General features: G+C 45.0%; 2 protein-coding genes across 8 annotated transcripts; one reads left to right on the top strand and one right to left on the bottom strand.

Annotated features, from left to right (window-relative positions):
- Window positions 1-51,896: 51,896 nt before the first annotated feature.
- On the top strand, window positions 51,897-106,275 carry TICRR (TOPBP1 interacting checkpoint and replication regulator). The gene is made up of 22 exons (XM_033189055.1): window positions 51,897-52,652; window positions 59,095-59,374; window positions 60,721-60,962; window positions 62,129-62,363; window positions 68,880-69,009; window positions 71,274-71,413; window positions 72,236-72,454; window positions 76,818-76,969; window positions 78,128-78,228; window positions 78,842-78,935; window positions 79,033-79,112; window positions 79,283-79,522; window positions 80,328-80,424; window positions 84,301-84,358; window positions 86,666-86,812; window positions 94,316-94,406; window positions 96,198-96,256; window positions 98,077-98,211; window positions 99,725-99,882; window positions 101,934-104,097; window positions 104,247-104,369; window positions 105,229-106,275. The coding sequence occupies exons 1-22, from the start codon at window positions 51,999-52,001 to the stop codon at window positions 105,357-105,359; spliced, it is 5,730 nt and encodes a 1,909-aa protein (XP_033044946.1). The 5' UTR covers window positions 51,897-51,998; the 3' UTR covers window positions 105,360-106,275.
- On the bottom strand, window positions 106,225-127,806 carry KIF7 (kinesin family member 7). 7 transcript variants are annotated; one of them, XM_033189052.1, is made up of 19 exons: window positions 127,458-127,806; window positions 124,998-125,349; window positions 122,134-122,334; window positions 121,368-121,761; window positions 120,652-121,171; window positions 119,998-120,114; window positions 119,216-119,443; window positions 118,268-118,401; window positions 117,711-117,826; window positions 117,392-117,541; window positions 114,552-114,754; window positions 111,985-112,182; window positions 111,446-111,571; window positions 111,125-111,301; window positions 109,787-110,002; window positions 108,564-108,770; window positions 107,653-107,788; window positions 107,267-107,413; window positions 106,225-107,047 (listed from the first exon to the last, which is right to left on the bottom strand). In XM_033189052.1, exons 2-19 carry the CDS (start codon window positions 125,323-125,325, stop codon window positions 106,680-106,682), a joined length of 3,966 nt encoding a protein of 1,321 aa, XP_033044943.1. In that variant the 5' UTR covers window positions 125,326-125,349; window positions 127,458-127,806; the 3' UTR covers window positions 106,225-106,679. The 7 variants fall into 7 exon arrangements, with proteins under 7 accessions (XP_033044943.1, XP_033044942.1, XP_033044944.1 ...); XM_033189051.1 differs by having other exon boundaries at window positions 107,653-107,851; window positions 118,268-118,398; window positions 127,458-127,805; XM_033189053.1 differs by having other exon boundaries at window positions 107,653-107,851; window positions 120,778-121,171; window positions 127,458-127,805.
- Window positions 127,807-130,108: the final 2,302 nt, after the last annotated feature.

Genomic DNA, 130,108 nt, shown 5'->3' with positions numbered 1-130,108 from the left:
GGCTTTTAACTTTTTAGTTGCATTTGGTGGGGGTGGGGGGCGTCCAGGATACTCCCATACTTGGAAGACAAGAGCATTTAAGCTCTGAATAAAGTCTTGTCTGATGCTAAAACTACCACTGAGCTTCTAAAATCACATGAGCCCAGCAATATATTTATTTCAGCCAATAGGGCTGGACTTTCTGTTACTTGCAATTATCAAGCAACAGAATGCTTCCTAACTGGCCAACCTTCTGTTTTTTGGGAATCTAACACTCCTCTAAGGTCAACCAGATGATCCAGACACTCTAAAATTAACCCAGGTCTAAGCCAGAACAAGAGAGGAATGAATCCCTGGGAGGAATCACAACATTCCCTACAGAATCAGTTTCACTCTCCTGTGTTTTGCCAAAAGAAATGTTTTGTAAAACTCGTCTTTTAATCTATTGGAAAGATGTTCTTGAGGATGTGGCTTCCCACTTTCCACAGGGTCTTTCTGGTCTTTCAGCTGTAGATTCCTAAGCAGTAGATTAATTTTCTACCACATGGACAGTTATGAACTATGTAACTAACTAGTTTTCCCTTTTGGTCTTGGCTGCCAGGAAACCTCACACCAAATATGTACCCACTGCAACAAAAATGCACAACTCCATGGTGTGTCTTTTTACAGTAGCTTCATTACTGGTTCAATTTTATGTCCTTAGCCTTGTTGTACCCTATTCATTCTTATTTCATTTGACTTATATAATCTTGCTTCATTTTGTGTATCCCTATAAGAAAATAGTAGTTATAATTCAAAAAATATAGGCTGGGTGCAGTGGCTCACACCTGTAATCCCAGCACTTTGGGAGGCCGAGGTGGGCAGATCACCTGAGGTCAGGAGTTCGAGATCAGCCTGGGCAATACGGTGAAATCCCGTCTCTACTAAAAATACAAAATTAGCCGAGCATGGTGACACTTGCCTGTAATCCCAGCTACTCGGGAGGCTGAGGCAGGAGAATCTCTTCAACCTGGGAGGCAGAGGATGTGGTGAGCCAAGATTGCGCCATTGCACTCCAGCCTTTGCAACAAGAATAAATCTCCATCTCACCAAAAAAAAAAAAAAAAAAAAAAAAAAAAAAACCACTTTGATTTAGACTTGGTTAAAATGAAAAGAAACTACAGGGAGTACTGTTATGTCAATGACTTTGAATTTCAGTGAAGGAAATAGAAGGGAGGTATGGAAGAACATATACATTCCAAGGATCTTAAGAGCATAAAGAATCGACACCAAGGCCAGGTGCAGTGGCTGAGGCCTGTAATCCTAGCACTTTGGGAGGCCAAGGTAGGCAGATCACTTGAGGTCAGGAGTTCGAGACCAGCCTGGCCAGTATGGTGAAACCCCATCTCTACTAAAAATACAAAAATTAGCTGGGCATGGTGGCAGGCACCTGTGGCCCCAGCTATTCAGTAGGCTGAGGCAGGGGAATTGTAACCCGGGAGGCAGAGGTTACAGTGAGCTGAGATTGCACCACTGTACTCTAGCCTGGGTGACAGAGTGAGACTGTCTCAAAAAAAAAAAAAAAAAAAAGAAAGGATCAAGATAAAGTGGGAAAAAACTTTTGTCTCTGTCTCATTTAGGTTCTTCCAAGATGAAGCAAAAAGTCTCCTGAGCAAATGAATCCAGAGTTCTTCTGGAGGTGGCTATTGAGTGTCGAGCACAGGGTCCCCATACCTGGGAAGCCGTGAAAACAATCTATATTATTCATTTAATATAGAAAATGTTTGTGGAAGGAACTAAAACTTGCTCACTTAGGTTACAAACGAACTATAGGTTCTTCTGTTAGAAAAATCTCAGACCCCTGGGTGCAGTTTTTCTCTTCACTGGCTGTGCAAGTTAAATTTTTAAAAAAAGTGATTCCAGCAGATTCGAACTCAAACACAACATAGAACTTGGGTTCTTCGATCATCTTAGACTCATTTAAGTCCTTTCTGAAACCAGACCTGATGCAAATAAGTAAACAACAACAAAAAATAATTGAATGAGCATCATTCTCAGTTGGCATAGAAAGTGTTGAGAAATGGAGAGGAATGGCCAGTAAAATCTGGAAGGAGAATTAATGCAATGCTCCAGAAGAAAGTGTTTCTAGTGGGAGTTGGACAGGACCTGATAGGAAGGGAAGAGAAGGGAAAGGAAGAGGAAGTTAGGGAAGAAGAGGTTAGAATGTTATAGAAAAGGCCAGGCGCAGTGGCTCACGCCTGTAATCCCAGCACTTTGGGAAGCTGAGATGGGCAGATCATGAGGTCAGGAGTTCAAGACCAGCCTGGCCAACATAGTGAAACCCCATCTATACTAAAAATACAAAAATTAGCCAGGCATGGTGGCACATGCCTGTAGTCCCAGTTACTTGGGAGGCTGAGGCAGGAGAATCACTTGAACCTGGGAGGCGGAGTTTGCAGTGAGCGGAGAGGGCACCACTGCACTACAGCCTGGGTGACAGAGTGAGACTCCGTATCAAAAAAAAAAAAAAGTGGGGGCCAGGCACAGTGGCTTACACCTGTAATCCCAGCACTTTGGGAGGCTGAGGCAGGCAGATCACTAGATCAGGAGATCAAGACCATCCTGGCTAACATGGTGAAACACTGTCTCTACTAAAAATACAAAAAATTAGCCGGGCGTTGTGGCGGGCGCCTGTAGTCCCAGCTACTCGGGAGGCTGAGGCAAGAGAATGGTGTGAACCCAGGAGGTGGAGCTTGCAGTGACCCAAGATCGCGCCACTGCACTCCAGCCTGGGCGACAGAGCGAGACTCTGTCTCAAAAAAAAAAGAATGTTATAGTAACGGGAGAGGGAACGAGAACACTCCAGGTGGTAGGTACCAAGAAGTCAAAGTCTGCAGGGAGACGAGCCTTTGGAGCCCCTCCGTCTACAGAGCTTCAAAATACCATCCAGTCATGGACTGTCTCCATGTGGGTCCCACTTGAAGCATCCCATGCTTTTGAAGAAAAAGATTTTATAATCCTCCATCCTGCCTGTGACTTAAATTGGCTGAGCCTGTGTGCTCCCACCTTAAGGTGACTCTCCCAACATGTCGCATCCAAAGGAAACACTGCTCTTACCCTGAAGGTCTTGTTTCTGTGTTGTTTTTAGGTTTCCTGGGCATGAGGTAGAGGCAGCCAAAGAGAGACCAGATCAGCTAATGTTAGCTAAAATCCCCCTTCCCCATTTGTACTCCTAGAGAATGACTTTTCAGGGCAGCTGCAGCTCAGTTTGATCTCATCTTCCATAGACTCTAAAGTGGGGGTTCTCAAAGCATGGTCCCCAGACCAGCAGCATCAGCATCACCTGGAAGCTTGCTAGAAATATAAACTCTTAGGCCCTGTGGGAGGCAGAATGATGCCCTCACCCACTACCCCCACCAAAGGTGTCCACATTCCAGTCCCTGGAACCTGTGAATATGTTACTTTACATGGCAAAAAGGACTTTGCAGATGTGCTTAGGTTAAGGACCTTGACAGGGAGAGGTCATCCTGAATGATCTAGGTGGGTCTGATATAATCACAAGGGTCCTTACAAGTGAAAGAGAAAGGCAAGAGAGCTGGAGACAGAGGAAATATGATAATGGAAGCAGAAGTTGGAATGATGCAATTATTGGCTGTGAAGATGGAGGAAGGGGCCACAAGCCAAGGAGTGCAGGTGGCCTCTAGAAGAGGGGGCAAGCAAGGAAACAGATTCTCCCTGAGCCTCTAGAAGGAACACAGCCAACACCTTGATGGTAGCCCAGTGAGACTCATTTTTAATTTCACACCTCCACAACTGTAAGAGAACAGATTTCTGTTGGTTAAGCCACAGAGTTTGTGGTGATTTGTTACAACAGTCACAGGAAATTAATACAGGTCCCATTCAGACTGGCTGGGTGGGAAACTCTGCAGGTGGGGTTTGGCATCCTGTATTTACCAAGCTCTTTAGGGGGCTCAGAAGCACACCAAAGTTTGAGAACCACTGCTCTCAAATGGTGGTTCTTGACCTTCATGGCACATCACACTCATCTGGGGTGTTTCCAAAAACACCCATACCCAGCTCTACTCCCAGAAATTCCGATTTGATTGGCTGCACTAAGGTTCAGGCATCCCATTTTCAAAAGCTCCATCTACAGTTCTAGTGCTCTGCACTGCCAGAACTGGAAAGCTGGGCTTCCCTTCCCACTTCCTGCTTCCCACTTTCTGCTTCTGCCTCTGCTTCCTCCTTCTCTCCTCTAGATGTTGGGTCCATCTTAGTCTCCTCTTTCCTTCTTGGCTGAACAGTCAGTGAGTTTTCTTCCTGAGATGGCAGGGGATGAGTTTACCCGTATTTCTAACTAAAGAAAAATTTATAATATGATATATATTTTTTATTATATATTAATATAATAAACTCAATACTGCCACAAACCCAATATTCTGGTGCAGGAGACAGATTTAGTCACACACTCCTAGAAGACAAGGATCTTGGAGAGTGTCTAGCCCTACAACACCCTTTCTAGTTGGGGAAACTGAGGCCCAGAAAGAGAAAACGACTAGTTCAAGGTTACAGGAGGGAGGTACAGAGCCTGGGACCAAACCCTGGTCTTCTGGTCTAAAGCCCGCTCTTTTCACCTTCTAACTTTACTCTGGCTCTGTTCCCTGCACTGGAATATAGAGGACTCCAGGCAAGGATCTGGCTCGTAAAAAAAAAAAAAAAAAAAAAAAAAAAAAAAACAGCCACCCCCTCTCTCCTCATTTCTAGGCAAGGCAGAAGGGGGTCTGTGTAGTAAGCAGGTGCTGGAACCTTCTGGGGATGACCTTGAGCTGGGTCTGGATGGCAGGAATGATTCTGATGACTGATAAGTCTCGATCCTGGGGGAGGAGAGGCAGCCAGCTGAGACTATCTCACCTGGGAAGCAACCAGCCAGATTCCCACCTGCCCTGGGCAGGAGAGCCACCCAGAGAGAGAGAAGGATGGTGGGGAGGAGTGGGGAGAAGCCAGGCCTGGGCCAAGGGTCTTCAAATAGCCCCCTCCTGACTGCAGTGGCCCGGGCTAACAGAGACAGAGAACTGCGGTGAGGTCAGGTCCTCTGGCCCCTGGTGCTGTGTACACCCTCTCTTAACACATGCAGGACTGCCCCCACCCCTCTCCCCGGCAAGGTTGTGCAATAGAAAGAGCGGTGAGATGGCTGTAGTGAGTTGGTATGGGGAACTCACCCTGGCTGCCTTGTGGCAAGTTTGGGAGAGGCAGTCGTGTGGAGTCCTTAAAGGCATAGGCAGTGTTTGGAATCACAGAATCTGTCACTTTCAGCTGTGTGACCTGGAACAAGTCCCTGAGCTTCTCTGGATCAGTCTCCTCCCCTGTAAAATGGGGATAATTCCTGGTTTTTGTGAGGAGTCTGAGAAAATACACGTACATATATGTACATTTGGGGCTCAGAAAATGGCACTCAGAATCATGAAGTGTCCAAATGCCTGGGTTCACATCCCAGCCCCACCCCTTTCTACCTGGCCGTGACCATGCTGTGTCTATTTCTGGAAAATGGGCTGGCAGTAGCACCTACCTTGTAGGAGTAAGTGAATTAACGGATCCAAAATGCTTAGGACACGGCCCTGGCTCAGTAGGTGCTCCAGACCACCACCTTTAGTTTGGCTTCTGGTATCATTGCTGCTGTGTACCCATCGAGGACTCTTGTGGCAAGACTGGGAGAGGCAGTAGTGTGAAGTCCTTAAAGTGCTAGGTCCTAGGAGGTTTTCATACACACATAAACATTTATAAGACCGGAGAAAAAAAATTACTGGCCTCAAAATATGAAAGGAAAACTGCAAAGTCAAAATTAGTGACCCTTTTGTTGAATGTGCACAAAACATACTATTACTTCATCTTTATAAACTATATCTGACATACGTCATAACACTTGAAATCAATTTATTGGCTAGATTTTTCTCCTTCTTCAAGAATTTAAGTAACGATGACTAAAAAATCAGAACAATCATAACTTATGTAACTCATAACCAAATAACTTCACATACAAAATTACAAAAATTATTTTAATAGATCATTGTAATAGAATTGAAAAAAAAGGCAAACACTTTAGATCTCTATAAGGAATATATATAAAGTTTAAGGAAATGAATGGGAACAATATCCTCCAAATTTAGGGTGGTAGTTATCTCTGCTGTAAGGAGAGTGGCTCAGAGAGGCCACACAGGATGTTTCAACCCTCTGGGTAACATTTTATTTCTTAAGCTAGGTGGTGAATCCTACAGATTTGTATTGTATTATACTTTGTCTACTTTCTGTACATATGAAAAATGTTGTAACAAAATTTAAAAGTATGCTTTGGTAGCAAAAAGAAGAGATAGAAATGTCTCCGGATAATTTCAAATTATTTTATGGCAAATTTGTATTTAATGTGAAATGTTAGGGGTCTTTTAATATGTTCTATATAATGTCAGGCAGGGCTTCCAAAAGCATGTCCCCAAGGCCCTGACTCTACCAATGGTCCTCCAGGCCCCAGACCCCTCACTGGGGTCTTAGCTTGCTCGGGCTGCTATAATGAAAACGATGGCTTAACAGAAATTTCTCACAGTTCTGGAGGCGGGAAAGTCCAAGATCAAAACACTGGTGGACTCAGTATCTGGCGAGAGCCCACCTTCTCCTAAATGGCACCTTCTTGCTGTGTCTTCGCAGATGGAAGGGATGACTGGGCTCTCTCGGACCTCCTTCAAAAGGGCACCAATTCCATTCATAATGGCTCTGCTCTCATGACCTCATTACCTCCCAAAGGCTGTACCTCCAAATATCATCACATTGGCGGTTAGGGTTTCATCACGAATTTTGAAGGGGCACAGAGATTCAGACCACAGTACGTGGGTTCTGGTTCTACCGAAGGAGCTTGGGGCAGAATGAACAATCAAGTGACCACTGCAAACCCTGCAGACCCTTGTAGGAGTTCTTTATTAAACATATGTCTGTCTACAAAGTACAAACATTTGTATTTCTCACTATGTGCTAAGTAGGGAGAGACAGATACATGGAGTTGTGAGAGAGCCAGACAGTTCCAGAAAATAGGAATCATGCATAAAACCATAGGTTCTGAGAAGACCTGGGGTCACTCCCACAGCCAGGTCTAAGTGGGGCCATCTGTGGCCAGATGCTGGCTATTGGCCAAAGAGGGCTGCCTCCCTCCACCACCCCTTAGGAGAGGAAGCTTCTGCCTCATACCTGCCAATGATAAAGTGATATTAATAAGGTGTGGAGTGTAAAGGGAGAACTGGGAGATTTCAAGGCCTGGGTTTGATGGACAGGGAGGAAGCGGGGCAAGAGTGTGGACAGGCAAAGGGTCTCCAAGGTGAAAGAGAGAGAGAGGGGTCTGTTTATCTGCAGCGTGTGGAAGCTAGACTCCCCAGAGTGCCACTGCATCGCACCCAGCTTATTGGGGCTTCCTGAACGGAATCTTAAGCGAGAATCTGGGAAAGGACTTCCCACAACTAGCGAAGATATGGCCTGTGGTGATGGATGGATGGCTGGGCCAATGCTCTGGGCTGGATTTGGTTTGTGGCCTTGTTTGGCTTGAGGTTAGGAGGCAGGATTCAAGACAAAGGCCAACAAACACCTAATCCCTGGATCTGTTCATCCACTCCTGGGTGTGAACAGGAAGGTGAAGTTTTTCCATACACCTCTCATAATCAACCAGACGTGGGACAAGAGGACTAGTGGTGGGAGCTGAGGGCTGGGAGATGGGGTGGAAGGCTGGACTCCGGCAGCCTCAAAATGGAGCAGGCAGCCTAGAACTTTGGCTAATGCCAGTCTCTGCTAAGTTCAACCCTGGGGGAATTTGTCCAATTCATGGCAGATGCAGTCTCTTGTTGACAAGGATCTAAAGACCAGTGGAGAGAGATCCACAAATAGGCATGAAAGAAGGTAAACACATCGATTACATAATTTACTGAAAGGCTATGACAGGGGTCCCCCACACCACCCTGTACTGATCTGTGGCCTGTTGGGAACCAGGCTGCACAGCTGCAGGTGAGTGGCAGGTTAGCAAGCATTACTATGAGCTCCATCTTCTGTCAGATCAGCTGCGGGATTCGAGTCTTACAGGAGGTCCAACCCTGTGGTGAACTGTGCATGTGAGGGATCTAGGTTGCATGCTCCTTATGAGAAACCATACCCACCGCTCCACCCCGCTCCATGGAAAAATTGTCTTCCACAAAACCAGTTCCCGGTGCCAAAAAGTTTGGGGAACTCTGGGCCGTAGGAACACATCATTCTTTGTGGGGAATATAGGAAGCATCTCCTTTAAAATCCAGATGAGGACAATGCCCACTGTCACCCCTTCTACTTAGCACAGCTGCAGAGATCAAAGTCAGGTCATAAGACAGGATAATGAAATTAAAGGAATAAGGTTCAGACAGGAGGAAACAAAACTATAGTGGCAAATTATGCGATTACATTGAAAACCAAAAGAATCAGTAAACAATTAGAAATAAAAATTTAGCAAGATGGCTGACTATACAATCAATAATAAACAATCACTTCAATTTACATTGACTCCCATTATACATAATAATAACAGCAACAGTTAACCTTTCCTTCTTTTTTTTTTTTTTTTGAGATGGAGTCTCACTCTGTCACCCAGGCTGGAGTGTAGTGGCGCAATCTCAGCTCACTGCAACCTCTGCCTTCCAGGTTCAAGCGATTCTCCTGCCTCAGCTTCCTGAGTAGCTGGGATTACAGGCGCCCACCACCATGCCCAGCTAATTTTTGTATTTTTAGTAGAGACGGGTTTCACTATGTTGGCTAGGCTGGTCTTGAATGCTTAACCTCAAGTGATCCATCCGCCTCAGCCTCCCAAAGTGTTGAGATTACAGGCATGAGCCACCACGCCTGGCCTAGTTAACCTTTCTTAAATCAACATGCTTTGCACTCACTCTATGCTAAAAGCTTTCTATAGATCAGTTGTGTGCTCAAAACTACCCTGTGGGGTTGGCACTATCATCATCCCCATGTTAAGGAGGAGAAAACTGACAGATCAAGCAAATTTCCCATGGCTACATAGCCGGTGTGTAGTGGAGGTGGGACCAATTCCCTTTTACCTACTACATCATCCTGCACACTCCAGTGCACAAATCTGATGTCCAGGGTGGGACTCCAGATCTCAGGCCTTTCTCTCATTCTCTGGACATCATGAAAGTTTCCAATATTACTGTGTGAGCAAAGAGAGGGAAGGAAGGAAGGCCCTGCAGGGGCAGTGAAACTTCCCTCCAGCCTACTGCAGTCAAACTTAACCTGAACTAAAGAAAATAAGGAAGTATGATGTTTCTTGCGCACCTGAATCGTGGCCTCAAAGTTTTGCATAGTGTGTTTCCCTTAATCTTATTCAAGCCTCGAAAGAGCTGTCTCCATTTTACCGATAAGGAAAGTGAAGCTCTGAGAAATTCAGAGACTTGCTCAAAGTCATGGAGATGGAAAGTGGCAGAGGCACTATTGGATCCTAAGCTCACCTCCCAAACATCAAGGCTGTTTAGACTTTTTCAAGAAGCTAGTGTGTCCATAATTGGTTCCTTCCGGTGGGTTCTTGGTCTCACTGACTTCAAGAATGAAGCCACAGATCGTCCGGGTCTTACAGTTTTTAAAGATGGTGTGTCCGGAGTTAATTTCTTCAGATGTTCAGATGTGTCCAGAGTTTCTTCCTTCTGGTGGGTTCGTGGTCTGGCTGACTTCAGGAGTGAAGCTGCAGACCTTTGCAGTGAGTATTACCGCTCTTAAAGTTGGCACGTCCAGAGTTGTTTGTTCCTCCCGGTGGGTTCATGGTCTTGCTGGCTTCAGGAGTGAAACTGCAGACCTTCATGGTGGGTGTTACAGTTCATAAAGGTAGTACAGACCCAGTGAGCAGCAGCAAGATTTATTGCAAAGAGCAAAAGAACCAACCTCCCACGTGACACAAGGTGCCCTCAGCAAGTTGCAGCTGCTGGCTCAGTGGCCAACTTTTATTTCCTTATTTGGCCCTGCCCACATCCTGCTGATTGGTCCATTTTACAGAGCACTGATTGGTCCATTTTACAGAGTGCTGATTGGTCCATTTTTACAGCGTGCTGATTGGTGCGTTTACAAACCTTTAGCTAGACACAGAGCACTGATTGGTGTGTTTTTACAGAGTGCTGATTGGTGCGTTTACAAACCTTTAGCTAGACACAGAGCGCTGGTTGGTGCGTTTTTACAGACTGCTGATTGGTGTGTTTACAAACCTTTAGCTAGACACAGAGTGCTGATTGGTGTGTTTACAAATCTTTAGCTAGACAGAAAAGTTCTCCAAGTCCCCTTTCGACCCAGGAAGTCCAGCTGGCTTCACCTCTCACTAGCAGGGAGGCAGACAAGGGCACAGTCATCCGTATGGCAGTGTGGTGAGAGTGAGCCCTGGGCAGACACCTGCGAGGACAGGAGCAGCTGAGGATTATTATTATGAGACAGCTTCCTGGAGGAAGTAGCCTTAAGCTGGGCATTCAAAGATAAGTAGGAAAGAGCCAGAAGAAAAAAGCACTGAAGAAAGCATCAGGTGCAAAGGCCCAGAGTTGAGAGAGAAGTGGCAGGTTCTCTCAACAACTGGTAGCTCAGACAAGGCGGAAAAGAAACTAGCTGAGGAAGAGCCTTCTGTATCCACTGCTGACCACTGACCCAGCCCACCAACCAGAGCCCCTGGATAGCAGCAGCACCAGCTGGGGCCTCGCCCAGCTTTGCCCTTAGAGATGATGCAGTTGGATGGTTGGGAAACTTTCCCTGCGGTCAGCTCTCAAGAGTCTTGGTCGCCAGGCTTTGGCTCCCTTCCCTTCCTCCATTCAAGCATTGCTTAGAGCTGAGCTGGGTCAAATGAAATCACAATGCTGGCTGGCCCTGGCTCATCGTGATGGCCCCCTGATTTATGTCACAGCAATCCCAATATGCCTTATTGCCAAATTGGGCCAACTCATAGCATTTACTTTAGTGCTTTTCAAACTTCAGCGTGCATTCAAATCACTAGGGATGGTGTTAAGATGCAGATCTTGATCTGGCAGGTCCAGGATGGGGCCCGACATTCTGTATTTTTATCAGGACCTCACGTGATGCTGCTGTTGCTGGTCCGTGGACTACACTTTAAGTGACATCATCTTGGCAACTATTTGTGGAGCCCCTGTGGTGTGCCAGGCACTGTGCTGGCTACTTTTTATACATTTTCTAATTTAATCATTACAGGCACCCTCTGAAATTGAACTTTTTGCTTTTACTTTTCAGAATAGGAAACTGAGGGTCAGAAAGATATTTCACAATGTTAGTGAATGGCAGAGCTGGGCTTTGAACTTGGGTCTGTCTGACTCTAGAACTCATACTGGGCCTCCTCTTCAGAGGGCCTGCTATAGACTGAATTGTGTCCCCTCTAAATTCATATATTAAAGCCCTAATCCCCCATGTGGCTGCATTTGGAGTAAAGAAGTAATTAAGTTTCAATGAGGCCACAAGGGTGAAGCCCTGACCCCACAGCATTAGTGTCCTTAAGAGAAGAGGCACTAGAGAGCTTGCTCACTCACTGTCTGTCATGTGAGGACACAGAGAGAAGGCAGCCATCTGTAAGCCAGAAAGACAGCCCTCACCAGGAGGTGAGCTGGCTGACATTTGATCTTGGACTTCCAGCCTCCAGAACTGGGAGAAATAACTCTGTTTTTTCAGCCACCCAGTTTGTGGTATTTTGTGATGGCAGCCAGAGCAGACTGAGACAGGGGCCCAGCTGCTTATCAGTCAGCCAAGGATGCCCATTAAAATGAATCCCATCCCCCCTTTTTGTGGAATGCTGCTCTACTCAACTTTAGCAGGACTGCAGAAGAACCAAAATACTACTACTACTAATAATAAATCACACCCAAGCCAAAGCCACCTGTACCCATTCACAAATTGAAAGCACAACAAAGCAACTCAGAACAATGGAGGCCCCCAAAGCGTCACACCCTAAGTCCAAGCATGTTTCATGAGGAGACAGGAAGTGGCATAACAATCAGTTATAGTCTGCTTATTTGCTGCACGTACTTAGATGACTGAGTCTGCATCCTTGTGGAGTGAACAGGTATAATTAATAAGCAAATCCTAAAGGTTAGCCAACCCCGTGTAGCCGGGAATCAATGGAAACCATGAGTCTGAATGATCCTCCTAAAGAAAAACCTAAATGTTGAATAAAATATTAAACAAGGGCCGGGCGCGGTGGCTCACTACTGTAATTCCAGCACTTTGGGAGGCCGAGGCGGGCAGATCACGAGGTCAGGAGATTGAGACCATCGTGGCTAATACGGTGAAACTTCGTCTCTACTAAGAAAAATACAAAAAAGTTAGCTGGGTGTGGTGGCGGGTGCCTGTAGTCCCAGCTACTCGGAAGGCTGAGGCAGGAGAATGGCCTGAACCCAGGAGACAGGGCTTGCAGTGAGCCAAGATCACACCACTGCACTCCAGCCTGGGCGATAGAGTGAGACTCCATCTCAAATAAATAAATAAATAAATAAAAATAAAAATAAATAAATAAATAAAATATATTTTAGGTGTATCCTCAGTGAACTGAGATATATCCTCTTAGGTGTATCCTTCTGAACTGACACAAATATACGTAATCCACAGACCCCAAAACTGAGGATTAAGGAACCTTGAAACTGGCTGGTACTCTGAGGGTTTCGGCAGGATCCTGGAGACTTTTAACTTGCACTCTGATGGCTGCCCCAAACTGGAGGTCAGGAAATAAGTCTTGGGGTCCACTCCACGATGTGGCAAAAAAAAGCATGCATATATACACACACAAACTTTACAGATATAAAGGATGTATAGCACATAATTTACAAATAATAACGATAAAATATATAATACTCTTTGTAAATTCCATATAGACAATTGATTCTTATAATATACTTTTGCTGTTTTTGCCAAACTCTTGTATCTGTAGATACAATTATTAATAAGTAATTCTTTATTAATTATTTTTATAAGTTTATGGAGTACAAGTACAATTTTGTTACATGCATTGATTGCGTAGTGGTAAAGTCTGGGTTTTTTGTGTATCTATCACCCAACTAATGGCCATTATACCCATTAAGTAATCTCTCATCATTTACCCACTTCAAACCCCTCACCATTCTGAGTCTCCATTGTCTATCACTCCACAGTCTACGTCCATATGTACACATTATTTAGCTCCCACTTATAAGTGAGAACATGTGATATTTGCCTGTGTCTGAGTTGTTTCACTTAAGATAATGGCCTCCAGTTCCATCCATGTTGCTGCAAATGATTTCACTCTTTTTCATGGCTGAATAGCATTCCATTGTGTATGTTTACCACACTTTATGCAATCATTCATTAATGGACACTTAGGTAGATTCCATATCTTTGCTATCATAAATAGTGCTGGGATAAACATATAAGTGCAGGTATCTTTTTTTTTTTTTTTTTGTCTCTTTAGTAATAGCCTTTCTGACTGGTATAAGATGATATCCCATTGTGGTTTTAATTTGCATTTCTCTGGTGACTGCTGATGTTGAACATTTTTTCATATCCATAGCCAACCTATTGTTGTAATTCACCATAGCTCTAACTGGAATGTTGGTTGACACTTATGATAAGGAGAAAAATAAAATGAAATGACAATGACATATGTGTATTAGTCTGTTTTCATGCTGCTGATAAAGACTGACACAAGACTGGGAAGAAAAAGAGGTTTAATGGACTTACTATTCCACATGGCTGGGGAGGCCTCACAATCATGGTGGAAGGCAAGGAGGAGCAAGTCACATCTAACATGGATGGCACCAGGCAAAGACAGCTTGTTCAGAGAAACTCCCAGTTTTAAAACCATCCGATCTTGTGAGACTTATTCACTATCACAAGAACAATATGGGAAAGACCCGTCCCCACGATTCAACTATGTCCCAACACATGGGAATTGTGGGAGGTATAAGATGAGATTTTGGTGGGGACACAGCCAAACCATATCATTCTGCCCCCGGCCCCTCCCAAATCTCATGTCTTCACATTTCAAAATCAATCATGCCTTCCCAACAGTCCCCCAAAGTCTTAACTCATTTCAGCATTAACTCAAAAGTCCACAGTCCAAAGTCCCATCTGAGACATGGCCAGTCCCTTCCACCTATGAGCCTGTAAAATCAAAGGCAAGTTAAGTTACTTCCTAGATATAGATACAAATGGGGTACAGGCATTGGGTAAATACTGCTGTTCCAAATGGGAGAAATTGGCCAAAACAAAGGGACCACAGGCCCCATATAAGTCCAAAATCCAGCTGGGCAGTCAAAGCTCCAAAATGATCTCCTTTGACTCCATGTCTCACATCTAGGTCACAGTGATGCAAGAGGTAGAGGTGAGTTCTCATGGTCTTGGGCAGCTACACCCCTGTGGCTTTGTAGGGTAAAGCCTACCTCCTGGCTGCTTTCATGGGCTGGCATTGAGTGTCTGTGGCTTTTCCAGGCACACAGTGCAAGCTGTCAGTGAATCTACCATTCTGGGGTCTGGAGGACAATGGCTCTCTTCTTACAGCTCCACTAGGTGGTTCCCCAGTAGGGACTCTGTGTGGCAGCTTCAACTCCACATTTCCCTTCTGCACTGCCCTAGCAGAGGTTCCTCATGAAAGCTCCACCCTGCAGCAAACTTTTGCCTGGACATCCAGGCATTCTGATACATCCTCTGAAATCTAGGCAGAGGTTCCCAAACCTCAATTCTTGACTTCTGTGCACCCACAGGCTCAACACCACGTGGAAGCTGCCAAGGCTTGGCACCCTCTAAAGCCATGGCCTGAGCTATACCTTGGCCCCTTTTAGTCAGAGCTGGGATGACTGGGATGCAGAGCACCAAATCCCTATACTGCACACAGCATGGGGACCCTGGGCCCAGCCCACAGAACCATTTTTCCTCCTGGGCCCCTGGGCTTGTGATGGGAGGAGCTGCTATGAAGACCTCTGACATGACCTGGTGACATTTTCCCCCTTGTCTTGGGGATTAACATTCGACTCCCCATTACTTACACAAATTTCTGCAGCCAGCTTGAATTTCTTCTCAGAAAATGGGACTTCCTTTTCTATTGTATTGTCAGGCTGCAAATTTTCTGAACTTTTATGCTCTGCTTCACTTATAAAACTGAATGCCTTTAATGGCACCCAAGTCACCTCTTGAATGCTTTGATGCTTAGAAATTTCTTCCACCAGATACCCTAAATCATCTCTCTCGAGTTCAAAGTTCCACAAATCTCTAGGGCAGGGACAAAATGCCACAAGTCTCTTTGCTAAAGCATAGCAAGAGTCACCTTTGCTCCAGTTCCCAACAAACTCCTCATCTCCATCTGAGACCACCTCAGCCTGGACCTTGTTGTTCATATCACTATTAGCATTTTTGTCAAAGTCATTCAACAAGTATCTAGGAAGTTCCAAAATTTCCCACATTTTCCTGTCTTCTCCTAAGCCCTACAAACTATTCCAACCTCTGCCTGTTACCCAGTTCCAAAGTCACTTTCACATTTTCAGGTATCTACAGCAGTACCTTATTGGTACCAATAGAGCAGTACTCTATTGGTGTCAATTTACTGCATTAGTCCGTTTTCATGCTGCTGATAAAGACATACCTGAGACTGGGAAGAAAAAGAGGTTTAATGGACTTACAGTTCCACATAGCTGGGGAGGCCTCACAATCATGGTGGAGGGCAAAGGGGAACAAGTCACATCTTACATGGATAGCGGCAGGCAAAGAGAGAGCTTGTACAGGGAAACTCCCATTTTTGAAACCACTGGATCTCATGAGATGTGGGAATTATGAGATCCCAACATGGGGGAATTATGAGATCTACAAGATGAGGTTTGGGTGGGGACACAGAGCCAAACCATGTCAATATGTTAGAACTTCATTCATTCATCAATAATGTGATTTGCTTATTTGCTGAATCAGATAATAATTTTCATATACTGGATAACTGTTTCCTTGATTTGCTGTGCTATTCAAATGTAATAACTATAGACACAACAGAACTTTAAGTTTAATTTGAATTGCTAACATTTTTTCCATCACTTTCTTAAGTCTAGACAATCAGTAAAACAATAAGCCATGCCATGGTTTATAGCATTTGCTGATTTCCATGCTGTAAATATTTTGTTTATATATAAACAATATAGCATGGCTGATTTCAAGCTGCCAACGTGATGTCACTAAACATGAAGTTGGGAACAGATGCACAATAACGATTATTAGTATCTCCATCACTCTATAGACCCCTATAAAGAAATATCAAGCAGATTTGAAAAATAACCAAATCAATTTTTATACCTAACCAAAACAGTTAAATAAAAAATACCTTGGATGACCATGAGGAAGTAGATAAATCCAGAAAGTAGACATAATACACTTTCCTGGTTTAATAAAAAAGCCAACGTCAAAAAAAGGGGGGACTGGGGAAAGAGGAGGGATGATCCTAAATTAAAAGAAACTTAAGGATAAAACAACAAAATACAGTGTGTGGTTCTTGGCTGGATCCTTGTTTGAAAATCTAGCCATCAAAGCTATTTTGGAAGGCTAGGCACAGTGGCTCATGCCTGTAATCCCAGCACTTTGGGAGGCCGAGGTAGGCAGATCACTTGAGGTCAGGAGTTCGAGACCAGTCTGACTAACATGGTAAAATGCTTTATCTACAAAAATACAAAAATTAGCTGCCCATGGTGGTGGCCGCTTGTAATCCCAGCTACTCGGGAGGCCGAGGCAGGAGAATCACTTGAATGCAGGAGGTGGAGGTTGCAGTGAGCCAAGATTACACCACTGCACTCTAGCCTGGGTGACAGAGTGAGGCCCTGTCTCAAAAAAACAAAACAAAAAAAGCAACAACAAAAAAAGAAAAACCCAAACAAACAAACAAAGCTATTTTGGAGATGACTGGATACATTTGAATGGACTGCATATTAGATAGTACTTAAGAATTATTATTAATTTAATTAAATGTGATAATAATATTGGGTTATTTAGGAGAGTGTTCTTTCTTAAAAGAGACACATACTGAAGTACTTAATAGTCTAGTATTTATTTTAATATAGTTCAGCAAAAATATATGTATAAATGTAACAAATATGGCAAAACATTAAATTGCTTGAATTTAGGTTACAAGAATGTAGGTCACAATCCTTTTCTATATATTGTATATTTGAAATTTTCTATAATTGAAAAAAGATTTTTGGGCCAGGCACAGTGACTCATGTCTGCAATCCCAGCACTTTGGGAGGCTGATGTGGCAAATCACCTGAGGTCAGGAGTTCGAGACCAGCTTGGCCAACATGGTGAAACCCCATCTCTACTAAAAATATAAAAATGAGCCACACATGGTGGTGAGGGCCTGTAATCCCAGCTACTTGGCAGACTGAGGCAAGAGAATTGCTTGAACCCAAGAGGCAGAAGTGGTAATGAACTGAGATCACGTCACTGTATTCCAGCCTGGGTGACAGAGTGAGAGTCTGTCTCAAAACAAACAAACAAACAAACAAACAAAAAAAAAAAGAAGAAGAAAGAAAGAAACAAAAAGAAAAGAAAAAAGATGTTTCAACAGGGAATAATTTAAATTAGTCGGCTTTTTTTCTTTTGCTTTGTGTGTGTGTGTGTGTGTGTGTGCAAATGACCAGGTAAGAAATATTTTAGGCTTCATGGGTGATGTAGATTTCTGTCACATATTATTTGGTTTTCTTTACAACGCTTTACAAATTTAAAAAACATTCTTAGCTCAAAGACCATATAAAAACAGGCCAGGTATGGTGGCTCACACCTGTAAGCCAAGCACTTTGGTAGGTCAAAACAGGTAGATGACTTGAGCCCAGGAGTTTGAGACCATCCTGGGCCAACATCGTGAAACTCCACCTCTACAAAAAGCACAAAAATTAGCTGAGCATGGTGGCACATGCCTGTAGTCCCAGCTACTCAGAAGGCTGAGAGGTGGGAGGATATCTTGAGTGCAGGGGGTCAGGGCTGCAATGAGCTGTGATTGTGCCACTGCACTCCAGCCTGGTTGATAAAGACCATGTCTCAAAACAAACAAACAAAAAAACCTAAAAACAAGCTACGTGCCAGATTTGGCTCATAAGATATAATTTGCTAACCTGTTTCAAATTTAAGATTAGATATAGTAGAAGAAAGAATTAGTGAATTGAAAATACGGAGCTGAAGAAAATACAACAAATACAGCCCAGAAAGACAGTGAGATGAAAAATACTAAAAAGAGGATAAAAAATATTAAAAGATACAGTGAAAAGTCTCAACTATATAAAATCATGGTTTCAATGGGAAATAAGTAATGAAATAGGAAAAAAGGTAATATGCAGAGATGATGGCTTAGAATGTTCTAGAATTGTTGAAAGATACTAATCCTCAAATTCAGGAAGTCCAGTGAATCCTAGGCAAGATAAACGAAAATAAATCCAAACTCAGGTATCTCACAGCAAAACTATAACACAAACACAAGAGTCAGAGAGCTAGAATCCAAAAAGCAACTGGAGAGAAACACAGGTCACGTACAAATAAATAGCAATTAGACTGATGGCTAATTTCTCAACAGCAACAACTGAAACCAAAAGATAGAATAATATCTTTGCTGTCCTAAGAGAAAACAGCTGTCAAGATTCCATGTCTTTCAAGAATAGTGAAATAAAATCATTTTCAGACCAACACAAACAGAGTGTGCTACAAAAAAAAAAAAAAATTATTATTAAAGAAAATTTAAAGAATGTATTTCAGGTATCCCAGATGGAAGAACTGAGATAGAAAAAGAAATGGGGCTGGGAAAGTGGCTCACGCTTGAGTCCCAACATTTTGGGAGGACAAGGCAGGGGTATCACTTGAGCCCAAGAGTTCAAGACCAGCCTAGGCAACATGGTGAGACTCAGTCTCTACAGAAAATTTTTAAAACTTAGCTGAGCATAGTGTTGCACACCTATAGTCCCAGGTACTCGGGAGGCTGAGGTGGGAGGGTTGCCTGAACCTTGGGAGGTGGAGGCTACAGTAAGCCATGTTTGTACAATGCACTTCAGCCTGGGTGACAGAGTGAGAGAAGAAAGAAAAAGAAAGGAAAGAAGGAAAGAAGGAAGGAAGGAAGGAAGGGGGGGAAGGAAGAGAAATAAAGAGAAGGAAAGGAAGGAAAGAAGGAAAGGAAGAAAGAGGGAGAGAGAAAGAAGGAAAGGAAAGGAAAGGGGAAATGGAAAGAAGGAAGGAAGGAAGGAAGGAAGGAAGGAGAAAAAGAAATGGTGAACAAAGATGTTGGCAAATACATGAATAGGATTAAGTTTATATTGTCCTTACAAAAATATTAAATACTATGATATCTGTGTGTGTGTGACATGGGAAACAGCTCAAATGCTGTGGGAGAATACCATATAAGTCAGGGAAGTGTGACTGGCATTAAAGCATTCTACGGTTCCTATATTATTTGGGAGGAATGTACAGATATTGATTGACTTTTGGCTTCATTATGTTAGGTATGCACGTTAAAGAAAAAGCTAGGGACAGAAGGTAGAATATTAGTTACCAGGGATTGGGGAAGGAGAGTTACTTCTTTTTTTTTTTTTTTTTTTTTTTTTTGAGACGGAGTCTCGCTCTGTCACCCAGGCTGGAGTGCAGTGGCCAGATCTCAGCTCACTGCAAGCTCCGCCTCCCGGGTTTACGCCATTCTCCTGCCTCAGCCTCCCGAGTAGCTGGGACTACACGCGCCCGCCACCTCGCCCGGCTAGATTTTTGTATTTTTTAGTAGAGACAGGGTTTCACCGTGTTAGCCAGGATGGTCTCGATCTCCTGACCTCGTGATCCGCCCGTCTCGGCCTCCCAAAGTGGTGGGATTACAGGCTTGAGCCACCGCGCCTGGCGAGAGTTACTTCTTAATGGGTACTGAGTTTCAGTTTGGGATGATGAAAAAGTTCTGGAGATGGATAGTGGTGACAATTGCACAACAATGTGAATGTATTTAACAACACTGAATTAAACTCCTAAAAAATGGTTAAAATTGTAACTTTTGTGTTATATATATTTTACCACGATAAAAAAATAAAGAGCTAGGGTAACCACTAAAAGACCAGACATAAACCATATAAATTCCAAACAAGTAGGAGGGTTGGGGGAATGAAATAAAAAGTTTTTAAAAATCAAAAGAAAACAAGAAAGGAGGTAAAGTTGAGAGGCAGTCACAGCTAACAGCGTAATGTTTAGGGAGGCATGTATAGTGGTTCACAGATAGAGAAAATCAGGGAAATGAGTGACCCAGAATTCAGAAGAGTGATGAGGGGCTGGGCGCGGTGGCTCACACCTGTAATCCCAGCACTTTGGGCGGCTGAGGCAGGCAAATCACCTGAGGTCAGGAGTTTGAGACCAGCCTGGCCAACATAGTAGGCGAAATCCTGTCTCTACTAAAAATACAAAAATTAGCCAGGCGCGGTGGCATACCTGTAGTTCCAGCTACTCGGGAGGCTGAGGCAGTAGAAGCACTTGAACCTGGGAGGCAGAGGTTGCAGTGAGCCAAGATCGTGCCACTGCACTCCAGCATGGGTGACTGAGCCAGACTGTCTCAAAAAACAAAACAGGCCCGGCACGGTGGCTCATGCCTGTAATCCCAGCACTTTGGGAGGCCGAGGGCAGATCACGAGGCCAGGAGATCAAGACCGTCCTGGCTAATGTGGTGAAAGCCCGTCTCTATTAAAAATTCAAAAAAATTAGCTGGGCATAGTGGCGGGCACCTGTAGTCCCAGCTACTCAGGAGGCTGAGGCAAGAGAATGGCGTGAACCTGGCAGGCGGAGCTTGCAGTGAGCCAAGATTGCGCCACTGCACTCTAGCCTGGGCAACAGAGCGAGACTCCATCTCAAACAAAACAAAACAAAACAAAAAAAGAATGGTGAGGAGGGAGGGGTGTGAAATCATGTAAGGGGGACACACAGTGGCTTCTAGGGCACTGGTAACTTCATTTTTAAAGCTGGATGGTGAGGATATAGGTACTCATTCTATTATTTTTCTTTAAAACTGTTCAGTTTTTAATATATTTTATGTGTATGAAATATTATATAATTACACTCGTAACTTTCTTAAGAAAGAAGGAAAACATAATTGTAAAGAAGGTGTTAAAATTAAACTCTGCAGAGGACTAGGGGTGAGCAATGCGGGGCACCGGCTTCAGTGCTGACATCTGCAGCTGAAGGATGATTTAAACCTAGCCTGTTTTGTTCTCTCTCCTTTGGTTCTCCCTGAATGGGGATAGTGTCTTCTCTATTTTCTTATCCTTTAGTGCCTTCTTTATGGTTAAGGTAGGGCTGTCACAAGTCTCCCTCCCTGGTTTGTTTTGTCGTCTTCTACTTTTTCATGACTTTTGTGACACCCAACAGGTGGCTAACATCCTGCAGGTATTAGTTCAAGGTTAGCACTGTCTGGTGACCTCTGCTTCACCTTGATCTTCAGAGGTTTAACAGTCTCCTCACAGGATTAGCAGAGTTACGTGGCTTGGAGGCTCTCCATCTTCCCTGTGTTTATTACATAGAATATAACTCTGCTGTGTGGATAATGGACAATGGGGAAGACACAATACAGCTAATAATTACAATGAATGCTCATTTATTCTGCGTAAGCACTCTTGATGCATAATCTCATTTAATCCTCATAGCAACTCCATGAGCTGAGTAGTACTTTCATTCTTGATTAACACATAAAGAAACTGAGTCTCAGCCAGGCGCGGTGGCTCACTCCTAAAATCCCAGCACTTTGGGAGCCAAGGAGGGTGGATCATGAGGTCAGGAGTTCAAGACCAGCCTGCCCAAGATGGTAAAACCCTGTCTCTAATAAAAATACAAAAATTAGCCAGGCATGGTGGTGGGCGCCTGTAATCCCAGCTACTTGGGAGGCTGAGGCAGAGAATTGCTTGAACTTGTGAGGCGGAGGTTGCAGTGAGCTGAGATCACACCACTGCACTCCAGCCTGGACCACAGAGTGAGACTCCATCTCAAAAATAAATAAATAGATAAATAAATAAGAAAAAGAAACTGAGTCACAAAGAGGTTAAGTGAACTGTATACCTGGTCACAGGAGAGCCAAGCCATCTCACTAAGATGTCAGGTTCCTTGAGTGCCTGTGGCTGCTTGTCTAGGCAACTGAACACCCAGAGGGCCATTGCAAACCCTTGAGAACACTGAGAAAAGACTTGTCTCGTGTTCACAGAAAGTCCAGAGAAAAGTCATCATCCACCCAGACCTTCTCAGAGTGAAAAGCTCACCTGGGAATTATGATACAATTCTACAAACTCATTTTCCATTTTGCCTCTTACCCTTATGAGCAATTAGGCAATTAGGAACATGAGAATGAGATGGTGTGAATTTGGGCAAGTCACTTAACTTCTCTACCTCATGGAGTTATTATAAAAATAAAATGTTAATATATGTGTAGTTCTTAGAACAGTGCTCGGCATACAGTAATCACTATATATTGACTGTTATTATTAGTAGTAAATTATTATTAATCTGCAGTCCAAGTGACCCCAGTGACTCCTCCTGAGTTTTAGATGGCTGGGTTGCTGGGTTGTCTCCACATGAGCCTGGGGGATTAAGTTCCATGTTCAAATCCCAGAGGAAGGCAGTAAGGTGGGCAGACCCAGGTAGTTAAGAAGGAGATCGGGGTGGGTGAGCTGAAAATGCAACTGAGTAAGGACAGTAGAAGTCTTCCTCTTTCCACTCACTCACTGCGTGCTGTGAGTAGCCCCTGGGCTGATGAAAGGGGTCTCTGAGGTGGATGTTTCATCCCGATTGGTACCAGTACAGATGAGTCAGAGAGCATCGTTTAGACCAGGCGCTGTGGCTCACACTAGTTATCCCAGCACTTTGGGAAGCCAAGGTGGAAATTTTTTATTTACAATTTTTTTTTTAAATGAGAGAGAACATTGTTTAGACATGGCTGCTATATATCATGATTTGATAATTCCCATGTATTCTTTCTCAATACCAGAATTTGTGGTGTGGCTTTCTTCTTTCTTTTTTCTCTGGGAGTCTTGGGAATCAAAGGAACATAGAGTCCCAAGACCAAGGTGATATTAATCCATTAAGCTCTGGGAGCATTGTGAAAGAAGTATTCATCACAGGAGATTCTTGAGTTTCAAAAGGACCCGACGGGAACATCTCATAGTCTGGCTTGGAAGAAGTTCAGTTCTCATTTGCCCTATCTGATTAGTAAGACTAACTCTTCCTTGTCAAGAAACATGAATCAAATGCTTAACGTCAAGGTAGACAAGACAAGGCTCTTTTTTTCCTTTTGAGACAGAATATCGCTTTGTTGCCCAGGCTGACGTGCAGTGGCGCAATCTCGGCTCACTGCCACCTCCGGCTCCTGGGTTCAAGCGATTCTTGTGCCTCGGCCTCCCAAGTAGCTGAGACTACAGGTATGCACCACCACGCTTGGCTAATTTTTGTATTTTTTTTTTTAGTAGAGACGGGTTTCACTGTGTTGGCCAGACTAGTCTTGAACTCCTGACCTCAAGTAATCCACCTGCCTCGGCCACCCAAAGTGCTGGGATTAGAGGCGTGAGCCGTTGCACCCGGCCAAGACAAGGCTCTTTTTGGAGATTTCACTAAGATGACATCAGCTTCCTCTTTCAGCACCTTCCTTGCTGATGCCTTCCCAGCACCCTGGGGCTCCACATCTCAGTGGGGGATGACTCTCAAAATGACCAAGTTTGGGGGAAGTAGAGAGCTGGCTTCCAGGCTATGTTATCTCCTTCATTTCTTCACAGTAAGAGGCCTAGAGAGATTAAGTGGCAAATCACTCAGAGTTTTTGGCTGCAAACAACATAACCCACTCTGGCAAGTTAAGCACAAAAGGCTTTTTTGTGCCTCTCAAGGAGTCTCTGTAAAGGCAGAGGTCAGGCTTGACAGCTGTGACAAAGCAGAGCCACTATGAGGAAACAACTCTGCTACCCGTGGGCCATGCTGCCCCTCATGTGGTGCATGCAGGGCTCCACATGCCACCATGCAACCCTGCCACAGCTGCCTTTAGAGTCTGAGTACTTCTGCCACCACCCACTCTCACTTCCCAAATCCTAGGCTCCAAGGTTGCATCTGATTGGTGGAGAGCAGGTCACATGTCTGTGCCCTAGCTGCAAAGGAAGCTGGGAAAGTAAGTTTCCGATTCCTACTCCTGGGAGGCACAGACTCAAAATGTGAAGGACTCCCTAAAAGAAGAAGAGTGTGCATGGGCAGCCAAGAATAATGATAAATGTTCACATATATCAGCTACCTAAAATCACATGACTGAGACACACCACAGAGCCAACCACACTACTGTGAGAAAGGCCTCTGGGTGCTAACCTGCTGCCTGGGACAGAACCCACCGGCATCCCCTCAAGTTCTCATTCAGCCTCAGGAGTCATCAGCATAAAGCTGGTCCCTCCTTCTTACCAGGGGCCTTTCTTCTTCATGTATCCTGGAAGCAATGGCTTCATTGTTGCTTTTATGTTTTATTGGGCCTTTTTAGGCAAACTGAGTGAAGTGGGCAGAGGAGAACTGCTGGGGACCAGAGGGGACCTGAAGGAGCAGTCACTGCTCAGGGCCAGATGTTTCCATTTGAAAATATGGGCCCAACAGCCAGGTACTCTGATTTTTCTGGAGAAGCCAAGCATCTGGCCAGGCATTCTCAATATGACATCTCCAGATTTTTTTTTTTTTTTTTTGAGACGGAGTCTCGCTCTATTGCCCAGGCTGGAGTGCAGTGGCCAGATCTCAGCTCACTGCAAGCTCCGTCCCCCGGGTTCACGTCATTCTCCTGCCTCAGCCTCCTGAGTAGCTGGGACTACAGGCGTCTGCCACCTCGCCCGGCTAGCTTTTTGTATTTTTTAGTAGAGACAGGTTTCACTGTGTTAGCCAGGATGGTCTTGATCTCCTGACCTCATGATCCGCCCACCAGATTTTTTTAATGTTTGAGCAGATTTGCCATTGAGCCAATATTATTCTTTTTAAAAATGTTTTAATATGAAAAACTTCAAACATATAGAAAAGTAGAGTGAATACTATAATGAACACCCATCATCCAAATATACTCATTACTCAAATTTAACAGTTTTAACATTTTGCCATATTTTTTCATCTATTTTTTTCTGCTTAAGTTTTTAAAGTGACAACATCAAAGGAGCTATTAAAATGTTTTCGTCCTTAAATACTTCAGTAGGCATCTTTTCAAAGCTACCATAACACTTAAAAAATCAACACATTTCTTATTATCACCTAATACCTTGTTCTTACACAAATTTCTTTTGCTACCCTAAAAATGACTTCTTTAGATGGTTTATTCAAAGCAGAATCCAACTGTGGACCAAGAATTGGATTCGGTTATCACATAACTTATGTGTCTTTAATCTCAAGGAATCCCCACTGGTTTTGTTTTGTAGGATGTGTGTATGTGTGTGTGTGTGTGTGTGTGTGTGTGTGTGTTTTAACATGGATTTGAAGAACCCACGCTGGTGTCTAGTTGAATTGTTCTGTCTATATATCTGACTCTTTCATTGTGGTGTCACTTAACATGTTCCATATCCCTTGCATTTCCTACAAACTGGAAGTTAGATTTAAAGTCTGGATTGATCTCAGGTTAATATTTTGGGAAGAATATATCCCAGGTGATGTGGACTGCCTAATTCATCACCTTGGAAAATACAGGATGTCATCCTACTAGCAGTAATGCTAAGATGGTGGACACAATTCCCTCAGTGTAACTGTATTTTCTTCCTTAATCCAGTCATTTTCCCCCCAGAAACTTTTTACCTAATAGTTTTAACATCCATTGATACTCCTTGCCTGAATCAATTATTTCATTAGGATTAGGGATTGCAAGATGGTGTTTTTCTTTTTTTTTTTTTTTTTTTGAGACAAGGTCTCACTCTTTCGTCCAGGCTGGAGTGTGGTGGTTCAATCACAGCTCAATGCAACCTCAAACTCCCGGGCTCAACAATCCTCCTGCCCCAGCCTCCCAAGTAGCTGGGATTACAGGCACATACCACCACGCCTGGCTAAATGTTTAAAATTTTAGTAGAGACAGGGTCTCACTATGTTGCCTAGGCTGGTCTCAAACTCCTGGGCTCAAGCAATCCTGCTTAGGCCTCCCAAAGTGCTGGGATTACAGATGTGAGCCCCCATACCCAGCCTATAATCTATTATTAAAATTGGGCACATACCCACTGGGAAATAAACATTGTCAGGAACTACAAAACAGGCTTCATAGAGGTTAACTCTGGGTGAGGATTTTAATTTATTCAATTTGCTTATCCATATTTTCTAAATTTTCTGTGATAAGCAAGTATTAGCTTTTAGTAAGAAATACAGGTAAATGTGGATGGTTATATATATGTGTGTGTGTGTGTGGTGTGTGTGTGTGTGTATGAATGTAATCAGGATAAACACTCAAGGACACTCAGTGAATAAACATAACAGGTAAGGAAAAAAGAACTGGGCTGCCCCAGGACCACACCCATGAGGTCATAGATGCTCAGATGAGAGGACGCTAGGCCTGTAGGTGCCTGTGGGGACAATGCCACCTACTCAGCAACTCTGACTTGTGCAGTATTCTCTGTCATCTTCAAATGGATGTGTCTGTGCTAAAAACCAACAATGCTGACCACACTTCCTACACCACTCAGTTCTCACACTAAGTGCACTAATTGCCCATCCCAACTGGCCCTTAGCTGAATGAATCAAATTATCTTCATATTTGACTTGAAATCTTTCCCAGCCAACCCTGTCCCCACCTCAACCCCTTCCAGTGTGGCAAGAGCAGCTCAGGCTGGACCCAGGCCACTCTCGGGTTAAATGCACAGTCACCCAACTTGGCAGTAAAAGCCAATGGGCCGGGGACAGGGTGATACAGGCAATTACCTGGGAGGGTCCCCTTGGCCTGATGGTTGGTTCCCAGCCCTGGCTCTATGGACACCATCCCAGCTCTGTTCCCCCCTACTTCCCCAGGGGCTTGGATAAAAGGCTTCCCTTTCCATGCCTCCACCAGCTCCAAACCAAAGTCGGCCTCTGCACAGGTGTCTGCTGGGGAGAGCATGGGGCTTCTAGGTTTGAGTCTCCTTCAGCTGCCAGCACTTGGGGAATGCTGACAAATTTGTCCTCCGAAGTCTACGTCTTTGGGATCCATGCCTTTCTCTTTTTCTTCTCCTTTCACAAATTTTCCTCCCCAGTGAAATCTGAAATGCAATTATTTCAGGTCACTCCTTATTCAAAATATTCTCTGGTCTCCCAGCTTGCAGAGAATGAAGATAAAGCCCAGACTCCTGAGCTAGACAGTTACAGAACCACAACCCACCCACAGCACAGCTTCCCACCCTTATCTCCCACTCTGCCCCACGTGAATGCCTATGCTCAACTCAACTTCCTACCTCTTTTCTTCCGTCCACACTGCTCTTTCTGCTTGGAACACCCTCCCACAATGCTACCTACAAAAATCCCAAGTCCTGTCTATCCTTCAAAGCTCTGCTCAAACCTCACCTGTCCTTGAGTCATTGCTGGACATTCCTTCTTCCTTCATTAAAGTGCTCACCTCTGTCTGCTTTGTGTTATGATCAGTTGTGTCTGTGTCTGTTGTCCCTACTAGATGATAAACTCCCAGAGTCATGGCTCTCAACCAAAGTATCTTCCCCATGGATGAGTTTGAGATAATTTTAAGGTGTAGCATGAGTAATTTGTTACACAATGTTGACTTAAAATCTACCACTTAGGCTGGGTGCAGTAGCTCACGCCTGTAATCCCAGCACTTTGGGAGGCCGAGGCAGGTGGATCACCTGAGGTCGGGAGTTCAAGACCAGCCTGACCAACATGGAGAAACCCTATCTCTACTAAAAATACAAAATTAGCCGGGCATGGTGGCACATGCCTATAATCCCAGTTACTGGGAGGCTGAGGCAGGAGAATTGCTTGAACCCGGGAAGCGAAGGTTTCAGTGAGCCGAGATCGTGCCATTGCACTCCTCCAGACTGGGCAACAAGAGCGAAACTCTGTCTCAAAAAAAACAAAAAAACAGAAACAAACAAATAAAACAACAACAACAACAAACAAATCTACCACTTACTATCGAGTGACCTTGAACAAGTTATGTGACCTCTCTGAACTTCAGTTTCTCACCTCTGAAAGGTTGTGAAGATTAAATGAGACTGGGTGCGGTGGCTCACACCTGTAATCCCGGCACTTTGGGGGGCCAAGATGGGAGGACTGCTTCAGGCCAGGAGTTCGAGACCAGCCTGGGCAACATAGCAAGACTCCATCTCTACAAAAAAATACAAAAAATTAGTCAGACGTGGTGATGCACACCTGTTGTCCCGGCTACTTGGGAGCTTGGAAGGCTAAGGCAGGAGGGTCACTTGAGACCAGGAGTTTGAGGTTAAAGTGAGCTATGATTATGCCACTGCACTTTAGCCTAGGCAACAGAATGAGACACTGTCTCTAAACAAACAAACAAAAACATCCATTCTCTCTTGTTTCCTTACTAACAGAAGCCTGATTTCTTTTTAAGATGACAATGTACCCAGACAAAATACTCAACTTTCTAGACTCCTTTGCAGCTGTGGGTGGCCATGTGACACAGTTCTGCTAAGTAGAAATGATCTAGAAATTTCTGGGACAGCTTTTGCTTGCTTTATTTATTTATTTTATTTACTTATTTTTGAGACAAGGTCTCTCTCTTTCACCTAGGCTGGAGTGCCGTGGCACAAACACAGCTCACTGTAGCCTTGACCTCTTGGGCTCAAGGGATCCTCCTGCCACAGGCTCCCATGTAGCTGAGACCGCAGGTGCATGCCATAACACCTGGCTATTTTTTTATTTTTTGTAGAGAGGGGATATCACTTTGTTGCCCAGGCTGGTCTCAAACTCCTGACCTCAAGTGATCCTTCCGCCTTGGCCTCCCAAAGGCTGGGGTTACAGGCGTGAGCTGCTACCCCGGTCAGCTTTTTGGTTTCTTAATACAGATGCCACCACTTCCTCCTTCTTCTCTTTCCTCCTTACTTTTGCCTTCTTCCTCTCTGGAGCACAGACATGAAGCTGGAGGTGAAGTAGTCACTTAGTGACCACACAGAGAGTAAAGCCAAATGGCAAGGACCCTGGAATGGAAAGACAGTGGCCTGAAACATTCAGGACATTGTGGAAATGCTACTCCCACACTGGATTGCCTTCCTTCAAACCTCTTGCTACGCGAAAAAAACCAAACAAACTCGGAATTGGTAAAGCCACTGTTGATGTTTATTTACATAAAGTTGGGTGTTTTCATAAGTGTATAGAAAGTCTAGTTAAGATTCTTGGCTGATGTTGGAGTGATTGCAGAGGGGCACGAAGGTGGGTAAGGGAGGATGAAAGGGACCAAGGTGAGGCCAGAGGCAGAGGTGGAGGCAGCCCTGAGATACTGCCACAAGGTCCTGCTGCCTGGACAGGAGGATTGTGTTTTTTTGTTTTTTTGTTTTTTGTTTTTTGTTTTTTGTTTTTGAGATGGAGTTTCACCCTTGCTTCCCAGGCTGGAGTGTAATGGTGCGATCTCGGCTCACTGCAACCTCCGCTCACAAGCAATTCTCCTGCCTCAGCCTCCCGAGCAGCTGGGACTACAGGCCTGCACCACTACGCACAGTTAATTTTTGTATTTTTAGTAGAGGCAGGGTCTCACCATGTTGGCCAGGATGGTCTCGAACTCCTGGCCTCAAGTGATTCACCCACCTCAGTCTCCCAAAGTGCTGGGATTACAGGTGTGAGCCACCACGCCTGGCCGAGGTTTGAGTTTTATACCTGGGGGAATTTTTCTCCACGCAATTCATCTTGTTGTTTAAGTAGGATAATGTGGAGTTGCTCATTGGCATGTAAAGTTACTAATAATATAATTTTAAGTTTAAAAAGTCAAATTACGAAATAATAAACGTACTATGCTCCTATTTTAAAAGAATAGCTACATACACAGATATATACATCAAAATGTGAATAGCAGTAGAATTATGGATGATATCTTATTTGTAACTGTGTGATCTGAAATTTTAAATAATAGCATTTATTTGATTTCTTATTTTCTGATTTAAAAAATATTTCTATTTTGAAAATAATCCAGTAGACTGTAAAATGCCTTTTTCCCCACTTGAACAATTAATTTGAGCATACAATATTTCACTGGACAATATTAGAAGCAAGCAACCTAGATTTCTGGTCTGGAGTTCCTGAGCCCAAGTAATCCTCCTACCTCAGCCTCCCAAGGTGCTGGAATTACAGGCATGAGCCACTGTGCTAGGCTCAACCTGAATTTCTGAATGCAAATCAAAATATTGGAATATATTCATCTTGATGCTATTTCTGAATAAAAAGGGCCTCTAACAAAATGATGATCAGGATACCCTCATTTCTGTATAAAATTTATTATTATACTTTTATGTCCATTTGCAGTCCTTCTCAAAAGATCCTCTCTAAATATGGCTTATGTGTACAAGCTAGAGATGAAGGAGCTTAGGGGCAGAGGGACTTAAGGGGAAGCAATTTCTACCTTTACGGAAATGAGGGTGCTGTCACTAAAAGAAAAGGATGAATGCTACGCATTATGACAATAAGTGTGCACTGTGGTGACAGTGACCAAGTCATCCAATGCCTGTCTCCGCCTTAGTCTCCTCAGATGTTAAAAATAACCACAATGTACCTCATAATATTATTCTAACAATTACACGAGATAATTAATGCAATGATCCTCAAATCTTTTTTTTCCCAAAGTTCCTGTTATGGTTAAATGGTGTCCCCTGAGAAGCTCAAGTCCTAACCCCCCAGTACTCATGAATGAGACCTTATTTGGAAATAGTCCCTACCTGTAGAGATGACCACTATAGAAGTAATCAAATTAAAATGAGGTCATCAGGATGGGTTCTACTCCAGTATGACTGGTATCCTTACAAAAAGGGGAATTTGATAAAGACACACATGCATATGTTCATTGCAGTACTATTCACAAAAGCAAAGACATGGAATCAACCCAGATGCCCATCAATGATAGGCTGGATAAAGAAAATGTGGTACATATACACCATGGAATACTATGCAGCCATGAAAAGGAATGAGATCATGTCTTTTGCAGGGACATGGATGGAGCTGGGAGCTGTTATCCTCAGCAAACTAATGCAGAAACAGAAAACCAAACACCACACATTCATAATTCTAAGTGAGAGCTGAATGATGAGAACACATGGACACATGGGTTGCGGGGAACAACACACTCAGGCCTGTCAGTAGGGATAGGGGGAAGGACAGCATCAGGACGAATAGCTAATGGATGCTCGCTTCATACCTAGGTGATGGGTTGATCTGTGCAGCAAACCACCATGGCACACGTTTACCTATGTAACAAATCTGCACATCCTGCACATGTACCCCAGAACTTAAAATAAAAGTTGAAGAAAAAAAGGGTGGGAGGCTGGGCACGGTGGCTCACACCTGTAATCCCAGCACTTTGGGAGGCCGAGGCACACAGATCACCTGAGGTCAGGAGTTCGAGACCAGCCTGACCAATATGATGAAACCTCGTCTCTACTAAAAATAAAAAAATTAGCCAGGCATGGTGGCGTGCACCATAATCCCAGCTACTCGGGGGGCTGAGACAGGAGAATCGCTTGAACCTGGGAGGCAGAGGTTGCAGTGAGCGGAGATCGCACCACTGCACTCCAGCCTGGGCAACAAGAGTGAAACTCTGTCTCAAAAAAAAAGAAAAAAAAAAGGCTGGGAATGTGACAGAGACAGAAGACATGCAGAGGGAAGAGGATGTGAACACACACAGGGAGAAGCTGGCCAGGGGGCTGGAGCAATGCATCTACAGGCCAAGAAACACTAGGAGGGCCAGCATCAGAATCTAGAAGAGGCAGGGAGAGGGTCCCTCCTGTGCCATCAGGGGAGCATGGTTCTGCCAACACTGATTTCACGTCTAGCCTCTAGACTTGTGAGAGGATAAATTGCTGCTGTTTTAGGCCACTTAGTCTTGGGGACTTTGTTAAGGCAGTTCAGGGACACTAATGCAGTGGCCCTAGGAACAAGAGAAAGTGAGGATAACTCTCAGGGGTCGAAGGGCATGCCCCAAGCAGTCCACAGGGAACACAGTGTTTCTTTGAAGTTCATTGTCTGAAACCCTTGTTGCATTCAATTCAGGAAGGCAGTATTTCCACTCTTTATGGTATGAAACGATGAGTCAGAAGAGTTCGTCCACCAAGGGCAGACTCCAGTCACAGGGGTTTCCTTTTGTTCCCTTTATCCTCTGCCTAAGACAATACTCAAGATATTCACATATTAACCACCCTGTTTTTTCAGCTTCTACAGATACAATAGTGTCTTTCAAATGTCTGAATAGTCCAGCGGGGTATGGTGGTGTGCACCTATAGTCCCATCTACTTCAGAGCCTGAGGCAGGACAATTGCTTGTGCCCAGGAGTTTGAGACTAGCCTGGGCAGTATAGCAATACCCTGTTTCTAAAAAACAAAGCAAAACAAAACAAAAACCCAAAAAACAAAACAAAACAAAACAAAACTCTGAGGAGTCTAGATCTCTACTTATTTCATCCCAATCTTAGGATGTGGACACAGAATTTTGTGTGCCAACCTTCAGCCATGTTGCACACATTAAGGCAGCTGCTTTAAAGGGGAGAGGTGACCTGACCTATTTTATTACTTCTCTCTGGGCAGAAACTATGGGCCTTAGTGATATCCAAATAACCAACCATAACTTGTTTACATCTTTCAGACAAGTGCAGTGGGCAGCTCTCTTGAGTCTGTTAAAGTAGCATACAGGTAGAATTTCTGGCCACAGAGAGAGAGAGAGACCACACATCAGGCACAGTTTGCTAGCTCATTTGATTCCCAAGAGAAAGGAAGGAAAAAAAAAAATCAGTAATGGTAGATAAGTGTGGGGAACAGGAGGTGCTTTAGGTCAAACTTATTCAAGGATCTGCTGAAACACTCCTGTTCTAGCATGGAAAAGTCACATAAATTTTACGTGCTACTCCATGATATAGAAATATATCTTTTTTCAACATTTTTAAATAGAAAATTTTAAACATAATGATTTTACAGTCAAAATTCCTACACCCGTCACCCAGATTGTACTATTAATTTTTACTACGTTTGTTACATCTCATCTTTATCCATCCATCAATCCACTTTATCTTTTTATGGATCCCAAAGTCTATTGCAGACATCAACACCTTTTCCTCTGATTACTTCAGCATGCCTTTCATTAACTAGAGTTCAGTATTTGCTTAATTTTTTTTTTTTTTTGATATGGAGTCTTGCTCTGTCACTCAGGCTACAGTGCAATGGCGTGATCTCAGCTCACTGCAACCTCCGCCTCTCGGGTTCAAGCGGTTCTTCTGCCTCAGTCTCTTGAGCAGCTGGGATTACAGGTGCACGCCACCACACCTGGCTAATTTTTGTATTCTCAGTAGAGACAGGGTTTCACCATTGGCCAAACTGGTCTCGAACTCCTGACCTCATGATCCGCCCACCTCGGCCTCCCAAAGTGCTGGGATTACAGGCGTGAGCCACCTCACCCAACCGTGTTTAATTTTTTGAGGTGAAATTCATAAGCAAAAAAAATGCAGCATCTTAAGTGCAACTTTTCCAAATTTTGACAAATGAATAAACCGGTGCAACCCAATCCCTACCAAGATATAGAACAGTACCAAACCCCATGACCATTACCTCCTGCTTCTTCCTAGTCAATCCCTGCCCCACCTGCCAGACAAAGCCACTCTTGTAATTCTTTTCCACCATAGGTTAGATTTGCCTGTTCTGGAACTTTATAAAATTGAATTATACCGAATATATTCTTTTGTGTAAGGCTCCCTTCACTAAACGTAATGATTTTGAGAATCACCTATGTTACCACATGTATCTGTAGTTTGATCTTTTTTTATTCTGAGTAATATTTCATTGTGTGACTCTAGCACTGTTACCCATTTTCCTATTATTGATGCACATCTGGGCTGTTTCCAGCTCGGGGCTGTTATGAATAAGGTTGCGATAAACATTCTTGCACGTGAAGTATACTCCCAATGTCGTGCGATCATCACCACCATCCATCCCGTATCATAGTTTCATCTCACAAAACACTTTTCATTTGACCCTACATTTTTGAAGAATGAATTCAAAATGGATCCTCCAACCCTTTATTCTCAAACCACTTGGCAGCCCTAGAATTCACAGTGTGATAGAAATCTTTGCTTATGCTCATTAGCTGGTCCAGGTCTCACTGGTTTAGCCCAGCTCAGGGTTGTAAACTGCAGGTCCAGAGTCCTGAAGGGGACAATGTGGCTTCCTTGAGGGGTGGGGCCTCAGCTGCAGCCCTCCTCTCTGCTCTAGCCAAGGCTCTATTAGGAAGGTTGCAATCCTGCTCACTCCCCAAAACTGAAATTGAGGTCTCCATTCCTTCTTATTCCTCCACCTGGGTCCTCGCAGCTCCCCTGAACCTCTGCAAGCCCCTCTGAGTGTTGTGTTTGTAGTGAGGAGAATTTGAGCTCCTTCCTCAAAAGTGAGGCTACCCCTCATTGGGTGGAGCCAGAGGCTGATGGCCATGAGGGTGTGGCCTGCTCCCACCCTGGCTACCACACTCTGGTTCTTTGTAGCATAACTAGGATTCAGAGAAGGTGTTTGATTTTATACAGAGTTTCAGCCTGAGTCTGTGTTAGCCCCATCTCCTGATGGGCTCCCATGAGGAGACTGGGCGGCCTCCCCAGGGGACCTGCCTTTTGTCCTTGGGTTTCTGGATCGGTGAATGGACCCAGTGTTCCAGATCATTCTCACAGGTGAGGGGTTTCTGGGCTCAGTGCAGTCCTGATAAGACAGGCCTGGGCCACACCTCACTGGCTGCAGCCACGGCTCAGCTCCCCTGGCTAGAAAAAGGAGGGCCGGTCCCACAGAGGTCTGGGGTTACACTGGCCTGTAGACACTGTTTGGCCAGGGAGGACTACTGGGGTAGGAGGGGGTGGAGCTTGAGGAAGAGCATAGGGTCCCAGGCCTCAGGCTAGCAGGGGTCAGATAGATAACAGGGCACCTCTCTGACCACTTCTGTACCCCAGTCCACCCTCCACAGCATCTCTGAACCACAGCCCTGGCCCCTGCCCTGTAGTCAGTAGAGGGACCACTTCATCAGCTGTGTGATGCCTAGCAACGTATCCTTTCTGAGCTATGAAAACGGGAACTTAAAAAAGTACTCATCCAGAAGATTTTTTGGAGGATCAAATACAAACGCTCCTCAGCACAATGCCAGGGACTCAGAAAGTGTGTGATCAACTTTATTTTCCTGTTGCTTTCTTCTCTATAACGGCTTTTCACAAATTGCTCTGGCTTTATGAAGGAAGCTAGGCAAGCTGGAAGATCCCAGAAGCAGAAGGAAAGCCGCTCCTGTCTCTTCATGCCCAGAAATACTACCACTAATGGAAGGCTTCCCCCACAGACCACTAGGTACCACTGGAGTCCTGAGACCCCGAGCAGAATGGATGTTGTAGAGGAAAATCAATGTCCCCAGGAGACCTGCCCCTTAGCTAGACCCGCCAAGGACCCATGTTCTTCAAGACTCCCTGCCCAACTGCAGCAAGAGTGGTCCAGATCCCTTGGCTGCTTTTATAAAGGAGGAGAAGGATATTTTTGTCATCATTACCCTCAAATAGAAACTAGAGTCTTAGAACAAGGGAGCCGTTTACTCACATGCCCAGACCCCTCCCCCAGTCCAGTTTAATTAGAATTTCTGGGGATGGGGCCAGCTTTGGGTGTTTTTTTAATGTCCCTAGGTACTTCTAATGTGTAACTAGAGTTAAGAATGACTGGTCTAGTCCAACCTTCTCACTGTAGGGATAAAAACACACAGGGAGAAAAACAGCCCTAGAAAGGTTTAAAGAAATAAAATATTTAAAGTGACAGACTATAGCGCAAAGTACGTGCCTAAAAGATGGACGCCGTTATCATGTCACTATTTCTAATACTGCCCCAGACAGGGCTGGCTTCATGGACATGTGACATGTATCATGGCACAGGCTCGCATGCTTCGCAGGCACCTGTGCTTCGTTTCCTGCTCTGATGTTGCCATCTTGAAATTCTTAATTTTTAAACAAGGGGTCCTGCGTTTTCACTTTGCACTGGCCCCAGATCACACAGCTCTTATACACAGAGTAGATCATCACCACATTAAAGAAAGATGGCTCAGGGCCACTCCTGTCTCTTCATGTCCATAAATACTGCCACAAATGGATGACTTCCCCCAGAGGCCACCAGATACCACTGGAGTCCTGAGACCCTGGGCAGAATGGATGCTATAGAAGAAAATCAATGTACCCAGGAGACCCGCCCCAGGGCTCAGGGCTCAGAAGCTGCAGGGTGTGGGGCAGGGAGGGCTGGGATGCAGCTTCCCCTGCCCATGTCCCCTAGCCTGGCTCTCTACTGCCGCAATGCTGGGCCCTCCGTTGCCCAAGGAGCTCCCTTCTCCTGTCTATTGTATCAGGGAGGAGACTGTCCCTGCATCTCCTGGGGGAAGCCGTGTAGACTAGTGGAAAGAGAGTGAGATCAGTCAGGCCTGGGTCATACCTTCAGCACTCCCTCTTATTGGCTATGAGAGGTCCTCTGAGCCTCAGTTCCTCATGTGTAAAAGGGAGGAAGTAGGCCGGGCGCGGTGGCTCACGCCTGTAATCCCAGCACTTTGGGAGGCTGAGGCGGGCAGATCGCCTGAGGTCGGGAGTTTGAGACCAGCCTGGCCAACATGGAGAAACCCCGTCTCTACTAAAAATACAAAATTAGCCGGGCATGGTAGCGCATGCCTGTAATCCCAGCTACTTGGGAGGCTGAGGCAGGAGAATCGCTTGAACCCGGGAGGCGGAGGTTGTAGTGAGCCAAGATCGCGCCATTGCACTCCAGCCTGGGCAACAAGAGTGGAACTCCATCTCAAAAAAAAAAAAAGAAGAAGAAGAAATAATGCCTGCCTTGCAGAACCACTGTGAGGAGAACCCAGCATATCATGACTGTCCCACCAGATGCTGGAAATATGTGAATTCTCTTCACTTTACAGGGAAGAGGGAGAAGCATCTTTCTCCAAAAGAATGGGGCCCCAGTGTTCCAGGTGCAGCCTGGACAAAGGACCCAGGGTCCTTTGTCTCCCTGGGAGGCTCAACTACAATCAGTTCCCAGGCTTCTGCTTTGCTTGTGAAAACTAAGGATAGGCAGTTCTAGGGAAAGGTTTAATTCCGGAGTGGCATGCAGCTTCAGCGCTCTTTGTAAAGGGTTGTTGCTGCTGCCCTCTAGTGGTAACTTGTCTGTATCTGCACAAATTCCTAACTTGCTTTGGGTAAATAATAAATACTTAATAACATACTACAACTCAATTTAAAAAATAATGTATTGAGTCTCTACTTTGTTAAAAACTAGGGATACAAAGACAAATAAAACACAGTTCTTTCCTTCTAAGAATTCACAGTTTAGAAAACGAGGCAAACTCTTAAAAGAGATTGCTTGAATATAACCCAATGTGGTAAGGTTTTTTCTTTTTTTTTTTTTTTTGCCCAAAGGAGATAAGTTTTAATAAAAACAATGATTCCCACAACTTCTGGTTCCACACAAAATGGATTCCTATTGTTCCCATTATGTAAAGCTAAAAATTCTTGAATATCGTATATAATAAACACAAGAAGACTCTGAAGGGTTGAGGGGAAAGCAGACTGGCTGGGGAACTTGCGACCCAGGGAAAGACACAGCAGTGAGTTCTCTGAGTTTTCCTTTTCTTTTCTTTTTTTGAGGCAGGGTCTCATTCTTTTGCCCAGGCTGGAGTGCAGTGGTGTAATCATGGCTCACTGCAGCCTCAACTTTCTAGACTCAAGCAATTCTCCCACCTCAGCGTCCCCAGGAGCTGGGGAGCTGGGGCCACAGGCATGTGCCACCACAACCAGCTAATATATTTTAGTTTTTATTTATTTATGTATTTATTTATTTATTGGGATGGAGTTTCACTCTTGTTGCCCAAGCTAGAGTGCAATGGCACATGATCTCAGCTCATTGCAACCTCTGCCTCTTGGGTTCAAGCAATTCTTCTGCCTCAGCCTCCTGAGTGGCTGAGATTACGAGTGCCTGCCACCATGCCTAGCTAATTTTTTTTTTTTTTTTAGTAGATATGGGGTTTCACTATGTTGGCCAAGCTGGTCTCGAACTCCTGATCTCAGGTGATCCACCTGCCTTGGCCTCCCAAACGGCTGAGATTACAGGCGTGAGCCACAGCACCCATATTTTTTGTAGTGATGAGGTCTCACTCTGTTGCCTAGGCTGGTCTCGAACTTCTAAGCTCAAGTGCTCCTCCCACCTCAGCCTCCCAAAGTGCTGAGATTCTGGTGTGAGCCATGGCACCCAGACTCTAGGTTTTCATTTTGTCTTAATTATATCTTAACTGGATCCTGGAGAAGCGGACAACTTAACACAACAATGGACACAGTGAAGCGACCAGGAAAGGAGCAGCCTAGCAAGACAGAAACTTTTAGACAATAATCACTCTAGTGTAGCCAAACTCCACAGAGTAAACATATGGTGGAAAAGCTGAGTGGGAGCCTGGACTTCCACCCTCGCACAGCTGTAATGAGGCAGCCCCTTCTTCTGCCAGGGTAGTGTCAGAGAAGGCTAAGTGGAAGGCTGAGGCTTTTATCTCCATCCAGTGGCAAGGAGGCCCAGTCCCTGCAAAGTCAGTGGAGGCCACTTGGGGAACCTGGACTTCCACATCCATCTGAAGGTTAGGATGCCCTCTCCCTCCCTGCTGGGGCAGTGGCAGAGGAGGCCTGGTGGAGGGCCAGAACTTTAACCTCCACCAAGTAAGAACGAGGCACCCCTCTTTCTCCCTGCCTGGAGATGATCCGAGAAGGCAAAGTGGGAAGCTAGAAGTCTGTCCACCTCTCTGTGTAAGGAGATTCCCCTACTCGTGGTGTCAGTGGAGGCCCCATGGGGCCAGGCAGAAATGGCACAGTATTTTCAAATATTGTTTTGAGAACTGTTTTGTGTCTAGAAGTTTTATGTCAAGAATTCTACATCCAGTGAAAATATCCTTCAGGAATAAAGGAAAAATTAAGGCATTCTCAAGTGAAGGAAAACTAAGAGAGTTCATCACGCCCAGATACCTACTTCCTAAAAGAATGGTTAAAAGAGCCAGGCGTGGTGCCTCACGCCTGTAACCCCAGCACTTTGGGAGGCAGAGGCAGGTGGATCACTTGAGGTCAGGAGTTCAAAAATAGCCTGACCAACATGGTGAAACGCCGTCTCTACTAAAAATACAAAAATAAGCGTGGCATGGTGGCACACACCTGTAATCCCAGCTGTCTGGGAGGCTGAAGCAGGAGAATCACTTGAATGTGGGAGGCAGAGGTTATGGTGAGCCCAGATCGTACCATTGCTCTCTAGCCTGGGCAACAAGAACGAAACTCCATCTCAAAAAAAAAAAAAAAAAGAAAAAGAATGATTAAAAGAAGACTGTACAACAGAAAGGAAATAATGAAAGAAGGAATCTCAGAACATCAGGAAAGAAGAAAGAACAATGGGGAGAGTAAAAACATGGTCAATACAATAAGCTTTCATTCTCTTATTGAGTATTCTAAATTATGTTTGATGGTTGAAGCAAAAATTGAAATATTGCCTAATGTGGTTATCAATATTTGTAAAGTAAATATTTAAGACAATTATAAGTGGGAGAGGATAAAGAGACTTAAAAGGAGGCAAGAAGTTTGCTTTCTTTCTCTCTCTCTTTCTCTTTGTTTTTTTTTTTTTTTTTTGAGACAGAGTCTTGCTCTGTTGCCCAGGCTGAAGTACAGTGGTGTGATCTTAGCTCACTGCAACCTCCACCTCCTGGGCTCAAGTGATTCTCCTGCCTCAGACTCCTGAGTAGCTGAGACTACAGGCATGCACCACCACGCCCGGCTAATTTTCATATTTTTAGTAAAGATGGGGGTTTCACCATGTTGGCCAAGCTGGTTTCCAACTCCTGACCTCAAGTGCTCCACCTGCCTCAGCCTCCCAAAGTGCTAGGATTACAGACATGAGCCACCACACCTGGCCAAAAGGAGGCATGCTTTCTGTACTTTACTATACTTCACCAGGAGACCATGATAAGGTATATGTACATAATGAATACTTAGATAAAATACTAAAAGAAAACCATACAAAAGAAATACATTTAAAAACACAATTGATAAATCAAAATGGATTTTTTTTTTTAAAGTTCAAGTAACCTGGAGGTAAGCAAGGGGTAAAAAAAGAGAAAAAAATCAGAAAAACAAACAATAAAATGGCAGACTTAAGTTCTAATATACAATAATTACCATAAATGTAAACAGCTTAAATATATCAAAAGACAGACTGGGAGAAAAGATTTTTAAAAAATATATGACACAATATGTCATTTACAAGAAACTCTCCTCAGATATAATAATGTATGTAGGTTGACAGTAAAAAGATGAAAAATGATGCAAGCATCTTAATTCTAAATTAATAAAGTATAGCTATGTTAATATTAGATAAAGCACTTCAAAGCAAATCACCAGGTCTAGAAATGGATACTGCAGAATGATAAAGGGTCAATCTAACAAGAATACAAAGATACACAACAATTCTAAATTTGTATGCACCAAACAACAGAGCTCTAAAAATATATGAAGCAAAACTGATAGAGCTGAAAGGAGAAACAGACAAATCCACAATTATAGTTGGAGACTTCAACATCTCTCTCAACAATTGATAAAACAGCTATACAGAAAATCAAAATATAGGCCGAGAGTGGTGGCTCATGCCTGAAAGCCCAGCCCTTTGGGAGGCAGGTGGATCATTTGAGGTCAGGATTTGGAGACCAGCCTGGCCAACATGGTGAAACCCCATCTCTATTAAAAATACAAAAATTATTTTTGGTAGAGACGGGGTTTCACCATGGTCTCGATCTCCTGACCTTGTGATCCGCCCGCCTCGGCCTCCCAAAAAATTAGCCGGGCGCGGTGGCGGGCGCCTGTAGTCCCAGCTACTCAGGAGGCTGAGGCAGGAGAATGGCGTGAACCCGGGAGGCGGAGCTTGCAGTGAGCCGAGATCGCGCCACTGCACTCCAGCCTGGGCGACAGAGCCAGACTCTGCCTCAAAAAAAAAAAAAAAAAAAAAAAAAAAAAAAACAAAAATTAGCCGGGCATGGTGGCGGGCACCTGTAATCCCAGCTACTCGGGAGGCTGAGGTAGGAGAATTGCTTGAACCTGGGAGGTGGAGGTTGCAGTGAGCCGAGACTGCGCCATTGCACTCCAGCCTGGGTGACAAAGCAAGACTCCATCTCAAAAAAAAGAAAAGAAAAGAAAAGAAAAACCTCAAAATCAAAATATAGAACTCAAAAACACCACTAACCAAGAGGATCTAATTGACATTTATAGACGAACACTCCACCTCACAGCAGCAGAATACACATTATTTTCAAGTGCCCACGGAATATTATACCAAGATACACCATATCCTGGGCCATAAAATGAACCTCAATAAATTTTAAAAAAACTGAAATCATGCAGTATGTATTCACCAACCACAATGGAATAAAACCAGAAATCATTAACAGAAAGATAACAGGGAAATCTCCAAACACTTGAAAACTAAACACACTTCTAAACAATCCTAGGATCAAAAGAGGAAGTCTCAAGGGAAATTTTTTTAATGGAACTGCATGAACATGAAAATAGAATGTGTGAAAATTGTGAGACACAACTAAAGCAGCGCTAAGAAGAAAATGCATGGCACTAAACTCATACATTAGAAAGAAGGAAAAATCAGGTGCTAGGCGTGGTGGCTCACACCTGTAATCCTAGCACTTTGGGAGGCTGAGATGGGCAGATCACTTGAGCTCAGAAATTTGAGACCAGCCTGTGCAACATAATGAAATACCATCTCTACAAAAAATGCAAAAAAATTAGCTGAGCGTGGTGGCACAAGCCTGTAATTTCAGCTATTCAGGAGGCTGAAGCACAAGAATCGCCTGAGCCCAGGAGGCAGAGGTTGCAGAGAGCTGAGATCGCACCACCACACTCCAGCCTAGGTAACAGAGCCAGAACCTGTCTCAAAAATAAAATAAAATAAAATAAAATAAAATAGGAAAAAATATATATACATATATATGTATGTATATATATATTTTCCTTCTTTATATGTGTGTGTGTGTATGTGTGTGTGTATGTGTGTGTGTATATACATATATATAAAATACCATATACAATTGTTTTAAAAAAGAAATATTTTGTAATCCCAGCACTTTGGGAGGCTGAGGCAGGAGGATCACGAGGTCAGAAGATCGAGACCATCCTAGCTAACTTTGTTACTTTGCTGTTCAAAATTGTTTCAGCTATCCTAGTTCCTTTGTCTTTCTATATAAATTTTAGAATAAGCTTATCTATATCTAGAAATAATCTTGCTGGAAGTGCATGAAAGTTACAACTCATCTGGGGAGAACTGACATCTTTATTATGATCCACCCAGTATGAGAACATGTGTATCTCTTCATTTAGTTAGGTCTTATTGGATATTTTTTCAGTGTTTTGTAGTTTTCAACGAACAAGTTATGTACATGTTTTGCTAGATTTGTATCTAAAATACTTTCCTTTTTTTTTTTTTTGAGACAGTCTCACTCTGTCGCCCAGGCTGGAGTGCAGTGGTGCAATCTTGGCTCACTGCAACCTCCGCCTCCTAGGTTCAAGCGATTCTCCTGCTTCAGCCTCCTGAGTAGCTGGGACTACAGGTGCACACTGCCATGCCTGGCTAATTTTTTGTAGAGATGGGGTTTCTCCATGTTGGCCAGGCTGGTTTCGAACTCTTGACCTCAGGTGGTCCACCCGCCTTTGCCTCCCAAAGTGCTGGGATTACAGGTGTAAGCCACCGTGCCCAGTCTATTTTTTTTTTTTTTTTTGAGATGGAGTCTCGCTCTGTTGCCCCGGGTGGAGTGCAGTGGCACAATCTCGGCTCATTGCAACCTCCACCTCCTGGGTTCAAGTGATTCTCCTGCTTCAGCCTCCTGAGTAGCTAGGACTACAGGCATGTGCCACCACACTCGGCTAATTTTTGTATTTTCAGTAGAGATGGAGTTTCACCAAGTTGGCCAGGCTGGTCTCAAACATCTGACCTCAGGTCATCTGCCCACCTCAGCCTCCCAATGTGCTGGGATTACAGGCGTGAGCCACCACGCCTGGTCTGATTATTTAATAAAACTAAAAAAGCAATTCATGGAAGGAAGGAAGGATGGATAATCTTTTCAACCAATGGTGATGGACCATAGATATCCATAACAAAAAAAGAGAGGGAGAGAGAGAAACTTGATTTGTAATTAAAATTCAAAAGTTAAAAAGAAAAACAACCAGTCCATGTTATCAGCCAACCCATATCAATCTAACACATATCAATCTCACAACCCATATCAATCTCTTGTTGGAACAAGGACTGAACATGTGCAACAAGCACTATCATTTATGGGGTGGAAGAAGAGGAAGAACACTACACTGGCTGGGCCACAGCATACCAAGATCCTGGCAGGGAGATATTTGGAGCTCCCTTGATCTAAGGGTACTTTTTACCCCTGAAGAGGCCAGTTTCTGCTCTCTGATCATAGCTATCCATGCCAGATCCTGGGTTTTTCCTTATCTTGTCTGACTTCATTTGTAGGGCTATTAGGGGTTATGGCTTTCTGAGGATCTTACCATCTATTACACCCTACGTGGGATTCTGGTGGTCCAAGGTCATTATTTTTATGCAAACAAAGATGCTTTTTCTCAGTTCAAGCTTTGTAGCTTTGTGAGTTTTCTAGTGTACACACACACACACACACACATATACACACACACAGAGACCATTTAAAAATCTATTTGATTGCATTTAGCTCCAAGAGTAATTAAACCTCTCCTCAACTCATTCTGGCTATTCTATCATCTCAATTAAAATATCTTGAGTTTATTAGTTGTCTGGGACAAAACACACACCACCCCGCCACACTTTTTTTTTTTTTTTTTTTTCCCCTGGAGCAATTTAGCCAACTGAAAACAATTTCAATCCAATCACTGATGTAAACCGAAGGTGTGAGAGCCATACCCAGGTTCAATTTTGCTTTTTTACAAATATGCTTTTCAGGGGTAGAAATTCCAAGCTGTTGGACTGTTCTTAAATTTTTCCATTAGAAAAATGCCATAGGAATGCAGAAAAGGGTGTGGCAATTCCGCCTGGGGAATTCAGGAAGAGCGAGAGAGAAGCTACAGCCAGGTGCCTCAACACAGCCAGGGCCTTTCTCATGGCTGCCTGGCCAACTCACCTTCCACTCTCTGCAGAAGCTACTTTTAACCTTCTCCTCTTTCCCCCAACTCCCACTCCTCCAACTCCCTGCTCACTCAGTCTTGCCTCCTTCCTCAGAGAAAGTTAAAACTATCAGATTGGGACACCCTCAAGCTCAGTTCATCCTCCTCATGTAGATTTTTAACCCCTTACAGCTCTGCATATCCATAAGCTGAGCCCATCTCCCACCCTTCCTCAGCTTCCCTAGGGATTTTGGAATTTGCAGTGCACCCTTACACAAACCCCATGTGCCCTCACCTTCACTCTGAATATTCCCTTCACCTTCTTGCACTGTAGGAAAACTGGCTGATGCCTGCAGGCAACACTTCCCTCAATGAGGCAACAGCCTCCTCAAATGAGGGCTATTTTCCCTCTCTTGCTCCTCATTCCAGTTGGCCTGCGATAGGGGTAGCTGTCCTCCCTTCCAGTCCTCCATAAACCCCCAGCCTTTTTGAAACAATTGACATTAGGCCACACCCTGCCTCTTTGTTACAGTCCTCTTCAGATCTCTTCCTCATTCACAGAGTATTCTGGTCACAGCTAACTGTGTCTCTCTGCCACTGTCCCGTCATCATTCTTCATACCTTCCTAGCACCCTGGGATCTGTGCAAATGATCTATCCAACACCTCAACTCCCAGCATGACAATCTCCCACAATGTCCCAGCCTCCCTTGCAGCTAGGAGTAGCCATGTGACCCATTTCAGTCAAATGGGATGGAAGTCAAAATCCAAAAGGAGGGACTGTGAAAGCATTGCCTTGCAGGGTGTATGCAGCGTCCCTGGGTTAATGAGCATGTGTAAACGGGAGGAGGACAGCACAGTCACTGGCCCTGACACGACTGAACCAATGACCCCACACCAGCAGCCACCTATCTCCAATCTACTTCAGCCACTCTGGTCCAATTTCCTGCCCTTGCAGCTAAAAGAATTCCTAATAATTTCTCATCAATACCACCTCTCCTGGCTTCCATCCTCAAGCCACTCACCCTCATCTTTTCACCCCTGTTCCTGCCCAAATCCTAGTGTGTCTAAGGCTGCTAGTTATTCCTCAATATCCATTCTCCCCTTCTCTCTTTTGTAACAGAACCCTAAAACTGTCACAGAGCCCACCCCAGACCCAGCTACTGCACTGCCACAGTCCTCTTTCTCCCCAATGCTGTTTTTCTATCAGCAGCTTTTCATTTAATCTCTGTCATTTCCAACCAAGTATAAACACACTGCAATGTCTCCTGCAATGTTCTGATGTTAACAAAAAGTCAAAAACCCTTTCCTAAACTCCTCATGTCCCCTAGCTACCGCCTCATTTCTCAGCTCTCCTTTTTATATTAAAAAAAAAAAAAAAAAAAGCTCTGCTCAAGAGAGTGGCCTGTCCTCATTGCCTTCCTCTCCTCACACCCCCTCTGCCAGTGTCCTGATTCCTGGATGCCTGCCATTCCAGCAGAACTCCTCTTGTCAAAGCAATCTAATGGCTGTCACCTTGCCCAACCCAACAGTCTGTTCTCAACCTTCATTATATCCCACCTCACAGCAGCCTGTGGCAGAGGGAATCATGCCCTGTGTTCCTCCGCTGCTTCCTCCTTTAATCATGGAGAATATTGAACGTGTACGGAAGGAGAGAGCATGACGCTGAGCGCAGTGGCTCTGCCTGTAATCCCAGCAGTTTGGGAGGCCGAGGTGGGTGGATCACCTGAGGTCAGGAGTTCGAGACCAGCCTGGCCAACATGGTGAAACCCCATCTCCACTAAAAATACAAAAGTTAGCTGGGCCTGGTGGCGGCGCCTGTAATCCCAGCTACATACCCAGAAGGCTGAGGCAGGAGAATTGCTTGAACCCAGGAGACAGGGGTTGCAGTTAGCCGAGATCTCGCCATTGCACTCCAGCCTGGGAGACAAGAGCAAAACTCTGTCTCAAAAAAAAGAAAAACAAAAGCAGTGTGTGGTGGCTCACACCTGTAATCCCTTTGGGAGGCCAAGGCAGGCGGATCACGAGGTCAGGAGATCAAGACAATCTTTGTTAACATGGTGAAACCCCTTCTCTACTAAAAATACAAAAAATTAGCCAGGGATGGTGGTGTGTGCCCGTAATCCCAGCTACTCGGGAAGCTGAGGCAGGAGAATCTGAGGCAGAAATCCGGGAGGCAGAGGTAGTGGTGAACCAAGATCATGCCACTGCACTCCAGCCCGGTGCCCGAGAAAGACTCTGTCTCAAAAAAAAAAAAAAAAAACGGGAGAGGAGAGAGCATGAAACCATGAGCCTCCGGTACACACCACTCAGCCCAACCACCTCCAACCCACGTCAGGGACGTCCTGCCCAGACTCACCTCTGCATCTTCCCCTCCCTATTGTTTGGAAGGAAATCCTAGATACTACATCATTTTGTCGGTAAAATATTTCAGCATTTTTAAAAGATAACTTTTAAAAATGTAAACAACTCTCTCATTCTTTTTCTCCCAGTTTCATTTTTAATTTTTTCTATATCTCTATTACTTATTTATAATTTCAACTTTTATTTTAGATTCACGGGGTACATGTAGAGGTTTGTTACCTGGGTATATTGTGTGATGCTTATATTTGGGGTACAATTGATCCCATCACCCAGATAGTGAGCATAGTACCTAATAGTTTTTCAACCCTTACTCCCCTCATTCCTTCCCCCCTTTAGTAGTCCCCACTGTCTGGTACTGCCATCTTTATGTCCATGAGTATCCAGTGTTTAGCTCCACTTATAAGTGAGAGCCTGTGGTATTTGGGTTTCTGTTCCTGCATTAATTGGCTTAAGATAATGGCCTCCAGCTGCATCCATGTTGTTATAAACGACATGATTTTGTGCTTTTTATGGCTGCATAGTATTCCACCTCCTCGTTCTGGAAACCCATTTTTCACTGGATTAACATTCACCAAATTCTCCTGATTTTAGTATTTTAGTCCTTTTGGGCTGCTATAACAAGATACCATAAACTGAGTGGCTTATCAACAACAACATTTTTTTTTTTTTTTCTCACAATCTGGAAGCTGGAAGTCCAGGATTAAGGTACCAGCAGACTTGGTGCCTGGAGAGGGCCCACTTTCCAGTTCATAGAGGTTTCTAGCTGTGCCCTTACATAGTGGGTGGAGCAAACGAGTCTATTTTTTTTTTTTTTTTTTTTGAGGCAGGATCTTGCTCTGTTGCCCAGGCTGGAATGAGGTGGTGCAATCATGACTCACTGCCCTGACTTCTGTACTCAAGTGATCCTCTTACCTCAGCCTCCAAACTAGCTGGGACTACAGGCATTGCCACCACTCCTAGCGATTTTTTTTTTTTTTAATTTTTGCATAAACAGGGTCTTGCTCTGTTGTCTAGGCTGGCCTCCAAGTCCCAGGCTCAAGCAATCCTCCCACCTTGGCCTCCCAAAGTGCTAGGATTATAGGCATGAGCCACCGAACCTTGGGCCTATTGTAAGGGCACTAATCCCATTCATGAGGGCTCTGCCCTTCAGACCTAATTACCTCCCAGAGGCCCCACCTCCTAATACTATTACCTTGGTAATTAAGTTTCAACATATGAATTCTAGGGGACCACAAACATTCCGACCATAGCATCCTCCTACCCAAGTGGCCACTCCTCTTGCCAACCTCTCATCCAGGCTTGGGGCTTTCAATGACAGCTGAATACTCATCCCTTTCAAATTACCTCTGTGCCTCAATTTCTCCCCAGAGCTCCAGGTTCATTATCTTTTTTTTTTTTTTTTTCAGAGGGAGTCTTGCTCTGTCACCCAGGCTGAGTGCAGTGGTGCAGTCTTGGCTCACTGCAACCTCTGCTGCCCAGGTTCAAGCGATTCTCGTGCCTCAGCCACCCAAGCAGCTGGGATTACAGGCATGAGCCACCATGCCTGGCTAATTTTTGTATTTTTAGTAAAGACAGGGTTTCACCATGTTGGCCAGGCTGGTCTTGAACTCCTGGCCTCAAGTGATCCACTGGCCTCAGTCTCCCAAAGTGTTGGGATTAGAGGCATGAGCCACTGTGCCTGGCCCAGGTTCATATATCTAACTGCACACACACCTGGCATCTCTGCTTGGAGGTCCATTAGGCATCTTCAAACTAACATGGGTTAACTAGAACCTTTGATATTCTGCACCCTCCTTCCCATCACTTCCTCACTGAGTCTTCTCCACCCTTCATTCCATTTTCAGCCCTAAGCCTAGAAGTCATTATTCTGTTCTGCAATCTGTTTGCAAGTTACGTCACTTCTACATTCAAAATATTATATATCCAGAATTCAACCATGGTTCACCATATCCATCACTTGTACCAAAGCCACCATCATAAGCAGACCGGTGGGTTTCTATATTTATTTGGCATTTTCCCTGATGAAGATAGAATTACACTTTATGTAATTTGAAATACATAGAAATAGAAGCTGACCCTGTACCCCTAATATATGTATATTTACTAACTGGCAAATTATATGCAGATACCTATTAATATGTATTATAAAACATAAAAGAGAAATTTATAAAGGGTGACCTAAAGAGAAAATAGACAGTTTTTAAATGTCTTGCTAATTGTGATAGCTTCATACTATCATTTTACCTAACATCTCAAGGTACAATATACACTTAGGTAAGGTTTGTGATTAATTATAATAAAAATACACATTTCAAATAGCCTTTTTATTAATTCCACATTTCACTTGGACACAAGTGTAAGATTTGATCAAGTTCTCTTTTTTAATCTTAAAGTGTGGCTAACAAAGGTCTCATACTAGGAAAACGAGAATGTCAGATCCACTATTTTCATATGATTTGCTTGTGATTGTATTGCTAATATTAATAATATGACTTCCAATATATGACTTCTTAGCAGGAATCTTGTAAAGCCACTTGTTCTCTTCTTCTTCTTCTTCCTCCTCCTCCTCCTCCCCCCTCCTCCTCCTCCTCCCTCTTCCTCTTCCTCTTCCTCTTCCTCTTCCTCTTCCTCTTCCTCTTCCTCTTCCTCTTCCTCTTCCTCTTCTTCTTCTTCTTCTTCTTCTTCTTCTTCTTTCTTCTTCTTCTTCTTCTTCTTCTTCTTCTTCCAGACTTTCACCCTTGTTGCCCAGGCTGGAGTATAATGGCGCAATCTTGGCTCATTGCAACTGTGTCCTCCCAAAAAGATATGTTGAGGTCCTATCCCCCAACATCCCCCAGTATGTGATCTTATTTGAAAATAGGGTCTTGTAGAAGTAAGCAAGTTAAAATAAAGTCATTAGGGTGGGCCCTAATCCAACATGACTGGTGTCCTTATAAAAGGGAAGTTTGGACACAGAGACCGACATGCACAGAGGGAACATGATGGGAAGAGACACAGGAAGAACACCAAAAATTGCCAGCAAACATCAGAAGCTAGAAGAGTCAAGGAAGGATTCTCCCCTAGAGCCCTGGGGGCTGGAGGGGAGCAAGTGCATGCCAACACTTTGATTTTGGACATCAAGCATTCAGAACTGTGAGACAATTTTTGGGTTTGATCCTTTGTTACAGCAGGCAGCCCTAGAAAACTCAAACAAAAGAGAAAATTGTTGTACATGAGGCAGTAGTTGTTGAGGACTTTGACTGGAGAAGCCAAGGCACATAAAGGAAGTTGTAGCCGAAGCACATAAAGGAAGTTGTTCTGTTTCCAAGTGGAAACAGAATTACTCAACAAGCAGAATTCAGTGGTGTGGAGTATTGGATCAGTCTCCCTAAACACATATTCAGGTAACTGACCTTCATTCTTGGTCTCTTCTTCTTTCCAAATACCATATTCCATTGATCCTAGAGGCATATATCACATCTCTGAAATCAGCCTGACTGTTGGCCAGCGAAAGGAAGTGTAAAAAAGTTTAAAAAAAAATCACATGGAAAGACAATCATAGACAACTTGTGGTACACAATATTATATTAACAGTTTAAAAATACGCATATAAATGCATTTCTATCTATATATAACTTCTATCTATGTGATTATCTATCCATATATACTTTTTTTTGTATTTTTTTTTTTTCAGTAGAGACAAGGTTTCACCGTATTAGCCAGGATGATCTCGATCCCCTGACCTGGTGATCCGCCCGCCTCAGCCCCCCAAAGTGCTAGGATTACAGGCGTGAACCACCATGCCCGGCCTATCTATATATAATTCTATATATTCTATCTATATAGCTATATATGATTTCTATCTATAATGCAAATCTACATGTAATTTCTATCTATATATATGTAGATAGAAAAGTTAGGGAATTCACTGCAGGTGCTGTTTGAGGTCCACTTTTTAAACCTAACATTACATAATAAAACACTATTTTAAGAAGCTGCACCAGGCTGGGCATGGTGGCTTACGCCTGTAATCCCAGCACTTTGGGAGGCCAAGGCGGGTGGATCACGAGGTCAGGAGATCGAGACCATCCTGGCCAACATGGTGAAACTCCGTCTCTACTAAAAATACAAAAATTAGTCTGGCCTGGTGGCGTGCGCCTGTTGTCCTAGCTACTCAGGAGGTCAGGAGGCTGAGGCAGGAAAATCGCTTGAACCCGGGAGGTGGAGGTTGCAGTGAGCCGCTGCACCACAGCCTGGGCGATGGAGAAAGACTCCGTCTCAAAAAAGAAAAAAAAAAAGAGCTGCACGATGCTCCCCTTGGGCGTGTACCACACCTTATTCAACCATTCCCAAACTGTTTCCATATTTTTTTGATGTTAAATAAACTCTAAGATGTACAGACGTCTTTTATCTGGCTCTCCGATTATCTTCTGCAGATAAACTCCTAGAAGTTACTGGGGCAAAGGGAGTGAATCTTTAATTTTTTTTGAGACAGAGTCTCGCTCTGTAGCCCAGGCTGGAGTGCAGTGGCGCAATCTCGACCTCGGCTCACTGCAAGCTCCGCCTCCCGGGTCCACGCCATTCTCCTGCCTCAGCCTCCTGAGTAGCTGGGACTACAGGCGCCCGTCACCGCGCCCGGCTAATTTTTTGTATTTTTAGTAGAGACGGGGTTTCACCGTGGTCTCGATCTCCTGACGTCGTGATCCGCCCGCCTCTGCCTCCCAAAGTGCTGGGATTACAAGCGTGAGCCACCGCGCCCGGCCGAACCTTTAGTTTTTACTAAAATTTTTTAAATTACAGAAAATTAAAGCCGTAATCGTCGGATTCTACTTCATAGACGGTCCACAGAGATTTCAACCAGTTCGATTGAAACCATCCCAAATTCCCTCCCCGCACTAAGTTTTCCTCGGTCTTGGGAAACGTGGCCCCGCAGTCCGCACTCACGAGAGTGCACTAACGCGGGCCTCTTTCCAATGGGGAAACTTCTTGACACGCCCCCGAGGAACCACCTCTTTAAAATTTAAAACGAAGGCCCAGGCCAATGAATGCTAAGCTTCTCTCGGAACACAGAGACCCACCCACCATCACTCCCTTCACCAATCAGACTGAAGTTTTCTCCACTGCCCCTCCAATCACCGCCAAAAATGGAAGTTGCTTTCGTAACTTACGTAACGCAAGCAGCCAATAGGAGCTAACCTTGGAAACTAGCTCCGCAAATAGCAGCAGCTCCTGAAGAGCGCGGGAGCCTTTCGACCAGGGTCCCAAAGGAAAGCAGTGAATGGCGCTGGTTCCCTGAAGGAAGGGACTAAGGGACGGTGGCACGGGCCCGGACCGGGGCCCTGGGGCGGCGGCACGGCCGATATGGCATGCTGTCACAAAGTAATGCTGCTGCTGGACACCGCGGGCGGCGCCGCTCGCCACAGCCGGGTCCGGCGGGCCGCCTTGCGCCTCCTCACCTACCTGAGTTGCCGATTCGGCCTGGCCAGGGTCCACTGGGCCTTCAAGTTCTTTGACTCGCAGGGGGCGCGGAGCCGGCCGTCCCGAGTGTCTGACTTCCGCGAGCTGGGGGCTCGCTCGTGGGAGGACTTTGAGGAGGAGCTGGAGGCCAGGCTCGAGGATCGCGCCCACCTGCCCGGCCCGGCGCCCAGGGCCACCCACACGCACGGCGCCCTGATGGAGACGCTGCTAGACTACCAGTGGGACCGGCCCGAGATCACGTCGCCCACGAAGCCGATCCTGCGGAGCAGCGGGAGGAGACTGCTGGACGTGGAGAGCGAGGCCAAGGAGGCCGAGGCCGCGCTCGGGGGCTTGGTGAACGCCGTCTTCCTCCTGGCCCCCTGTCCGCACTCGCAGAGGGAGCTGCTGCAGTTCGTGTCTGGCTGCGAGGCCCAGGCCCAGCGCCTGCCGCCCACCCCTAAGCAGGTGATGGAGAAGTTGTTACCCAAGAGAGTCCAGGAAGTCATGGTCGCCCGAAAAATCACCTTCTACTGGGTGGATACCACCGAATGGTCTAAGGTAAGGAAGGTTACAGTCGTCTCAGATAGCGTGCGCGGTGCATTCCTTGCTAAGCAGAACTTGGCAGCGTCCTTAGAGCAGCCACAGACCCGGAATGAGACTAAAATGACTATGGCTCCCTTCGGAAGGAAACAAATAAATAGGGACAGTTTTCACAACAAAATAGGTAGTTCCTCACTACCTACTGTTTAAGACCCCTCACAATTTGGGCCCTACCTGCCTTCGCAGACTTGATTTTCCTACACCCTACATGTACTCTAACATATTCAAGGCCAGTCTAGAAAATCAACAGGTCTGGACCGCTTGTTTTGTGTTATGTGTGTTCTTCAATCTGCCTGCAATGCCAGTTCTCACTCTTCCAGGCCAGTCCTAACTTCACTTACCCTTTAAGGCTTACCCCAGTGACAACTGCTCAGTCCAGCGTCTGAATTGCTATACACATTTTTGTGTGGCACGTAACCCTTTCTCCATGTTTTGATTGTGCACATCTCTCACCCTCCATCTAATCTAAAAATACCTCAGAGGCAGGCAGCAGGTTTTAACACAATACCCAGATGTGTGAGTGTGTATATATGTGTGTGTGTATATACGTATATATGTGTGTGTGTATATATGCGTGGATATATGTGTGTGTATATATGTGTGTGTATATTTTTTTTTTTTTTTTTTTTTTTTTTTGAGACAATCTATGTCGCCCAGGCTGGAATGCGGTGGCACAATCTCGCCTCACTGCAACCTCCACCTCCCGGGTTCAAGCGATTCTCGTGCCTCAGCCTCCCAAGTAGCTGAGACTACAGGCTCACGCCACCATGCCCAAGTAATTTTTTTGTATTTTTACTAGAGACCAGGTTTCATGCTGCCCAGGCTGGTCTTGAACTCCTGGCTTCAGGCAATCCACCTGCCTTGGCCTCCTAAAGTGCCAGGATTATAGGTGTGAGCCACCACGCCCAGCCACCCAGATGTGTATTAAACATTGTAGGTATTCAGTCAGTATTTGCTGACTAAATGAGTAAATTCTTGCAAACTTAAAGTCTTACATGGCTAATTTGGATTTTTGTTGAAGTGGTGAGGCCCCCTGCTCCTGTTAAGTGCTAGGATAGGTATATATTTTTGCCTTCATCCTTCTCCTCATTGCACTTCGTTTAGTCAACAAATGTACATTGAGAAGCCAGTAACATTGAGTGCCTACCACACTGTTTGAGCTGCTGGGGACATGGTAGCCAAAGCAGGGAACAGATTAAACAGATAAGCAAGTGACAATTTCAAATCATGCTCTGGAGAAAATAAAACGGGGTGAGAGGATGGGAGTAGAAGGAGGTGGTTATTGTATATAGGGTGATAGTCAGGGAAGGTTTTTTTTTTTTTTTGGAGACAGTCTTGCTTTGTCACCCAGGCTGGAGTTGCAGTGGCACGATCTCGGCTTACTGCAACCTCTACCTTCTGGGTTCAAGCAATTCTCCTGCCTCAGCCTCCCAAGTAGCTGGGATTACAAGCGGGTGCCACCACACCTGGCTAATTTTTTTGTATTTTTAGTAGAGATAGGGTTTCACCATGCTGCCCACCCTGGTCTCAAACTCCTGAGCTCAGGCAATCTGCCAACCTCAGCCTCCCAAAGTGCTAGGATTACAGGCGTGAGCCACCACGCCCAGCAGGGAAGGCCTTTTTGAGCAGATAATTGAATGGTGAAGGAGGAGGAACTCAAAGGTAGGTAAAGAACATTCCAGGTGAAGAGATGAGCAGGTGTAAATATTTCAGCTGGAAATGAACTTAGTTTGTTTCAGAAACAAAAAGGCAAGGAGTGCTGAGACCTAGTAGGCAAGGGGAGCAGTGTGAGAGGAAGTCAGAAAGCAGGAGAGGCCGACCTGTAGGGCCAAGGTCAAAAATGTGGATTTTGTTCTAATTAATTAATGAGAAGTCTTTGGAATGTGGTTTAACCAGGTGAAAGATGCCATTCTGCTTAATGGAAATACATGTCACTAACCCAGGAGTGAATTAAATTGCAAGATTACAGATGGAAAATGAGCAAGCATTTAAATAATGATATGGTGTGTTAACATTTTCAAAGTGCCTTCACATACAAAGCCCGAAAAAGGCGTGGCAAATGCAAAATAAGGCAGCAGTGGTTTGTCAAGAAAAGGAAAGGACAAGAAGTGTTTAAGGGGATGATAAACATTTATGGGAAAATGAAATCTTAGAAATATTAAAATTTAAGGCAGCCAGTCAAGCCTTAGACACAGTATACAATATATTGCTCAGTTTGAAACAATTCATATCACATCAAAAACTTTCTTCTGGAATTGTATTTTGTTAAATATTGGCTAGAAATAAGTTAGATGGGGCTTAATGGGTCTTGGAGATTCTTTGTCTCGCTTTTTTTCTCTTTAATCTCTCTCTCTTTTTTTTTTTTGAATAGCATTGAAATAAGTGGGTTGACTGGATATTTTTAAAGATCCCTTCCAGGTCTGACATACCGTCCGTCTACTGAGGGAATGGGTCTTCTCTGAGGCTTCCCTTCTTACATCTGCTGTTTCCCCTAAGAAAATGCCCATCAGATACTCTTAAACTGTTCTGGAATTTTCTTCTGCTGAAGATCTAGCATTTCCTATTCAAAAACCTGCCCAGCCATGCTGGGCAAAAGGAAGGTTTAAGCTGTGTCCTTGGGGAGTGCTCTGTGCAGGAGTGGGGAAAAGGGAAGAAGAGAAAATCCAGGTCCTGCCTTGGGGAGCGCACAGTGTGGGAAGTATAACTGGGAGAAACAGAACTTGCACTTACATTGGAGGCGGAGGGATCAAAGCACATAAAACAGGATATCATATTTTCTAAGACATAGGATAGAATAGAGGATAAGAGACCTCTGACACATTTTGAACTTTATGCCTTAGATTTATTCAACACATATTTGTTCCATACCTGCCAGGTATGCTAAGGAATCAAATAGATGTAGTCCCTGCTCTCTTGGAGCTTATAGTCTAATGGACATTTACAGATCCCCAAATTTGAAACTACCACTAGCACATGTCTGTCACTTTTCCTATAATATACGTACGAATGAAAAATGTGACCATACTCTGTAGTATACTGTTCGTATTTTTGTTTTTGTTTTGTTTTGTTTTGTTTGAGACAGAGTCTTGCTCTGTTGTCCAGACTGGAGTGCAATGGTGCAATGTGGGCTCACTGCAACCTCTGCCTCCCGGGTTCAAGTGAGCCTCCTGCCTCAGCCTCCCGAGTAGCTGGGATTACAGGCACGTGCCACCACGTCCGGCTAATTTTTGTATTTTTAGTAGAGACAGGGTTTCACCATCTTGGTCAGGCTGATCTCGAACTCCTGACCTCAGGTGATCCACCCCACCTCGGACTCCCAAAGTGTTGGGATTACAGGCTGTTATTTTTTTTTAATCACATGTTTTGCTATGGTTTGAGTATCTGTCCCCTCCAAAACTCATGGAGTAATGAGTGTCATGGGAGTGGGACTGGTGGCTTTATAAAAAGAGGAAGAAAGTGTTGAGCTCACTTGCTCAGCTCCCGCGCCATGCTTTGCCCTGTGCTGCCTTGGAATTCTGCAGAGTCCCCACAAGCAGGAAGGCCTTTGCGAAGTGCAGCCCCCTGGCCTTGGACTTCTCAGCCTCCATAACTGTAAGACATAAATTCCTTTTCTTTACAAATTACCTAATTTCAGCTATTCTGTTATAAGCAACATTAAACAGACTAAGGCATGCACACATTACGTTTCATAGAAACTTAATGTCCTTTTCAACACTTATTAATAATAAGTTACATCTTCACCCCCCACCCCCGCCCCCCAAGACAGAGTTTCGCTCTTGTCACCTAGGCTGGAGTGCAGTGGTGCGATCTGGGCTCAATGCAACCTCTGCCTCCCAGGTTCAAGCGATTCTCCTGCCTCAGCCTCCCCGATAGCTGGGATTACAGGCACCAACCACCACACCCAGCTAATTTTTGTACTTTTAGTAGAGATCACCCTGTTGACTAGGCTGGTCTTGAACTCCTGACCTCAGGTGATCCACCTGCCTTGTGGATCAAAGTGAGGGGTGCTGGGATTACAGGTGTTAGCCACCACCACCAGCCATAAAGTTACATCTTAACCTTTCATTTTATTGGCAGGGTTTTTTTGTTTTCCTGGCTGGTCTTCTGGCTGAAACAATTCCAACAAAATTTTTGCGTCCCTCTGGCAGAAAATCCTAATCAGGATCTATGGCGTCTGAACTAGGTTACCATTCTCTCCATAGCAGTGAACACAGCTATAGATACATGGATGGTAACAGCACATACTAATTAATTGGTTAATCTAATACAGCATTTTCCAGATTGATACGCATAACTGAAACAAAAGTTTAGATAGGTTAGAAGTTAATGTGCTCCCGTACATTGTTTATCTTCGTTACATGGGATCTTTTGTTTTTTTGTGTTTAATGCTGATCATAAACCACTCAATTAATCCCTCAGAGAATCTATCAAAGTCCATCAGATGGTCATGATCCGAATTTTAAAAGCAGTCTAGGCCAGGCCTAGTGGTTCATACCGGTAACCCCAGCTTTGGAAGGCTGAGACAGTAGGATCTCTTGTACCCAGAAGTTTGAGACCAATCTGGGCAACATGGTGAGACCCCATCTCTACAAAAAATACAAAAGTTAGCCAGGTGTGGTGGCACATGCCTGTACTCCCGGCCACTTACTCAGGAGGCTGGGGCGAGAAGATTGCTTGAGTCCAGAAAGTTAAGGCTACAGTGAGCCATGTTCATGCCACTGCACTCCAGCCTGGGCAACAAAGCGAGACCCTGTCTCAAAAAATAAAAATAAATGAAAGCAGTCTATTCAGAACAGTCCTGGGTTCTTGGACTGGTCCATCATTGCCTTGCTGTGACCATGGATGATACCCTGCTTGTCTTTGAACTTGGCTATAATGGGAAGTTTGGGAATGACCTAGTTGACTTTCAAGACCCTTCTAGTTCTAATTCCTCACATTCACATAGCAGTTTATAGTTTATATTTGTTAACTGGCATGATGAGCATATTCTAAGGGCTGTGTTCCTCCTTCATATTCATAGTAACTGAATATTGTTGTTATACTGTGATGCCATGTTAAATATTTTATGTTGGTACTGTTTTATTCACCCCACCCCTCACTTCAAGATCCTAGACATGGCACATAGAGGTTGCTTAATAAAAGTTTGTTGAAAGAAGGTTGACTGAAGAGTCAGCTGTGTGTGAAGGAGTGAAGCAGGGCTTTTTACAAAGAAAGCAGGATTTGAGCCAGATACAGAAGTGTAATAACCATTCAGTTGGTGAAGAAGGAAGGGGAGGCACAGGAAATATAAATCAGCAAAAACAGGGAAGCCTTAAAATATGGCATGTTCAGGAAATAGCAAATGGTTCAATATGTCTAGAAGGAGAGGGAATGGATGAGGGGTAGAAGATAATGTGTACCAAAAGGTGGTTTAGGGTTGGATTGTGAAGGGCTTTGTGATTATGCTGAAGAGTTACTTTATTCTGGAGGCAGTGGGAAGCTTTTCAGAATTTCAGAGAAGTAGCATGATCAGAGAAGTGATTTGGAAGAATACTTAGAGCACCATGGAGGAACGATTAGAGGCAGAGCACAGACTTTACAGGCTATGGTAAGGGTTAGGGCAAAAGACGCGACGAGGCCTCAGTTTGGCCTCTGCACAGGCCTGTGGGTGGGCAAGTCAGAGCGATGGCCACCATCTAGGGGAGGTGCTCCTGCCTCACTCCCATGACACCTGGCCATTATTGTGTTGTGCTGTATAGGACATAATTATTTTTATTAATAGGCCGGGCACAGTGGCTCATGCCTGTAGTCCTAGAACTTTGGGAGGCTGAGGCAGGCAGATCACTTGAGGTCAGGAGTTCGAGACCAGCCTGACCAACATGGTGAAACCCCATCTCTACTAAAAATACAACAATTAGGCGAGCACGGTGGCACATTTCTGTAATCCCAGATACTTGGGAGGCTGAGACAAGAGAATCGCTTGAACCTGAGAGATGGAGGTTCCAGTGAGCTGAGATCATGCCACTGCACTCCAGCCTGGGTGACAGATCAAGACTCTGACTCAAAAAAAAAAAAAGGTTATTTTTATTAAAGTATAATGGTTCTATGTTCCTTCTAACATTCTGTAATCTATACCCAGTGATTTGTGAAACTTCTTTTTGTTCCTCGACAAAAAATGTAAATGAGGTACTATTGTTACTAAATGAATGCTTTCTCAAAGGCATAGTAGGTAGTAATTTGTTCTGGGGCTGCACAGTAGCTTGATGCTGACCATTATTTCTGTTTAGCTCAGCAAATACATTGGTTGTGTAATTCGACCCTTTAATATTGGTTTCAACTTTACTTTCTCCTGATTTCCTTTACTTTTATTTATGAATGCCTAATTTGTAGTAACCTAAGGTTGTTTGTCATTTTATTTGAGATGTGGGAATCCCCAGACCACCTTGGATACTGGACTGTTTGTGAACTGCTCCACCATGGAGGTGGCGCTGTCTTGCCATCTGAATCTTTCAGCTGGGATTTTGCTAAAGCTGGGGAAATGCTGCTCAGGAGTGAAATCAAGCTGTCAAGTGAACCTCATCTCTCTCCGTGGATTTCAATGCTGCCAACTGATGCCACTTTAAACCGTTTGCTCTATAATTCTCCTGAGTATGAGGCCTTGTTTCCACGGATGGAAGGAATGTTATTTCTCCCTGTTGAAGGTAAGCAAATAATATTTTAAGGTTTTTTTTGTAAATCTCAGTTACATTAATTTCTTCAAAGAAGCTTTTTAACTTCTTTGGCATTTCTCACAGCCCAGGCACTCAATGAATGCTTGTCATGAAAGAATTAAAAGACATCAAGGCAAAATCAGAGATACTGTAGGAAAGATTTGAACTCTAATTCAGTACAACTGCCAGCCTGTGTACAAAAAAAACAAGTGAATGATTGATTTAAAAGTTTGGGAATAGCTATTGCCAAAGCAGGGTAATATTATTCAGGTGCCCAAGCACATGGGTATAATATTTCATTGCCTCATAGAGGAGATTGATAAATTGAAGACCATAGAGAAACAATGGTCAACTAAAAGAAGAAATAAATTAGTCTACAGAAACCCAGAATGATGTCTGTTACCGGGAAAAGCAAACATGTTGGAATCTTCATTAAATTTGTTTCACCTTATGATTTGCTATATAGTAAATCTCATTTCTGAATACACTGTATAGTCACAGAAATAATACTGCATAGAGATATATACATAAAACTGTGTTGTACATTATGTGCAGTTTAAGGAATTTTCAAGAGTAGTTTTGTTTATGTAATTTCATTACACAGTCTTTAGAATTTAACCTCCTCATGAGATACGATGCATTGTACTTTATGGATTTAAGAAGTGGTATCTTCTTTCTCATAAGTAGTAAACATTGCTTGAACACTTATTTCTTTTCTTTTCTTTTTTTTTTTTTTTTTTTTTTTTGAGACAAGGTCTTGCTCTATCACCCAGGCTGGAGTGCAGTGGTACGATCATAGCTCCAATCGTGGCTCACTGCAGCCTTGACCTCCTGGGCTCAAGGGATCCTCCCACCTCAGCCTCCCAAGTAGCTGGGACTACAGGCATGAGCCACCACACCTGGCTCATTTTTGTATTTTTTGTAGAGATGGGGTTTCGCCATGTTGCCCAGGGTGGTCTTTAACTCATTGACCTCAAGTGATCCTCTGGCCTTGGCCTCCCAAAGTGCTGAGATTACAGGCATGAGCCACCATGCCTGGCCTTCAATACTTATTTCTAAGTCATAATTTCTGAGAAGTTCTGCCATTACATATTGCCTTTGTAATTCCATTTGTTTATAGCTTTTTCTATAGAGCTAAATGAACTTGCTCTGATGGTGTAGCAGTAGAATAAGGGTTGAAGTGTTCAGCTAAGTGACAGTATCTCAACTGGCAACTTGATTTTTTTCTTATTGTTAATAAATCTCTTTTTAGTATGTATTCCTTATATTTGAATTTTAATCTTTTTTTCTTTTTAATTTTAATTTGGCATTCTGGTCTAATTAATCTTTATTTCTAGCAGGCAAAGAGATTCAAGAAACATGGACAGTCACCCTAGAGCCCTTGGCCATGCATCAGAGACATTTTCAGAAACCAGTCAGAATTTTTCTAAAAGGCTCTGTGGCCCAGTGGTCTCTCCCAACGAGCAGCACTTTGGGCACCGACAGCTGGATGCTACAAAGTCCAGAGGAGAGCACAGCAACTCAAAGGCTGTTATTTCAGCAGCTGGTAAGCAGGCTGACTGCTGAAGAGTTACACCTGGTAGGTATCCTCCACACGGGAAGTTATTCTTGTCTAACAACATACTGGTAAAGTGAAATAAGTGTGTTTATAAATGCCTTACACAATATAGTCTTAGTAAAACTGATTATGCTTTTGCAAATAATATTGTCGACATAGTATCATGACAGCAATGTTCATTAGACAAGAAATAACTTATAAAATTGCATGTATCAAGAATCCAATTAAGTTAAATTATATTCACATAGGGAAGAAGGCAGTTGGCCAGATGGAGTGCTTATGTTAGGGTAGTAATGTGATGAGTGATTTCTCATTATTTTTTAAGTATTCTGTTATATATATACTACTTTTATATAAGTATTTAAGAAAAAGCTGCTACACAGTAAAATTACGTATAATAGTATAATAGTTGTGTAACTATATACAATGTAATATAATTGTCTGTAACTCAGTAGTTGGACAGTAGTTACACAAATGTAGAAATGTCTTCTGAAAAGGAACATATACATATCCAGATTTGATTTAACGGTGATTATTATTTTTAAACTACCAGCAAATTCCTTACCTTACTTTGTCTTTTGCCTTCATACTCTCAGGAGGGGTCTTTTTTCTGGTTCCCATTGTAAAATATTCTGGAGAAAAATAGGGTAGTCTTTGGACAGATGCTGTTCTAAGAGTTGTGTGCTCTGAGGAAAAGAGCACTGGGTTTGGGAGTCAGTGATCTGGATTAGGTCTCAGCTCTGCTGCCTACTGTATGTTCTGGATAAATCTCTCAAGTGGTATTTCTGCCTCATGGTTAAGTACATGGGTTTCAAAGTCACATATGCTTGGCATCTTAAGTAGGTGGCTTTAACAGGTTACTTCTGCCTCAGCCTCAATCCCTCCTTTATAAAATGGGGATAATAATTATTTTACCTCAGGGCGATTGTGAGGATTCAGTGAGCACATGGTAAATACCTCGTAAATATTCCTGGTAATGTCAGGTTTTACTTATTTGTAAGTAGAAATATTAGGACTCTGTGATCAATAAATTCCCTTCTACCTCTAATAATTATCAAATCTATCTTTTTCATAGTTTTTGCGTTAATAATCATTGGGAAAATGGTTATTCTGTCTTTTAGTACACTACATTCTTCTTTAGGCATATTGACAATAATATTCTCAACTAATTAGAACTTCTCGCATAGGTTGCTGATGTGGACCCTGGTGAAGGCTGGCCCCCCATCACTGGAGTTATTTCCCCGCTCTCTGCCAATGCTACAATCCTCACTGTGTTCCACACCAAGGAGGCTGAATTTCAACGACATGTTCTCCAAACAGCTGTGACTGACAGCCCCCGGGACACAGCTTCCCTTTTCTCAGATGTTGTGGATGGTATATTGAATCAGACTCATGATTCACTTGCAGATACTGCTTCTGCTGGTAAGCTCCTAAACCAGTAACTAACATAGTCTAGGGTGGTTTGCAGTCTTTTCCAGCATCGGGACTTTTTCACTGTGCAGTTAGTAGAACCCCAATATGTTATAACACAGATAAAAGAAAGCTACAATACTTCAGGCAGTTTAAATTATTATTGTTTATAGAATTCCGTAAGTACTTCTGAGGAGGCTGCAGGTTCCATGAAACCAGTCTGAAATCGAAGTCATGGTTTTTAATATATTTAATAAATACTGTGTATAAAACTGTAGTGATTCGATCTACCCTGCATTGCATTGTTACTACTAGCATTGCAACTAAATGCATTGTTACTACTAAATCTACCTAGCATAAATAAGGTTTGTATCATATTAGTATTACAAACTTTATTTATGCTAGGTAGATTTAAATGTCAACTTGATATTTCTTTAATTCATTCATTTATTCAACAGATTTGAGTACCTGCTGTATGTCAGGCACTGTTTGAGGTACTGGGACTATATTAGAGAACAATATGGACAAAGATATCTTCCCATGGAGCTGACCATCTAGTCAGGGGAGACAAAACAGTAAGTCAGGAAAATTACGGTTTATTCTAAAGAGACAAAAGTTATAGTAGTAAAGCAGGAACAAAGGAATGGGGTGTGTTAGGGTAGGGAGGGTTGCAATTTTAAGTAGGGTGGTCAGGGAACGCCTTGCTGAAAAAATAATATTTGAGCAAAGGCATGAAGGAAGTGACAGCAAGGAGTTGCTGGTAGAGGCAATAGCGAGTGCCAAGGCTCAGAAGGGTGTTAGAGGAGTTGCAGGGAAGCCTGTGGCTGCAGTGAAAGGAGCAAGGAGAGAGTAGGAGGGGGTGAGGTCAGAGAGCTAGCAGCAGACCAAACTGGGCAGGGCTTTACAGGTACTGAAAAGACTTTGGCTTCTACTATGAGTGAGAGAGGAAGCCTTTAGGGATTTTCTGCAGTGACACCATCTGACTTATGTTTTCATAGCATTACTCTGGCTGCCACATTGAGGCAAGGATAGAACCAGTCAGAAATGTTGCAATAATCCAGGCAAGAGATGGTGGGAAATGCAGATAGTTGGAAGTAGTTGTAGCTCTTGGATATATTTTGAAGGTAAAGCTAACAAAATTTGCTGTTAGATTCAATGTGTAGAGTGAGCTATAGGGAAATTGAAAATGACTCCAGAGACTTTTGGCCTAAGTGACTGGTAGAAAGCAGTTTCCTTCTGAGATGGGGAAGGCTGTGGGAGAACCAGGGGCTGGGGTGGTGAGGACTGGAGGGTTTGTTTTGGGCATGGTAAGTCTGAGTTGTTCATTAAACATCCATACATGGTACTGAGTAGGCATCAACTATGCATGTTTGTGTTTGGGAGATTTGTTTGGATTAGAGATGATGGGAGTCATCAGTGATGTTTAAAGCCATGAGATGGGTTAAGATCACCATGGGGGTGGGCATAGATGGGAAAGAGAAGGGGACTAAGGACTAACCCCTGCATCCCAATGTTAAGCAGTCTGGGGGATGAGGAGAGAGAAACCAGCAAAGGAGACAAAAGGGGGACAGTCACTGAGGTAAAGAAAACCCGGCCGGGCGCGGTGGCTCAAGCCTGTAATCCCAGCACTTTGGGAGGCCGAGACGGGCGGATCACAAGGCCAGGAGATCGAGACCATCCTGGCTAACACGGTGAAACCCCGTCTCTACTAAAATATACAAAAAATTAGCCGGGCGAGATGGCGGGCGCCTGTAGTCCCAGCTACTCGGGAGGCTGAGGCGAGAGAATGGCGTAAACCCGGGAGGCGGAGCTTGCAGTGAGCTGAGATCCGGCCACGGCACTCCAGCCTGGGCGACAGAGCGAGACTCCGTCTCAAAAAAAAAAACCCAGATTGTGGTACCCTGGAAGCCAAGTGAAGAGAGGAAGTGCTTGACTGGGTTATTTACTACAGATAGGCCAAGGAAGATGAAAGCTGGGAGCTGACATTCAACTGAGCAGTGTGGATGCTCATGATACCATCACAACGTGATGGTTGTGATACCAGTTTTGGTGGAATTGTGAGGGTAGAAATGTGAGTAGGAATAGGTTCAGGAGAGACTGTGAAAAAAGGAAAACAGCAAGTGCAGACAATTTTTTGGAGTAGTTTTGATCTAAAAGATATTAGAGTAGTGAAAACAATGGCTAGAGAGGGAAGAAGGTTCAAGGGTTTTGGTTTTGATTTTTAGAAATAATAATAGCCTGCTTGCATGCTGATGAGATAATATGGTAAAAATTAATGCAGGGGATAGAGAGAATTGTTGGTTAGAGGGCTTTGAGGAAGTGCAAGTGGAGGGGTTGGTCTTGGGAACAAGCACAGTTCATCTGTGACAACTGGGGGAAGGCAAAATTACAAGGGCTGGGATGCCGAGGTGAGTGATGTTGGTGTGAGTGTACGGGGTTCTCTTCTGATTGCTTCAGGTTTTTTAGTGAGTTAGGAAGTGACATCATCAGCTGAAAATGAAGACTTAAGGAGATGCTGGAGGCTGAGGAGAGAGGGGAGGAGGAAGCGGCTGGTGAGAGGGTGAAGATAGCAGGAAGGTGGAGGAAGGTAAAGTGAGATCCATTTATGGGCTTGCCTTCCTCCAACCACATTCACCAGCTGGCACAGCTGCAGAGTAGGCAGGGAGCTGGATTAACCAGGGTTGGGATTTTCCCAAATGAGGGCGGTAAAGCTAGAGAGGGATCAGGGATATAAAGGTGTGAACAGGAAGAGATTATAGGATTTGTCCATGGAACAAGGCAGGGTAAGAAGGAAAGTGAGGACAACAAGGACAGGCGATCAGATCAGTGGGTTGTAGGGGTCTCAGGATTTCTGGAGCCAATGTGCTCAAAGGAGAGAGTTAAAAAAATAGATGGAGGTGGTCAGAGTGGGGTGCTTGAGATCATAGACAGTGGTGACCAGGAGGAGAGAGTGACTGAAGAAGGGCAACGCACCGGGGCACCAGAAGCGAGGAATTCAAGGGGACAAAGGCCAGAGTGTTGGTAGCATCAAATGTGTGTATTGAAATTATCCAGAGTTAAGACTGAATAGTACTGGAGAGACTGATGGTGGTGAGTCGGGAGCTAACAGTCTTTGAGGAGTAAGGGGGAATGATCCAGGCTTATTAGATGACTATGAGAGTATAGGCTTTGATGTGAGACTCAAAGCTGGGTTTTTGTCATTATTTTCAGCAGGTAGAGGGAAAATGATCTGGAAGAGGCAAGGAGGATACCAGTCCACCTCAGGGCCAAGTGGAAGAAGAGCTTGGCGGGGGAGCAGTCAGCTCTCTCCAGCGCTGCAGGGGAAGCAGTGTGTTCAGGGCAGGAGAAGATGGAATTGAGGATATAGGGGATTTTGCTGATGAGGGTCAGTGAGTTCCAGAGGACAGGGTGGGAGGATTTTATGTGTGGAAGGACTGGGCCACGGTGACAGGATGGGAGATGGAAGGAGCAGTGAGGAGATTCCAGTGGGCAGACTGGAGTGACCTGGGGGTCTAGGGCTTCGCATAATGGGAAAAAGCAGCTATCAAGGGGATCATGAGATTAATTCCTGGTGGTTTCAATGCAGCTAATGGTGCTGAACCTGTGAGTTTGGAGGGTAAGAAGGGTGGGTGGCCCACCCACACTCCTGCCCATGTAGGCGTGGAGACTACAAGGAGGGCATCTAACTCCAAGGGCCTAGGGCTCCCTCCAAAGCCCTGCCTGGGAGGCCAGTGGAGGGTGGCCTTGTTTTTAGTGTGGGGCTCCTGCTTGGCATTTGCTGGAAGAGGTGCAGGTAACTCTGTGAGGGGCACTCTCTCTCCATGCATAGGGAGGCTTGGGACTTGGAGGCCTGAGGCAAGTATTTCTAGCCTTTCTGCCATAATCCAGCATACAATGACTTGAGAAGAAACTATCATGTCATATTTATTCTCATAGACCTTTACTGCCCTTGTCTGAATTTTGTAATATAACAGCAGATGCAATTATAGGCATTTATGCTGTCATGTGATGTGAAGTTTCTTTTGATTGTTTAAAAAATTCTACAAAATCTTACACTAAAAATAATAGCTTTGGGAAAACTACAGTTGGGGCAGACTTCTCAAAATCTTTGGTATTGATAAAAACTAAGGCAATCCTGGGTGTGGGGACACATGCCTGTAATCCCAGCTCCTCGGGAGGCTGAAGCAGGAAGATTGCTTGAGCCCAGGAGTCCAGGACCAGCCAGGCAACATAGCAAGACCTTGTCTCAATTAAAAACAAAAAAAAAAGTGCAATCCTAGTAAAAATTATAGTTTGATTAAAAGACACATTAAATTCATAATAAGTAAACTCCATAACAAATATACCTTATCCCTTAAAAGAAAGGTGAAGATGGCATGATGGAAGGGTTGAGGCTGTGGTATTATGGAGACAGGGGCCAATGACAACAATAGGGAACTACATCATGAGCACTTCCACGAAAGTGTATGTGGCCAAACAGCCGAGGAGAAGAATATGGGTTGAAAGGGCATAGTCGGCCGGGCACAGTGGCTGGTGCCTGTAATCCCAGCACTTTGGGAGGCTGAGGCGGGCGGATCACGAGGTCAGGAGATGGAGACCATCCTGGCTAACATGGTGAAACCCCGTCTCTCCTAAAAATAACAAAAAATTAGCCGGGCGTGGGGGCGGGCACCTGTAGTCTCGCTACTCTGGAGGCTGAGGCAGGAGAATGGCGTGAACCCGGGAGGCGGAGCTTGCAGTGAGCCAAGATCGCACCACTGCACTCCAGCCTGGGCGACCATGAGACTCCGTCTCAAAAAAAAAAAAAAAAAGAGAAAGGGTGTAGTTTACAGCACTGTGCTCCTCTGGCTGTTTGTATTTAGTTGTGTTTGTGCACTTTGAATTCAGCTGCTGCTACTTGGTGGTATAAAATATAGCACATTAGGAATGATCACATAACCAAAGCAACATAATACTTTGTACTAATGTCACTACCTTACTTATCAATTGTGTGTGGGCTATTTGCAGAAAGTTTTGTATTGTAGAACAGACTGTATCTTAACTATGTATATAGCCTTGGAAGCAGCTCAGAAAACTGTATTTTGGAATTTGGTAAAGGAAGAACTGCAGTATTTTACCAGTACTCTGCTGTAGCATGGTCCATAGTTTCTTCCAGGTTATAAATCAGTGTGCCGGCTTATTGTCCAGTCTCCCCACCGTGTTCCATCGGGGTGAGATCCTATTCCCTTTGGAAGTAGGCATTGTATTTATCTCTGAATTCTCTCACTGAAAGAAGGCCTAAAACTTGGTTGTCTCAATAAGTTTGAATACATTTTAAGTATTTAGATTTTTTTCCCCAAGACTTCATTAATGTCTAACATTTCATTTGTCTGGGGTCTTAGATGGACCTCTTAGAATTACAGAGTTCACTGAAATTTCTGTTACTGTTCCCCCAACCACCTCCTCCATCAGGCTTATTTTGAGAGAGCCTTCTACCCTTATATTCCCCAACACAGAGCCATATCTTCCTATTTCCAGTTTACCTACTCAGTGCAGCAGAATTGTGATATTCTGCAGTTTTGTTACTGTATATTTATTCTTGTACAAAGCCATTTTTTTTTTTTTTTTGAGACTGAGTCTCGCTCTTTGCCCAGGCTGGAGTGCAGTGGCGTGATATTGGCTCACCGCAACCTCCGCCTCCCGGATTCAAGCTTCTCCTGCCTCAGCCTCCCAAATAGCTGGGAATACAGGCACCCACCACCACGCCCGGCTAATTTTTGTACTTTTAGTAGAGACGGGGCTTTGCCATGTTGGCCAAGCTGGTCTCAAACGCCTGACCTCAGGTGATCCACCCATCTCGGCCTCCCAAAGTGCTGGGATTACAGGCGTGAGCCACTGTGCCCAACTGTACAAAGCTATTTTTAAGAACAGGACTAGGCGCGGTGGCTCAGGCCTATAATTCCAGCACTTTGGGAGGTCAAGGCAGGTGGATCACCTGAGGTCAGGAGTTTGAGACCAACTTGACCAACATGGAGAAACCCCGTCTTTACTAAAAATACAAAATTAGCTGGGTGTGGTGGCACATGTCTGTAATCCCAGCTACTCAGGAGGCTAAGGCAGGAGAATTGCCTGAACCCAGGAGGCGGAGGTTGCGGCTCGTGAGCCGAGATCATGCCATTGCACTCCAGCCTGGGCAAGAGTGAAACTCTGTTTCAAAAAAATAAATAAATAAATAGAAGAACAATATATATTTTTAACCTGGTTAGAGGAACATTTCAGAAATAAGATGAGAGGATTATAGCCAGTAATAACAAAAGATTTTAAATTGTGTCTGTACATTTTTCAGTAGCATTTTTTATTTACCACGTAGGTCTGTAGCAGTTTGTGGTGCCGGAGAACAAATGGTAGCCGGAGAACAAATGTTAACCATGCACTTTGTATGTCCTTTGGAGGGATGCAGTCAGTCCAGGGGAAGAGCAAGTGCTTAGAATTCTCTGCTTTGGTTCTCATGCGGTTTCCTCTCCTGCCTCTGTTCCTTTGCTACAATAGCTTCTCCTGTTCCAGAGTGGGCCCAGCAGGAACTTGGCCACACCACTCCCTGGAGTCCAGCTGTTGTGGAAAAGTGGTTTCCTTTCTGTAACATCAGTGGTGCCAGTTCCAATTTGATGGAGTCATTTGGGTAAAACTTTTTTATATCTCTGAGTATTAATTATTAAAATCAATGTTCAGTTATCTGCATTTGTTTCTTAACAGGCCACATTCTCTGAGTACAGTCTAATAATATTAAAAACTAATTGCAAAAATAAAATACTCTCATACTTAGTATATATTGTGAGAGTATGTTAGATAATATGTTAACAATATATAAACATATACATGCTAAAAATTCTTTAAAATTTACCAAAGTAATTCGTCAAGTTAAATAAAAATACTCCCTTATATTATGGAAGTGAGAAAATATTTATAACTAAGTATCAACGCAAATAGAAAACAGCAAATTTGAATAATGCAGCTGAATTTATACTTAAAGAACTATTTGCAGACTATTTTTGTAAAGAAAAAGGTTAGTAACCAATTACTAAGAATCCAACATGAGAAGTAAACAAGAGAGTAACCTCCACCCTACAAAAGAAGGAAAGCAATGAAGATAAGAACAGAAATCAATTAAATAGAAAACAAATAAATGTAAGTGATCAAGAGAAACAAAAGATGGTTCTTTGAAAAGCCAAATAAAATAATCTATAGCAAGATCAAGCAATTAAAAGACAAACAATATTAGAAATGTAAATGATATGGCAGAAATTCAACCTATTATTAAGAGGTATGGTTGACGTTTATTTTCTCCACACAGATACCCATTCAATTGTTCCAACACCATTTGCTAAAAGACTATCTTTTCCCACTAATTACCATGGCACCTTATCAAAAATCAACTGGCCACCTTTGTGCAGATTGATTTCTAGAGAGAATACAGTCCAGAAACTATGTTAATACCACATTATCTTCAATATTGCATTATAGCAATACCATATACTGTAGTTTTATAGCACCAGTCACTAAATCAGGTAGTATAAGTCCTCTAAACTTTGGGGGTTTTTTTTAGAATTTTTTTTTGGCTATTTTAGATACTTCGCATTTTCATATAAACTTCAGAACCAGCTTGTCAGTTTCCACGCACACACAAGTCTGTTGAAACTCTAGGAGTGCACTGAATCGTAGCTAAATCTGGAAAGAACTGACATCTTAACAATGTTGAGTCATCCGATCCATGAACATGGTGCAGCTATCCATTTATTTAGGTCTCTCTTTAATCTCCCTCAGTGTTTTGTAGTTTTTAATGTACAAATGTGGCCCAAGGTTTTTTTTTTTAAATTATCTCTTAAGTATTGTTATGAGGTGTAAATATTGAAGTGTTTGAAGATAGTATGATTATCTTTATAGAAAATCCAGGCCCAGCATGGTGGCTCACACCTGCAACCCCAGTACTTTGGGAAGCCAAGGCCAGCGGACATTTGAGGCCTGAGGTTCAAGACCAGCCTGACCAACATGGTGAAACCCCGTCTCTACTAAAAATACAAAAAAATTAGCCCGGCATGGTGCCACATGTCTGTAATCCCAGCTACTTGGGAGGCTGAGGCACAAGATTCACTTGAATCCAGGAGGTGGAGGTTGCAGCGAGCCAAGATTGCGCCACTGCACTCCAAGATGGGCGACAGAGTACCAGCACACTTAGGGAGGATTAACCTGCTTCATACTGACTGTATGCATGAAACCGATAGACCCAGCACGTATTCCACCCTGTAATATCTGTTCAACTAATGTCACCGTAACTTTCTTCCACTTTTTAATCAGATATATCAGATAATGGAAGGTATTAAAATACAAATAACACATTTTGAATGTTGTGCCATTTTCATAATTTCATTAATGACATATTTAGCTCTAGGTGGAAAAGCATTTAATAACTAATCACCCCTCCTGCCTGCCCTACTTCCTCCTCTTCTCATCAATCCCAAATTAGTTTATTACAATGTGAAAGAATTATTCGAAGTCATTGCAATACTTACTACAATGTATTAACATCATTTTTTACTTTGATATATGGAAACTGAGTAAAAAATAACTATGGAAGCCTGAAGTGAAACAGTTGCCATAATTAGACTTGTACCCTAATTCATGAAGAATCCTATTAATAAAAGTCAATATTATACGTAATAGTTAATGGTTTTGTGAACAAGACAGCTTTGGTTCCTGCATTCATTCAAATCAAAGATGAGAGGAGAGACATTTTCTCTCCTAAGAAAATATATTTTTGAAGGCATCTTGTGGGGACATCTTTTGGTTAGCTTTTTAGAGGATAGTGGGTATTTCAGTGTTGTTTATTTCTAAAGCATTTTGCAAAATTAGAATTTTGGTTTTATTCTAGACATCTTTACTTTACAGGTCATTACAGGCTGCCTCAGCTAGTAAGGAAGAGTCTTCCAAAACTGAAGGTGAATTAACACATTGCCTTGCCGAGCTCTACCAGAGAAAATCTCGTGAAGAATCCACCATAACTCCTCAAGAAGACAGCAAAAAGAAACGTATGCACCTAGAAGGGCTGTTTCTTAAGGCATTGTTTTTTGAGACTACATTTTAAAAGATTGGCATTTCCTGAAATGAGGTTGAAATGGTAACTAAATAAAGAAGGGCAAATTTTTATAATTAAATTTTAAAATAATTACATTAGTTTAATAGTGATTTTTAAAAAATCACCCAGTCTTATCTAACGAATAAACCATCTTCATTTTTAATTATGATAGAAATTCAAATGTAACTTTGTGTTCTGCTTATAAGTATTTTTTCTTTGCTACCTTGCCTTTTTAGATATTATTCCACCTCATTAACTAAATTTACAAAATTCTCATGTTGAACATTTAGATTGCTTTCAGTTTTCATTATTATAAATAATACTGTAGTATACATTATGCATATAATTTGTTTTTTAAGTAATTACCTTAGCAGCAGTTTCCAGGAACCAGTTACTGTGTCAGGGTATGAAAACTGGCACTTTATGTAGATTGCTAAATTGTCATTCAGAAAAGTTTCATCACCATTTTTGGTGGCCATTGGGTAACAACAAAATAAGTCTGTTTGGCATTTGCCTTATGGGAAAACCATCCATTGAGATGTTTAGTTCCAATCCAATCACATAGAGATGTTTAGTTCCTAAACTTTGGTTAAAAGAAAGGTTCTCTTTCTACTCTGTGTGTGGGCAGAAAGAGATGCAAGTATTTCCTAATTCAAATCATTCTGGAGGGATATGCTTCATTTTGATATTCTTTCACAGTAATCTGAATTAAAGTAGTTCTTGATTCCACAGAAGTGGAAGGCAATTTACTTTCCCTCCTCTGATGTTTTGGTAGGAGGTGTCCCTCGTACTCCAGTGAGACAGAAGATGAATACCATGTGCCGTTCCTTAAAGATGTTGAATGTTGCAAGGCTGAATGTGAAGGCCCAGAAGTTACATCCAGATGGCAGTCCGGATGTGGCTGGGGAGAAAGGAACCCAAAAGATACCCAGTGGGAGAACAGTAGATAAATTGGAAGATAGAGGAAGAACACTAAGAAGTTCTAAACCTAAAGGTATTCCTCTTAGTTTATAATTTACTCTTTTATACCTTCTTTTTTAAAAATAAATTTTAATCATACCTTTAGTTTATTGACTATCTGCTACATGCCCAAAAAGGTGTTATGGTGAATACAGTAAATAATAAGATAATGTCCTATTCTTAGATTTATGATCTAGCTACAAAGATAAAACAAATGAACTAATAAACAAATATACATATATATGTGTGTATATATATATATGTGTGTGTGTGTGTGTGTATGTGTGTGTGTATATATATATAAAATGAACTAATAGAACTAATAAGGCAGCCAGAAGTCTAAAACAGAAAATACAAGCCCATTTGGGAAGTAAAGCCTAGACTAGGAGTTCAGACAGGGAAGATAAGGGCTAGATAAGCTGTGGAGGCTTCTAGGAACCACTGGAGTCCAAGCTAGACTTCCAAGAATGGGCAGAGTTAGAAGACAGAAAGATAAAAGAGCATTCCAGGTGGAGAATTAGCATAAGCAAAGTCACAAAGAAGAAGGCCTATGGCTTGGGCATAGGACAAATGGTTAAAGAAGTTTTACGTTTGTGAATAAAGGGAGAAGAAAAAGGGTTTATGAGTAATCTAGGGCTAGGTTATTGACATCTTTCAAAGGTGGGAATAATTTAATCCAGCAGCTTCTATTTTCCTATTTTTTTCTTTCCTTTTTAAAAAAAACAATAAATTGAATTGTGCTGTGTTTTGATGTCATCTCTGAGTTCTTTTGAAAATTCTGGAGTGGGTTGGGCACAATGGCTCACACCTGTAATCCCAGCACTTTGGGAGGCTGAGGCAGGCAGATCACAAGGTCAGGAGTTCGAGACCAGCCTGGCCAATTTGGTGAAACTCCGTCTCTACTGGAAATACAAAAATTAGCCAGGCGTGGTGGTGCGCACCTGTAGTCCCAGCTACTCAGAAGGCTGAGGCAAGCAAATCGCTTGAACCTGGGAGGCGGAGGTTGTGGTGAGCCGAGATTGCGCCACTGCACTCCAGCCTGAGAGACAGAGCAAGACTCTGTCTCAAAAGAAAAAAAAAAGAAAGAAAGAAAATTCTGGAGTGTAAGTTTTATGCTCCTTTAAAGATTTTTTTTTTTTTTTTCCTGTGGAATGTGAGAGCCATAGATGATAATCAGTTTGAATGAGACGGAACACCTTTAGTGGGCTAGTAAAAGTGTGTGAAATGTGGTTGATACATGCAAGGGAAGGCAGAAACAACAGTACTGAAGACAGTGTGGCGGGAACTTAATTTCTGGACTAGATTTTGTCCAGAAATAGACCTGCACAATAGTGGGCAAATGATTTTTGATAAAGATGCCCCAGTACTTCCGTGAGAAAGAGATAATCTTTTCAATAAATGATGCTGGAACAACTAGATACCTTTATGGAAACAAATTAGACCTTACTTTTAATAGTATTTTGAATTCCTGCTATTTTATGTCTAATATTTATGCCTTCTGTCTCTCTCTCTTTAATTGCTCAATCTTGCTATAGAATTTTGTTTTATTTCGCTTTTCTTTTTTTTGTTTTTTGAGACAGAGTTTTGCTCTTTTTGCCCAGGCTGGAGTGCAATGGCACGATCTTGGCTCACTGCAACCTCTTCCTCCCGGGTTCAAGTGATTCTCCTGTCTCAGCCTCCCTAGTAGCTGGGATTACAGGAGCATGCCACCACACCCAGCTAATTTTTGTATTTTTAGAAGAGATGGGGTTTTATTATATTGGTCAGGCTGGTCTCAAACTCCTAACAGGTGATCAGCCGGCCTCGGCCTCCTAAAGTGCTGGGATTATAAGTGTGAGCCACCGTGCCCGGCATTATTTGGCTTTTCAAAGAACCATCTTTTGTTTCTGTCGATTGCTGTTGTTGCATTGTCTATTCATTTCTGTTCTTTATGATTACCTTTCTGCCTTTATTTTTGGGGTTTACTCTCGCATAGTACTTAATGTGTTGGACCCTTAGCTAGTTAATTGTTTTTAATTTATCTGCTTTACAAAAATAATCACTTAAGTCTAAAGTCTGTACATTTTCTCTTTAAGTATAACTAACTGCATTATATATTTGCTATTTTCTATTTTCATTGATATTTATAAGTATTTTCTGACATCCATAATATTAGGGAGTGTTTTATAATTAGCTTTGAAATTTTTGGACTGTGCTCAATGTGGTCTGTAAGATTGATTCTTTAATATTTGCTGAAACTGACCTAATGTGTGGTCAAGTTTTGTTAATATTCTATGTGCACTTGAAAATAATGTGTATTCTCTAGTTGTTGAATATCTGGTTTTATACACGTCCGTACATCAAATGTATTAATGTTTGAATATACAACATTTTTAGTAATTTTTTTCTGCTGCTTTTATCTATTACTAAGATGATTGTATTAGTCTTCCACTATTATATTGTCTTTGCTCCTTTGTCAAAGATCAGTTGAGGCCAGGTGCAGTGACTCATGCTTGTAATCCCAGCACTTTGGGAGGCCAAGAGGGACAGATCACCTAAGTTCAGGAGTTTGAGATTAGCCTGGCCAACATGGTGAAACCCCGTCTCTACTAAAAATACAAAAATCAGCCAGGCGTGGTGGCAGGCGGCTATAGTCCCAGCTACTTGGGGTTACTGAGGCATGAGAATTGCTTGATCCCAGGAGACAGAGGTTGCAGTGAGCTGAGATTGCGCCCCTGCACTCCAGCCTGGGTGACGGAGCAAGACTCTGTCTCCAAAAAAAAAATCAGTTTACTATATTTATGTAGGTCTATTTCCAGGCTCTCCTGTTACATTGATCTCTCTATTCTTTTGCTAATACCGCACAAACTGTCTTGATTACTGTAGCTTTATAGTAAGTCCTGAAGTTTGGTACTACCAGTCCTCAAACTTTGTTTTTCTCCTTCAATATTGAGTTAGTTATTCTGGATCTTTCACCTCTTCATATAAACTTTAGAATCAGTTTGTCAATATGCAGAAAATAACTAATTTGATAGGGATTGCATAGAATCTATAAATCAAATTGGGAATCTGAAATCTTGACAGTATTGAGTCTTTCTTGCTGTGAATATGGAATATCTCTCCACTGATTTAGTTCTTTGATTTCGTTCACAGAATTTTGTGGTTTTCCCTGTATAGACCTTATACAAATTTTGTTAGATTTAATACCTGGGTATTTCATATTTAGGGGGGTGCTAATTTAAATGGTAATGTGTTTTTAATTTTAAATTCTGCTTGTATATTGCTGGTATATGGGAAAGCAATGGACTTTTATGTATTAATCTTGTATCCTGCAAATTTGCTATAATCACTTGTCAGTTCCAGGAGTTTTGTTGTTTGTTCTTTCAGATTTTCTAATCATGTCATATCACCAAAGACAGTTTTATTTCTTCCTACTTTTAAATTTTTTGTTTGTTTGTTTTGAGATGGAGTTTCGTTCTTGTTGCCCAGGCTGGAGTGCAATGGTGCGATCTCGGCTCACTGCAACCTCTGCCTCCCGGGTTCAAGGGATTCTCCTGTTTCAGCCTCCTGAGTAGCTGGGATTATAGGCGCGCACCACTACACCCGGGTAATTTTTGGTATTTTTAGTAGAGAAGGGGTTTCACCATGTTGGCCAGACAGGTCTTGAACTCCTGACCTCAGGTGATTCGGTGATTCACCTGCCTCGGCCTCCCAAACTACTGGGATTACAGGCATGAGCCACCGCGCCTGGCCTCCTACCTTTAAATTTTTAACACTTACACTTGGTATACAGAGCCTTAAAATTAATCACTTGGCTGGGCATGGTGGCTCATGCCTGTAATCCCAGCACTTTGGGAGGCCAAGGCGGGCAAATGGCTTGAGTTCAGGAGTTCAAGACCAGCCTGGGCAACATGGTGAAACTCTATCTTTACCAAAAATACAGAAAATTAGCTAGGTGTGATGGCACATGCTTGTGGTCCCAGCTACTCTAGAGGCTGAGGTGGGAAGATCACTTGAGCCTGCCTGGGAGGTGGAAGTTGTAGTGAGCCGAGATTGTGTCATTGCACTCCAGGCTGGGTGACAGAGTGAGACCTTGTCTCAAATAAAATAAAATTTAAATTAAGTTAATCACTTGTCTTTGTACTTTCTCAATCTCTGGACTATTGACATTTTAGAGCAGATAATTCTTTGTTGTGGGGCTGTCCTATGCATTGTAGGATGTTTAGCAGCATCCCTGGCTTCTACATACTAGATGCCAGCAGCCACCCTCGCCCCCACTGCCATCAGTCTTGACAATCCAGACATAGCCAAATGTTCCCTGCAAGGAAATATTTTCCCCAGTGGATAACTACTGGCCTAAATAATACAAGGACTTGAGCAAGATGTGATTAATCCATTTTATGTTATTTTTTTCACAGATTTTAAAACCGAGGAAGAGCTACTATCATATATACGTGAAAATTACCAAAAGACTGTGGCCACAGGAGAAATCATGTTGAATGCATGTGCTCGAAACATGATCTCAACCATTAAAATGTTCCTAAAATCAAAAGGCACCAAGGAATTAGAAGTAAGAGAATCCGGATATTGTTTGTCATAGATGTAGTGGTTGGTTGGTTATTGGTGGATTTGGTTAATGTGTTGCAAAATGTCTGTTATGCCATGCGTGATTCAAAAATGGTAAGATGAGTAAGGGAGTAAGTACAATTCCAGATCTCAGAAGGTGGATATGGTGAACTGGTAAGGCAAAAATCAAAGAGATGGGGTGAGCGGGGATAATTACATATAATTCTCTCCTAATGAAAAGCCTTTCCTCATGTGAGCTATATGTTAGCTGCATGATTAAGCCAGTGGTTTTTAACCCTGGCTATACTTTAGAATCACCTACAACATTTAAAAAATAAGTGTATGCTGACTGGCCACAGTGGCTCACGCCTGTAATCCCAGCACTTTGGGAGGCCAGCGTGGGCAGATCACGAAGTCGGGAGTTTGACACCAGCCTGGCCAACGTGGTGAAACCCCTTCTCTACTAAAAATACAAAAATTACCTGGATGTGGTGGTAGGCACCTGTAATCCCAGCTACTTGGGAGACTGAGGCAGGAGAATCGTTTTAACCTGGGAGGTGGAGGTTGCAGTGAGACAAGATTGTGCCATTGCACTCCAGCCTGGGCGACAGGGCAAGACTCCATCAAAAAAATAATAATAAAATAAATAAATAAATAAATAAATAAAATATATAGAATATAGATAGATATAGATGCCTTGCTCTCTCCAGACGAGCTGAAACAGATCTCTGGGGTTGGTACTTTTAAAAAGCTCCCTGGATAATTCTTAGGCACTGGGAGTGTTGCAAACCACTATTTTAGACCGTGTTGTTGTTTTATTCATGTTCAGTGGCCACCACAGAGCTCCTTCTCTAAAGCAAACAGGAGGATTTGTTTATAATACTTAGGTTTCTTAGTCACTGCTTTGTGGAACATTTCTTTTAAGACACTTTATTTAGGGCAGGCTTGTTTTATCCATGCCCGCTTGCTCTCAAAAGAACTTTTTTACCATGTTCTTTTTAAAGATAGAAGAAGATTCATGTCACTTTTTCATTCAAATGAAAGAATAGAGAAGTTTATAAGGAAATGTATTTCCCTTCTTAGGGCTTTAGTCAACTGTGAAAGAAATTAGAAATAATGACAAGTAACACTATTCTCCTATGTAATAATTTTGTATTTTTAGGTGAACTGCCTGAATCAAGTAAAAAGTAATCTCTTAAAAACTAGCAAAAGTCTTCGACAGAATCTAGGAAAAAAACTGGATAAGGAAGACAAAGTTAGAGAGTAAGTAACTACCGTTTTTTAAAAATCATCTCTCCAAAACAAAGCTGTGAGATTAGCTTGTATCAGTTTAAAATAGATTATTTGTGACACGGTGGCTCATGCCTGTAATCCTAGCACCTTGGGAAGCCAAAGCAGGAGGATTGCTTGAAGCCAGGAATTTGAGGCCATCCTGGGCAATATAGTGAGACCGTGTCTCTACCAAAAAAATTTTTTTAATTAGGTGAGCATGGTGGTGTATACCTGTAGCCCTAGCTACTTGGGAGGCTAAAGCTGGAGGATTGTTTGAGCCCAGGAGTTCAAGACTACTGTGAGCTATGATGCCAGTACTGCACTCTAGCCTGGGCAACAGAGCAAGACCCTGTCACAGAAAAAAAGAAAAAAAAAAAGATTGCCAATTGCATGAAGATGCTTTTGTAGCCAATTCTTTTTGATGTTATAATATGCAGCTTGAATCACCTATTTATCTAATAACTATATCAGTTTTTAGAAAAGGCACTGGCTTTTCTCCTTTTTGATTGTTGTTTCCTATATAAATAGATCTATGCTTAAGGAAGGAGCTTTTCGTTTAGTGATATCCAAAGTAGATATGACCAAGTTTTTTTTTTCTCTCAAGGTGCCAGCTTCAGGTGTTTCTTCGTTTGGAGATGTGTCTGCAATGCCCTTCAATAAATGAAAGTACAGATGATATGGAACAAGTAGTGGAGGAGGCAAGTATATAGCTTCGTGCCATTGAAATAAGCCCTAGATGCTTTCAGCTTCCCTGCAGAGGGCGTCTATCTAATAATGTTCTAAAATCTCCTTCAGGTGACAGATTTCCTGCGCATGGTGTGTTTAACTGAGGATTCAGCGTACCTAGCTGAGTTTCTGGAGGAAATTTTGAGATTGTAAGTTTGATGATTACTAACTTAACTTTAAAATTGTTTTGTCAATACCTACATATGGTGTTGTCTCTGAATTTTGGAGTTGTAAGGACTACTCCTTAGGCTGGGTGAGGGAGGGAATAGAGAGGGTAAGATGGTAACTCTGTTCCATATTCGATCAATCTATTCCACAGGTATATTGACTCCATCCCAAAGACACTTGGAAATCTTTACAACAGCCTAGGATTTGTGATTCCTCAGAAGCTGGCTGGTGTCCTTCCTACAGATTTTTTCAGTGACGACTCCATGACACAAGAGAACAAATCACCACTTCTTTCTGTGCCTTTTTTGTCAAGTGCTCGTAGATCAGTGTCAGGCAGCCCTGAATCTGATGAACTGGAGGAACTTCGTACCAGATCAGCCAAGAAGAGAAGGTAAAAGCTCAAAGAATCAAAGGAATTACTTGCACTGTTATAGTTCTGATAAAAGATGTGTTTCAACCACAGTCCAGTCATCTTTGTCCATATAATTTGTTGAACTAATAGCTGCCCTTATGTCTGACCAACTATATAGAAGCCAACTATTAGAGCTCATAATAGGACTATCTGACAATCTTTATATTATCTAGGAAATACATAGTCATGTTTTGCTTAACAACAGGGATACATCCTGATAAATGCGTTGTTAGGCAATTTTCGTTGTACTAACATCAGAGTGTGCCTACCAAAACCTAGATAGTATATGTTTTTTCGTATGGAAAAGCTAATGTTCCAGCATTGTTACTGAAGAGCAGTCATTTCCCCTACTTGATCTGTAATGCCAATATCAAGTGTCATATATTAGGTTTCTGTATAGGCTCCATTATAACCTATGGGACCTTTGTCATACATGCAGTTCGTCATTTAAGGAAACATTGCATGACTGTATAGTGTTTATTTCGTATTTCACAAAGCCTTCTTTACTGTCCACAGGAGGTCTCCAGGAACTAGGCCTTTTATGAAATAAGCTTAGAGTTTCAGCTTTTTAAATTTCCCTTGATGCTTTTCATTGTTCATAACTAGTTGAATTTGTTACTTTTGAAAATTCTGGGGTGACTTGTTTTATTATAAATCCAGAACAACCTTAAGATAACTGGCTTTTATTTAAACCATATTTTATTTCACTTAGACTCTAGTTCCATTTGAATTTAACCATATATAACCTCTATCTAGATGTATTGACTATTTCTGTTTTTAAAAGGAAAAATGCATTAATAAGACATAAAAGCATTGCTGAGGTTTCACAGAATCTTCGACAAATTGAAATTCCTAAAGTGTCAAAGAGAGCTACGAAAAAGGTAAGGAATCCTTCCAGTTTGAGATGACACAGTAAATAAGAATAAAAAGGCAGTGTCCCTACTTTTAGGAAAATGAACTTTGGAGGATACAGAAATAATATTAAATATTTTTATGAATGTGTATAAAACTATAATCCAAGGAATAAGAAAATATAAACTTGTTAAGAGATTAACAGTTTTACTGAAGAGTGTGATAGTTAGAGGTAATGTGAGGAAAAACGGCGAGTAAATGTTAGGAATGAATTAATTCAAAATCTTTAATGTAGATAAGAAGACTCATAAAACAATAACTAAAATAAGCAAAGCAGTCGCTGGAAGAGAATATACAATCGTAATAGGACTTTGGTTGCATACCAGAAGGTGCTTTTCAATATGTTATGTTTTACTTCAATAACAAATTTAGGCCAGGCACAGGGGCTCACACCTGTAATCCCAGCACTTTGGGAGCCACAGGAGGGAGGATACTTTGACACCAAGAGTTTGAGACCAGCCTGGACAACATAGCGAGACCTTGTCTCTACAAAAAATAAAATTAAAAAAAATTAGCCAGGCATGGTGGCACATGCCTATAGGCCCAGCTATTCAGGAGTCTGAAGCAGGGAGATCACTTGAGCCCAGGAGGTCAAGGCTGCAATGAACTATGATCGTGCCACTGCACTGCAGCCTGGGTGACGGAGCAAGACTTCATCTCTTTTAAGTGAATGAATGAATGAATGAATGAATAACAAGTTTTTTGAAAAAGAAGATGATGACGGTTATGGAGCCAGGAGGTAGAGTAGTCCCCCCTTATCTGCAGAAGATATGTTCCAAGACCCCCAGTGGATGCCTGAAACCACAGGTAGTACTGAACCCTATATATAGTACTGTTTTTTCCTATGCAGGCATAAGTTCAATTTATAAATTAGGCACAGTAAGAGATTAACAACAACAATAATAAAATAGAACAATTATAATAGTATAATATAATAAAAGTTATGTGAATGTGGTCTCCCTCTCAAAATATCTTAATTGTACTATATTCACCCATTTTGGGGCCATGGGAAACTGAAACCGTGGAAAGTGAAATCACAGATAACAGGGTACTATTGTTGTTTTTTTCGTGGCAGTTGATATAAGGACTTGAGGTTTTTATTGGTTGAAAAAAAAATAAACCTAGCTGGAATCTGTTTACTGAGTAGAATTAATGTCTTGCTAAGGAAAAAAGGGAGACTAAAAATACAATGAAACTTTTCAACTGCACGAACTATCTGAGAAGAGTTAAAATTCAGTGAGAACTATCTTTAGAAGCATTAATTATTATAATAGTGGTTTGTTGTGTTTCTAGATATTTGTAACTATCCTTTGGAATTGGAGGTGGGATTTCTTTTAACGGGTTAATGGTGTTCATTTTCTTAAACTTTAACTGTGAATAAAATGCAAATCTTACATATCTCACAATCCTCACTGAAGATTGGAAAATTCAAAACTGAATGGCCGAAAGTTGCCAGGCCTTTATTCTCACTAGATTTTACAATGATTTGCAGATCTTTCTAGCACACTTCGAGACTTTTGTTTTAGATTGCACAAGATAGTTTTCTTCTCTAAGATCAGAATTACGACTGGGCACAGTGGTTCGTGCCTATAATCCCAGAACTTTGGGAGGCCAACACAGGAGGAATCACTTGAGCCCAGGAGTTGGAGACCAGCCTAGGCAACATAGTGAGACCTTGTCTCCACAAAAAATTAAAAAATTAGGTATAGTGGCGCACTCCTGTAGTCCCAGCCACTCGGGAGGCTGAGGTTGGAGGATCGCTTGAGCCTGGGAGTTTGAAGCTGCAGTGAGCTATGATCAAGCCACTGCACTCCAGCCTGGGTTACAGAGAGAGACTCTGTCAAAAAAAAAAAATTTGAGGTCAGGATTTGATTGTGGTTAGTAACGTTTTTTCATGTCAAAGTTGGTACCATAGATAAGTGACAGTTGTTGAACTGAAAGGACCAGATATTACATTTTTAAAAGAATAAATCTCAGTTCTCCGAAGGATCAATATAGTTAACTCGGGAAGCAGTGAACTTACGACTTAAGTGTAGATATGTAGTATTAATTACATTAATGTATATTAATTTCTTTTATGCATCTTAACTCCACAAGAACACAATGATTTAAAAAAAAAGAAGTTTGATCCTGCCCTAATACCTCCAGGACATACTCTCCTAGTTTTTCATTCAATTACATGGATTAACAAGGGTTGACAAACTTTCTCTGTAAAGGGCCAGATAGTAGATGTTTTAGCCTTTGCAGGCCATACGTCTCTGCAACATCTGTTCAGTTCTCCTGCTGTAGTGGGAAAACAGCCACAGGCATTATGGAAAGAAATGAGCATGACTGTGTTTCAGTAAAAACTTTATTTTCAAAAATAAGAGGTGGTCCAGATTTGGTCTGTACACTGTAGTTTACTTCCCTGGATAGGAAATTGGATGTATGACTTTTTTTTTTTTTTTTTTTTTTGAGATAATCTCCCTCTGTCGCCCAGGCTGGAGTGCGGTGGCACAATCTCAGCTCACTGCAAGCTCTGCTCCCAGGTTTATGCCATTCTCCTGCCTCAGCCTCCCAAGTAGCTGGGACTACAGGTGTGCACCACCATGCCCGGCTAATTTTTTGTATTTTTTAGTAGAGATGAGATTTCACCGTGTTAGCCAGGATGGTCTCGATCTCCTTACCTCGTGATCTGCCCACCTCGACCTCCCAAAGTGCTGGGATTACAGGCATGAGCCACTGTGCCCGGCCGGATGTATGACATATTTTTGCAATTATAGTTTCTCTCTTTAAAAGAGTTATTAATCAATATAAATAAGAATGATCACATCTCATTTCTTGTCAGCAAGACCTTGGTTATATCACTGAGACCATTTTTTAAGTTTCTGCCCGTATGTGGTGGCTTCTTCAATTATTATGATGAATTGAAAAAGACAAAAAATCTTTAAAAAAAAAAAATTTCCTTGTTTTGATGCATCTAGGGTTTAGACTCTTGAATCCTCTACTGTAATAGCAAGTAAATAGCAGTCTGATAAAGAAATGTTTCTGAGAGTATAGCCACCCTCTAATTAATGTATATGGCTTTTCCCTTCTTAGGTAAAAAGGTATACATGATTATCATTAAAAAGTTAAAACATATAAAGTTAAAAGTTAGGGTGTTCCTTCTCCATCCATTCATCAGAAGTAATCACTGATGATAGTTTGTTGTGTATATTTCCAGGCCCTTTTCTGTATGTACCGATAACACCAAAGATTTCTGCAGATCCATTATAGACATATATATATAAATGATATAACTTAGAATACTTAATATTTTCCGTTTTCTTCCCTATCACAGATCTCTATGTTAGTGCAGGTTGAGTATCTCTTACCCAAAATGCTTAGGAGCAGAAATGTTTCCAATCTCAGATATTTTTGGATTTTGGAACAATTGCATTACATGTACTTACTGGTTAGCATCCCACATCCAGAAGTCCAAAATGCTCCAATGAGTGTTTCCTTTGAGTGTCGTGTTGGCACTCAGGAAGTTTTGGATTTTGGAGCATATTGGATTTTCAGATTAGGGATGCTCAGCCATATATAGAGAGGTCTTCCTTCCTTATTCTTGTAATGTCTGCATTGGATGGGTATGTAATTTATTTAACTGTTTCACTCTTTGTGGGCATGTGTAGTGTTTTTTATTTTGTATTATTACTATATAGTGCAGCAGTGTTTGTGGAACATTTCTATGGTACATTTTATTATTTCTATTACGGATTCCTATAAATGAATTGCAAGAGTCAAAGGGTTCATGTGAAATCTTTATTCTTTTATTTCAATGAATGCCTATTTAAATTTTCTTTCTGGATTTTCTCATGTTTCAGGAGAACTCTCACCCTGCTCCTCAGCAGCCTTCCCAGCCAGTGAAAGGTACAGTGCAAGGTATACTGTTTTCTCAGTGTATATATTTATTCACTAGAATGACAACTTTATTTTTATTGTATGTATTTAAGCAGCTGCTTACAGGTGTAAATTAAGGCTTTGTGTGATTGTTGGCTAATAAAGTATGTCCAAATACCATGGACATAGTCCCCTAGGAATAGTCTCAAAATACCGTATTTTGCAAAATAGCTGGTCTGAAATCTTTCAAAAAACAAAAAAAACACACACAAAAAATTATCATAAAAGCCGGAAGAAAGGAAAAAGAAAAGAGGCAGTGAAACTGTTTTAGATGAATGGAGTTTAAGCATGACAGCTTAACTCTCTGCTTGGCTCTTAAATTTAGGGAAAAAAATACTAGAAAGGATATTATTGAGACACCTAGAGAAATTTGAAGAAGCGATGTATGCTAGATAATATTGTATCAATGTTAAAGATATTTTGAGTGTAATAATGTCATTGGGGTTATGGAGAAGAATGTCCTTGTTTTTAGGAGATACATGCTGACCTTTAGGAGGTGATATTGCAATGTTTGCAACTTACTCCCCAATGTTTAGGGGAATAATGTACCTATAGAGAGAAGGAAGGAGAAAACAAATGTTGTCAGTTGGTGACCTTCATTGATGGGCATATGTTTAATTTTATTATTATTTGAAACTTTCTATAGATATTAAACTTTTCAAAACATTGGGAAAATAGAGAATAACAAACCAAATTTGGCTTTCAGGTCATAAATCAATTTCACCAACAGCCTAAGTTAGGTAACAGGAACTCTTATAATGGAGATAGGGAAACAATTTTTAAAACTTTGGTGTGTGTTATTGATGTCCTTAATAACCTTAATATGAACCTTTATGTCATTGATGGGTAAACACAAGGGTTGCTCCCAGTTTGTGGATCCTAGATTATTTGGTTTGGGTTTAAATGATTAATCTTTGAAGAATTCACCCTTGGTGAATTTTTGAACCACTTCCACCAGGCTATCTTAAGATTAAGGTATCGTCTGGCTAGATTTGCCAAGTACTTCTTGATTTTCAGCTATTTTTTCTAACTTTGAGTCTAGATGATCAGAACTTTCATGCTTTGGAGTCAAGAATAGAATTTAAAATGTCCCCGCAGCTTAGTAAAGTAGTCAGAAGAAGAAGAAAGAAATCTGTAGAACTGAAAAGAACAGTTCTCTACTCAATACTGAGCTGAATACACAGCAGCAAAAAGGTCCAAAATGAGAAAAATAATCATAACATGGGCTATATTAAAAGGACCATGACCTCTGTTAGCCATCCTCTTACTTAAGAATTATCTCCATTTGGCCGGGCGCGGTGGCTCAAGCCTGTAATCCCAGCACTTTGGGAGGCCAAGACGGGCGGATCACGAGGTCTGGAGATCGAGACCATCCTGGCTAACACGGTGAAACCCCGTCTCTACTAAAAAATACAAAAATCTAGCCGGGCAAGGTGGCGGGCGCCTGTAGTCCCAGCTACTCGGGAGGCTGAGGCAGGAGAATGGCATAAACCCGGGAGGCGGAGCTTGCAGTGAGCCGAGATCCGGCCACTGCACTCCAGCCTGGGCGACAGAATGAGACTCTGTCTCAAAAAAAAAAAAAAAAAAAAATTATCTCCATTTTACAATGAGTAAAGTTTCTAACTTACTAAGTGGTGGTGTGGGCCTTCCTCATGTTCCTGAAGTTAGATTTAAATTGAATTCGTAATGGAATACTACAAACCACTGTATACCAACACATTGGATAACCTAGATGAAATGGACAAACTCCTAGAAAGATACAAACTACTAAAAACAGACTCAAGAAAAAATAGAAAATCAGAATAGATCTATAACATGTAAAAAGTTTGAATTAGTTATCAAAAAACTACTCACAAAGAAATGCCCAGGAGTAGAAGGTTTCACTGCTGAATTCTATCTAGCCTTTAAAAAAGAAATTAGCACTAGCATTTATTATGGTCAACTGATATTCAGGGTACCAAGACAATTTGATGGAGAATGAATAGTCTTTTGCACAAATGATGCTGAGACAACTGGATATCCACATGCAAAAGAATGACATTGTACCCCCTACCTCATGCAAAATAACGTATAAAATTTTTTTAAATTTGCAAAAGTAGATATTTTTAATGCATTATGGGAATATACTATTTAAAGAAACCTCATTAGCATATGTGACAATAGCAATCTGTAGAGTAGTTTCCTTAAGGAGCTTCTTTGTTTTGGTTATCTTTCTTTTCTCAGATATGGCATTTATTGATAATAATTTTTGGCTTTTTCTTTTTCTTTTTTTTTTTTTAATGCTTTCAGAAGTGACCAAAGTACGAAGAAATCTTTTCAACCAGGAATTGCTTTCCCCTTCAAAGAGATCACTAAAGCGGGGATTGCCTAGAAGCCATTCTGTGTCAGCTGTGGAAGGTCTAGAGGATAAACTTGACAACTTCAAGAAGAACAAAGGTACCACATTTCAGAATAGCTAGGAAAAAGGAAAGGGTTATTCTGTAAGATTGGTAGTAATGTACTGTCTTTCTTTCCTGATTTAGTTATTTGAGTCTTCTTCCCTCTTTTTTCTTTCAGTCTAGCTAAAGGTTTGTCCATTTTGTTAATCTATTTTTTTTTTGTTTTTGAGACAGGGTCTTCCTCTATCACCCAGGTTGGAGTGCAGTGGCGCAATCTCGGCTCACTGCAGCCTCCACCTCCCAGGCTCAAGTGATTCTCCCACCTCAGCCTCCTAAGTAGCTGGGACTACAGGTGTACACCACCACACCCAGCTAATTTTTTGTATTTTTTTGTAGAGATGGAGTCTCATCATGTTGCCCAGGCTAGTCTCAAACTCCTAAGCTCAAATGATCTGCCCTCGGCCTCCCACGGTTGCTGGGATTATAGGCATGAGCCACCACACCCAGTCAATTTTGTTAATCTTTTCAAAGAATTTACTTTGGTTTATTGATTCTTCTCTATTGGTTTTCTTTGTCTGTTTTTTGAGACAGAATCTCTCTCACTCTGTCTCCTGGGCTGGAGTGCAGTGGCGTGATCTCGCCTTACTGCAACCTCTGCCTCCCAGGTTCAAGCGCTTCTCCTGCCTCAGCCTCCCCAGTAGCTGGGATTATAGGCATGTGCCACCACGCCCGGCTAATTTTTGTATTTTTAGTAGAGACGGGGTTTCACCATGTTGAGCAGGCTGGTCTCCAACTCCTGACCTCAAGTGATCTGCCCACCTCAGCCTCCCAAAGTGCTGAGACAGGTGTGAGCTACCACGTCTAGCCTCTGTTGGTTTTCTAATCTCAGTTTCATTTTTTTTTCCCTCTATTAGCTTTGATTTTTGTTTGCTCTTTTTCTACTTTTTTAAGGTGAAGTTTAAGCGATTGATTTGAGATCTTTTTTAATAAAGCACTGCTTTAGGCATATCCTATAAATTTAGATATGGTTTGTTTTTGTTTTCATCATCTCAAGATATTTTCGAATTTCCCTTGTGATTTCTTCTTTAATCCATTGGTTATTTCGGAGTGCATTAATTTCCACATACATGTATTTCCTAAATTCTCTTCTCTATTCTAGTTTCATTCTGTTGTTGTAAAACATACTTTGTATGATTTCAGTCTTTTAAAACTTGAGACTTATTTTATGGCTTAACATTTGTTCTACCCTGGAGAATGTTTAATGTGTGCTTGAGAAGAATATGAAAGATTCTGTAGATGTGTGTTTGGTCTAGTTCATTTATGGTATTCAAGTCTTCTGTTTCCTTGTTGAGCTTCTGTTTTATTGTTTATTCATTATTCAAAGTGGCATATTAAAGTCTCTAGCTATTACTGTTGAATTGTTTATTTCTCCCTTCAGTTCTGTCAATTTCTGCTTCATGTATTTTGAGACTCTGTTCTTAGGTATATATGTTAATAATTATTATGTCTTCTTGATCAATTAAACTTCTTACCAGTAGGTAATGTACTTTGTCTTTTGTAACCTTTCTTAGCTTACAGTCTGTTTTGTCTGACAATAATACAGCTCCCCACTCACCAGCTCTTTTGCATAGGATATCTTTCATTGTCCTTTTACTTTCAACCTTAGTGTCTTTGTATCTAAACTAAATATCTTATAGACCTCATAGAGTTGGAGCATGTTTTTTTAAATCCGTTCCGCCTATCTCTGCTTTTCAATTGCAGTACTTAATCCACTTCTATGAATGTAATTACTAATAAGGAACAACTATCATTTTCTATGTTTTATGCCTTTTTGTTTCTCAATTCCTCAATTCCTGTTTTTTGTATTTAGCTGATTTTTTGTAGTGTACTAGTTTAATTCCCTTCTTTCTTTTTCTGTATATTTTTAAGTTGTTTTCTCAGTGGTTACCTTGGAGATCACAATTAGCATCTTAAGCTTAAATGAACCTGGCTTTATGAATAAAGCCAACCTCTTTTCAATAATATACACTCTGCTACTATATATTTCTGTCTCTCTTTCTTTATATTGTTGTAGACTGCATCTTTATACATTGTGTACCTGTTAATACAGACTTAAATTATATAGGATTTAAAAAAAACAAAATTACCATAATGCTGGCTTTTATATTTATCTATGTAGTTACCTTTTACCATTGCTTTTTATTTCTTCTCGTGGCTTTGAGTTATTGTCTAGTACCTTTCATTTTAGTTTTTCTTATAGGGTAAGTCTACTGATTATGAACTCCCTCAGCTTTTAGCTATTTGGAAATGTCTTACTTTCTACTTTATTCCTGAAGGACGTAGAATTTTTGGTTGACAGTTTTTTTTCCCCCCTTCAGGACTTCAAATGTGACATCCACTGCCTTCTGGTCTCCCAAATTTCTGATGAAAAATCAACTATTAATCTTATTAAGCTGCTTCTCTATTGCTGCTTTCCAGATTCTCTCTTTGTCCTTGGGTTTCAACACTTCGACTACAATGTGTCTCAGTGTGAATCTCTTTGAGTTTATTCTGCTTGGAGTTCATGGAACTTCTTGGATGTATATATGTTCATGTCTTTCATCAGATTTTGGAAGCTTTTAACCATTATTTCTTCAAAAAATTTTCTGCTGCTTTTGGTCTCATTTCCTCGTTGGACTCCCATGATGTATGTGTTGGTACACTTGATGGTGTCCTACAGGTCCCTCAGACTTTGTTTTTTGTTTTTTGTTTTTTTTTTTTAATTGTTTTTTCTTTCTGCTCAGGCTGGATAATTTCAATTACCTTATTTTCAAGTTCACTGATTCTTCTGCCAGCTCAAATCTGTGGTTGACCCATCTAGTTAATTTTTTCATTTCAGCTCCAGAATTTCTACTGGATTCTTTTTTATCATTTCTGTTGCTTTATTGATATTCTCATTTTGTTCATACGTTATTTTCCTGATTTCCATTAGTTTCTTAATATATGGTTTAAGTGAGCTCATTGTGTATATTTAGAGAAGTTGATTTAACATCCTTGATTAGTAATTCCAATGTCTTGGCTTCCTTGGTGACGGTTTCTGCCAAATTCTCTTTTCTGGTAAATAGGCCATACTTTCCTGCTTCTTTGTATACTTTGTAATTTTTTGTTGAGGACTAGTTATTAGGGATAGTATAATGTGGTAACTGCGTGGAGGTCAGATTCTGTCACCCCTCAGGGATTCCTGTTCTTTGCTTATTAAGGACTTCAGCTATTCATTTGTGCCTTTTCCGAACTATTTGTGTAAAGTATGTATACTTTGTTATGTGTGGTCACTGAAGTTTCTGTTTTTTATCTCTGCGGTCAGCCAATGACCTAAGAAGGATTTCCTTAAATGTCTGATTCAAGAAAGGAGTGGGGGGAAGGTGTGTCTGTCCCTTAATCTTCTGATAATTGGGAGAAACCCAGTGTAGCCTAAGACAGCTGAAACCAAGGCAGTGTCTGCACTGCTCCTACAGGAATCTGCCTGATTGACCAAAGCATGTAACTCCCAATTTTTGGAGGACCAGGTCCTCACTGTCTGCCCTAGCACCAACCAGCTGCTCCTGGAATGTGGGCTGCTATCCCAATAGCTACAGCAGAGCTGAGAAAAAGGAAATGGTAGCTAGTTCATGCACATGCACATCATTCCCTTCCTAAAGATCAGCAGCCTCTCCCATCATCAAGCACTTCCCAGGTTATTAACAAGTATTCAATCAAGTTCACAGGTTCCAAAATAGTGAATTCTGATCTTTTTTTCTAGTTTACTAGTTATTTTCGTTGAGGGACTGACCCCTAGAGCTTTCTTCTCCATCAACCTCACTTCCCCTGGAGATTACAATTATGATATTAACTTATAACAGCCTAGTTCTCATTGATACCAATTTAACTTTGATAGTTTATAAAAACTTTGCTATTGTATAGTTCTGACTATCCCTTCTTAGTTCTGTATTGTCATGCAAATTACATCTATACATTGTATGCCCATCAACACTGATTTATAATCATTACTCTGTCTTTTAAATAACAGGTGGGAACAGTTACAAATAAAAAACACTTTTATAATGTTTTTCTTGTATAGTTACCTTTACCAGTGCTGTTTAACTCTTTATGTGGATTTGAGTTACCCTAGTGCCCTTTCCTTTCAGCCCATAGGACTCCTTTTAGTATTATTTATAGGGTAGGTCTGCTAATGACAAATTCTGTTTTATTTTGTTTCAATCTGAGAATATGCTGATTTCTTCTCCATTTTTGAGAATACTTTTATTGGGTATAGAATTCCTGGTTGATAGTCTTTTTTCTCTCAGTACTTTGAGTATGTCATCAAACTGCCTTTTGTCCTTTGTTTCTGACAAGAAAGCAGCTGCTAATCTCATCAAGGATCTATACATGATGAATAGCTGCTCTCTGACTCCTTTCAAAATCATCTCTTTTTCACTTTTGATAGTTTGATTATGATTTGTCTGGGTTTGGGTCTCTTTCACTTTATTCTACTTGTATTGAGTTTCTTAGATGTGTAGTGTCTTTCATCAGATTTGGGTCATTTTTAGCGAATATTTATTCAAATATTCTTTCTACCTCTTGCTTTCTATCCTTTCCTTCTGGACTATGTGTGTGTGTGTTGTTGTGCTTGATGGTGTCACAAGTGTCTGAAGCTCTGTTCATTTTCTTCATTCTTTTGTCTTTATCTTCCTTAGACTAGATCATCTCAATTAATCTGTCTTCAAAATTGTTGACTCTTGCTTCTGCCACCTCAAATCTACTTTTCATTTTTGTTTTAACTCTAGAATTTCTATTTGCTTTTTTTTTTTTTTTAACGATATCCTGTTTTAAGAATATCTGTTGATATTCTCTGTTTGGCAAGTCATTGGACTCATGTTTTAGATCTTTAGATATGATTTTCTTTAGTTCTTTGAACATATTTAAAATAGCTGATTTAAAGTCTTGTTCTAATAAGTTCAGTGTCTGGACTTTTCTTAGGGACAGATTCTATTGGCTGATTTTTTTTTTCCCCTGTGAATGGGCCATACTTTTGTGTTTTGTTTCTTTGCATGACTCATAATTTTGTTGACAACTGGATTTGTTTTATTTTATTTTATTTTATTTATTTATTTTTTCAGATGGAGTCTTGCTCTGTCACTCAGGCTGGAGTGCAGTGGTATGATCTCGGCTCACTGTAGCCTCAACCTCCCTAACTTCTTGGCTTAAGCAATCCTTCCACCCTCCTCGGCCTTCCAAGTAGCTAGCTGGACTACAGGCATGCACCACCACTCTTGGCTAATTTTTGTATGTTTTTGTAAAGATGTGGTTTTACCACGTTGGTCAGGCTTGTCTTGAACTCCTGAACTCAAGCAATCCGCCTGCCTCAGCCTCCCGAAGTTCTGGGATTACAGGCATGAGCCACTGCACCCAGCATGGATATTTTAAACAATATAATAAGGCAGCTCTAACAATCAGACCCACCCCACCCCTGCCAGGATTTGTTGTTGTTTTTGCTTAGTGACTTTTCTGAACTATTTGTTTAAATTTTGTATTCTTTGTCATGTGTGGCTGCTAAAGCCTCTGCTCAGTTGTCTTAGTGGTCAGCTAATGATTGGACAGAGATTTCTTTAAATGCCTGGAACCCATAAGTTTCATAGCCCCTGCTGAGGGGCTCTTTGTGTGTTGGGTCATGCCTTCAACACTCAGCCAGGCAGTTTAGAATTCCACTTCACTTTCTGTTTTGCCAGAGCCTCAAGGTTAGCCATAGATGGCAGCTTACAGGCTTCTCAAGTCTATCCTTGGCACATGCACAGTGCTACACATGTGTGTGGACTTTTGGATGCCTAAGAATGTCGTCAGAGGTTTTCAAAGTCCCCTGTGATGTCTCATTCCCCAATTTTCCCAGTTAAACTTTAGGCCAGCTTCAGTTAAACTTTAGGCCAGCTTGTTATTGCACCAAATGTTACCACCACCCCAGGCAGCTGTGACATTTAACAATTGCTGCTGATTGTTTTCAGTAAATGCTGTCAGGGAAAAAGGTGGTTGACCTGTTCTGATTCAGGTCAAATTAAGACAAGCCTCGATTTGAGTAGGATTCTCCAGGGAACTGCCTGACAGGTTAATGGATGACAGTTATCTGAGAATGGAGTTTTGGAGGAGCTCCAGCCCCATTCTGCCCTGTCCAGAGGCTGCTGGGCTGTTGGTTTTCACTGTGATTATGGGCAGTTGATTTTTAAAGCTACCCTAGGGCTAGGGGGAAGGTGTGGGGACTAAGGCAAGTTAAAGCTTCCTGAGATTCAACCATTTTTCTTGAACAAATACACCCTAGATTGTTGCAAACCTTTAGTTAATGTTCAGAGTTCTGGAAAAGTTGATTTTTGACCATTTTTCCCAGTGATCTCTGTTCCTTTATGGAGGAGAGTGTTCAGAGGTCCTTACCTCACCATTCTTACTGGCATCACTCTTCTTTACAAGTCATTTTAAGCTCACTTTAAATCAGTCCTTTCATAAGTAGCTTGGCTGCCTACTCTACTGAGAAATTTTGTGCCACCTAGGTTTATCTTAATAATTAACATTTATGTGGCGTATCAGCATTTTCACACATTTCATTTAATCATAAATACTAGAACCACCAATTAGGTGTTAGTCTTAACAAGTGAGCAGTTTTCATTTTTTCAGGATTGCTTATGAGATAAAATTTTATATTTATATTGTCTTTTTTTGTGTGTGTGTGTGTGTGTGTGTGTGTGTGTGTGTATGAGATGGAGTCTCCCTCTGTCACCCAGGCTGGAGTGCAGTGGCATGATCTTGGCACACTACAACCACTGCCTCCTGGATTCAAGTGATTCTCCTGCCTCAACCTCCCAAGTAGCTGGGCTTACAAGCATGTGCCACCTTGCCCAGTTAATTTTTGTATGTTTGGTAGAGACAGGCTTTCACCATATTGGCCAGGCTGGTCTTGAACTCCTGACCTTAAGTGATCCACCCTCGTTAGCCTCCCAAAGTGCTGAGGTTACAGGCATGGGCCGTTGTGCCCAGCCTATATTTAGATTGTCTTATGTCTTTTTTTTTTTTTTGAGATGGAGTCTAGCTGTATCACCCAGGCTGGAGTGCAGTGGCGTGATCTTGGCTCACTACAAGTCCCGCCTCCTGGGTTCACGCCATTCTCCTGCCTCAGCCTCCCCAGCAGCTGGGACTACAGGTGCCCACCACCACGTCCAGCTAATATTTTTGTATTTTTAGTAGAGATGGGGTTTCACCGTGTTAGCCAAGATGATCTCGATCTCCTGACCTCATGATCCACCCGCCTCGGCCTCCCAAAGTGCTGGGATTACAGGCGTGAGCCACCGTGCCCGGCCCTTAGGTCATTTTTTAATCTCTAATAGTGCTGACAAACTTCTATCATGTTGAGTCCTGTAACCACAGAACTTAGCCCAAAGACCATTAAGATCCTCTCCAGCTAGGTAATAAGCCATACAGAAGTTCAAACTGCTTCCTTGGCCTTACTGCTGCTTCTTGATGAGGTTAAATGAAATTTATGATTTAAGCTGTTTTTACATTTTAGGTTATCACAAACTGCTGACTAAGAGTGTGGCCGAGACTCCAGTGCATAAGCAGATCTCCAAAAGGCTGTTGCATAGACAAATCAAGGGCAGGTGAGTGATACCCCATCCAGGCTTCTTCATACACCCACACCACCTCAAAGCGACCTTGTGGGCCACTACTTGGCTTCTCTTGACCTTCATGATTTAAATCTTAACTATGTTGCTTAAAACCAAAGAACAGTCTATAAGCTCTCCATGGGAGCAGTAGAACCATATAAAATGTACACTTGTCTGGCCTCAATTATTTTGAGATTTATCCATGTTGCTACATGCAGTAGTTCATCCTATTTTATTGCTGAGAAGTATTCCATGGAATAGATACTCCACTGTTTTTAAATCCATTCATCTGTGAACATGGGGAAGGTGGAAGTCTGGGATCCCAACTCAGCCTTTGCTGACAGAGGTGTGGGTGGTGCTGCAGTTTTTTCTGCCGCGATTCGTTGGAGTAGGGCAATTACTGTCTCAAAGTTTTCTGTCTTGCTTGGCTGACCCTTTCCTAGTTCTTTGGCTTGAGAGCTCTCCTTCCTTGGGGCATCTGTAGTCTGCTCCTGGTATACCTGAATTGTCAGCTTCTCTGGCACCCAGTCTAGGGGTGTAGGCAGCAAACAGAAAAACCAGGGAGTTCACTGCCCTCCTCAGTCCCAAAGTCCCCAGCCAGGCTGCCTTCTTCTCTCTGCCTTTCAGAATTGTCTTCCGCTCATTGTATAGATAATGTCACGGGTTTTTAGCTTGATTTCAAGGATAATAGAAGCACACCTACTTCATTTTGTCAGGAACCCATCTTGACATTATTTGTATATGGATTTTACACACTTGTGAAGTTTACAGGTTAAATTGCAAAAAGTGAAATTGGTGGGTCAGAGACATATATATATTTTTAATTAAATTTTTTATAAAGTCCTTGACACATTGGCAGAAATTAAGTCTCTTAAACAGAAACTTGAATGTTGCTGCTCATTACTGTGATAGTCTATAGTTTAGTATAAGTTTTTAATACATTAATGGGGTTTATAATTCTGAGGTTGTAAAATTGCTTTCCAAAAAAAAAACAAAAGCAAAACAAAGCCACATTCTAACCATCTCACTCTTTTTTTGAGTCAGTCTCGCTCTGTCACTCAGGCTGGAGTGCAGTGGCACAATCCCAGCTCACTGCAACCTCTGCCTTCCGGGTTCAAGCGATTCACCTACCTCAGCCTCCAGAGTAGCTGGGACTACAAGTGTGAGCCACCGAACCCAGCTGATTTTCTTTTTTTTTTTTTGAGACTGAGTCTTGCTCTGTCGCCAGGCTAGAGTGCAGTGGCGCGATCCCGGCTCACTGCAACCTCTGCCTCTCAGGTTCAAGCAATTCTTCTGCCTCAGCCTCCCAAGTAGCTGGAACTACAGGTGCACGCCACCACACCCAGCTAATTTTTGTATGTAGAGATGGGGTTTCACCATGTTGGCCAGTCTGGTCTCGAACTCCTGACCTCAAGTGATCTGCCCGTTCAAGCGATTCTTCTGCCTCAGCCTCCCAAGTAGCAGGGACTACAGGTGCACGCCACCACACCCAGCTAATTTTTGTATGTAGAGATGGGGTTTCACCATGTTGGCCAGGCTGGTCTTAAACTCCTGACCTCAAGTGATCTGCCCATCTCAGCCTCCCAAGGTGCTGGGATTACAGGCGTGAGACACTGTGGCCAGCCTCCCGCTTGGCAATAATCACGTATCAGAGCCCTGTACCAGCGCTGGTGTTATCAGACCCTGTGATCTTTGTAATCTTGTTATGTGAGAAGCTGCCTCTCTCCTTAATAAGTGTTAATTACAAGTGATAGGGAATAATCCTTGTGCATGTGGTTCCTCGAGGTCCTCTGATCCTGGTCCTGATATTGGTGTTGTTGAAGAGTCCCCTGAAAAAGGAGATGGTAAGTGTTATCTGTTTTTGTTTTTAATGCAATCTACCCAGCTTCTATGAAAACCTTTCTGCATGTATTGTTACTTGGCATATTCTAAGATATTTTACAGAAATTGTGACGGCTCTGAGTCCACAATGCAGCTCAGTACGTATTTATAAGTGAATGTTCTTTTACATAGAAGGTACTGAGAGAATTCCTGGAAAAGAAATTTTTTTTTACACAATAGATATGAAATTCAGGATGAGGGCTAAACTGTGTTATACAAAGTACTATGACTTATTTTATTTTATTTTATTTTTATTTTTATTTTTATTTTTTTGAGACGGAGTCTTGCTCTGTCACCCAGGCTGGAGTACAGTGGCGCGATCTCGGCTTGCTGCAAGCTTCACCTCCCAGGTTCACGCCATTCTCCTGCCTCAACCTCCAGAGTAGCTGGGACTACAGGCCCCCGCCACTGCGCCCGGCTAATTTTTTGTATTTTTAGTAGAGACGGGGTTTCACCATGGTCTCGATCTCCTGACCTCGTGATCCACCCGCCTCGGCCTCCCAAAGTACTGGGATTTCGGGCTTGAGCCACTGCAGCCGGTGACTTATTTTAAAAGTATATATAGCTTTTTTGGAGCTTTTCACTACATATTTTTGCAAGAAGGCAGGGAAATTTTTTACTGGGGAGTGTCTTTTCTGAGACATTATCTTTGCTGCTGCACCTTATATATCTGTGTATTCCATGCCCCCAACACACAGTGCCTGGCACATAGCAGGTGATCAGTAAGCACATGTTGAATGAGGGTAAGCAGCAGGTGTGGTGGTTTGTGCCTGTAATCCCAGCACTTTGGGAAGCCAAGTGGGGAGGATCACTGGCCAGGAGTTTGAGACCATCTTAGGCAACACAGCGAGATGCTCTCTCTATAAAAAATTTTTTAAAAATCAGCTGGGCATGTTGGCATACTCCTGTGGTCCCAGCTACTTGGGAGACTGAAGTGAGAGGATCTCTTGAGCCCAGGAGTTCAAGGCTGCAGTGAGCTATGATCGTGCCTCTGCACTTCAGCGTAGCAACAGAGCAAGACTATGTCTCTAACAAATAAAATAATAAAAATATACCTGATGAAGGAGGGGTTTTAAAAAAAACTAACTTCGAGTTGCTCAAGTAATTCACATTTATTGTAGAAAAATCAGGAAATACAGAGAAGCCAAAAATTTTAAATCACTTGGTAATTCCACAACTCAGAAATACTCTAACATTTTAGCATATACTCTTACTGCTATATTTCTATACAAATGCATGTAACATATACATTTGAAACCTAACATAAATACTTGTTTTCGCCCTACACCATTCTTTTCTTTTCTTTTTTTTTTTTGATGAGACGGACTCTTGCTCTGTCGCCCAGGCTGGAGTGCAGTGGCATGATCTCAGCTCACTGCAACCTCCATCTCACAGGTTTAAGTGATTCTCCTGCCACAGCCTCCCAAGTAGCTGGGGTTACAGGTGCCCACCACCATACCTGGCTAATTTTTGTGTTTTTAGTAGAGACAGGGTTTCACCATGTTGGTCAGGGTGGCTACACCATTCTTAAAGGTGGAAGTAAATAAGACTTCTGAAGGTGACAGTCTAGTGGGTCAGTGTTTTTTTAATACCTTGTTGGGACCGTGTATCAAACCCCTCTTAGTTTTTTAAGAGACACTTCACAAGTCTCTTAAAGCTAATAGCTTGTTGAATTTCCATCTTATATGTGGTACTATGTAAATTTTGCCCGTTTTTGGACAACATGAGAAAATGTCAAGCTTGTAGTTATCTTTGGTTACTTACTGTGGTTCTGATTTTACAGAAATAAGTTTGAGACGAAGTCCTCGAATCAAGCAATTGTCATTTAGCAGGACACATTCTGCCTCCTTCTATTCTGTGTCTCAGCCCAAGTCTCGAAGTGTGCAAAGAGTCCACTCTTTCCAGCAAGATAAGTCAGGTAACATACGGGCCCCTCTGCCTTCACAAGTCTGTGCTGACTTGGTGGGAAGTGTTTTTGGGAAAAGAAGCATGAAATTTGACATTTTCTTTCTTGACATTGGAGAAGTAGAATAGGTATGTCTAGTTGAGGTTCAGGGTGATGACTAGATGAACAGTCCATGACATTTGTAATCAGTCATCCCTTGGACTCCTACAGCTGGTCATCCATGCTATCGTTATAGGTAGCTCATTCATTCAAGAGGAAACTACCCCTAATTTCCCTTATGGACAGATCCTACACGTCAGTATCTTAAGTGAAAGGTGATATCTCTGTTTATGTTCTTCATTCTTCTGTCCATGGTTAGCTTGCTAATAGATTTGTGTTTCTTATTTTATCTTTTTTTGAGACAAGGTCTCACTCTGTCACCCAGCCTGGAGTGTAGTGGCACGAACACAGCTCACTGTAGCTTCAACCTCCCAGGCTCAGGTGATCCTCCCACCTTAGCCTCCCAGGGAGCTGGGATTACAGCTGTGCACCACCACGCCCAGCTAATTTTTTGTGTTTTTAGTAAAGACTGGGTTTCACCATGTTGCCCAGGCTGGTCTTAAACTGCTGGGGTCAAGTTATCCATCTGCCTCGGCCAACAAGATATGTATTTTTATATTTACAAATTAAATTATTTCAGTTGTCTACCTTTTCTAACATAGGAACTGGGGTTAATATGTAGTCTTACTAAAATTCAAAAAGGCAGCAGTTATTGCAGTTGCTGACATAATTAGGTGGGATTTTCCCCTAAGTTGCTCTCAAAAATTGTTGCCTTCTTTCTTTTATGAACTGACTGGGTTTTTCTTATGTTTTGTTTGTTTGTTTGTTTGTTAAGATGGAGTCTCACTCTGTCGCCCAGGCTGGAGTGCAGTGGTGCTATCTTGTCTCACTTCAAGCTCTGCCTCCCAGGTTCATGCCATTCTCCTGCCGCAGCCTCCTGAGTAGCTGGGACTACAGGTGCCCATCACCACTCCCAGCTAATTTTTTTGTATTTTTAGTAGAAACAGGGTTTTCACTGTGTTATCCAGGATGGTCTCAATCTCCTGACCTAGTGATCTGCCTGCCTCAGCCTCCCAAAGTGCTGGGATTACAGGCGTGAGCCACCGCATCTGGCTTTGTTTGTTTGTTTTTGAGACGGAGTTTCGCTCTTGTTGCCCAGGCTGGAGTGCAATGGCGCAATCTCATCTCACTGCAACCTCCACCTCCTGGGTTCAAGCAATTCTCCTGCCTCAGCCTCCTGAGTAGCTGGGATTACAGGCCCCTGCCATCACACCCGGCTAATTTTTTGTATTTTTAGTAGAGATGGGTTTCGCTATGTTGGCCAGGCTGGTTTTGAACTCCAGACCTCAGGCCATCCACCTGCCTCGGCCTCCCAAAGTGCTGGGATTACAGGCATGAGCCACCGTGTCTGGCTGGCTGTTTTAATAGTATTGGAAGAACAGGAATTGAGAAAGAATTAAATGTTGTTGCTGTTTTTGACTTGCAGACCAAAGAGAAAATTCTCCAGTCCAAAGTATTCGGTCTCCCAAGAGTCTTCTTTTTGGGGCAATGTCTGAGATGATCAGCTCCTCAGAAAAGCGTTCAGCTCGAATGAAAAAGCGTTCAAGAAATACTTTGGATTCGGAGGTACCTGCAGCTTACCAGGTATAATGTTTCTGTAACATATGAAATATAATCTCCTGGAACACAGAGACATGGCCAAGGAATTCAGAATCCATTGGGGAAGAGAAAGCGGGTGATCTCTAGATAATACTAGAGATTGGAGGTGATTGGGTGGAGCCACATGATTGATTATTAGACATGTGGAACTTCAAGCAGCAGGTTTGACTGAAGCCACGGTGGGGGCGGTGGAGGAGGAGATAGAGAGGATCTCATCTGTTCTCTTGGCTTCGTCTACTATTTATATTATATACTACACAGATATCTTTCTGGAGTGTGTGACACTCATCTTTTCCATTTGATTGCCCACTCCATCCAGTCACCAACATTAGAAACCTGGAGTCATCCTTTTCCCTCTCCACAGGCTTAGCCAATCAGTCGAGTCCTGCCCATTTTATTTACAAACTGACTCTTTTTTTTTTTTTGAGACAGAGTCTCTTTTGCACGGGCTGGAGTGCAGTGGCATGATCTCGGCTCACTGCAACCTCTGCCTCCCAGTTCAAGCGATTTTCCTGCCTCAGCCTCCTAAGTAGCTGGGATTACAGGCGCCTACCACAATGCCCAGCTAATTTTTGTACTTTTAGTAGAGACGGGGTTTCACCATGTTGGCCAGGCTGGTCTTGAACTCCTGACCTCAAGTGATCCACCTGCCTCGGCCTCCCAAAGTGCTGGGATTACAGGCATGAGCCACCACGCCCAGCCTACAAACTGACTCTTGTACCCACCCCCTCTTCTCCCCGCCTGCAATTCCTACCCTAGTTCAGGTCTACCTGGAACACTTCAACAGGCTTTTCCCTCTCAAAGGGAAATCCTCCACCCAGAGGTCAGAGTGATCTTTCTGAAACTTTCCTCTCAGTTTGCTTAAAATGTTCACTTTGCTTAAAGCTCTATAGACTCCCTGCCCGCTAAAGCAAGGTTTTAAGTTTTCCTAAATGGAACTCTTGGGTTCAAAAATAATCACCTTTGTTTAGAAATTCAGTAAATTGCTTGGAGGTTGGGAAAGACATAGAGCTCTGGAGAAGGGTTTGAAAACCATAGATCTACACAACCAAGATCAGTCTCCTCCGCCAGGCAGACAGGGTCTTCCGTGGTCTGTTCCCTCTGGCCTCACCCCTCCCCGCTCTACCTTCCCAGCAACATCAGGCTGGGTGCCAGCCCACACAGCCGCTGCTTTTCACTTCCAGGCCTTTGCTGGTATTGTTTTCTATGCCTAAAGGCCCCCACCACCCCACCCACTTTTCCTGTGTTTGCCTTCCCCTGCTGACACACATGCTTGAAGATCTGATCCAGGCCAGGTTAGGCAGCCCTTCTTTGTGCTCTATGATGCCCCTTGCATGTCCCTGTCACTGTGCCAGCCACATTGTATTTTCACCTGTGTATGCCCCACTGAACAGGAAATGCCAACTAGATTGGGAGTCTCCTGACAGGATGAAGAAAGGTTGTAGGAAAGATAAGCATTGATCTCCTTACCTGTTGGAGCTTTTCACTACATATTTTTGCAAGAAGGCAGGGAAATTTTTTACTGGGGAGTGTCTTTTCTGAGACATTATCTTTGCTGCTGCACCTTATATATCTGTGTATTCCATGCCCCCAACACACAGTGCCTGGCACATAGCAGGTGATCAGTAAGCACATGTTGAATGAGGGTGAGCAGCAGATGAGGTGGCTTCTAGAGGCTGCTTTAGGCAAAGATCAGAAATAGCTCCCTCATCTGAAAAGAAGGAAGAGCTAGAGAGTAGCTGCAGTGGTAGAATGATTCCATTAGAGGCAAAAAGCATGGTTTAGCAATATGTAGATTATTAAAATTGTTCTTAGGACAAACTAAACTTGGATAGTGTTTGGTCCTAGAAAAAGTGGACAAGTAAAATCTGAGTCATGTTTTGGAGAGGGAAATGGGTCACCGTTTGAGATTTCCATCTTTAGATCATTCCTTTGGCTGACTATAAATCTCCCATTTGGTCTTAGAGATTACTAAAACACTTCAGAGATCATGAGTTATAATATTCAAGGACTGAAATAAGCATTTCTCTTTTCAGACTCCCAAGAAGAGTCACCAGAAATCTCTGAGCTTTTCTAAAACTACACCAAGAACGTTCTCTCATACACCACAAACTCCACTGTATACTCCAGAATGGCTGCAGAAGTCCCCTGCAAAAATGACCCCTACAAAGCAGGCAACTTTTAAGGAGTACTTAAAAGACTCCTCCTCACCCAGCCATGACTCACCATTGGATTCAAAAATTACTCCTCAAAAACGATGCACCCAGGCAGGAGAAGGTACCTCTCTTGAAACGAAGACACCAAGAACTCCTAAGAGGCAAGGTACTCAGCCACCTGGGTTTTTGCCAGATTGTACTTGGCCACATTCAATGAATTCCATTCCAGAAAGCCCCTCCTATCCAGCCCCACCAACTTCATCGACTGCCCAGCCTAGGACAGAGTGTCTGACTCCCATAAGAGACCCTCTCAGAACACCTCCAAGAGCAGCAGCCTTCATGGCCACACCTGAGAATCAAACACACCAACAGCCCCATGTCCTCAGAGCTGCTCAGGCAGAGGAACCAGCCCAGAAACTAAAGGATAAAGCTATCAAAACCCCAAAAAGACTAGGGAATTCAACTGTGACTTCTTCCCCACCTGTTACGCTAAAGAAACTATTTACCTCTCCTTTATGTGATGTTTCCAAGAAGAGTCCATTCAGGAAATCTAAAATAGAGTCTCCTTCACCAGGAGAACTGGATTGGAAAGAGCCCCAGATGTTACCCAGTGTAACTGCATCTCTCTCCTGCCCTGTTCCCTCAACTCCCCCTAAACTCTCACAGAGAGCTACATTGGACACTGTCCCTCCTCCGCCTCCTTCTAAAGTTGGGAAACGGTGTAGAAAGACCTCTGATCCCAGAAGGAGCATCCTGGAGTGTCAGCCTGATGCCTCCGCTACTCCTGGGGTTGGCACAGCTGACAGTCCAGCTGCCCCCATAGACTCTAGAGATGACCAGAAGGGAATGAGCCTCTCTCAGTCTCCTCCTGAAAGACAGAGCTACCCAGGCCCTGGTCTCAGGAGTGACTGGCATGCATCCTCTCCTTTGCTCATTACAAGTGACACAGAGCATCTCACTCTCCTCAGTGAAGCCGAACACCGTGGCATTGGTAACTTGAAAAGTAATGTCTCATCAGTGGAAGAGGGTGAGGGGCTAAGGATAGCAGATGCTAAGGAGAAATCTTCTCTGTCTCACCCTGGGATTCCCCCATCTCCTCCTTTCTGTGGGCCCGGCTCTCCTCTGATGCCTTCCTGTGACATGCACTGTACCACAGATGGGAGACAGTGCCAGGCTTCAGCACAACTAGACAACCTGTCAGCATCAGCTTGGCATTCCACAGACTCTGCCAGCCCACAGACCTATGAGGTTGAGCTGGAGATGCAAGCTTCTGGTCTTCCCAAACTTCGAATTAAAAAGATAGACCCCAGCTCTTCGTTAGAGGCTGAGCCCCCCAGCAAGGAGGAGAGCTCTCTGGGAGAGGAGAGTTTCCTCCCTGCCCTCAGCATGCCCAGGGCCAGCAGGTCCTTAAGCAAACCTGAACCCACCTATGTGTCACCCCCCTGCCCCCGCCTCTCCCACAGCACACCTGGCAAGAGCGGGGGACAAACCTACATCTGCCAGGCCTGCACCCCCACCCACGGCCCTTCTAGTACCCCCTCTCCATTTCAGACAGATGGGGTTCCTTGGACACCATCCCCTAAGCACAGTGGGAAGACAACTCCAGACATAATTAAAGACTGGCCCAGGAGGAAGAGGGCAGTGGGCTGTGGCGCCGGCTCCTCTTCTGGGAGGGGTGAGGTCAGTGCAGACCTTCCTGGGAGCCTGTCACTGCTGGAGTCAGAGGGCAAGGACCACGGCCTCGAACTCAGCATCCACAAGACGCCCATCTTGGAGGATTTCGAGCTCGAGGGAGTGTGCCAGCTCCCAGACCAGTCGCCTCCCAGGAACAGCATGCCTAAGGCTGAGGAAGCCTCCTCCTGGGGACAGTTTGGGTTGAGTTCCAGGAAGAGAGTCCTGTTGGCCAAGGAAGAAGCTGACTGTGGAGCCAAAAGGATCTGTGACCTGAGAGAAGATTCAGAAGTTAATAAGAGTAAAGAGAGGTCTCCAAGTTGGAGTGCATGGCAGCTCCCCTCCACAGGAGACGATGAGGTGTTTGTTTCTGGTGAGTTTGTTTTTGAAACCCTCTTGCCTCATGGTTTCTTTTGGTCAGAGTGCTTGACAAGGAGGCACTTGGGAGTTGCTTCTTGGGAGGCCTGGGCTTCCGGGTTGGGGGTCTGGGGATGCTGCTCTTACCATGTGGGTTCTCTTTAGGCTCCACCCCACCTCCCAGCTGTGCCGTACGGAGCTGCCTCTCTGCCAGTGCCCTTCAAGCTCTGACCCAGTCTCCACTGCTTTTCCAGGGGAAAACACCTTCTCAGAGCAAAGACTCCAGAGGTAGTATTTATTGAAAGTCTAGGACCCTTTCTTGTGGGAGACTCTCTGAATTCATCAGGGTTGCCAGGCAGCTTGATTCTAGAGGAGCTCTGGAGAGTGCAAAGTGTGGGATAGGTGACTTCGTGCCTACAGTGTCATGTGTGCCCTTTCCAGAGAAACTCTACATTAGAACTTGTGTGCATGTGAACAGAAGTCCCCTCAAAATCCTACTAAAATTCCTTAGTCCTCTTGAAGATGGTGATAGTTGTGGGCTTGCCACAACATACTGCTCATCTGTAGTCTAAGAATCTGAACAGGAAGGTGTTCTGAGCAGCACGAGTGATAGGCCTGTGTTTATCCCCATGTTCTGTACATTCGGTGGGACACAGTACTGACTGTAGTTATAATCAGCCTTCAGACTCTAGGATTCCCCTTCCCCTTCCAAATCCTATTCCCAAAAGAACAGGATTTGGCCTGTTAACTGCCCTGGTTAGCAATGTTGCTTTCTGCTGCTAGAATCAAAGGGGGAGTGCAGGCGGAGGGGACCTTCAGTGGTTCAGTTCCCTCAAGACCATGATATAAATCGTGCAAAACAACATAACCCCAGAGATCTGAGACCTAGAAAGAATGTACAGAATATTAACCTGAGGGAATTCAAACCACAGGTACTTTGCATTTTCAGAGCTGCTTCTTGCTGCCAGCTCGGTGCATAGCACCTTCTAAAAAGTGTAGGTACCATTTCTGCAGGATGAGCGAACCTCCAAGCAGTGCTGATTTTCTTAAAGTCCGTTTTTGTGTGTAACCCTCTGCAATTTAAGTCCATTTTTTTGATTCGGTCCTCAGTGACTCCTGCCTGCTAAACCTTTCTACCTTCTTCTAGATGAGGATGTGGATGTACTTCCCTCCACTGTAGAAGACTCTCCTTTCAGTCGTGCATTCTCCAGGAGGCGCCCCATCAGCAGAACTTACACACGGAAGAAGCTCATGGGAACCTGGCTGGAGGACTTGTAGCCACAAACACTACTGAGCCCAAAAGATGAAGGAGTCAGCCAGGACACTATGGGTATAAAGAAGTTGGAGGCCTAGTCCCAAGCCTCTTTTGCCATGGTCAGTGTTCAGATTGCCATTAGAATGCCTTAGGGTTTTCTAATTCCCCTCATGGATCCAATCCATCTCCTGGCACTGCCCCTTGTTGGGGAAGTTGCAGGAGGAGAGGTGGATGGCAATGTAGTTGGTGCTATAACTCAGGCAGCCTGGGAGTCAGGAAGCCAGACAAGGAATCCCATTCCAGCCCCACCCCAACCATGGCCATGGCAAGTCAGGGGGGCCACTCTGCCTCATTTATGCAAATGGAGAAAGGAGCCCTCCCTGGGGTCCCTTGAGCTCCTGTAAGGCTGGGCTGCTGCAACACAGGCAGCACTTTGTAAACTGTGAAGCCATATATGTGAAACTGAAGAGTGTATTGGGCAGCAGAAGCTGTTTTTTGCCTTCCCTGTGTAACAATAAAATCATCTCTAGTGACTGAGCACTCAGTACGTTTATGTTTAATGTTGGGCCTAAGGTTAACTGCGACCTTGGTCCAGCTTGAGTGGCTTCTGGAGCAGCCACATTTCAAGGACTGTCCAAGAGTCAGCCAGTTCATGGCACAGGCCTCGCCCATTGCCCACTCCTGGGGAGACCATCACCTGGCTCGTTGTTTCCACCGAAAGTGCCCCACAGACCCGCTGGACCAGCCTGCCGCCAGGTCCTGGCCCGGGGTCTGGCTAACGGTGACGGCTGACTCTGAACTCTGTTTGCAGAAAGCATTCAAGCCTATTGTGTTCCCAAATCTGATTCCTCCTATTGTCTTGTAAATCAAACTCTAAGTGAAAACTTCCCATTTCTCCCTTCAGAGATTTTATTAAATGTTTTTTTAAGATCCTAAAAATGTGCTACGTCTCCCAGTTTCCCCTATATACATAAGACCATTTAAACCACAACCTGGTTGCCACCAACCCTTTCGTGATGATTCTTGGCCAAACCACAGAACTACAAGCACATCCATTTACGCCTGAAACCAGAATTGTCCTGAGACTCGAGCAAGACACAAGGCAGGCGGCAATTGGGTACCACAGCTTCAAGAAGTAAGTGGTGGGAATGTGCATATTTTTTATAATGAGGGTCCAGTTCTTTTGGGCCATGACCCAAATTTGTTGATCCCAACGAGTGTAGAGACGAGGGCCTGGATTTAGGGTGTGCAGTAAGGACTGTCCTTCACAGAAGCAAAACAGGCAGCTGCCCCTTTCAGCAGGATTAGAGTGCTCCCTCCAAGGCAGGGTCTGCCCCGAGGGCTTACAGGGGGTTTTTCCGGACATCAATCATCCCCGGGCTGGCTCGTCGCAGTTCCCACCGGGGCTTGGACAAAGGCCCAAAGTGCCAGGGCAGGCCTGCCTCACCCACAGGAAGCACCCGCCCCACCAGGGGCTCGGCCACCTCCCGCTGCCTCAGTTCCTCAGGGGATCCCTGCTCCTCGCCACACAGGCTTGAGCGTTTCCAGGTCAAGGGTAAGGGAGCGTGGACCAAGTCCCGCGTCTCCTCCCGGGTGCGGGGGGCCCCCTCAGTGACGGGGTACAGCCAGAGCAGCTCGGGTGCCGGGTGGAGCTCATCTTCATTTCCAGGAGCCTGTCTGCCCTCCGAGCACAGGCTCCTCTTCTCCCCGCCTGTCATGGAGAATAACGCGTCCTCATCAGAAACAGAGGTGGCAGCACCTTCCCAAAGCCCTAGCTCCCAAGTGCCCCAGCACAATAAGCAACCTGTGAATTGAGCCAATAAAGGCTCGAGGGAGAGTGGTCTCTAAGCTTTCCCCCAAAGAAAGGGGACAGGTCTGACTTCAGAGCGCGGTGGGGCAGGGCTCAGTGATGGCGACAAGGAGGAGTTACCCCTGCTGTGGCCTACAGCGTTCACACCGCTGAGCTTCTGTTTCAGTTCCTGGTTTATCCACATGTAGCGGCCCAGATCCTTCTGCAGAGCTTGAATCCGGGCCTCATACTGCCTCCTGCTGTCTGCTAACCCTTCACTGAGGTGGTCTAGAGTGGAAGGGCGAGGAGAGGGTGGTGAGGGCCTGCAGGTGGGTAGGCGGCCAGGGCTATGGGGGTAGGGGCTGTGAGCGCCAGGGGCCGGGGGGAGGCTGGGGGCGAGGGGAAGGGGAGGAGGGGGCGAGGGGGGGTGCACAGGAGGACGGGGGCCAGGGGGAGAAGGGGGGATGGAGGGGGCGGGGTTGTGAGCTTTGGGCCGGGGCTGTGAGCAGTGGGCTGGGGCTATTCACCTCGACTCTGCTGCAGGAGCAGCTGCATGTTCTGCTCGTGCTCCTTCTGCTGCAGGGTCAGCTGGCGGTCCATCTCCAGGCGCTGCCGCTCCAGGGCCACCTCCAGCCAGTACACCAGCCTCTGCTGCTCCTCCAGCTGCATCTCCAGTTCCGAGAAGGCAATCTGCTGCTGGTGCTGCTCCTCTCGGAGCGTCACCACCTGTCCCAAGACCCAGCCAGGCTCAGCCCCCACCAGACCTCTCTTCATCCGGCTAATCCTCAACCACAGACACAGTGTTGGCACACTTGCCACCACGGCACTAAGAAATCAGCAGGGTCTTCCCTGCTGAACCAAGACTTAGCCTCAGACACCTTCTCAACAGTGCTCTAGTTATCTTCCAACGATCAGAGCTGGCTCTCACCTTATCTGCTGTCTCTTGCCACCAACCCTTTCCTAACCACACACCATGGAGCTGGCAGAGCCTCAAGCTGTGGGATTTCATCTAGACCAACCTCAGCACTATGGACATCTGGGACCAGATAATTCTTGGTTGTGGGGGCCTGTCCTGTGTGTTATAGGATGTTTAGTAACATCCCTGGCCTCCACCCCCACCACTGTGACAACCAAAAGTTATCTCCAGCCATGGCCAAATGTCACCAAAGGGCAAAAACACCCCCTACTGAGAGCCACTATTGTGGCCATGGACTACCCTGAGGTGAGCCAATCAAAGCAGAAGTGGCGGGGTAGGAAACTGGGTCTCAGTTTCACAAGTAAAATAGGCTTTAAAGTCAGGTGGCCCTGGAGATGAGTTGGTCCTGATTCTGTCCCCCAGTCTGGGAGGAAACGGGATATCCGCTGGAGCAGCTGCCATGAGACACCTCCCCGCCGTGCCGCAGGAGGAGGAGGTGGGGGCCATAGGCTGGTGGCCCACCTTGTCAAAATACTTGCAGAGGAGGGCTCTGGTCTCTGAGGATGAGAGGTAGCTGAGCTTGGCCATGAGGTTCATCTCGCACTGGGACAGCAACGAGGCTGAGGCCCGAAGCACCCGCTGGCGGCATGTGATGGCCTCATTCTTATACTCAATGGCGGCATCCAGGGCCTCGATGGCCTCATCCAACTGGAACAGCGTCCGCTCCTCCTGTAGGGACAGGGGCATGCATGGAGGAACAGCACCCACTGCCTGAAAGCTGAAGTCCTGGGCAGACACGCAACAGCCAACACGTAGCCACAACTGGGCCTTAAGGGTCCCCTCGTCCCAAGGGCAGAGCCAGCGCATGGAGAGAGATGCCCCCTGCTCACTGTCACAGCCCCGACCCCAGGGTGAGCTGGGGCCACTGCTCAGAGGCAGCCCTGCTCAACTGCAAGCCCCTGTGAATGATCTACATTCAGGAAGCTCAGAGCACCCTAACCAAACCAGGCATGGTTGGGACAGCCACGGAGGCACCACAGTGTCTGCTGGGTAAGCTTCTACAGATGGGGATACATTTTAAGAAATGCATCATTAGGCATTTTCGACATCATGCAAACATCAGAATGTACTCACACAAACCTAGATGGTATAGCCCACCACACACCTAGGCCACAAGCCTGGACAGCATGTGACTGTACTGAATACTGTAGGCAGTTGTTAACCGTGGTGAGTATTTGTGTATCTAAACATAGAAAATGCACAGTAAAAATGCAGTATTATAATTTTCTGGGAGCACCATTGTATTAGCTGTCTGTTATTCACCGAAATGTCACACAGCACATGACTGTAGTCACATAGGCCTTCTCTCTGCTCAGGGAACACAGATGTGTGGGCATGAGGTGCACTGAGTATGCTCCTGACACTCTATCCACACACAAAGCCAAGATGTGCGGGCAGGTACTTGAATGCAGCACAGGAGTCCGGGCTCCAGCCAGAAGGGAGCTGAGGGATCAGCACGGCCTGGCCCCTGTGTTCCAGCCAGTGAGGCCAAAGCAGGGGCAGAAGGGCCAGGCCAGCCCTCCCCAGCCCCCACCTCCACCTAAGAGTGCAAACTTGGGTCTGCTGACAGCAAGGCCCAGCACCCGCAGAGGGCTGGAGCAGGGGCTGAGGAGAGCAGACAGAGAGGCAGATGATGGGAGCCAGGGGCAGAGGCTGAGGGGCTGAGCCAGGGGGCCGCAGGGTACCTCGGGGGACAGCAGGTTCCCCTGCCTCAGCTTGCTGTCTATCTCCAGGCGCTGCTTGAGCAGCGAGTCCTTCTCCTGGCGCAGGCTGTCGATCTCCCTGCGGATCTGCTGCTGGCTCTGTGCGCTGCTCTGCCGCAGCTGCCCGCTCTTCTCAGACAGCTCCTTCTCCAGGTGCTCCAGCCGGCTGGACACTCGCACGATGTCCTCGTTGAGGGCCTGGGGGCAGAATCGCCAGGGATTAGAGAAGGAACAGGCACTGTCCTCACAGGGTGACAGAAAGGGCCGGATGCTAAGGAGGAGTTGGGTCCTTCCCTCAAGAAACCAACACTCCAAATGTTCTGCTCAGCAGGGAGACCAGACTTAGTTCACAGAAGCTCCAGGAGGTGGGGCTAAAGGGACCAGAGCATTCGCAGAGGGGCACTCAGAGATGGTGAGAGGAGGATAAGGACCAGAGGGACGTGGCCCTCCTGGCAAGAAGGGGCAATGGGTAGGGGTGGAAGGAATGACCTGTCACTGAGATGACCGGACTGGACAGTGATAGGAATTGGCCAAGCCCCAAAGGCTTTTCTGGGAGCCAGATGCAGGAGGAAGTGAGGGCTCTCCTGGCCGAGGGAAGTTATGGATCATCCAGTAGCACCCTGGATCCTCCTGGACATCAGAGAGATGCGTGCCGGCAGGAGCAAGGCTCCTGGCCTTTGCAGGCCTGGGACACTGGGCATCTGGCCCAAGTCCCTGTACTGGAACAGGCCCTGCATCAGTGACTGCCATCCCCCTCCAGCCGTCATGGTAACGTTATGACCCCATCTGACAGAAGAGGATGCTGTGGCTCAGAAGCTGACCTTCCTATTCTAGATGGAGTAATGATGCCAGGCAGAGAAGTCTCTTTCTACTTGGTTATACCACCTTCCAATACCTGCACCTCCTCATTTTTCCTGCACAGGCCCTGAGTAGGGAGTTAATGAGTGAAATGAACTGGAGGAGGGACACTTAAAAGAGGTTCTTCTGTGCATACATCTGTAACCGTGTCATAAATATCCTGAAGCCCTACGGCTCATGGGGAGGCACAGGATAGAACCCAGAAGGACAGAGCTTCCTCTGTCTGGAACTTACCTGGCAGAGATACCACCTAGAAGAACCTCGTCTGTCTAGACCTCGCCTGGCAGGGACATCACCTGGCAGAACTTCACCTGGCAGGTTTATCACTTGGAGGGACCTCACTTTGCTAGACCTCACCTGGCAGAAACTTACTTGGCAGGAACTCACCTGGCAAGATCTGTCCTGGCTGGACCTCACTTCACTGGACCTCACCTGGCAGGATCTCTCCTGGCAGGGCCTCACCTGGCTGGACCTCAGGCGCTTGCTTTCCAGCCCTGTCTTCTCCTGCATCAGGGCCTCCTTCTTGGCCAGGATGGCCTCCCGCTTGTGGAGCTCCTCCCCAAGCTCCTCCAGTGCCCGCCGCTGCTGTAGCACCTTCTCCATCTCCTGGTCCAGCCATTTCTTCTGCTCCTCAATCTTCTAAGGAAAAGCAGGGAGGGAGGGAGGGAACTCAGGGCCCACCTCTGGCTTTGTCAGCCACCACTCAAAGTTCACTGGGGAGAAAGGTGCACCCACCAGCCAGCCCCCAGGGGAGCCCTGGGTGCAGACGCAGCCTGGCCCCACCTGCTGCTGCTCCAGGCTGACCACAGAGCCGTTGCTGCCACTGCGCCTCTTCCTCTGAAAGGCCGCGATCTCTTCCGTCTTAATCTTCAGGATCTTCTGCTGCTGCTCATGCTTCAGCTCCAGCTCCTGGGTGAGGAGCTCAGTGGGCAGGGCTGTTTATGGTGCCAGCATCTTACCAGAGCCTGCCACCAATCCCAAAGCCCCCAGGAGTGCCTGCCCACTCCCAAGACGGCCCTGTGAAGCGTCCCCCAGACCCATCCCACACAAGTCTCCCTGGAGACTGGCAAATAGACGCAAACACTTAGAAATAAGCCCATGCCAGTCATCTCATATACCTCATCTCACTGAAGTCTCACCCTGGCCTTGAGTTTCCTGTAACACTCCGCATTTTCAGATGAAAAAACAGACTCAGGCTAAGTGACCTGCTTTCTAAGGTCACGTAGCTGTGGGTGGCAAACCCTACCTGGGCTCCCCTGGCTGGGCCGCCAGCTCAGCCTACTGGCCTGGACAGAGGGTCCCCGCCCTGCCGTGAGCCTGACCTTGACGCGGTGCTGCCGCTTGCTCATCTCTGCCTCCAGGCGCCGCTTCTGCTCCGTCTCCTCGCGAAGCCGCCTCTGCAGTTGTCCCTGCTGCTGCCGCATGAGCTGCACGTTCCGCTCGAGCTCCTGCAGTCGCTTCTCACTCTGGGCCGACAGTGACACCAGCCGCTCCGTAGCCTGCTTCTTCTCCTTCAGCACCTGGGACCCACACAGTCTTCACTGGGCCATGCACCGGGCTACTGCAAGCCTGCCATAGTGCTTGTTGAGCTGGGCACTCAACGAGGGCAGGCAGGACCAAAGGACTCATAAATGGACAGAGGGACAGATAGAGGGCAAACGGATAGGTGGGTGATAGACCAATAATAACAACAAAAGGCCGGGTGTGGTGGCTCATGTCTGTAATCCCAGCACTTTGGGAGGCTGAGGCGGGTGGATTACTTGAGGTCAGGAGTTTGAGACCAACCTGGCCAACATAGTGAAACCCTGTCTCTACTAAAAATACAAAAATTAACTGGGCATGGTGGTGGGAGCCTCTAATCCCAGCTACTCAGGAGGCTGAGACAGGACAATCACTTGAACCCGGGAGGCAGAGGTTGCAGTGAGCTGAGATCGTGCCACTGCGCTCCAGCCTAGGCGACACAGCGAGACTCTGACTCAAAATATAATAATAATAACAATACTAATAATGGTAAATACTATGACATTTACCATGCACCAGGCACCATACTAAGAGCTCTGTGTATATGAAATGATCCTAACGAGCCTACGAAAAGTGTAATTATGATTATCCCTATTTTACAGATTAGAAAACTGAGGCAGAGAGGTTTAGGAAACTTGACCAAGGACACATAGCTAGTAAGTGGTATAACTGGGATTCAAACCTGAACAGTCAGGCTCCAGAGCCCATGCTCTCAAACCACTCCATGATATTGTCTCTTGGACATTTGAACTGAGAAAATAAGGAATGAATGATGGGTGGGCACCTGCAAGGATGGACGGATGGAAGGGTGGGAGGGACAGATGGCTAGGTGGGCGAGATCATATGAAGGTAAAAAAAAATAGGATAGACCAGGCACAGTGGCTCATGCCTGTAATCCCAGAACTTTTGGAAGGCCAAGACAAGTGGATCACCTGAGGTCAGGAGTTCAAGACGAGCCTGGCCAACATGGTGAAACACTGTCTCTACTAAAAAAAAGAAAATACAAAAATTAGCCAGGTGTGGCGGCATCCACCTGTAGTCTCAGCTACTAAGGGGTCTGAGGGACAAGGATCGCTTGAATCCAGGAGGCGGAGGTTGCAGTAAGCTGAGATTGCACCACTGCACTCCAGCCTGAGCAACAGAGTGAGACTTGGTCTCAAAAAATAAAAAAATTTAAAGAATAGGATGGAGACCGTTATGGGCTGCACTGTGTTTCCCCAAAATTCCTATATGAAAGCCCTAACCCCCAGCACCTCAGAAAATGACTATGTTTAGAAAGAAGGTCTTTAGAGAGGTGATTAGTTTAAATGAGGACATTAGAGTAGGCCCTAATCCAATATGACCAGGGTCCCCATGAGAAGAGGAAGAGATAGCAGGGCTGCAAGCAGGTGGGGGAAAGGCCATGTGAAGACACAGCCAGGAGGTGGCCGTCTGCACGCCAAGGAGTGAGGCCTCAGGGGAAACCAGACCTGTGGACACCTTGAACTTGGACTGACAGCCTCCAGAGCTGGGAGAAAGTAAACTTCTGTTGTCTAAATCCCCCTAGTCTACGGAAGTTTGCTATGGCAGCCGTAGCAAACTAAAACAGAGAATGCATGAATTAACAAAAGGGGATGGAAAGGGTGGATATACCTGCGGATAAATGGACAGGTGGTCAATCCACTGATAAAAGGCTAAATCAGCTAGGCGCGGTGGCTCATACCTATAATCCCAGCACTTTGGGAGGCCCAGGTGGGCAGATCACCTGAGGTCAGGAGTTCAAGACCAGTCTGGCTAACATGGTGAAACCCCGTCTCTACTAAAAATACAACATCAGCTGGGCATGGTGGCGCATGCCTGTAATCCCAGCTACTCAGGAGGCTGAGACAGGAGAATCACTTGAACCCAGGAGGCGGAGGTTGCTGTGAGCCAGGATGGTGGCCCTGTATTCCAGCCTGGGCAACAGAGTGAGACTCTGTCTCAGAGAAAGACTAAACCAATGCATGGGTTTGATGGACACAGGGACCAATGGGTAGACAGACAAGGGAGTATGGGATGGAGGGGTAAGCGAATGGAGAGCTGGAAGGGGGACCGGGGAACAGAGGACTGCATGCTACAGGGTAGGTTTCTTTAGATGCCCACCCTTCAGCCTCTCGTTGGTCTCCCAGGTAGTCTTCAGGCAGGACCTGCCCCCCTGCTTCTACTATGTGTAAAGCCGGGCGGACCTCCGGCTTGTATACCATACCAGACTCACCCTGGGGGACCAGGGCTGGAGCACAAGGTTCCACAGCGAACTTGGACCTCGGAGCCCACATGTCCTGGTCCCAAGGATGGCAGCCTAGGAGGCAGGAGTCACCCCAGCACCCCACCCTGAGGCCCTGAGACTGACCTGCACCTGGCTCTGGGCCGCAGCGACCCTCCTGCGGAACTCCTGGAGCCGAGACCGCTCGCCAGCATCCTGGGGCTCCTTGCCCTCGAGCTCTCGCAGCTGCCTCTGACCTTCGCTCAGCTCAGCCCGCACCCGCTCTGCCTCCTGCTCCAGCTCCCGGATACGCTGGCTATGCTGGCGGTTCAGGGCCTGAGCTGCCTTTCCTGGAAGAAAGCAGGACTATGTCAGCACAGGCAGCCCTGCTCCAACAAGAGGGCAAGCTGTTTGTCCCCCTGGGAGGTTTCCCAGCCCTTGGACATCTGCGTGGGTTTCACCAAGCCTTTGTACCACCAGTACCACGGTTTACTTAATATTTTTCTTCAAATCAACTCTTTATTGATTGATTGATTGATTGAGACGGAGTTTGGCTCTTTTTGCCCAGGCTGGAGTGCAATGGTGCAATCTCGGCTCACTGTAACCTCCGCCTCTCGGATTCAAGTGATTCTGCTACCTCAGTCTCCCAAGTAGCTGGGATTATACGCACGCGCCACCACACCTGGCTAATTTTGTATTCTTAGTAGAGATGGGGTTTCACCATGTGGGCCAGGCTGGTCTCGAACTCCTGACCGCAGGTGATCCACCCGCCTTGGCCTCCCAAAGTCCTGGGATTACAGGCGTGAGCCACCGCGCCCAGCCTCAACTCACCTTTTAAATGAGCCTCATCCACTGCAGCGACCCAAGGAAATTACAAATTAATTAGTTTTATTTTTACCAAATGCATTCTAAAATAAATATATAACCTGAACCTGTATATAATTAAGCCTCTAGAACTAACTTTCATTTCCAGGAAATCTGGAGGACAAAAGAATGAGCTAAATGACACCACAAAAAAAGCGAACAGACAAACCCCAAACGTGGGGTTTGGGACATTTCACAGGATGACTGAGAGAAGGGAGATGTCAGAGACCTCAGAAACAAATATAGTTGGCCCTCTGCATCTGTGGGTTCCACATCCATGGGTTCAACCAACCATGGTTGGAAATCATATTTTTTTAAATAAATGGCTGCATCTGTACTGACCATGTATAGATTTTTCTTGTCATCATTCCCTAAACAATATAGTATAACAACTATTTACACAGCTTTTACATTGTATTAGGTATTATACGAAATCTAGAGATGATTTAAATCACTTCCTTTAAAGTGATTTAAAGGAAGATGTGGGTCAGTTACTGTAAATACTATACCATATTATTTACTAAACCCTTTTTGAGCATCCACAGATTTTGGCATTCACGGGGTCCTGGAACCATTCCCACATAGACACCAAGTGATGACTGTATGATGTGTGTGTGGAACAAGTTTGGAGCCTGATTCAAACAATCCAGCTATAAACAGACACTGCTGATAATGGAGAGAATGTGCTTATGCTCTGGTCATTACGAGGACATTAGTGCCAGGCACGGTGGCTCACGCCTGTAATCCCAACACTTTGGGAGCTGAGGTGGGCGGATCACGAGGTCAAGAGATCGAGACCATCCTGGCCAACATGATGAAACCCCATCTCTACTAAAAATACAAAAATTAGCTGGTTGTGTTGGCACGCGCCTGTAGTCCCAGCTACTCGGGAGGCTGAGGCAGGAGAATCACTTGAACTCGGGAGGCAGAGGTTGCAGGTGAGCTAAGACATGCCACTGCACTCCAGCTTGGCGACAGAGTGAGACTCCGTCTCAGAAAAAAAAAAAAAAAGGGACATTAGTTTCATTAGGTGTGCTGATGGTATTACAGTTAGGTTAAAAAAAAAGTTCATATTTTTAAAGCAGCACACTGGGAGGTATAGGGAAGAAAGGACATGAAGTCTGGCATGTCCTTCAAAATATTCAGCAAAGAAAAAAGGGAGAGGTAAAACAAATGTGGACAAATCTTGGTAACTACTAAGTCTGGAGGATGGGTATATGGGACCCATGGTACTCATCTTATATCTGGTTGAAAATATTTATGATGAATTTGGTAACAAATTCATGAACTATTAAAATAAAAACGCTCAACTGGCCACCACCTAAAATTACCCCCTGTCCCCTCCTTTGCTCATATCACCAGTAATAGACATAACACAATTTGGAGACACTCAGTTCTCCATGACACTCACTGTGTGCTCCCCAGAACTGAGAGATACTTTGCCCAGTACAATGGCTGAAACATTGCAGTCACTTGATAAAGAAGAAGAAGTGCTGGGTATAGCGGCTCATGCCTGTAATCCCAGCACTTTGGGAGGCCAAGGCGGGTGGATCACCTGAGGTCAGGAGTTCAAGACCAGCCTGGCCAACATAGTAAAACCCCATCTCAACCAAAACTAAATAAAAAATAAAAAAATTAGCTGGGTGTGGCAGTGGGCACCTGTAATCCCAGCTACTCAGGGGGCTGAGGCAGGAGAATCGCTTGAACCCGGGAGGCAGAGGTTGCAGTGAGCCGGGATCGCACCATTGCACTCCAGCCTGGGCGACAAGAGCGAAACTCTGTCTCAAAAAAAGAAAAGAAAAAGAAAAAGAAAAAAAGAAGTACTGCTTACTAAGAGCTATTCTAAGCACTTCACCTGAATTAACTCCCTTCACCCTCACAACACCCCTATTCAGGAGGTACAATGACTATCCCCATTTTAGAGATGAAAAAACTGAGGCACGGAGGGGTTATGCTACTTGTTCAGGGTCACACAGCTGGAAGAGGCTGGGCTGAGTATCAAACCTAGGCCATCCGGCCCCTGCTCCCAACCACCTCATTGTTGAAATCCCTCTAGAACAGTACAGAAGTAATGATGAGAAGTCCCCCTCGGGTGGGAGGCCCACCTGAGGCCCACCCCTCACCTGTGCGGACCAGCTCGCCAATGAGCTCCTCCTTCATGCGGATGTTGATAGCCAGCTCCCGGATCTTCTGCTGGGCCTGGGCCAGCCGCCACTCTGAGGCCGTGGCAGAGGGGACCTGGCGGGCCTGAAGGGCCTTGCTCCCACCAACTGCTGCAACAGGCAGCCTGTCAAGGTTGCTGCCCCAACTGACAATGGGGGAGACAGAGGAGTGGAGGGCAGGGGCTGCCAGGGAGGATGGGTGGACTGTCCCAAGGTGGCTGGCCCAGGACTGTGAAGGGGCAATGGGGAGGAGGCCCTCTGTGCACCCCACCCAGCTTACCTCTGGACCCTGGGATGGCTGCATCCAACTCTTCAAGGCAAAGCTCTGGGCCCTTCCTCTCTGGCAGACTCCCTGGGCGGGCCCTCGCCCTCTGGCTGCAGTGGCTGATCCCATTTCTGGAGGACAGAAGAAGAAGGCCGTACTCCTCCCCAACCCCTGCCCCAGCCTAGCCACCCCCAGGCCTGGAGGGAGGAAGAGAGGCCACCAGGTCTTCCATCTCCCAGGGTTGATATAAACCCAGGATGTGAGTCTGGCAGAATCAGGAGTCGATGGGCAGAGTTTTAGGAGGTACAGGGCAGCTGGGCGGCACAGAAGGCCATCCTGGAGGCTGAAGTCAGGAGGCCTGGGCCCATCCTGTATCACACTCGCTCCGGTGAGACCTTTCGCCTCAGAGCCCACAGCTCTCCCGCAAGGGCTAGCCAGGGCAACATAAGGGCACCCTAGGACCCAGAGGCTTTCCCACTGCTGTCAGGAGAGGAGACGGTGGGACCCCCAGCCTGCCTAGCCCTGGGCCCTGATCAGGCCCTTGTCAGGTGGGGGCAATGGGTCCCACTCACCTGCATAGGTTTAAGGTCCGCCTGGGCAGCTCCTCCTCCTCCTCTTCCTCCTCTGAAGCAGCTGTAGAGCCACTTCCCAGCCTGTTCACCTCAGTCAGCAACTCAACTCCAGCCTCCCTGCCATTTGTCACCTGCTAGGGGAGTGAGCCATTTCCCATTTCAAGTCATCGTCCCTGCAGTGTACCCCGCCTTGCCTGCCCGCCTCACATCTCTACCTCCTCAAGCCCTGCTTTACCTTCATGATCCAGCCCAAATGACCCCTCTGGCAGCCTTTTGAATCTCAAGCTGGAGTGAGAGCTTCCTCCCTCCCCTCCCCTCCCGCCTGCTTTGGCTCCCGTGATACCTGGTACTCCTCAGGTGACAATCTGCCCTTTCTACCTTGCATACAGGTCATCTGCACCCAAGTCCTATCTCACCAACAATTCCCTGCCAGAGTGATGGGTGAACACGAACGAGACTTCTGCCAACCCCCAGCTTTGAGAGCTGAGATGATACAGGCCTAAAAGCCCCAGAGGACCCAGAACTTTCAGGCAGAGCAGGAGTAACCTTTGTCCAAATAAGGTTCACCATGTGGAAAAGTGAACTTGCAAAGAGAGCCATCCAAAGACAGAGTGGGTGGTCTGAAAGGTGATGAGCTCTCTGTCTGCAGAAGTGTACAAGGTTTCCACCTGGTGCTGGAAGCCAGCACCCCCTCTGTAACCCCTCCTCATTCCAAGTGATCTTCAGCTACCCCCGGGATGCCCGATGCCACTGGACCCTTCTGAGAAGCCCAGAGTCATTCAAATCTTGGCTCCTCCTCTGGGGACACCTGAAAGCAGCCTCTCGCATCTCACAGCCAGTCCCATTAAAACATGAGTGGGGGACACATGCCCCAGTGCCCCCTTCCCCTGCCCCGAGCTTGACCAGTCCAGCAGGGCCCACTGACACCCAGCCTCGCCCTCTCCTCACCTCTCTCTTCTGCTCAGAGCCAACTTCATCTCCAGGGAAGCACGCAGGGGGCACCATGCCCAGCACGTGGTCGTGGGCACCCCCCAGGGGGGCTGTATGAGGTCGAGGCACAAAGGACCCGGGAGGCAGGCCATTCAGGAGCCCCGGGCCCCCCCAGCCAGGCCGCACTAGCTCTAACCGCAGCCGCAGTTCCACCATCTCCTCTTGCTGCTGGCGCAGCCGGTCGCTCTGCAAGACATGGTCCAGGTGCCGAGGGGGCATGAATGCCTCAACAGGCAGGAGTGTATGAAACTGAGGAACAGGTCTGAGGCCACTCTACCATCTCTGGGCTAAAACTGAGGAGGGTCAAATACTCTCCTTCCTTTCCTCCTCCCCTGACCCCAACAACTCTGTAGGAGTTCAGACTCAAACTCACCCCTCAGGTCCCATCACACTCCTATCCTGCCAGACCGCCACCTCCAACCGCCGCCACCAGAGGGCGCGAGGAGCAATGCGGACCTGGTTACGCCAGGCCCCAAGGTCCCCCGCTGCTGCCCCTTCAGTCCCTTCTTTCGTCCAAGCTCACACCACCCAGCAAAGCTGCCCTGCCTGGCGGTCCTGCACACCCACCTGCGCTGTTGTGATGCTCACCTCCACACTTTCGCTCATGTGCACCTCCTAACTCTACTCCCCTACCCCGCAGTATCCCACCCTAACTCCCTCCCATCCTGAGAAACTCAGCTCTGCCTTCCCTCCACTCTCCTCTGAGGAGCCTTCCCTGCACTGTGAAGCGGGCGCCGCACCTGCAGTTTGTATTGCTCCATGGCGTCCTCCAGCGCAGCCAGAAAGTCTCGGTTCTCCTCCTCCAGCCGCGCCACCTGGTTCTGCAGGCTCAGCAGCTGCTGCGCCCCCTCATCCTCCTATAGGGCAAGGAGAGGGGCTTCAGAGGCGGGGGTTGACAGGGCGAGCTGGACACCTGGCCTCTTCTTGTCTAGACCTGCTTCCAACCTACTCTTCCAAGCCCTGCCTGCAGTGGGAACTCCAGACCCACTGGTGGGGAGGGCACCCCAGACCCCAGCTGGCCTGGATGCCCTCTGCAAGCCATTTGGGTCATCTCTTGTAATTATCCATCGTATTTGTATTAATAATATCACCACTATTATTAGGAACAATTTATTGCATCTTCACCAGCATGCTAGCCACATGTGACACCCTCCGCTCTTACAAAATCCCCACTAAGAGATGGGGTAAGTCCTACGGTTGTCCCTATTTTACAGCTGGAGACCTGAGGCACTGTAAAGTTAAGGAAGTGAACACGGTAATCAGCAGAAGTGACCGAATCCCTAATGTGCCCTGCCAACGGGCAGGAGGCAGGAGCACAGCTGCTGTCTGAAGACCCTCTTCCTTCCTCTCCACCACTTCCCCCTGCCCACAACCACAACCTGTCCCTTGGTCACCTTTCGCCCGCCGGCCCCCTGCGCCGCCTGGCCCTCGACGGAGGCGCTCTCGATGCCGCTGTCGGGCCCGGAGGCGGAGCTCAGGGCGCTGCGTTCACCCTCGACCACACACAGCCAGTCGCGCACCTTGCGGGCGGTGGCGCCGGGCAGCCCGGGCTCGGCCTGCAGCTCACGCAGGAGGCTGTAGGCGGCGTCGGTGCAGGCTCGGTAGCGAGCGCACTCGGCGTCCAGGCGCATGGCGGCCCCAGCGGAGGCGGTGACTGGGCCCGGGGCGCGCCGGCCGCGGTGGATGATGCGGGTTTCGGAGCGGTGCCGTGGCGGCCCCCGCGCGCCGCTCGCCACCTCTTCGGGTGGCCGCTCGGCCTCAGGCCGCCAGTTGACCGTGGCGTGGTTGCGGATGTTCTGGGCGCGGCTGGCGTAGTTGAGGGTGTTGAGGGTCTCGTCGAAGTCGGAGGAGGAAGGGCTGACGCAAGCGATCATCACCGTCTTGGCATTCCCACCCAGCGAGTCTTTGAGGATCCTGAGGGCGCGAGGGGGAGGCTCTCAGGGGCCCTGACACGCCAGGCCCAGGGCCAGCGGGCCAGACCCGGGACCGGCTCCTGGCACGGCTCCCCATGGGCCGGAGACATGGGAGTACCTAGGCTTCCAACCCCAGTGGCGTGACACTCCCCGCCTCCCCGGCCCCCAGGCCACACAGGAGCCAGGGGGAAGCTCACCGGGTGATCTTGGAGTCCCGGTAGGGGATGTGGCTGCCCCGGCGCTGAGGGTCCCCCAGGGCGCTGATGACGTTGCCCAGCGCCAGGAGGCTGCTGTTGATCTGGATGCTCTCCTTGAGCCGCTCGCCGGTGCTGCCCGTCTTGAGCACCCTCTCTGAGCCTGCCAGGTCCACGAAGTGGAACTTGGAGACGAGCAGCTGGCCCTGGGCGGGGCGGGGCAGGCGGCTGGGGGCGCGCCCCCGCTGCTCCAGGGTCACAGTGAAAACAGTGTGTGAGCGGCTAGACAGGCGGTTGAGGTGCGTGGCTCCCGTGTGTCGCGCCGCGTTGCCCATCTCCAGGAGGCTCAGCACCTCGTCCAGGCCCTCCACGTCCACCTCCTTCACCCCGCACAGCACTGCGGGCACAGAAGGCCGTGAGCCCCAGGGCAGGGGCCGCCAGACTGACCAGCCAGGAGGGCAGGCAGAGCAGAACTAGCCCCAAACTTGCCCTTCCTGACCCACCGCTCCCTCCCCACGCCCACGGGGTACTGCCCTTCCTAGTTCGGGCTTGAGGGGCTCTGGCTTCCCACTGGCCCACCTCAGTGCCTCTCACTCTGGGTATAGAAGCAGTACTGAACTCATTGGAGACAGGAAGCTAAAGCAAAACCTCCCAGGGCTTGGGTTTTCCATGAGGAGTTGCCATTCCCAGACAGGTAAGCACCCCACTCCAAGCAGGTGAAGCCTCCCTAAACTCCTCTCCGTCAGCGGAGGACCCCGGAGTTCCTCACCAACATTCCCATGCTCATCTTCCCGGAGCTGGATGTCACGGCTGGCAGTGCCCACCTCGAGCAGGTCCCGGAACTCCTCCTTGTACACTTCCAGATAGGATACATGCACCAGACAGTCAAGCAGGTCATTCTCATCGATAAGCTTGAAGGCCTCGGCCATGGCCCTCGGGACAATGCCCTGCTCATCCTCAAGGAGGGAGGCTGGGGAGACACCGCAGGGCCTCCTGCCACTTCAGCTGGACATGGCCCAAGTCCCCCAGGCCCGCAAGCTCATAGGCCCCTGCCAGAGCTGGAGGATGGTGCTCTAGGATGGAGAAGACAGTGGCCAAGGCCAGGATGGGACAGGTGGCCTGAGCTAGGCCATGCTCCAGTGTGGTCAGGCAGAAATATAAAATTTAAAAGTTGGAAGCAACCTCTCCTGATTCAATCAACCCCTTTCATGATGTAAGCATCCCCTTCACTGCATCCTCAACACATTAGCAAATAACCTTGCCTTGATTACTCCTAATCCATGCTGTTATCTAAAGGGCCTCCTAAATTTATCCCAAGGAAATAATCAGAGGAAGTTCAGAACAGCACTCCTCCTCATGACTTCAAAAAATGCAAACATCCTAAGTGTCCATTTGAAGATCAAACAGGAGATCTGGCCAAATCAACTTTTTTTTTGAGACGGAGTTTTGCTCTTGTTGCCCAAGCTGGAGTGCAGTGGCGTGATCTCAGCTCACTGCAACCTCCACCTTCTGGTTTCAAGCGATTCTCCTGCCTCAGTCTCCTGAGTAGCTGGGATTACAGGCATCTGCCACCATGCCCAGCTAATTTTTGTATTTTTAGTAGAGACAGTGTTTCACCATGTTGGCCAGGCTGGTCTCGAACTCCTGACCTTGTGATCTGCCAGCCTTGGCCTCCCAAAGTGCTGGGATTACAGGCATGAGCCACCGTACCCAACCAACTATTTTATATTCACAATAGAATGCCAGGTAGCCCATTAAAAAGTTAGATTTTTTTTTTTTTTTAGACACAGGGTCTTGCTGTGTTGCCCAGGCTGGTCTCCCAACTCCCGTGCCCAAGCAATCCTCCCACCTCAGCCTCCCAAAGTGCTGGGATTACAACTGTGAGCCTCTGTGCCTGGCCTAAAAATTTAGATTGAAGAATATTTAATAATACAGAGAAATGTTCATGATACATTGTTTTTTTGTTGTTGTGTTTTTGAAATGGAGTCTCGCTCTGTCGCCCAGGCTGGAATGCAGTGAAGCAAACTTGGATCACTGCAAGTTCTATCTCCTGGGTTCAAGCAATTCTCCTGCCTCAGCCTCCTGAGTAGCTGGGATTCCAGACCCCCACCACCATGCCTGGCCAGTTTTTGTTTTTGTTTTTTGTTTTTGAGATGGAGTCTTGCTCTGTCACCAGGCTGGAGTGCAGTGGCGAGATCTCGGCTTACTGCAATCTCTGCCTCCCAGGTTCAAGCGATTCCCCTGCCTCAGCCTCCTGAGTAGCTGGGACTACAGGCATGCACCACCACGACCAGCTAATTTTTTGTATTTTAGTAGAGACGGGGTTTCACCATGTTGGCCAGGATGGTCTCGATCTCCTGACCTCATGATCCACCCGCTTCAGCCTCCCAAAGTGCTGGGATTACAGGCATGAGCCACCATGCCCTGCTCAGTTTTCGTATTTTTAGTAGAGATGGGGTTTTGCCATGTTGGCTAGGCTGGTCTCGAACTCCTGACCTCCAGTGATTCACCCGCCTCCACCTCCCAAAGTGATGGGATTACAGGTGCGAGCCACCATGCCTGGCCAATGATACACTGTTAAGAAAATCAAACAGGACACAAAAGAATGTGCATAATATAATCCCATTTTTGAAAAGTAAAATAATTTTCCCAAAGAAACTGGAATGCTAACAGGGCAGGGGATTTCTGAAAGGCAATTATCAAGTACTTTTTATTTCGTGCATGTGTTTTGCTGTATTTTCCTAATTTTTTTACGACAAAGTATGTTTCTGTAACTGCTATGGTCTGAATTTGTTTATGCTCCCCAAAATTCACATGTAGAAATCCTCACCCCCAATATGATAGAAGTGGGGCCTTTGGGAAGTGGGTGGGGAGAGCCCTCATAAATGGGATTAGTTCCCTTGTAAAAGAGAGCTGAGAGTGATGCCTTCTGTGTTCTACCATGTGAGTTTAGAGAGAGAAGGTGGCTGTCTGTGAGGAAGAAGGCCCTTCAATCTGCTGGTGCCTTCATCTTAAACTTTCCAGCCTCCAGAACTGTGAGGAATAAATTTCTGTTGAGGAGCCACCCAGTCTATGGTATTCTGTTATAGTGAGGGAGCAGAGCAAGGCAGTAACCTGAGAGAAAGCAGCTTGTGTTACTTAAAAGGGGACACTTCCTTCAGTTGGCCCAAAGGATCTTTCTCGAAACTGCTCCAGAGCCTGGCTGAAGCACCTTGCAGCCCTGCTGTGCAGCATCCAAAGCACGCCTCTTCCAGGACACACGGTCCCCGTTCCCAACTGCTCCAGCTAGAACACAGATTCCTGACCTTCCCCAGCCAACCTGACAACCTCCAGAGACATGCTACCTTCCCATACCCTTCCTCTGCTGAGGTCCCCAGAGCCAGGCAGCATGGCGCCATCTCTATGGAGGTGAGAAGGCCACTCACCTCCAATGACTCTTCCTTCCTTCCCTGCCTACCCCACAGACATGGCTGGTCCCAGCCTGGGCCACAGATCTCTGTCTAGGAAATTGACTCTTCCTCCCCCCGCATCCCCACCTTTCCCGGGGACAGGCAGCAAGAGGACAGGGGCAGAAATCCAGGAAGGAACTAAGGCTCCTTAAAGTGGGCAAAGGCCCCGAGCAGGGTCACTCACCCACACTGGCCTCCCCCATGGTGTACGTCTTCCCTGAGCCCGTCTGACCATAGGCAAAGACGGTGGCATTGAAGCCCTCGAAGAAGGCTTCAAGGAGGGGCTGAACGCAGGCCTGGTACACAGCCTCCTGCCCGGCATCCTCGGCCAGCACCACGTGGAAGCCAAAGTGTCGGTCACGGCCCAGGGTGATGCGGCCAAGCCCTGGCTCCACCTGCAGGCAGCTCTGATGCCCGTGCAGCAGTTCCTTGGGCAGCAGTGGTCGAACTCGCAGGGCAACCCGCACTGGGGCCTCCTCAGGCCCTGGCAGCCTCTGGGCCTCCAGCCCCATGCTGAGGGAGGACTGCTCTGGGCCCTGTGGAGAGAGAAAGAAGCCCTGGCCATCAGCACTTGTACTCCAGGAGCTAGACTCACCCTGCAGGGGACTTGAGCCAGACCCTGCAGCTCCTGACCTTGGAGGGATTGGGGGGAGGGTGGTCAAAGTTCAGAACATCCCCGTGTCCAACCTGGTGCTCAAAAATTGCAAGGGTCATGACATATATAGTCCCCCTAAGTAACATGTCATGGCTCCCAGCACTGGCGAAATGAGGCCCTAACTCCTGCACTCCAGTGTTTCAGCTGCATTCTTCCCTACGGCCCAATCTCCTAGAATAACGCACACACACAGCACCACACCACACCACACCAGGGAACTCTTGTCCCTAACACCCACTGGGTTTACCACAATCTCTGTCTTTGTCAAGTCACCCACATCCCCTGCCCCACCTTCTTCAAAAAAGTCAACAGATCCTTCAAGACCAAGCTCTCACCACCAAATCCTGCCAAATCCATCTCCTAAATATCTCTCAAGTTCACCTGCTCCTTCCCATTCTGTTGTCAAAGCCCTGGTCCTGGCCACTGACACTGTGCCAGGATGACTTTGAGCAGCCTTCCCCCTGGTCTCAGTCTCCCTGTCCCATCCCGCAGGGTAGCCAGGGACATCTTACTTTTTCTTCTTGAGACAGGGTCTCCCTCTTTCACCCAGACTGGAGTACAGTGGCATAATCACTGCTTACTGCAGCTAAGACTTCCCAGGTTCAAGTGATCCTCCCACTTCAGCCTTCAAAGTAGCTGGGACCACAGACACGTACCTGGCTTATTATTATTATTATTATTATTATTATTATTATTTTGTAGAGACAGTCTAGCTATGTTGTCCAGGCTGGTCTTGAACTCCTGGGCTCAAGGGATCCTCCCAAAGTGCGGTGATTATAGGCATCAGCCACTGCACCTCAGGGGCATCTCTCAAAATGCAAATGCAATTATTTCACTCCCTGCCTAACCCCAACTCTCCAAAAAAAGGCTCTCCACTGCCCTTGGGATTCAAAATATTAAGGAAAAAAAAAAAAAAAAAAAGACAAGCCTTAAATCAGGCCCTGCCTCCCTGGATTACTCACCTCCCACACCCCAGGCCTTTCCTTGCCTCCACTCTCTGCCTGCAACGGCTAGGTGTTACCCAAGCCTCCTCATCCCTCCCGGCTAAGGCTGCAGGCACCTTCTGCTTCTTCAGGGAGCCACGGAAGCTCCCCTTCTCTGTGACCCCACCACTACACGCACACAACCCCCAGTGCTGTTCCACCCGCCCGTGACCACTCTACTGCAACTGCAGGTTACTACCCGCTTCTCTCCCCCACCTCCCAGACCAGGAGCTGGAAGGCGGGGACCCTCTGGGTCCACTTTGCACTTCATCACCAGCGCCCAGCACAAGGTCCCACGCTGCCCAATAAACAGTGATGGATAATCTTCATCCAAGGAACTTTCCACGTCCTCCCTCCTCCTACAGCGTTCTTCACCCCCACCGCCACCCCGGCACGTCATTCTTTACCCTTTAACCTCTCTCTCAGCACAGTAACCTCTCATTAATTCAATCACCCGGCCCCTATTGGGGGCCCGATCCTGGGCACATAGCGGTAAACTCTGCCTCGCAATACCGCGTGGGCCTTCGCGCACCCCTCCTCCGCGTGAGCATTCCGAGCCCGGTGCAGTCCCGGCTACCGCGCGCCCCTGCTCTCCGCACAGCGCTACCGCTCCGAAGGCGCTCTGACAACCCCGCAGGCGCAATCCCGAGCCAGGGTAAGGCAGCCGGGGCTGGGGGCGGCGGGGCGCGGGACGAAGCTCCCGGAAAGTTGGAAGAAGTGATTACAAATGGGGACCCGACTCACGCGGCCTCGGCGCTTGCCCCTCCTTGCAGGCCCGGGATGCCGGCGTCAGCCTCCAGATGTTGGGAAGAGGGCGCTGACCAGTCCAAGGAAGAGCTTCCAGGAGGCTGGGGAGCAAGGGTGCGGGGCTCCTCATGCCGGCTCAGGTCTCCCAGGCGTGCCGGCTCCCAGGGTCACTAGGCCCAGGCCTGCGCGAGGAGGGAGCGCGCGCCTCCCTCCACCCACCCGGTCCTCGCCCCCAACCCGCTTTCGGGCCCACACTCACCTGCCTGGGTGCGAGCGCCGTCCCGGGCCAGGCAGTCAGCTTCGATCCCCAGTGCGGCGCGCTCCGATGCCGTCATCGGGACCCCCGCCCCCCAAACCAGCCCTCCCCTCACCCGCAACTCCGCCCGTCGGGGCTCTAGGGGGCGGAGGCACGAGCCGGGCGGCGTCGCGGAGTCTGCCCGCAGACAGGGCGGGGGGGGCCCGTGCGGAGGGCCCAGGCCTGGAGAGTCTGAAGCATCCTCCTGATGGCATCGACTTATTTTCTAGAATGTGTCTCCAAACTGGACTCCAGGCCATCCTGTCCTCAGCCCCGAGTCACCTTCTTTCCCCATCTCTGTTTTCCACTCCCAGTCCCAAACCACGCCCCCTGCACAGCACTCACAAAGCCAGCAGAAACCTCCATCTCCCCACGTTTAAAAAAGTTTTCTCAGTTCTGAGACTCTCATTTTCTCACATTTTAGTATTTCTAAAATTGAGTTCCATCTTACACTCATTGTCAAGGGAAATTTGGCACCAGGAGGGGCAGGAGAGGTGATCTGGCGGTGTCCATGGCAGCCGGCAGCCTCAAAGAGATGGTTGTTGTCTTTACCTCTGAGACCTCTGATCCATTGTTTGCACTGGAAGCACCGTGAATGGGTGAATTTTATAATCTGAAAACATATTTGTCACTTAAAATGCCATTAGAAAAAGTAAACTTCAGTGTCGTTTCTAGTGATATTTTATTATGTATATAGAAGATTACCTGGCATAGACAGGCAACATAATTAAAGGCTATAGAAATTGCCAGGCTCTTCAGATAGATCTATATTAGGAAACCCTCAGCCTCTAGTAACAGAAACCACAATTTGAAGTGACTTGAACGATAAGGTCATTTGTTATCTTGGGGAACAGTGAAACCCAGAGGGATGAGGGCTCCTGGGCAGGTTGAGTCAGTGGCAACATTACCAAGGAGCTGGCCTTTTTAACCTTTTTTGTTGTTGTTGTTGTTGTTTTGTTTTGTTTTGTTTTTTTGCCATTACCTTCAAACAGAAAACGTCCAGAGGAAGAAGACAGCAGTGTGTGGCAAGGCATGCCCTTTGGATCAAGAGCCCTCCGAGCTGATTGCCTTCCCATTCCATGTACCACACAGCTTAGGCCTGTCCACCCGCAAACTAATCACTGTCAAGGGGATGGAACTACCATGATTGGCTTGCAATACGTGTGTGAGACAGCGTGGATATAGGGAAGTCATCCACAATCTCCACAACCACATCCTCGAAGCTTCATAGAGGAGAGGCTGGCCAGCTGATTCATGTATCACAAAGGACCATGATTCAGGTACCAAGCATCTATCTGTCAGATGCCAGGAGCTGTGCCATTTCCTCCAATAGATAATTCAATTAAGGAGAAACTAAAACCTCAAGCAATTGGAAAGAGCACATGAAACCCCGGTGTTCTCTGACATGCTGTAGAATGACACCGTTGGTCCCAAATGTTCTAAATCAGTTGGGGTCCTGAACAAGAACAACACAGAGCAGCCTGCCGCTGTGATACCCAAAGAGAATCATTTTAGACCCTGAAAATGTGAAGAAGCTGAAAACTGAACTTGGAGCTTCATGTGTGTAAAATGTAATAAAAGGTGATGATGATTAATGAAACATCATGTTTTAAGAGGTACAATTCTGGGCCAGGCAAGGTGGCTCACTCCTGTAAACCCATCACTCTGGGAGACTGAGGCAGGCAGATCCCTTCAGCCCAGAAGTTTGAGACCAGCCTGGGCAATAGGGCAAAGCTGTTTCCACAAAAAATGCAAAAAATAGGCAGGCGTGGTGGCATGGGCCTATAGACCCAGCTACTCCGGAGGTTGAGGTAGGAAGATACACTGGCTTAAGCCTAGGAGGTAGAGGTTGCAGTGAGCCAAGATGGTGCCACTGCACTCTAACCTGCATGAGACAGCGAGACCCTGTCTCAAAAAAAGAGAGAGAGAGAGAGAGGTACAATTCTAATTACAATTACAGTAATTAAAGACAGCGAGACCCTGTCTCAAAAAAAAAAAAGAGAGAGAGAGAGGTACAATTCTAATTACAATTATAGTAATTAAATTGTAGAGAAAATAAAATTAAAACTTTTATGTTACAATAAATTTTTAAAGAATTAGAAAGATGTACCTTTTTTCTTGCTCTTTCTGGTGGATGTGCAGTGTTTTTCTGTGTATCAGTGGTACTCATATGCAACAATCTGGTTTGTGTACCCTAGTGTCCAAATTGTGGCCTTTATCACTATTTTCCATTAAAAGTAGTTGATGCCATGTATTAGGGTAAGAACTGGAATAATTATTTTGTGGTCAAAAAATTCAGATGCTTTTAAAATGTATGTTGTAGGCCTGAAATGACAAAAGCCCCAACTTAAAGGGGCTCTCACCGGCCAGCTTGTGACATCATGAGCTTCAGAAGAGCAAAGACAAAAGCCCCAACTTAAAGGGGCTCTCACCGGCCAACTTGTGACACCATGAGCTTCAGAAGAGCAAAGAATAATTATAGTTACTTGAAACAAATTGAGTCTGTAACAATTCCTTTTGTGGAATTTGACAAGCTGATTTTACCACTTATATGGAAAAGCAAAGTGCCAGAAGTTGCAAAAGACACTTGCAGAAGGGCAGTACGGGTGGACTTG

The sequence above is a fragment of the Trachypithecus francoisi genome, unplaced genomic scaffold, assembly GCF_009764315.1.
Source record: "Trachypithecus francoisi isolate TF-2019V2 unplaced genomic scaffold, Tfra_2.0 Lachesis_group3, whole genome shotgun sequence".
In the NCBI taxonomy this organism is placed as follows: Eukaryota; Metazoa; Chordata; class Mammalia; order Primates; family Cercopithecidae; genus Trachypithecus; species Trachypithecus francoisi.
This window is presented reverse-complemented; position numbering and strand designations above follow the sequence as displayed.

What these genes read in the sequence shown, in the direction of transcription:
- KIF7 (XM_033189047.1), bottom strand. Translation starts at nt 125,325, where the DNA reads ATGGGGCTGGAGGCCCAGAGGCTGCCAGGGCCTGAGGAGGCCCCAGTG. An exon ending in AGCGCCTGAGGTCCAGCCAG is followed by an intron (nt 110,003 to 111,124) that starts GTGAGGCCCTGC and finishes TTCTGCCCCCAG; the next exon opens with GCCCTCAACGAGGACATCGT. An exon ending in TCTGCAAGTATTTTGACAAG is followed by an intron (nt 107,852 to 108,563) that starts GTGGGCCACCAG and finishes GTCTTGGGACAG; the next exon opens with GTGGTGACGCTCCGAGAGGA.
- TICRR (XM_033189055.1), top strand. Translation starts at nt 51,999, where the DNA reads ATGGCATGCTGTCACAAAGTAATGCTGCTGCTGGACACCGCGGGCGGC. An exon ending in CAACTTCAAGAAGAACAAAG is followed by an intron (nt 86,813 to 94,315) that starts GTACCACATTTC and finishes TTTACATTTTAG; the next exon opens with GTTATCACAAACTGCTGACT. An exon ending in TCAGAGCAAAGACTCCAGAG is followed by an intron (nt 104,370 to 105,228) that starts GTAGTATTTATT and finishes ACCTTCTTCTAG; the next exon opens with ATGAGGATGTGGATGTACTT.